We start from the raw sequence: 120637 nt of genomic DNA on the forward strand, positions 1-120637 counted from the left end.
TAATAGATTTGGCGTCCGCAGAGAAACTGTAAACACTTAATAGATTTGGCGTCCACAGAGACACCATGAACACTTAATAGATTTGGCGTCCACAGAGACACCATGAACACTTAATAGATTTGGCGTCCACAGAGACACCATGAACACTTAATAGATTTGGCGTCCACAGAGACACCATGAACACTTAATAGATTTGGCTTCCACAGAGACACCATGAACACTTAATAGATTTGGCGTCCACAGAGACACCATGAACACTTAATAGATTTGGCGTCCACAGAGACACCATGAACACTTTATGGATTTGGCGTCCGCAGAGAAACTGTAAACACTTAATGGATTTGGCGTCCGCAGAGAAACTGTAAACACTTAATAGATTTGGCGTCCACAGAGACACCATGAACACTTAATAGATTTGGCGTCCACAGAGACACCATGAACACTTTAAGGATTTGGCGTCCGCAGAGAAACTGTAAACACTTAATAGATTTGGCGTCCACAGAGACACCATGACCACTTAATAGATTTGGCGTCCGCAGAGAAACTGCAAACGCTTAATGGATTTGGTGTCCACAGAGAGTGAGTGAGTGAGTTTGGTTTTACGCCGATTTTAGCAATACTCCAGCAATATCACGGCGGTGGACACCAGAAATGGGCTTCACACGTTTTACCCATGTCGGGAATCGAACCTGGGTCTTCGGCGTGACGAGCGAACGCTTTAACCACAGAAACACTGTAAACACTTAATGTAATTGGCGTCCATAGAGACACCATGAAAGCATAATGGTTTTGGCGTCCACAGAGAAACCAAATAGTAAATGAGATATAGTCGATCAAGTGATTCTTTCAGTTCATGGGGCAGTGGGGTAGCCTAGTGGTTAAAGTGTTCGCTCGTCTTGCCGAAGACCCGGGATCGATTCCCCGCATGGGTGCAATTAACTTAAGTAAGTTTGAATATGAAGAATAAAAGACCGACAGTAAAATAACTTGTGTTGTTCATTTCAGACCAATATCTTCATTTCTGTAATTAGAGTGTACTTTGTATTGATAACATTTGGCAAACATTTTGATTCAGTTAAACTTAAATTCGTTTCCTACGGAAGCGTAGTAGAGCCACGTTGATTTTTTGTGTCTAAGTATCTCCTACGTAGGACTTCCTATCTAGGAGATAGTAAGTCCTACGTAGGAGATAGTAAGTCCTACGTAGGAGATAGTAATTCTAGGCCATGCTAAGTCCTACGTAGGAGATACTAAGTCCTACGTAGGAGATATTAAGTCCTACGTAGAAGATACTAAGTCCTATGTAAGAAATACTTAGACAAAAAAAATCACCGTGGCCCCACTACGCTTCCGTAGTTTCCTGTTTATTTTTACTAAAGAAATATCTTAATGTTGAGAGATATTTTCATCACAATTGGGATGTGAACTTTTTATGATCAGGATTGTCACGAATCTCAAAAAATGGGACTATACAGCAAATAGGTGTGAATGTTTACACCATGTATCTGTAATATTGGAAATAAATATGAACTGAAGTTTGCAATTTGTAATTTTGTGTTTCTAAACTAATATAGTTTTAAAATATAATGAAACGTCAAAATGTGAATGTTTCACCTATTTAAAAAGGTCCCATTTAAATAAGGTCCCGTTGATACAATTTATTGATGACAGGTTTTTTTATGTACTGCCATGGCGATGCAGTAAACTACGGTTATAACGAACTCAAAGGGACCACTATTTTTAGGTCACTGTAACCCTTGTTCGTTATAATCATATATACAGCATATATAAAGCAAATGCAGGGGGTTATAACTATTTCGTTATATCCGTTAATTCGTTATAAGCGTGTTCGTCATAAACGTAGTTTACAGTAATTCTGTTTTGATCTTTACACCATTGTCAATTTATACCGAAACATTGCCATACTAGTATATTAAAGAAGTTGTTATCTAAAAATTGTGTCTACTTTGTCATCCGTCAACTTATATGAAATGCTAAATAAAATAATATATAAGGTTCCTTATCCCTCGGTTGGTCCCATGTTCTAAACGAGGGCCGGACGCGGGCAAATGAACTGTCCCAACACACTTGGTTCAAGCCATTGAAGGTGAGGTGAAATTGGGTTAAACGTCGCTTCAAAGATTATTACACTCATAATGCGACGTGCATGCACGTGTGTGTGGCTCCTTGTACTGGTCCGGACTGATGCCGATTTTACAGTTTAACATGAATACGCCACTCACACACAGTATACTGACTCCGAGCCGACCAGTCCTTGTTTTAGCCCCTTAATGCCGAGCCCCAGACAGGATAACAACAAGTACCATCTCTTTAGGTCTTTTGCTATGACGCTCTACCGCTCGACCACAGAGTACTGCTGAGTGCGGCGTTAAACAACAAACAAACAAACAAACGGGTCACGAATATGAATAATTGTTGAAGGAGAAAAAATACCGTGCTAAGTTTAACATTTGAAAAGTACAGGTAACTGAACTCTACATTGAAAACACAGTACGATCACCTCCTCAATAGATGCATTATAAATGTATTAAAAGTGTGCTTTACCTTTTGTTTTACAATGAGTGAGTGAGTGAGTACGGTTTTACGCCGCTTTTAGCAATATTCTAGCAATATTCCAGCAATATCACGGCGGGAGACACCAGAAACGGGCTTCACACATTGAACCCATGTCGGGAATCGAACCCGGGTCTTTGGCGTGACGAGCGAACGCTTTAACCACTACCCGACCGCCCCTGTTTTCCGGTGAGTGTTGTAGGCTTATACGTGGAATGTATTCATAAAGATATCAAGTGTATATTTAAAACGCAATAAATTCCAGCGATTATTTAACATAATTCTTTGTAATAATGAGAGGGAGATATATTTTATGGCTGTCCTTGATTCAGAGGCCGACGCTAAGATCTACGCATGCGACTGGACTGTGTGAAGCCCATTTCTGGTGTCCCCCGCCGTGATATTGCTGGAATATTGCTAAAATCGGCGTAAAAGCATCCTCACTCTACAAAGTTAATGCGGACCGCCTCCGTGGTCTAGTGGATAGAGTGTCTGCCCGGAGATCGGAAGGCGGGTGGTTCGACCCTGGTAGTTGTTGTTTGCCAGCCTTGATCTCGTCATTTCGGGGATAAAAAAACGTAGTCGTCGGATCAGAGTAATACTATGTATATTGTGTCTGTTTGGGGTATCCATATGTTATAAAGCCGACTGCATGAATCTCAGTTGACTGGCACTATGAAAACAGTGTTAGTCCGGACTAGTACAAGCTCACACACACACACACACACACACACACACACACATGAGTACTCCAACAAGCAAAAAACAACCCACTTGCTTCTCCAAACCAGGGGCGGTGGGGTAGCCTAGTGGTGACAGCGTTCGCTCGTCACGCCGAAGACCCGGGTTCGATTCCCGATATGGGTACAATGTGTGAAGCCCATTACTGGTGTCCCCCGCCGTGATATTGCTGGAATATTGCTAAAAGCGCGTAAAATCATACCCACTCACTCACTCACTCTCCAAACTAGTTTTATTGTTAATTAACCACATATGACAAAAGTCAATTCCTCGACGTCCGCATCAGTAAGAAATCAATAGTCATCGTCATATACGTATTAACGAACATTCTTCTTGTTCTAAATATTTAATTCCGTTTCTATAGCAACTCGTGTTGAGGAGCCACCCGACACAGTTTCGTATTACGCTCAGTCAAAGGATGCCTCTGCATATTTAATCAGTTATTTTTAATCGATCGAGAGGAGAGTTACAGTCAAAGAATGATGGATCTACCTCAAACAACCATTTTGCAGCGAGTGCGGGGGTGTTGAACAAAGCGTGTAAGTAGATTATCACAGCGGGTATTAGGGAAACACGTATATATATATACTACACGACACGATTCCAAGGGTCTGCAGGACCCTTTTGCACAAAGCCATCTTAGCTTTAAGATTATCTTTAGTCTATGTTAAAGTATGGGAGTTACGATCATTTTAGCGCTAAGATCGCTTTGTTCAAGTGGACCAAGAAGATCGTACCTTAAAGACGGTCGTAACTCCCACACTTTAACACATACGACAATCGTTGCGCTGAGATCACTTTGTAGAACGGTGGTCAGGTTCTCAATATCGCTAAACCTTTTGGGATTTGTACATTTAGTGGCGATTAAAGAGTGGTGTGGCTGTGTGAGGTGCTGTTATTTAATACGCCTTCTATCCACCGTTGTGGTCATTGCGGGTTAAAAAGTGAGTGAGTGAGAACAAGAAGAATGTTCGTTAATACGTATATGACGATGACTATTACTGATTTCTTACTGATGCGGACGTCGAGTATTTGACTTTTGTCATATGTGGTTAATTAAAAATAAAACTAGTTTGGAGAGTGAGTGAGTGAGTGGGTATGATTTTACGCCGCTTTTAGCAATATTCCAGCAATATCACGGCGGGGGACACTAGAAATGGGCTTTACACATTGTACCCATGTCGGGAATCGAACCCGGGTCTTCGGCGTGACGAGCGAACGCTTCAACCACAAGGCTACCCGACCGCCCCTCATTGGTGACCGGGTAGAGGGTGCCATGACGTCAGGTTTTCTCGAAAGACACGGTAAATGAAAACGGTGCCATAACAAGAGGCGAGGTGAAATGGGGTTTAACGTCACGTCCAAGATTACTGCGCTTATATAGCGACGTGCATGTACGTGTTTGTGTTTGTGTGGCTGCTTGTACTAGTCCGGACTGATGCCGATTTATAGTGCTAGCTCACTGAGATACCATGCCGCAGTTTAACATGAATACCCCACTCAGACACAGTATACTGACTCCGAGCCGACCAGTCCTTGTTTTAGTCCCTTAATGCCGAGCGCCAGACAGGGTAACAACAAGAACTATCTTTTGGTATCATGCGGCCGGGGATCGAACCCCGGACCTTCCGCTCTCCGGGCGGACGCTCTACCATCAGACCACGGAGGCGGTCGACTTTGCAAGGTTTTCTCGAAGTACACGAAAAATGAACAACACTTCCTCCACAAACAGCCATACTGCAAACTTGACATTTCTCTCTCTCTGCAATTAACAAGTTAATAAAGCAATTAAGCAGTAGGCACTACTTTAGATTGACTCGATCAATTACAAATAATTGGCTTATATTAATCACTGGACTATTTCCGTAACAATGTAGAATAGCGTGACGACGGAGACAAATCAATGTAAGTTATGTCTACAGTGAAAGCGTTTAAGTGGAACACTTCGTATATAGATACTTTCCTGTGGTCCGGGCAAGCTCCCTGTATTATCAGCATTATTTTATATCTGATAAGTAGAACCCTTTCAGTAGACAATCAAGAAATATGTTACATAGTAAATTTGACTTGATACGTAGAATAGCAGTCGGTGTTGTTTTTAATGCATTAATGGGTGAGTATGATTTTACGCAGCTTTTAGCAATATTCCAGCAATTTCAAGGCATACCAGTATATTCGTTTGTGCAAGCTATTATCTCTTGAATATGAATAATTCTTCATACATTACCCAACATGTATGGTATTTGCGTTTCTTTTGGCGGTGAGTATATAATGATATCAACAACTGTGATAATAATGGCTGTTATCATCATCAAAAAGTTATCACGTGATCTGTCAAACACTTGCTGTTCGTGTTTTACGATTTACGCGATCATTATCAAACAATCGCATACCATAGTATCTAACAACGATCGCACGTTTCTACCCACCACAATCCAACGAGTTTTCGCGTTGCAGTCTACCGTAGATGAATATTAGGTCCACTGCAACCGAAGGCACAGCTACCAATACATCAGGAGGTATTTTGAAATATGTTGCAGGCATTGATTCCGCACGCCTGTCGCCACATCCACGAGCTGCACGTGGTGCACGTGCTACGTCACGACCCCCAGCTGTGACCAAATATGAACGACAGGTCGAGAGGCACCGATAACACACGGAAACATGGCTTCCTTGACGAGATATGTTCTGTTAGCTTATGTCATTACTGCGACATTTGTTCAAGTAAGTACATGTGTTATACATATAGATACATATACCGTTACCTTTAACCATTATGTTTGTACACGTATATATACTTATGATTAATATTGTGTGTTTTTTAAGCTAAAGTGAAAGGTCGACCATCAATCACCAAGTGTAACGTGTTTACTAATACACGCTGTCTCAAATATATATGTATATATAAATAAACAATATTATTATTATTAATATATATATATATATATATATATATATATATATATATATATATATATTTTGTTTATTTAAACGATCGCTAAAATCTAATTTAATAAAATCTGATTAATATCACTAATAGATTCCAAATAGCATTTGCGTTGCCCATAGATTAATTATATGTGGTTTGATATTATGAACTCTCTCTCTCTCTCTCTCTCTCTCTCTCTCTCTCTCTCTCTCTCTCCCTCCCTCCCTCAGGAAAAAGTATGGAAAGTGTACGTTATGATTTTTCCTCACCCAAATCGTAAATCGCAATTAAGTAGTCATCTATTTTAATTCTAACGGTTAAAAACTTTTAAATATTGGAGCGTCACTCGCAACGAGCCAACGTGGCAGACGCATGCCTGTCACAAACCCCATCGACTTGTTTACATTCAGACGTCATCGTCTTATCGACCCCACCACGAGAGGTGAGGGGAGACAATCTGAAATTCGCCTATAGTTGTTGGACATTTTTCACAAGAAGTCAACAGCATATATATATATACTACCAGTACAAAACATGTATTTTTAAAATACCTCTATTCCGTTCACCATTCAGAATTCGTTTGAATAAAAAGTCAAGTTATATAAGACATAGGTTTGTATAACGTGGCCTTTAAGCGTCGAGTAGTTAGGTCAACCGAGTGCGTTACCCTGCGCTGGGTCGGTTTCAATTGGGCGATCACTGTGTGGGTTTATTTGGCTGTGAAGTCCACTGATAAGGCATTTAACTTAGTTGACGCGAACAGTGATAGTGTTTACTGGAAAAGAGATACCAAGCAGTTTTTATTTTCTTGCGATGAATAAATACACGATGTACAGCCCTGATTTAATGATACACGTTGGATTTTTCAGCTTTATTTTATCATGACGGACAGGTCAAGATTGGGGATGGTTTGTTTGTTTGTTATTTAACGCCGCACTCAGCGATATTCCTGTTTTGTGGCGACGATCTGTAAATAATCGAGTCTGGACAAGACGATCCAGTTATTAGCATCACGAACATCGATCGACAGGCGGTCTGTATGAAATCGTAGTCAACCAATTGCAAGTCATCGACCCTTTACCACTGATCCCATTAGTCGCCTCTAATTACCGAAAACCACTAGCATAGATTGCTGAACACCTGTTCTAACTTGAAATATTACGGGACTCAAGATTTGGAGTCTGGGTAATAATGAACAAACATGTTGGCAGGACAGTTACAATTGGGAAGGTAATATTTTTACCTTTTTATGACAAAAAAATAAAAATGAGCATATTTTCATACCTGACTAAAAAGGTTATACTACCTCTCTCCGTCTTTTTATGTGTGTTATGGGGATATGGAGGGTTTGCAAATAATAATAATAATTTCTTATTCATGTTAACTTTCACAAGGAGAAATGGTTTTCTATAAACAAATCCCCCCCCTCCCCCCCCCCCCCCCCCCCCCCCCCCGGCATTGGTTTGGGTATTGAGCGGTAAGGAGAGGGGTGGGCCCGGGGTGCATTATCTTGAAACGGCAGCCACAACTCCCGTCCCCTCACAGCGTCCACTTCTGGCAAAGGTCAGTCGGTGCACGTGATACTTCAACAGTTTGTGCGTCATAATAACGACAAAACATTAACTGTGTCCGAACAAAATAGCTTTGAATGTCGAAGCAAACACTGAAACTCTCCTATTTGTTTGTACACGTGCAACGTGGTCTGTGTGTTACTGTTGTTAGGAAAACGTCATGCATAGATTGCGTACCCTGAAGTGAAAGGGAAGCTTCCTCACACAATGTCCCCAATTTAATTGGTTTTCTTATCTATCGATTCGTTCGTTATCTATCAATTTGTCAAAAGGGTTATTAATATGTCAAAATAGAATTCAAAAATAAACCGGATCGATTTTTTAAATTTGTGTTTTATTTCTTTTTATGGCACAATATTTCAGGTTTGGGTAACTGGTAGATGTAGAGTGCTTCTTCTTGAGCAGCAACGTCGATTTCAATTCAATTTGTAAAACAATGTATTCTGATGTCTCAAAGTTAGTTTTAGTTTATTTAGTTTTGGTCTGGTGGATAGGGCGTCTGCCATGAGAGCAGTTACATTCAGTTAACTCCCCTGCCACGGGAACACACACACACACACACACAAACACTCACTCACTCGCACGCACGCACGCAAACACACCTACACACACGCTCACTCACTCACTCACTCACTCACTCACGTGTATGTGCGTCACTATTTTAGCACCCTGAGATACCATGCCGCAGTTTAACATGAACAGTATACTCACTCCGAGCCGACCAGTCCTCCAGCCCCTTAATGCCGAGCGCCAGAGAGGGTAACACAAGTGCTATCTTTTAACGTCTTTTGGTATGACGCGACGGGAATGGAACCCACTAGACCACGGAGGCGGTCTTACTTCTCTAAGGGGTGGACCGGACGATATCCAGGTAGTCCTCTTTGTGAACGCGTTTTTACTGTCAGGATTTTATTGAAGACGAATACTATGCTGTCCCTCACACACACACACACACACACACACACACACACACACACACACACACATACACACTAGCACGCACGCACGCACGCACACACACACATATATATATATATATCATGAGAAAGTGTCTGTTTAAAAAATGTAGTAAGTTGTTACCTCCGTACTTTTACCGCTGTGTTTTTTCCAGCCATAAAAAGTGAATTTAATATTTCAAAACCTGCTTTAATATACCCCCAAATGAAGTGTAAATATGAACAATGCTGTTAAAATTAAAAGCATGTCAGATTTGATTGGTAATACTTTATTGTGTACATCATTTTATAGTTTGAACAAATGTGCAATTTATTAAATGTTATTATTTATTAAATGATTCAATCAGTTTACTGAAAACGCGTTCTATTTACACTGAACAAAATAAATAAATATTAATTTGGGATTTTCTTTTGTAGTGAAGACTAGGCACACACTTTCATAAAAAAATATCCCCGAAACTTTCATGACCCTAAACTGTTTGTTCAGTGTATATGTTTTGAGATGAGACTGATGCTTTGTATGTCAGTTCTCTACCTCTGGTAGAAGTCATTCAGAATAACGCATTCTAAGTAGGAAACAAGTCAGTGTCTGTAAATGTTAAATTCATAGGGTATGCGAAAGATGTGTCATGTATTAGACATTAGCTATTGAGTAGTGAGGTACAATAACCCGTGAAGATCCGGGGTAGAATAGGTCTTCATGATCAGCAACCAATGCTTGCTGTAAAAGGCGACTATGCTTGTAAGAGGCGACTAACGGGATCGGGTGGTCAGTCTAGCTGACTTGGTTGATGCATACCATCGTATCCCAATTGCGTAGATCGATGCTCATGATGTCAATGACTGGATTGTCTGGTCCAGACTCGTTTATTTACTAACCGGCGTTAAACAACAAACGGACAACGTTAATCAGGGTCATTCCGTTTACACATTACCCGATTTACGAATAATTGGTTTGGAATAATGACTTTATACAATACATAGACGTCAGTTGTGTTGTCCGGAGAGCAAGGTTTCCTGACTGTAGGGGTTTCTCTGTATAAAGACATGTTTGGTTGCCTGAAAAGTAAACCAGTAGCCAGGACAACTAAAGCGACATAAATACGTGCCAATGATTCGTCAATAATGAAATGTGTTTTCACTGGGACACGAAGCGTCCGGAATAACGGGGTTTCACTGTTCATGATTTATGTCCACGTGTGCTAAATTTTAAAATCTTCCTCTGCAGACCCACAGCGGGGAACCACAGTCTCTGTCACTGGTCCTCGGCAAAAAGTCCGGCGATGCAGAGGAGTTTATCCAGATAGTGCACCCGCCAGAGAGTATCGACAACAGCAGACTCCTTACAGTGGAGTACACGTGCAATTCAGACAGCACTGTGGCAGTGGAACTGTCGATTATGAAGGATAAATACCAACCAACGCTTATATACAGGAAATATTGGAAATGTGATGCAAGCCATTTTAATAGACGAAGGAAAGTGAAACTGAGGCTTGATGACGACTTGGGATTTAGACCTGGATATTTCAACAGACAGTTTTACTTTGGTTTAAAACCTCAACTGAGGGCGTTCATACTTCGGGATGTTGTAAAAAGTGTTGTTAAGTTCAAGACGATGCATTACGCGCACGCTGAAGCCAAGGTGTTGTATAATGTGTTTGTTACCTTGCCTTATTCTCGGCCCCGGAAGTTGCCCTACAAAGCCTGTGTACCCTGGTACTGGGAGACCTTACAACGAATACCTGCCTTGAATAACTTCGTGTGTCCTTTTGAACATGGTAAGTGAGTGAGTGAGTGAGTGAGTATGGTTTTACGCTGCCTTTAGCAATATTCCAGCAATATCACAGCGGGGGACATCAGAAATGGGCTTCACACATTGTACCCATGTGGGGAATCTTCGGTGTGCCAAGCAAACGCTTTAACCACTAGGCTACCCGACCGCCCACATGGTAAGTGTGTTGGGTGTAACGCCGCTTTCAATAGTATTCCAGTTATGTTTGTTTGTTTTTTGTTTTACGCCGTTTTAGCAATATTCAAGTTATATAACGGCGGTCTGGAAATCGAGTCTGCACCAGGAAACCCAGTGATTGATATCATGAGCATCGATCCACGCAATTGGAATACCATGACATGCATCAACCCAGTCAGCGAGCATGATCTCCTTTTAGGTGCCTCTTTCGGCAAAAAAGGGTCTATATAACGTGTAGAATAGTCTCTGAAACGTCTCCACAATTATTATAAAGAAGTTGACCTTTTCATAAAAAAATGAACCCGTGAAGATCCGGGATAGAATAGGTCTTCTGCAACCCATGCTTGCCCTTAAAGGCGACCAACGGGATCGGGCGGTCAGGCTCGCTGACTTAGTTGATAACATGACTGATGCTCATGATGTCAATCACTGGATTGTCTGGTCCAGACTCGATTATTTACAAATCGCCGCCATATAGCAGTGCGGCGTTAAACAAAAAAAATCACACAAACAAATATCACGATGTGAACATGGTAAGATATATCACACTTGCACTTAGAACAAGGTGATTTTCATATTTCTATTAATTAACTGCTTTTTATTGTTTTGCGGAATATTTTGGTCAATATGTCAAGAGGGATGGGTGAGGTGGTGAGATGTAAATTACTGCGGTTTTACGCTTTAATGTACCTAAATAGCGACGCGCGTGTGAGTGTATCTCTGTGTGTGGTTTACAAATGAAAGGGACTTTCTATTTCTTAAGATGTTGTTGTCTGAAGAAACTTTTTAAAAATTACTTACACAAATACGGACAAAGATACAGAGAAATATGATTTCTTATCAAGCAGAACATTTTTGTACTATACGTTATGGGGGCACGGGTGGCCCAGTCGTCTAAGGCGCCGCGATTCGCTGTGCAGAGTTGCGTCCCCTGGGCACGCCAGAAACCGATGATTGTGGATTCGAATCCCGGTTCGCCCCGATTATGTTTCTAGGTTTGTCAGCACAATACCCGTGCTCGTGGGTTTCACCGAAGTGGTAAACGTCTTAGACCTGCATCACTTCGGGCTTTCCTCCCACATTAAGCTGACACGCCGTGATATAACTTGAATACTGTTAAAAGCGGCGTTAAACCCAACTCACTCACTCACTATACGTTATTGTTTACATGTGTGTTGTATATTTCAGAGGTAGTCCCGTTAGTGAGCTACCCAGCCGTGTTTAGCGGTCTCCATTTCGGACACATGTATGTTGTATATTTCAGAGGTAGTCCCGTTAGTGAGCTACCCAGCCGTGTTTAGCGGTCTTCATTACGGAATATATAGGCGCTTCCCCAAGTACCAAGATCCAGGCCTTGAGAAGACCAGGAGGAAAACAATTGCAAACCCAGCGTAAGTGTTTTTGACGAAAGGTGAGGTGAAATTGGGGTTTAACGTCGCGTTCAAGATTGTTGCACTTATATAGACGTGCATGCACGTGTGTGGCTGCTTGTACTAGTCCTAACTAGTCCGGAAATACCGTTATAAAATAAGCGGTGTTAAATCAAACCCACACACTGTTGTGAAATAAGCGGTGTTAAATCAAACCCACACTCTGCTATAAAATAAGCGGGGTTTAAAACAAACCCACACTCTGTTATAATATAAGCGGTGTTAAATCAAACCCACACTCTGCTATAAAACAAGCGGGGTTTAAAACAAACCCACGCTCAAGATTTGTTATTAAATAAGCGTTGTTAAATCAAACCCACACTCTGTTGTGAAATAAGCGGTGTTAAATCAAACCCACACTCTAGATCTGTTATGAAATAAGCGGTGTTAAATCAAACCCACACTCTGTTGTGAAATAAGCGGTGTTAAATCAAACCCCCACTCTGTTATGAAATAAGCGTTGTTAAATCAAACCCACACTCTGTTGTGAAATAAGCGGTGTTAAATCAAACCCACACTCTAGATCTGTTATGAAATAAGCGGTGTTAAATCAAACCCACACTCTGTTATGAAATAAGCGGTGTTAAATCAAACCCACACTCTAGATCTGTTATGAAATAAGCGGTGTTAAATCAAACCCACACTCTGTTATGAAATAAGCGGTGTTAAATCAAACCCACACTCTGTTATGAAATAAGCGGTGTTAAATCAACCCACACTCTGTTATGAAATAAGCGGTGTTAAATCAACCCACACTCTGTTATGAAATAAGCGGTGTTAAATCAACCCACACTCTGTTATGAAATAAGCGGTGTTAAATCAAACCCACACTCTGTTATGAAATAAGCGGTGTTAAATGAAACCCACACTCTGTTATGTAATAAGCGGTGTTAAATCAACCCACACTCGTGTTGAACTGACAACAACCTTCCAGCTTCACCCTGTCCATGTGGATGTATATACTGGACTACTGCCCGGAGAAGAAAGGTCATCCCAACTTGGCGTGCGGCGTCTTCATCCACGTGTCCTGGAACAACCTGTACATGACTCCTATACTCCTGGTTGACCATGAAGGTAAGCAGGACTCTCTCTCTCTCTCTCTCTCTCTCTCTCTCTCTCTCTGTGTGTCTCTCTCTATCTCTGTCGCTCTCTCTCTCTCTCTCTGTGTCGCTCTGTCTCTCTCTCTCTCTGTCGCTGTCTCTCTCCCTCTCTCTCTTTCTCTCTCTCTCTCTTTCTCTTTCTCCCTCTCTCTCTCTCTCTCCTCTCTGTCGCTCTCTCTCTCTGTCTCTCTTCTCTCTCTCTCCCGTCTCTCTCTCTCGCTCTCTCTCTTCTCTCTGTCTCTCTCTCTCCTCTCTCTCTCCCTGTCTCTCTCTCGCTCTCTCTCTTCTCTCTGTGTCGCTCTCTCTCTCGCTCTGTCGCTCTCTCTCTCACTCTCTCTCTCACTCTCTCACTCCCTCTCTCTCCCTCTCTCTCTCTCTCTCTCTCTCTCATATATTAAAGGCACAGTAAAATTCTAACTCTCAGGAACAATATAGTAATAATTAAATAAGTGGAGTAAGATTTAAACGTCATAGCAATTGTGTTAAAGAAGTCTATACTGTATTCTGTCATCAGTCATTGTCATGAAAAAGTGAACCCGTGAAGATTGGGGTTAGAATAGGTCTTTAGCAACCCATGCTTGCCGTACAAGGCGACTATGTCTGTCGTAAGAGGGGACTAACGGGATCGGGTGGCCAGGCTCGCTGACTTGGTTGATACATGTCATCGTATTCCAATTGCGTAGATCAATGCTCATGATGTCAATATCTACAGGCCGCCTTTATGTAGCTGGAATATTGCTGAGTGCGGCTTTAGACAACAATCGACATCAACACATAAAAATATGTCTATGAAAATTCTTGAAGAAAATGATAAAACTTCAGAATGTTGAAAAAAAGGAGAAGTGTCAGGCACAAAAATTACATTGTTGCAAGGTGTTTTTCGTCCAAAAACATTCAGACTCATAGTTTAAATTGAGAAAATATCTGGTTTTGCAGCCAAAATATTTGATCTCCATACAAAATCCCATTCAACCCAGGTTCATCCCCGGCTATAATTTATCAGGGGCAGTGTTGATAAAGTGTTCACTCACGCTGAAGTCTCAGGTTCACGTTTCTGTATGGGTACGGTCAGTGTGATATTACTGGAAAGTTGTTGAATACTGGTTTAATCTCCCTCGCTCACTCATGTAATTTATCGTCAAGGTCACCCACGTGTTGAGGTCATTCTGAAGCGGAGGCGAGAGCATCATTCCATCAAGGTCAACTGGACCTTCCCCAAACATCAGTGGATCAGAGTCACCTTCGCCGTCAGTCAGAGCTCGGTATGTGAATACAAACTAATAAGGTGACTATGCTTGTCGTAAGAGAGGACTAACGGGATCGGGTGGTCAGGCTCGCTGACTTGGTTGATACATGTCATGGATCCCTATTGCGTGGATCGATGCTCATGATGTCGATCACTGGATTGTCTGGTCCAGACTCGATTATTTACAGACAGCCGTCAAATAGCTGGAATGGTGCTGTGTGCGGCATTAAACAACAAACGAACAAACAAACAAACAAACAAACAAACTAACTAACTAACTAACTAACTAACTAATAATCCGATGGTGATACGTTTTTTGTCAGGATTTATTTGGTTTATCAAATTGTGAGTCCTTTGGACTTTCAGTAATACTCCTAGACGTCATGTGGATGAATACTATATACTGTGGTACCAAGATGACTACCGTACAGACAAAAATAATACAATTCTGAAGCCTTGTGATTAAAATATACCCCTCAGGATCAACTTTTGACAGGCATGATCATATATTTCAATCTATCGACATTTTATGAGAATAAGTTTGGTAAGATCCGGGATAGAATAGGTCTTCAGCAATCCATGCTTGTCGTAAGAGGCGACTAACGGGATCAGGTGGTCAGGCTCGCTGACTTGGTTGATTCATGTCATCGTATCCAACTTGCGTGGATCGATGCTCATGATGTCAATCACTGGATTGTCTGGTCCAGACTCGATTATTTCCAGACCGCCGTCATGTAGCTGGAATATTGCGGAGTGCGTCGTTAAACAACAAAAAAACAAAACAAAGAAACAAAGAAACAAACAAAGCATAATGCCCCAAGCGGCGTGAAGCCTGACTCACTCACTCACTCACTCACTCACTCACTCACTCCTCCTGTTTCAGTGGAATCTGGCTGTTAATTACGGGGACAACTACAACCAAACTCTGGCGTCAGAATTCACGTAAGTTACATCAAGCGACCTCTACCGTTCCGGCGGTGCTTCGTTCATTCGGTGCTGAAGGAAATGGTTCATTACAACGTATGGGAACCTATGTTGTGTCTGGCAAACTCATAACCCATATATGCGATGAAGATGTTGCGAACTGATTTACTCAGTCCAACCATAAACACTACTCAAAAGAAGTTTCAGAACACCCAATTATTTCGCATTAACCCCCAAAAACCCCTGTTGTTTGATGAGGCGGTCGGGTAGCCTAGTGGTTAAGCGTTCGCTCGTCACGCCGAAGACCCGGGTTCGATTCCCGACATGGGTACAATGTGTGAAGCCCATTTCTGGTGTCCCCCGCCGTGATATTGCTGGAATATTGCTAAAAGCGGCGTAAAACCATACTCACTCACTCACTGTTGTTTGAGCGAGGCGACAAAATGGCGTCTGAAAAACATAGAAACCGTCACTAAGGAATGAGCTCGTGCACATCCCTTACCAAAATGGCGGAACGTCTCCGGTAAACTGCATCCTTGCCCCTATTACTATAACTAACCTGTCTTGCCAGGACAGATTAACTGTAGTAATCTGAAAGAATCAAGTGTTCTTTAAATTCTTTTGAGTAGTAAAGCATAGATCCGCTGTATTTCATGCCTTTCGTCAGTGCCGTCTTTCGTATCGCCTCACGACGAAGGCGCCGCGATTCGCTGTGAAAACATGGGTTGCTGAAGACCTATTCTAACCCGGATCTTTACGGGTTAAGTTTCTTATGAAATGCTTTGGAGCGTTGATCAACCACTGGTTTGTCGGACCTATCGTCGAATATTTACAGGACGCTGTAACATAACTGGCACACTGCTGAACGTGTCGTAATTAAAATAGTCAATCATCTGAGAAGAAAAATCAATCAAACAAACCACCAATCATACTAATGTATTCTCCAGAAAGCCGGTGTCAACCAAACAGTCAATCATACTAATGTATTCTCCAGAAAGCCAGTGTCAACCAAACAGTCAATCATACTATAATAATATATTCTCCAGAAAGCCGTGTCAACCACACAATAAAAATATGGCCGTTAACTTCACCCAAGTTATCTAAAAATATCCACAGGTACAACACTGAGATGTTGATGGATGACACTGAGGGAGACTTTATCGTCGGTGGCAACGACGCCCTCGTACCCAGCTTCGTCGGCTACGTTGGAAAAGCGACGTTCTACAGGCGGCGGGTACTTGAGCCCAGTAAGGTAACAGCTGAACTGTCGTGTGTGAGGTGGTGAGGTGAGGTGAGGTGAGGTGAAATGGGGTTTAACGTCGCATCCAAGATTATTGCAATTATATAGCGACGTGCATGTACGTGTGTGTGTTTGTGTGGCTGCTTGTAATAGCCCGGACTGATGCCGATTTATAGTGCTAGCTCACTGAGATACCATGCCGCTGTTTAACATGAATACCCCACTCAGAAACAGTATACTGACTAGCCCCTTAAAGCCGAGCGCCAGACAGGGCAACAACAAGTACCATATTCTAAAGTCTTTTGATATGACGCGGCCGGGGATCGAACCCCGGACCTTCCGCTCTCCGGGCGGACGCTCTACCACAAGACCACGTAGGCGGTCAACTGTTTTGTGTAACAAGGGCAGTGTTCATGTGTTGCAGCTGTTTGCAATAAGAAATAAAAGGGTCATTTCACGGACTTAAATAATGTAGGTCCGTGGTCATATTAAGGACAAGTACTACAAGGGAAACACCCCGGGAATTGTCCACACAGCCAATCTTTGATTTTGTCAAGTATTACTTTTTTTCGGTCGACACACTAGGACCGACACATGAACAGATGTTTTTTTTTGTTTTATTTGTTGTTTAACTCCGCACTCAGCAATATTCCAGCTATATGACGGCGGTCTGTAAATTATCGAGTCTGGACCAGACAATCCAGTGATTGACATCATGAACATCGATCAACGCAATTGGGATACGATGACATGCATAAACCAAGTCAGCGAGCCTGACCACCCGATCCCTTTAGTCGCCTCTTAAGACAAGCATAGTCGCCTTTTACGGCAAACATGAGCTGTTGAAGAACTTTTCTACCCCGGATCTTCACGGGTCACGTGAACAGATGTAAATTACAAGTAACAAGAAACAGCATTTTAAACAGAGTTGTTTTGAAAAAAATGTCTACTCATTTTATCTCCTCTCTAGATCCCCATGCCCAGTCCATATCACCCAATGTTCGCACTGGGTCTCACGCGGAGAGAGGTCAAATGTCAAACCTTCATGGCGTGGATCAGCCAACAGGAGAGGTTCTACCAACACCTGCTCGCAGAGAGGATTCTACAAAGTAAGCGTATTTCACAGGACAATAATATCCTTCTGTTTATAAATTCATGACAATTGTAATTATTCTTATATTTTAGTGGCTAGTGCTTTTTTGTGTCTCCATTTTTTAACAGACTAATAAATTTAACCTGTGGTTTTAAGTGACGTCAATACCATTTATCCCCGCTGTAATTTTCTTTTATTGCTGATATTGCAGATTTTGCGGGAATATTGCTAAAAGCGGCGTTAAACCATACTCACTCACTCTTTTATTGGAATGTTGGGTACTGGAACGCTTATGTTTATAAATTCAGTTGTATTGTTTCATTTCAGTGAGTAGAGCAACATGCAAAGCGCATGTTTGTGTTTTCAATACATTTAAGCATTATGTTTTTAAATCAACACTAGATACCCTAGTTGTCGTTATATTTTGTTTCTATGGGAAGGTTGGGTGCCGGCATTTTGTTTATATGGACATCCCAACAGGCGCTCCATTATTAAAACAAACGACTTTTCCTACATAATTTATTTAAAATATGTCCATCGAATTCGTTTTCCTCGGAGATGTTACGTCACAAAACTACCCTCCCATCCGAGAAGAAAAAAACAACCGTCCCTTACATATATCCTCCCTGAGCAGAGATGAAAACGTTAATATCTATTATAGTGATGGATGTAATACTCAGTTCAGGGACACATGTGTGCCATAACATAATGTTTACAACCGTAGTCTAAGGCCCCGCAAATCGGTTAGCAGAGTTGCGTCCCTTGGGCACGCCAGAAACCTATGAATGTGGGTTCGAATCCCGGTTCGCCCCGATTATGTTTCTAGGTTTGTCAGCCCCATACCCGTGCTCGTGGGTTTCACTTTAGGCTTTCCTGCCACATTAAACTGACACACCATGATATAAGTGGGATATTTTTCAAAGCCATGTTAAACCAAACTCGGGGCGGTCGGGTAGCTTAGTGGTTTAAGCGTTCGCTCGTCACGCCGAAGACCCGGGTTCGATTCCCGACATGGGTACAATGTGTGAAGCCCATTTCTGGTGTCCCCCGCCGTGATATTGCTGGAATATTGCTTAAAGCGGCTTAAAATCAAACTCGCTCACTCACTCACACTAAACCAAACTCACTCACTCGTTACAGCCGTAGTTAAATCACGCGTCCTAGAACCAACTCACCTCTTTTTATCTTATTTCAGACAAGTGTACAGATAAGATTTATGAGCTTTTCATCAAAAATGAAAACAGGCAATGTCCGACAATGTCAGCGTCCAAACCTAGGAAGTCCCACATCCTCAACACATTCATCCGACGCTCTGTCAATCAGGGGAGACAACTCGGGGAGCAGGGCTTCCATGGTGTCGCTGACGCCATATTCAACAAAGCCACGACCATCATAGTAAGTGTGTATTCTGTATGCAATTTATATGAAGACGGGACGGTAGGCGTTATTTGTTATAAATTAATCCTGGCTGAGGTGAGGTGAAAGGGGGTTTAACGTCGCGTCCAAGATTATATAGCGACGTGCATGTACGTGTGTGTGTTTGTGTGGCTGCTTGTACTAGTCCGGAGTGATGCCGATTTATAGTGCTAGCTCACTGAGATACCATGCCGCAGTTTAACATGAATACCCCACTCAGACACAGTATACGCGGCCTGGGATCGAACCTCGGACCTTCCGCTCTCCGGGCGGACGCTCTACCACTAGACCACGGAGGCGGTCAATCCTGGCTGAAAGAAGGCTTGTTATATTGTTTGTGATATATGATATTTACGCAGATTACGATACTTTGTGCCTGATATTGCATAAGAGTGTGATATGTGATGTGTGATTTTACACGATTCTGATGCGAGAAAATAACGTAATGCGTGATATTGACAAGCGTATGATGCGTAATATTTACATGAGTTGATATGTCATGTGTGCTATGTACAAGAGAGTGATATGTGATGCGTCATTTTTACAAGCGTGTGATGCGTAATATTTTCATGAACTGATAAGATTAGTGATGCGTGATATGTACAAGAGTGTGATCTGTGGTGCGTCATATTTACGAGAGTGTGATCTGTGGTGCGTCATATTTACGAGAGTGTGATCTGTGGTGCGTCATATTTACGAGAGTGTGATCTGTGGTGCGTCATATTTACGAGAGTGTGATCTGTGGTGCGTCATATTTACAAGAGTGTGATCTGTGGTGCGTCATATTTACGAGAGTGTGATCTGTGGTGCGTCATATTTACGAGAGTGTGATCTGTGGTGCGTCATATTTACAAGAGCGTGATCTGTGATGGGTCATATTTACAAGAGCGTGATCTGTGATGGGTCATATTTACAAGAGTGTGATCTGTGAAACGTCATATTTAAAAGAGCGTGATCTGTGAAACGTCATATTTACAAGAGTGTGATCTGTGGTGCGTCGTATTTACAAGAGAGTGATCTGTGATGCGTCGTATTTACTAGCAAAAGATGTGTGATGGGTCATATTTACAAGAGTGTGATCTGTGATGCGTCATATTTACAAGAGTGCGATATGTGATGCGTCATATTTACAAGAGTGTGATCTGTGAAACGTCATATTTACAAGAGAGTGATCTGTGATGCGTCGTATTTACAAGCGTGTGATATGTGATGCGTCATATTTAAAAGAGTGTGATATGTGATGCGTCATACTTAAAAGATTGTGATATGGGATGCGTCATATTCACAAGAGCGTGATCTGTGATGCGTCGTATTTACAAGAGTGTGATCTGTGATGCGTCGTATTTACAAGAGAGTGATCTGTGATGCGTCGTATTTACAAGAGTGTGATATGTGATGCGTCATATTTACAAGAGTGTGATCTGTGATGCGTCGTATTTACAAGAGTGTGATATGTGATGCGTCATATTTACAAGAGTGTGATCTGTGATGCGTCATATTTACAAGAGTGTGATATGTGATGCGTCATATTTACAAGAGTGTGATATGTGATGCGTCATATTTACAAGAGTGTGATCTGTGATGCGTCATATTTACAAGAGTGTGATATGTGATGCGTCATATTTACAAGAGTGTGATCTGTGATGCGTCGTATTTACAAGAGTGTGATATGTGATGCGTTATATTTACAAGAGTGTGATCTGTGATGCGTCGTATTTACAAGAGAGTGATGCGTGATCTAGACAAGCATGTGATGCGTGATATTTACATGAGTTGACAACTGATGCGTGATCTGTACAAGATTGTGATAAGTGATGCGTGATATTTAAGTCGTGATGTTTCTAGGAGGTGGACATCAAGCACATACCGGCCGCCCTCCCACTGCTGAGGCAGGCTGCTTGTCTCGGCAACTACGACGCCATGTACATGCTGTCCATCATCCTCAACAACGGCCTCATGACCAAAGCCGACGAGATTCAGGTGAACAAAAAAACTTGCAATAACTCTGAGTTTGGTTCAGTGACTTAGTATTTCTCAAAAACTAATTTCATTTACTGTTATTACTGGCAAAAACGTATACCCTTTGGATTTACCTGAATATTTTTAATACATGTAATACAAAATATTACAAAAGTGAGACTAACATCCAAGTTAACGAAACCTCTTTTTGTGTGTCGTAGGCTGTTTGCTTTCATTTTGAATTTTATCAGACAGAGTGATCCAATATCTTTTTAATTCAATCACAAACTTTTGGTTTAGGGACGATCCAACGGGAAAACCTGTTCCTTACTATGAAGAGCCTATTTTCGGGTGTCCACCGACGTAATATTGCCGGAATATTGCTAAAACGGTGTAAAACCATATTCACTCATTCACTCACTCACTCAATCACTCACTCACTTCGCCTGACACAAGTGAAAACATTGAACATGCACAAAACATGCAGAACGTACAATCCAAACGTTTGTTATCCTGTTTTCTACGGATAACAGGGGAGGTCAGGTAGCCTTGTGGTTGAAGCGTTCTCTCGTAACGCCGAAGACCCGGGTTCGATTCCCGACATGGGTACATTGTGTGAAGCCCATTTCGGGTGTCCCCCGTCGTGATATTGCTGGAATATTTCTAAAAGCGGCATAAAACCATACTCTTACTCACTCACCGTATATCATAAACAGCACTTTCTGTTGAACAAGTCGGCCGCACCTCATTACAAACACAATTTGTATCATTAGCAAACACACTTTATGACCCGGAAATGAAAGTATGTTTTTAAAATATTAGCATGACAAATTGAAACATATTGCATTGAGAAACTGGTACTTACATCCGACTGCAGATTTCAAACAAACTAATGTTAATCCCGCTTAGCTTAGCCTTATCTGACAATGAACGTTCACATACACACTTCCCCATCCTTACCCCCCCCCCCCCCCCCCCCCCACACACACACACACACCCGTGAAGATCCGGGTACTCACTGCTGCAATTACAATACTGCTACTGATGGTGGGATCCAAACTCACTCACTCCTGTAAGGCCTGTTGTAAAATCTTGGCACCTAATAAAATAAAATTATTATTAAAAAAACCAACTTGTGAAATATATAATAAAGTTAATTAAGGCCCATTAAAGTGCAAACTTTCCTTGCATTGAATTTGTTGCATCAGTATAGCAAAAGCATGCTCCGTCAAATTCTACAGCGAGACTTGTACATGTGTATGCCTTTGTGTCTGAGAGCGTTTGACAGGTGTTGCCAGTGATCGATACATTTCCCTAAATAGAGTCATTGATATTTTAACATCGCTTACATGGGTTCCATTGATCACAAAATCTATTTCGAAGCAGAATTCACAGATGTTCAGTCATTAATGGGAAGTATAGCGCTCGACCTTGTTCGATTATCATATCACACTCCGGCGCAGTGGTGACTCAGCATAAAACCGCTGCCACAGGCTAATTTGCATATCACGTGACCGGACTTTTCTCTTGTTTGTAGACAAACGCGCTTTTTCAGAAATCAGTATAGAACGGACTAATGCAAATAGTTGGGGGCGCTTAACATATTGTTTTGCATAATTATAAAGATATGCTACTACAACTGCGCCAGTGAATTTCAGGACAATATAGAATTATTTATACATCAAAGTGACCGTATCGCTAGCTCTCCGTTGGGCTTCGATGACAGCACGTGGAGCCGTACAACCAATGTAAACAGAGGATAACTACGCAAAAACAAGTAGATTTTCACGCATTAGGATACTTTCTAAATGAACGGTAACCATTCTTTAACATTTGTTTATGAAAATGTGTTGACTTGTCAAACATGAAACGGATGAAAAGCATATTCAATATCTTGAATGGACTGTGAAAGATGTGACGAATCGTCACATGGCGCTGGCCTGTGGCAGAGGTACTATGCTGGCTGGCTGCCGGCCGCATGGAACTCTGGGTAGGAGAGTGTTATCATATATAAGATATAAAAAAAAGTTCCTGCACGAATTCATGAGGACGAATTTGTATGAAAATAATATGAATTCTCACAAACAGCCTTATACCACAAATGGCGAAAATTAAAATTGTATCAAATAAAAAAATAATATACGCATTCGATAGTGTATAATCATTATGTTTCTTAAACTAAGAATAAACGTACTTTTCAACAAGATACTGACATGGCACACTTATCGTAAGACTTGTTTGTTTGTTGTTGAACGCTGCACTCAGCAATATTCCAACTACATGACGGCGGTCTGTAAATAATCGAGTCTGGACTAGACAATCCAGTGATTGACATCATGAACATCGATCTCCGCAGTTGGGATACGATGACATGCATCAATCAAGTCAGCGAGCCTGACCACCCTATCCCGTTAGTCGCCTCTTACGACAAGCATAGTCGCCTTTTACGGCAAGCATGGGTACTTTTCAGAGGACAAAACCGTAAGACCCGAGGCAAGGTTAACTGACAATAAACCGTCCAGTTTCCACCCTTGCCGAGTTAAATTTTGGCTGGACTAACGAGTCTATGCATAGTCCAATCAAAATCGCGTTACGAACTGGACATCCGGTTCGTCAACAACATGTATTGCAACGTGCAGATTTCGGTCGACTGATGTAAGACGCTGGCCGTTTCAGCGGCAACTGACTTAACACTATAATTATTTCAGGCGCAGGCCTACCTGATGCTGGGGGCTGTGGACAAACACCGGTTATCTACCTTGGCGCTCGGACACAAACATAGGAACGGCATAGATGGCGCCACGTATGACAAGGAGCAAGCTTACAGTAAGTCCTCTCCCAGGAGGAGAATCTTATTCATTGGTTCAGTAATATGGTCATGTTATGTACAAGTGTTTGAAATAGAACATTATAGCCAACTGCCAGGAACAGCTGAATTTAAAACACGCCCTGACTGAACCCCGCAGGCCCTGACTGATCTCTGCAGGCCCTGACTGAACTCTGCAGGCCCTGACTGAACTCTGCAGGCCCTGACTGAATTCTGCAGGCCCTGACTGAACTCTGCAGACCCTGACTGAACTCTGCAGGCCCTGACTGAACTATGCAGACCCTGACTGAACTCTGCAGGCCCTGACTGAACTATGTAGACCCTGACTGAACTCTGCAGGCCCTGACTGAACTCTGCAGACCCTGACTGAATTCTGCAGGCCCTGACTGAACTCTGCAGACCCTGACTGAACTCTGCAGGCCCTGACTGAACTATGTAGACCCTGACTGAACTCTGCAGGCCCTGACTGAACTCTGCAGACCCTGACTGAATTCTGCAGGCCCTGACTGAACTCTGCAGACCCTGACTGAACTCTGCAGGCCCTGACTGAACTATGTAGACCCTGACTGAACTCTGCAGGCCCTGACTGAACTCTGCAGGGGTCGGTCGGGTAGCCTAGTGGTTAAAGCGTTCGCTCGTCACGCCGAAGACCCGGGTTCGATTCCTGACATGGGTACAATGTTTTAAGCCCATTTGTGGCGTCCCCCGCCGTGATATTGTTGAAATATTGATAAAAGCGGCGTAAAACCATACTCACTCACTCACTCACACTGCAGACCCTGATTGAACTCTGTAGGCTATGACTGAACTCTGCAGGCTCTGACTGAACTCTACAGGCCTGACTGAACTCTGCATGCCCTGACTGAACGCTGCAGGTCCTGACTGAAATCTGCAGGCCCTGACTGAACTCTACAGGCCTGACAGAACTCAGCAGACCCTGACTGAACTATGCAGCCCCTGACAGAGTTCTACAGGCCCCGACTGAACTCTGCAGACCCTGACTGAACTATGCAGCCCCTGACTGAACTCTACAGGCCTGACTGAACTCTACATGCCCTGACTGAACGCTGCAGGTCCTGACTGAAATCTGCAGGCCCTGACTGAACTATGCAGCCCCTGACTGAACTCTACAGGCCTGACATGGGCGGATACAGCTTTTTTGAAAAGGGGGGGTGCACAATTAAGATCTATTTATTGTCCTTGGTGGTAATTTATACAGAAATAAAGATTTTTTTCGAAATAAAAAGGGGGGGGGGGGGTGGGGGGGTCGATTCCCGCCGTGATATCGCTGGAATATTTAATTGTATACAGCAGCGTAAAACCAAATTCACTCACTCTACCTATTCATGAGTTTGAGAATGAATTGATAGTTTAACGAAAGTCCCCGTTGAATAAACTGTCAATGCTCCCTGACAGACACCAGTTCCCTGGAAGTTATCTGCACGCACCCCTGCTTGTCTTATAGACTCTGAAAATGGTTTGAACCATACACAACAACCATAAGCGAGATTCAACTCATTCTCTTCTGAAATGTCCCCTTTCCACTCATCCTCCTTTTGCTTCTGCAGGGGTGGCCCAGTCGTCTAAGGCGCCGCGATTCGCTGTGCAGAGTTGCGTCCCTTGGGCACGCCAGAAACCTATGATTGTGGGTTGGAATCCCGGTTCGCCCCGATTATGTTTCTAGGTTTGTCAGCACCATACCCGTGCTCGTGGGTTTCACCGAAGTGGTAAACGTCTGAGACCTGCATCACTTCGGGCTTTCCTCCCACATTAAGCTGGCACGCCGCGATATAACTGGAATACTGTTAAAAGCGGCGTTACAACCCAACTCACACAATTTGCTTCTGCGAATCATCTTCACGCGATTCTTATAGTTTGAGGGTATTTACACTTTAAAATTTGTCACTCACGCAACACCCGTGTTGAGTCTGGTTAAGAACCCCGCCCCAGCAATCTATGCTTGTTATTGGGGTGACTAAATGGATCGGGTGGTCAGGCTCGGGGATATTTTACAGACCGTCGCCATATGGCTGGAATATTGCCGAGTGCGGCGTTAAAAAACAAACAGACCAATCTTTCACACATGTTCACACTGAAACGGTGAGTGAGTGAGTTGGGTTTAACGCCGCTTTTAACAGTATTCCAGTTATATCACGGCGTGTAAGCTTAATGTGGGAGGAAAGCCCGAAGTGATGCAGGTCTCAGACGTTTACCACTTCGGTGAAACCCACGAGCACGGGTATGGTGCTGACAAACCTAGAAACATAATCGGGGCGAACCGGGATTCGAACCCACAATCATAGGTTTCTGGCGTGCCCAAGGGACGCAACTCTGCACAGCGAATCGCGGCGCCTTAGACGACTGGGCCACCCGTGCCCCTACACACTGAAACGGAGTAATGACCCTTGGCGTTGTTGTTTGACGCCGCTATCTACATGGCGGCGGTCTCTGTATGAGTGGACCAGACAATCCAGTGACTAACATCATGAGATCTACGCATTTGGGGTATGATTACGTGCATCATTCATATACATGACCACCCGATCCCCTTAGTCGCCTTATACAACAAGCATTGCCTGCTGAGGAAACATTCTAATCATCATCTTCACGGTGTCCCACCATCAGTAGCAGTATTGTTATTGCAACAGTGAGTACCCGGATCATCACGGGGGGAGTGGGGTGGAGGGATGGGGAGGTGTGTATGTGAACGTTCAGTGTAAGATTTGGTTTGGTTTGTTTGTTGTTTAACGCCACACTCAGGATTATTTCAGCTATATGACGGTCTGTAAATAATCGAGTCTGGACCAGACAATCCAGTGATTGATATCATGATAATCTGTGAGGCGGGGTTTCCGGGGTTAGGGGATCAGGATCAACAGGATGAACCATAAATTTGTTTGAAATCTGCAGTTGAGATATGTTCTTTTTGCAGTGTACTACAAGTTCGTGGCCGGGAAGACGCGGGATGACAGAGACCTGCACAAAGAATCGGATGTAAGTACCAGTTTCTCACTGCAATATATTTTAATTTGTCATGCTGATATTTTAAAAACATACTTTTATTTCCGGTTCATAAATAGAGGATTCATCACGAGTGTTTTTTAATATGGGAAATATCAACCGAGTCTTAGTTAATCGGCATTTGCCGAGCCTTTGGCGAGGCAAATACCGATTAACGGGACGAGGTTGATATTTCCCATATTAAAAAACACGAGTGATGAATTATATTATCATTTTCACATTTTTGCTTCCCAATTAAGGAATAATTGCATTAAACATTAACATCAGCAACTTGTCGAAATCTTACGTATAGATCGTGCGTAGTGATACATGTTTTCCATAGCCGTGTAAACCAAAATAAACAACCTCCTAACTCCTTTATGGCATATTCCTTCGCTGAGAAAAAAAGTTCCTCGGATTATTTTAAACAAAATACTTGAACAGACTTTTGCAGAATAATTGAAATAATGTCTCCAACATCAAATGTATCCATGTTGTTTGTAAACACCTACTCACGTGCACCGGCGAAAAAAGTCCCACTTCCGGTTATCTAATTTGCATATCTAATTTGCATACTTATGTCATTGGGGTATGACATACATGTTTTTATGTCATAAGCTTATGTCATGGATAAATGCTTTAGTTAAATGATAAAATGTAATAATTGGTTTGTGTATGTTAATGGTATACATTTTGTTTGTCTTGAGGTGCGGCCGACTTTTTCAACAGAAAAAGCTGCTTATGATATAGTGTGAGTGAGTATGGTCTTACGCCGCTTTTAGCAATATTCCAGCAATAACACGGCGGGGGACACCCGAAATGGACTTCGCACATCGTACCCATGTGGGGAATCGAACCCGGGTCTTCGGCGTGACCAGCGAACGCTTTAACCAGTAGGCTACCCGACCGCCCCCTTGTGATACAGGATTCAAGGTCGCTTTGTTAGATGTATACAGTGACAACTCCATGAAACTAATAATGATCTGCATATTTACTCCCCTCGTCGCTATTGATCACTACTAGTTCCCACATGTGAAAACTGGTTGCTTATCAAATCTTAAAAATGCTCTTGTGAGGCCCGACAAGCACGTCAAAGTACTGATTGCAAAATATAACACATTATTATCGCTTCACGGACTGAAATTGGAACGGCAGATTGTCGTTTTATGTATTTAGGAAATTCAATTATATATTTGATGTTTCGTTTAATTAGAATAAGATTTCCATGTATTTACCTAGGCAGAGATAATATGACACATTTATGATGGTACATACAGGTGCTGACTGAGAGTGTGAGGTTGACGGACGAAATGGCCCTGAAGGAGCAGACAGACGAGGACGGGGATATATTCATGTGGCTCAAACACCAGGCCCAGGCAGGGGTCGCGTCAGCTCAGGTAAGCCACACAGTCTGTGAGCACCGCCAGTTCAGGACGTCAGTCCACACACATTGCCCAAGGGGTCAGTCCACACTTTCTGTCCACACAAACTGTCCAGACAGTCAGTCCACACAAACTGTCCAGACAGTCAGTCCACACTTTCAGTCCACACAAACTGTCCAGACAGTCAGTCCACACTTTCTGTCCTCGCAAACTGTCCAGACAGTCAGTCCAGACAAACTGTCCAGACAGTCATTCCACACTTTCTGTCCACACAAACTGTCCAGACAGTCAGTCCACACTTTCTGTCCACACAAACTGTCCAGACAGTCAGTCCACACTTTCTGTCCACACAAACTGTCTACACAAACTGTCCACACAGTCTCTCCAAGTGGTCAGTCCACACTTTCTGTCCACACAATCTGTCCAGACAGTCAGTCCACACTTTCTGTCCACACTTTCTGTCCACACAGTCTCTCCAAGTGGTCAGTCCACACTTTCTGTCCACACAAACTGTCCAGACAGTCAGACCACACTTTCTGTCCACACAAACTGTCCAGACAGTCAGTCCACACTTTCTGTCCACACAAACTGTCCAGACAGTCAGTCCACACTTTCTGTCCACACAAACTATCCAGACAGTCAGTCCACACTTTCTGTCCACACAAACTGTCCAGACAGTCAGACCACACTTTCTGTCCACACTTTCTGTCCAGACAGTCAGTCCACACTTTCTGTCCACACAAACTGTCCAGACAGTCAGTCCACACTTTCTGTCCACACAAACTATCCAGACAGTCAGTCCACACTCTCTGTCCACACAAACTGTCCAGACAGTCAGTCCATACTCTCTCTCCACACAAACTGTCCAGACAGTCAGACCACACTTTCTGTCCACACAAACTGTCCAGACAGTCAGTCCACACTCTCTCTCCACACAAACTGTCCAGACAGTCAGTCCACACTTTCTGTCCACACAAACGTTACTGTCCAGACAGTCAGTCCATACTCTCTCTCCACACAAACTGTCCAGACAGTCAGTCCACATTTTCTGTCCACACAAACTGTCCAGACAGTCAGTCCACACTTTCTGTCCACACAACCTGTCCAGACAGTCAGTCCATGTAATCAGTCCACACAACCTGTCCGTACATTCAGTCCACATACTCAGCCAATACATTCAAGGCAGCCTGTCCACACAGTCTCTCCAAGTAGTCAGTCCACACTGTCTGTCCACCCTAACTCTCCAGACAGTCAGTCCAGTCGTAACTATATTATTTATCATTATTTGAGAAGATTTGCAACCTCAAATTATTGGGTTGCAGGTAAACTCTCTTACAGTATAACCTCGGGTATAACGAACTTCAAGGTACCCTCTATTCAGTTCGTTATATCCGAAGTTTAGCAGTAACGTTGACCCCTAGTCCCTGGTCATTCGAACTGGGTTCGGTGTAGCCGAATATTCCTTTCATCCTAAGGGGACACGGGTGGCCAAGTCGTCTAAGGCGCCGCGATTCGCTGTGCAGAGTTGCGTCCCTTGGGCACGCCAGAAACCTATGATTGTGGGTTGGAATCCCGGTTCGCCCCGATTATATTTCTAGGTTTGTCAGCACCATACCCGTGCTCGTAGGTTTCACCGAAGTGGTAAACGTCTGAGACCTGCATCACTTCGGGCTTTCCTCCCACATTAAGCTGACACGCCGTGATATAACTGGAATAATGTTAAAAGCGGCGTTGAACCCAACTCACTCACTCACTCCTTCCATCCTACTTAACTGTCTTCCTATTTGACGCAGTAGACATGTTTTTTCAGATTCGGTTCGGGCGGGCATTGTTTTGGGGCTCCCAGGGCCTCCGGCGGAACCTGAACGCGGCCATGGAGGTGTTCCGGATGGGGGCAGAGCAGGGCAACCCCGACATGATGTTCGACTACGGCATCAACATCTACAACGTAGGTATCACCCGGTGGGAAGCCGGCGTAGAATAGGTCCATTACGGTTATAACAAACTAAAATTTGAGTTCGTCATAACCGAAGTTTACTGTACTAATATTGATTCGGGGTTGTGATTCACCTGGAAAAGAAAGTGTACCAACTTAAATTAAATTAAATTAAATTAAAAGTGTTGTTTCGGATACGACTCGTATAGCACCCATAGTATCGCGATACGTATCGCATCGCGTGTCGTTTTTCCTCAGTATGATACTCTGGTAAGGAATGTTAATTGTTGTTTTGTTTGTTTTTTTCAGAATAAAACTCAAGAAAAAAATAAAACAAAGGCCATTGAATACATGCAGAAAGCCGCCGGAAAGGTATGTATTGTCTCATGGCGAGTTTGTTTGTTTGTTTGTTGATTAACGCTGCACTTAGCAATATTTCGGCTATATGACGGCGGTCTGTAAATAATCGCATCTGGACCAGACAGGCAAGTGATTTACATCATGAGCATCGATCCATGCAATTTGGATGCGATGACATGCATCAACCAAGTCGGCGAGCATGACCACCCGATCCCGTTAGTCCCCTTTTATGATAAGTATAGTCGCCTATTACTGCAAGCATGGATTACTGAAGACCTATTCTACCCCGGATCTTCACGGGTCCGTGACCAGTCTGTGTGGGCAGGGTGTTCTGCTTGTAAAGTCTCGCTGAGTGGACCACTCGATCAAAGCATTTTTCCCCACAGTCAAATATTTAAAGTTAAGTTTATGCCTAGTTTTAACCCTACTCCGCCACCCTCAACCACCCTACCCCACCCCCATCTCAACCCTGACCCCCATCCCCACATGTGCACGTAGTTTTATGTGTGAAATCATCCTAAAGCGACGTTAAACCCCATTAAACATCAACTCGAAGCTCTCTGTTGTACGCCACGTGACTTGTTTCCAGGGTAACGCAATGGCCATCAATGCCCTGGGCTGGATCGCCATGAAGAAGAAGAACTACACCGAGGCTGTCCGCTACTTCAACAGGGCGGTCCAATACGGCAACGCCGACGCCGCCTACTACCTCGGCCACATGTACCTCGAGGGATACCACCCCACAGACAAGCAGGACTGGGTGAGCAGCATTCCCAACACGTAGCAGCGATTCGCTGTGCAGAGTTGCGTCCCTTGGGCACGCCAGAAACCTAAAATGGGGGGTTCGAATTCCGGTTCGCCCCAATTATGTTTCTAGGTTGGTCAGCACCATACCCGTGCTCGTGGGTTTCACCGAAGTGGTAAACGTCTGAGACCTGCATCACTTCGGGCTTTCCTCCCACATTAAGCTCGCTCGCTCGCCCAACACGTAGCAGATTGTTAGCTAGGAACATTCTTATTGGCGGTGTCTATACCGTCACTTTTCTCTTTTCAATCTTTTCAAAATACATATGCTTATAATATAGAATAAGACAAGCTGCGGACGTATGACTATTATTTGCAAAGAACGTCGGTTTTCTTATCATGGTTCTAACATTTTAACTTGAATAAGTCATATTAATTAAAGCCAGTCTCAAAGGCGGTTCCAGAGGAGGAGGGAGATTGGCGTCCAAAACCATATGTAGTATCTTGTAGGCGGTAAAATTATCTGATATAGGATTTTGATATTTTGGACCACTCCCTTTTAAAAATGCTGGATCTGCCCTTGAATCTGTTTGTTTTCGATGCAGGTACGAATGCATAGACATTTTCATCTTGGTCACAAAAATATCACATATTGAAGCGATAAAATTGAAGTTTACGTAAAAAAATTCAACTTTTAAAATTGCTATTTGCTAAAGTTTAGCAAACACACATCCTGATCATCCGATTCCCATTGTGATGGCTGTTACTGACCGTCAGGTATGAGGTACTGGCGACCTGCTCGCCCTCCAATGACATTCATTAATTCTGGTTTGTTTTTCACCAGGACAAGGCCTACAAATACTTTGAATATGCGGCCATGAGGGGGCACTACGATGCGGGGGTGCTGTTTGCCTACATCAGCATGAAGGGTACCGCTAGGATGTCACGCAATCTCTACCTAGCTGCCGAGTGAGTCACGCTTTGTCACGGGCAACTGTTGTTTTTTTTACCCGTGAAGATCCGGGATAGAATAGGTCTTCAGCAACCCATACTTGGCGTAAAAGGTGACTAACGGGATCGGGTGGTCAGGCTCGCTGACTTGGTTGATAAGTATCCCATTTGCGTAGATCGATGCTCATGATTTCAATCACTGGATTGTCTGGTCCAGACTCGATTATTTAAAGACCGCCGTCATATTGGAGGAATATTGCTGAGTGCAACGCTAAACAACAAACAACGTATTGTTTTTGTTTAATCAATGTTCCAGTTGTAAGACGGCCTGTAAATAATCTGGACCAGTCAAACCAGTGATTAATAATATGAGCAACGTACCACGACGATGTCATGCGTCAACCAAGTCAGCGAGCCTGACCACCCGATACCCTTAGTCGCCTTATACGACCAGCATGGGTTGAATTCAAGCCCCGATCTTAACGGGGTCACGCCATAGTAACATGATGGTAACTGCTGCAGTGAGTGAATGTCATTTTACGCCGCAGAGAGTAATTATTTCACCTATACCATCTGGTTATTTATAACGACGCAGCGACTTTTTATATCAGCTTGAAAATTGCAACAATTATTTTAGCCATATCTAGCCATCTCTACCTATTGCAGATGGGCACGGTACGTCGCCGAGAAGAACCCTGCCGTTGGAATTATGTTACGGAAAGGTCTACATGCGTACAGAAGTGGCAATATGTAAGTTGATATGGAGGGACACGAAAACATACAAGACACCTCTTTACTTGAGGGGGCACGGGTGGCCCAGTCGTCTAAAGCGCCGCGATTCGCTGTGCAGAGTTGCGTCTCTTGGACACGCCAGAAACCTATTATTGTGGGTTCGAATCCCTGTTCGCCCCGATTATGTCTAGGTTTGTCAGCACCATACCCGTGCTCGTGGGTTTCACCGAAGTGGTAAACGTCTGAGACCTGCATCCTATCGGGCTTTCCTCCCACATTAAGGTGACACGCCGCGATATAACTGGAATACTGTTAAAAGCGGCGTTAAACCCAACTCACTCACTCACCCTTTACTTAAAACAGACACTGTTGAAGCAATCACAAATATATAGCATCACGTTTGTATCCAAACAAGGGTATCATATGTTTATTCAGTTTACTGAAGGTGATTATGAGAGTAAGGAAGTTTGTATTAACGTTGAAACACAGGCGATAAACTTGCAATTTATTAACACATTTCAATGATATACGATCTCGTATATATACTCCCCACAAAAAGAAACGCATATGTGGTTTTCAATAGATTCTTTCTGTGACTTCTACAAATTGAATCTACAAGGTTAGCGGAGAAGTGTTTGCACGTGCCGGTTACATCAATGGCATTTTATCCATTTTAGTAGTGGTAAGATCATTACTTTCATGCTATAACCCGTGAAGACCTGGGGTAGAATAGGTCTTCAGCAACCCATGCTTGTTGTAACAGGCGACTATGCTTGTCGTAAGAGGCGACTAACCAGATCGGGTGGTCAGGCTCGCTGATTTGGTTGATGCACGGCATCTCATCCTAATTGCGTAGATCGATGCTCTATGGATTGGAGTGTCTTATCCAGACTCGATTATTTACAAACCGCCGTCATATAGCTGAAAAATTGTTGAGTGTGGCGTTAAACAACAAGCAAACGTTCATGACAGGTCGCATGACAAGTTCCATGACAGGTCGCATGACAAGTTCCATGACAGGTCGCATGACAAGTTCCATGATAGGTTGCATGACAAGTTCCATGACTGTTTGCATGACAGGTTTATTCCTCCCCCAGGGTTGGTCGGGTAGCCTAGTGGTTAAAGCGTTCGCTCGTCACGCCGAAGACCAGGGTTCGATTCCCGACATGGGTACAATGTGTGAAGCCCATTTCTGGTGTCCCCCGCCCTGGTGTTGCTGGAATAGTGCTAAAAGCGGTGTAAAATCATGCTCACTCACTCACTATTCCTCCCCCACAGACCCTTGGCGTTCTTCTACTACCTACTCGCGGCCGACTCGGGGATTGAGGTCGGGGACTTCAACGTCGCCTGGCTGTGTGAGGAGAACAAGGTACAGGACACATTAGTGGCCTGCTTCGGCTTCACATTTATTACTCTATAATGTACATCTTCCCGAGGCAAGTGAGCTAACTGGCTATAAAAGTCCAGTTTCCACCCTTGCCGAACTAGGCTGGTATTATGGAGTTAAGCTTTGGCTGGACTAACGAGTCTATGCATAGTCCAATCAAAATCGCACACCGAAATCGAAATCTGGTTCGTAAATTGTCGTGCAGATTTCGGTCGATTGCAGGATTTGCAGTCAAAAGTAACAGTCAAGCCCATATTACGTATTGTTCAAAAAGACTAATGTGTCCTTTGCAGACAGTAATTACATTTTGAGACAATTTCTTTAGACCCACGAGAAATTCGATTTCATGCTGGTGATATCAATCACTGGATTGTCTAGACCAGACTCGATTATTAACAGACCGCCGTCATATAGCTGGAATATTGCTGTGTGCGGCGTAAAACAACAAACAAACCAACCTACATTCGATTTCATAACATCAGCGTAAACATAATTATGACCAAATGATTTTTTCCAGCATATTCGGGTACACTAACACTTTCTCTGCATATCCCAGACCCTCCCAAGAATATATAATTATTGACGTGTGACGGGTTTTACGATTTGTCGTTCGCAATACGTTGTGATGAGGTACTGCCCCACTCGACTCATGAAGGTTAGGCTTGTCGAAATAGGCGACTAACGGGATCGGGTGGTCAGGCTCGCTGACTTGCTTGGTGCATGTCATCGTATCCCAATTGCGTGGATCGATGTTCATGGTGTCAGTCGTCGGATTGTCTGGTTCAGACTCGATTATTTACAAACCACCGCCATAAAGCTGGGATATTGCTGAGCGCGTGTTAAACAAACAAACAAACAAACACTGCTTCACTCACTCCAGTGTTTGTGCAATCTCATTAAAATCAGATGTTAGTTCTCGCTATGCTAAACAAAGATATCTGAGGACATCCAATTAAGGGTCACGTCAGAACGACCTTTCATCCAACCAATCAGAGCGTCGCCTACCAGATCATGAAAGTGACAGTCGGAATGTGTTTTCTTATCATGCAACCACCAAATATTTAACACGGGGTATTCCGAACGACAGTTACGGGTTTTATTTTTTTTAATCGAGAATGCGTCAAAATATGTTTCAAAGCGTAGTTGCCAGTTTGAAACTAGTGTCGTAAAGCTCGAGAAAGCTGCCTTCTGATTGGCTACTGTCGACTTCATGTCAGTTATTTCATTGGTCGGTCAAAATTCGCGAAAGGTTCGTTCTGACGTGATCCGTAATGGGATGTCCTCAGATCTTTGTTTAGCGGTAGCGAAAACCAAGATCTGATTTTAATGAGATTGGTGTTTGTGTTTCCAGGAAGGCCTTGTGAACCACATGGAGAAGGAGTGTATGTGGAGACACTACAACCTGTCCCTGCAGAGGGAACCCCAGCTCGTCGACTCCTACGGTGAGATGACGTCACAGACCAACGTCATTGTGTTGTGGCCTTAATTAATCATCTAAGGCGTTTATGTGTCGTCTGACAATTATTAAGCTTTGCGTATTTAAAATTGTAAGGGCGGCTCGAAAAATATTCATCGCTCTGGTGTACTCGATGAAGCGACCCGTGAAGATCCGGGATAGAATAGGTCTTCAGCAACCCATGCTTGCCGTAAAAGGTGACTATGCTTGTCGTAAAAGGCGACTAACGGGATCGGGTGGTCAGACTCGCTGACTTGGTTGATGCATGTCATCGATCCCAATTGCGTGGATCGATGCTCATGATATTAATCACTGGATTGTCTGGTCCAGTCTCGATTATTTACAGACCGCCGTCATATAGCTTGAATATTGCTGAGTGCGGCGTTAAACAACCAACCAACCAACCAACCAACCAACTCTATGAAGCCTTGTTCTAAAAGCTTAAACTCGCTCTGGTAATTCAGTCACTTTGAACACTTTAAAAAAAGTTCTTGGATTTCAACATGACTCAAACAAAATAGAGCTCTACCAAGGTGTTAAACGTCGAAGACCGCTATGTTTAAAATACTGTTCAATGCAGGTTTGAAATCTTGAAGAACCGGTAAGAGAATAGGTCTTCAGCAATCCATGCTTGTCGTAAGAAATGCCTAACGGGATCGGGTGGTGAGGCTCGCTGACTTGGAAGATGCATGTTATCGTATCCCAATTGCGTAGATCGATGCTCATGATGTCAATCACTCGATAGTCTGGTCCAGATTTGATTGTTTATAGACCGCCGTCGGAATATTGCGGCGTTAAACAACAAACAAACAAAAGCGGCGTTTAACCGAATACACAATCGATACATTAAGTTTAGCATTTTCAAAATTATCATTATGACTTATATATGATTATTATAATAAGATAAGTACAGTAAACTACGGTTATAACGAACACGCTTATAACGAACTGACCGATATAACGAACTTATTTTTTAGTCCCGGTCATTTGTTCTATATATGCTGTATATATGCTTATAACGAACTACGGTTATAACGAACTAAAATAAGTGGTCCCTTTGAGTTCGTTATAACCGTAGTTTACTGTATGGCCTAGTTTCATCATACTATGACCTCAAGATGTTATATTTGTTCAGCTATGATCAAGATGGGGGATTACTACTGGTACGGATGCAGGGCGGAGAGAGATATCCCGAAGGCTTCAGCCTTCTATGCAAACTCAGCGTTAAAGGGAGACCCACATGTAAGTATGGCTTGGACATTTCCTCGTTTAAAGGATGTATGAACACTGGACAAAATGATTTGACTATTGCAATGTTGATTCTGTTACTTCTTTGCAATCGTTGTAATTATTTCTAATATATGATTTGTTTAACTCAAGCATTTTACCATAACGTCATCGATTGCTCACTGGTATTATTTGCGTAAGCATTATTCGCAATAAAACAGTATTTGTTCGCAGTCAGCGTTCAACCAGGCATAAGTCCCGCTATAACAATTGTTCTTTCTCTACACGCATTGATCAGCCTTGCATTGTTCCTGTCATGACATATTCCCCGTATGCATTTTTCAATGTTGCGTTATACCCGTGATGACACAAACTGACGGCCAAAAGAAACTTTACCATAGTTTTAAATCACCATTTAAGATTCATTGCAGCGTTAAACAAGAAACAAACAAACAATCTTTAGCTTTCTTTGGGTTGCACATTTTAGCTTTTTGGTCGTGGTACCAAGTCTGGAAACAAATAATAAACCAACCTTTTTATTGCCCGCAGGCCCTGTTCAACCTGGCGTTCATGGTGGAGGAGGGGGCACACATCCCCAACACGACGTGGGACATCCTCCGCGTCCCCCTGGCACATCGGGACAGCAACATCACCCTTCTCGTCTACCTGTATACAAGGTACAGCATTGTAGTTCCAGCTTGTTTTTGACCGCATATGTGTTCTAGTGGGTCGAACGCCTGTAAAGGTCGGTGATTCGATCCCGGCTGCGTCATACCCAAAGACATTAGAACATGGTACTTGTTGTTACCCTGTCTAACGCTCGGCATGAATTGGCTGAGACAAGGACTGGTCGGCTCGGGGTATACTGTGTCTGAGTGGGGTATTTATGTTAAACTGATGCATGGTGTCTCAGTGGGCTAGCACTATAAAACCGACATTAGTCTGGACCACGCACGCACGCACGCACGCACGCACGCACGCACGCACGCACGCACGCACGCACGCACACACACGCACACACACACACACACACACACACACACAAATGACGCGATTTTAAACCCCTTTTCACTGTACACCTGATGAGGGTTTGCAGTATTTTTGACCCCTGAAGATCCGGGGTAGAATTAATAGGTCTTCAGAACCCATTCTTGCTGTAAAAGTCGACTATACTTGTCGTAAGAGGCGACTATCGGGATCGTGTGGTCAGGCTCACTGACTTGGTTGAAGCATGTCATCGATCCCAATTACGTGGATCGATGCTCATGATATCATTCACTTGATTGTCTGGTCCAGACTCGATTTTTTACAGACCGTAATGTAGCTGGAATAGTGTTGAGTGCGGCGTAAAACAAACCAACCAGCCCATTGTCATCATACATTATCGATTAGAGTGTCGATCGGGGTTTTACAGTGTTAAATTCAGCTTACTACATTTTCCACATCTCAATGAAGACAGAAACACGCTTGGTGCCACAATTCTGTGCAGAGTTGCGTCCCTTTGGCCTGTCAGAATCCTGTGCTAATGGTTTCGTATCACACATTCACCCGGATTATGATCCTTCATTGTTAAAATATGTCTTCGGCGTAATTATAATCCCCGCTGCCTCGTTGAGTATTATATATTGAGGCAGTTGTTAAGAAGAATGGGGACCCGTCAAGATTCCGGAGTAGAATAGGTCTTCAGAAACCCATACTTGCCGTAAAAGGCGACTATGCTTGTCGTAAAAGGCGACTGACGAGATCGGGTTGTCAGGCTCGCTGACTTGATTGATACATGTCATCGAGCCCAATTGCGTGCCCCGATGCTCATGATGTCAATCACTGGATTGTCTGGTCCAGACTCGATTATTCTACAGACCGTTATATAGCTGGAATATTGCTGAGTGCGGCGTTAAACAACAAACAAACAAAAACAAAAAAGAAGAATGGGTTGTGTTTGCAGGTGCAAGGAATCCCGGAAGACTGAGGCTTACCTCCCCTGCAGCCTCGCTCTGGCGAAAATACAGATGATAGACGTGTGGACACGATACCATATTTGGATGAAGGTACTCACCTCACTTATACACGTTTCATATCATTGCAAACAAAACGGACAAATATCATATTATTCAAATTAATTTCAAATACACAGGAAGGGGCCAATAGTTATTTACAGGAGATTTATAAAAGAATGATTATTTGATAATCTAGCAAGTTTTAGAATGCTACGGTAAACCCTCCCAAAATGGCAACACATATCTGCACAACCTGCTCGACCTGTGATGATCCGGGTTAGAATAATTATTGGTCTTCAACAACCCATGCTTGTCATTAGTGGCGACTATCGGAATCGGGTGGTCAGGCTCGCTGACTTGGTTGATGCATGTCATCGTAACCAAATTGCATAGTTCGATGCTCATGGTGTCAATCACTGGGTTGTCTGGTCCAGACTCGATTATTTACAGACCGCCGTCATATTGCTGGAATATTGCTGAGTGCGACGTTAAACAAACAAACAAACAAAAGATAATTAAGATGCTCAGTGAAATTGTGACTGTTGTATGTATCTTCCCCAGCTGTCAAGTATCGTTGGCGTGACGATGGTCGTCGTGGTGACGTTGATGACGTTGTACCACCAGATGCACACAAGGCCGCGGGCGGATCTGGTCATTTGAGCTCCTTAATTATCAAACTGTGACCTGTTTCAAAAAGTTGCCCGACTTGTTATTTTTAACGAATCATGTGTATTAGTTAATTTGTTGTTGTTTTTATAAAAAAATGTTAAACTTAACATATTGCGAAAAGTTTTTGTTGTTATTAGCGACTGTTATATGACAGAATACATTCATAGTTGACGTTTACAGTTATCAGTTTAACGCAACTTCAAATGCCCTTATCAAAATAGGTATAGTGAGTGAGTGAGTTGGGTTTAACGCCGCTTTTAACAGTATTCCAGTTATATCGCAGCGTGCCAGCTTAATGTGGGAGGAAAGCCCGAAGTGATGCAGGTCTCAGACGTTTACCACTTCGGTGAAACCCACGAGCACGGGTATGGTGCTGACAAACCTAGAAACAAAATCAGGGCGAACCGGGATTCGAACCCACAATCATAGGTTTCTGGCGTGCCCAAGGGACGCAACTCTGCACATCGAATCGCGGCGCCTTAGACGACTGTGCCTCAAAATAGGTATATACTAGTCTTGTTATATGTATATAGTTCCTGTTAAGGACTTTTCAACGTCACGGTGCGCGAACATACGATTTTAGAAGTAATAGTCAGGATGGAATAAACCGTCAATTGTGAACTCCTAACCATGACGAACTAAAGTACTCACGCAAATGAAAAAAACCTGTTTATTCGATCTCAGATTTTATATAAATGCAGTTAATGTACAAAATATATACATATTCAAACAACTCAATTAGTACTAATTGGGCCTTGGCACAAATACAGCGTATCAAAGGTTTTTATGTCTTTTTACACGTAAAAGTGTGTAAAAATATGAACAAAACAGACTATTGTGAAACTGAGCATAACCAGGTGTTAGTAGATCAAGGTGAATGTCCATGACCTATGACACCTTGACAACAGGTGCTTGAAACCCACGTGCATGTTATTTGTTAGTGGTTAGTGATTTGTGTTTACATCTACGTAATGTTTTATGTCGATTATTAAATCCAGCAAAACAGGTTTTTTTCATTTCCATGAGTACTTTAACATCAGCTGTCGCTGCTGTGATACAACTGACTGAACGTTAATGTTGTATATTAACACTTATTGTGTATACCGTTTTGATACGCTCCCTATCATGCTGTCAAGTTTCGCGAGATTATTGTGAATGTCGCGAGACTTGTACCATTAACGAAGTGCCCGTATACTGTAATATATCTATTGTATGGTCTCTGGTTGTGCCTTCAACTAGAGGATGGTTTCCCGTTAACTTTATGTTTATTTTAACAACGGAACATTATATATGTGTGTATTTGTTGTTTTATGTAAATAGCAGATTTCCGATACATGCAAGGATATAAAGATGATGTTTATGGGAGCTCCACGCAATTCGTCAGTTTTAGATGCACGTTCTGGTCAATCCAGTAGGCACGCTGAACAAAAAAGTTAGAGATTAGGAATATTTTGGGGTTATATTTTTTAAGTGAAGACAGAGCACACAGTAAACTATTCCCCCAAATATTCATGATCTCTAACTTTTTTGTTAAGTATAGTAAATCGTCACCTTACCAGTTAGGAGACAGTCTACCCAACATTTGATAGGTGTGTTCCGAATGTCCGCGTTTACTTTGTATAATTACTTGAGTGAGTGAGTGGGTTTGGTTTAACGCCGCTTTTAACAGTATTCCAGTTATATCACGGCGTGTCAGCTTAATGTGGGAGGAAAGCCCGAAGTGATGCAGGTCTCAGACGTTTACCACTTCGGTGAAACCCACGAGCTTTTGATAGGGAATTTTTGTTACCTTATCAGGCAAAAATATGTTACTCGTCAAGTGTATAATTAATTAGAATGACATAGCTGGTAATCCCTATCAAACGTTGAGTTGTATACTTTGAAAGAAAACCTAACGAAGGGACTTTGTTCCATGATGAGGTACGCACTTTCGGTCTAGGGAGAGTGAATAAGTGAGTGAATGAGTGAGTTGGGTTTTAACACCGCTTTTAACATTATTCCAGTTATATCACGGCGTGTCAGCTTATGTGGGAGGGAAGCCCTAAGTGATGCAGGTGTCTCAGACGACTGGGCCACCCGTGCCCCAAAAATAATGTCTAAGGCGCCGCGATTCGCTGTGCAGAGTTGCGTCCTGTGGGCATGCCAGAAACCTATGATTGTGGGTTCGAATCCCGATTCGCCCCGATTATGTTTCTAGGTTTGTCAGCACCATATCCGTGCTCGTGGGTTTCACCAGAGTGATAAACGTCCAAGACCTTCATCACTTCGGGTTTTCCTCCCACATTTAGCTGGCACGCCGCGATATAACTGGAATATCGATAAAAGCGGCGTGCAATCCAACTCACTCACTCACTCATTCTTCCGTTGACTCTTTGTTTGTGATATCATTTCTTTGCTTATTGTGTTAGTCCAGCGATATCAGCGCTATACCCATATCTTCCCTTGATGTCATCACGGTTTGTTATGTACGACAGTGTTATGATTATGCAAGAAAGAAATATTAACATTAATGTGTATATAGAAATTCTTTGCAATGTGTATTTAATAAACAGTGCAATAATATAATATGTTCTTTATTTTATTATGAGGGGAGGTCGCATTAAAATGCTTTGTGTAAGGTACCTCCAAACCTCCTTTAAATCAATGGCCCGTTAACGTAATTATGGTTCGTGAAACGACTGTTCTTTGAACAGTATTCCATTTATATCACGGCCTGTCGGTTTATTCACGCTGTATAACGGTTCCTTAACCACGCCTTTGTTGTTACAAGCACGGGGATCGTCTCAAGGCCTGTCAAAGACATTTAAGCGACGGTCCCGAAGCGGTATTTCAAATAAGAATGTAAAAAGGATAGACATTTTCTTTTTTGTTTATTATTTAGTTTAATATGTACAAATTATATAAACTGTATAATAAATTGTATAATTTATATAAAGGTATCAGAATATTGACATTGTGAATGTATATTTGTTCTTTTACGTTTGCATTTCCAACATAATTTGACACTGTCATGATAGTGCAGCTGGGTGCTTATTTTGGTCACTCTGGAGATGGCGTTAGGCGGTCTGCAGACGTTATCAATCGCCCTATTTCTTCTGGTGGAAGGCGACCTCAGGCGTTCAGCTGCATAACCAGAATTTCTGTTGCGTTTTGCTCATTTCTAATAATGTCTACATATGTTTATTTGTTTGTTGTTTAACGCCACACTCAGCAATATTTCAACTATATAACGGCCGTCTGCAAATAATCAAGTCTGAACCAGACAATCCAGTGATTGATATCATGAGCATCCATCTACCCAATTGGGATACGATGACATGCATCAACCAAGTCAGCGAACCTGACCACCCGATCCCGTTAGTCGCCTCTTACAACAAGCATAGTCGCCTGTTAAGGCAAGAGTGTCCACCAGCCTTTTCATCAAAGTCTTGTAGAAACTCATCTTCCCGAGGCACGGGCGTTAACTGACTATAAAAGTCCAGTTTCCACTTTTGTAGTCAGTTAACTCCCTTGCCTCGGGAAGATGGTAGAAACTTCGCTTTTATAAACGCTAGTGGACACGCTTGCCTCGGGAAGATGGTAGAAACTATGCTTTGAGAAAGGCTAGTGGACACACTTGCCTCGGGAAGATGGTAGAAACTATGCCTTGATAAAGGCTAGTGGACACACTTGCCTCGGGAAGATCGTAGAAACTATGCTTTGATAAAGGCTAGTGGACATGCTTGCCTCGGGAAAGATGGTAGAAACTATGCTTTGATAAAGGCTAGTGGACATGCTTACCTCGGGAAGATGGTAGAAACTTGGCTTTAATAAACGCTAGTGGACACGCTTGCCTCGGGAAGATGGTAGAAACTATGCTTTGATAAACGCTAGTGGACACGCTTGCCTCGGGAAAGATGGTAGAAATTTGGCTTTGATAAAGGCTAGTGGACACACTTGCCTCGGGCAGATGGTAGAAACTTGGCTTTGATAAAGGCTAGTGGACACGTTTGCCTCGGGAAGATGTATTACTTTCTGATTGGTCAAAATGGTTTGATTGACAGGTGGAAGTCAGTGAATGATCATGATTATATACATCTTAAAGTGATATTTTTCATGTTTGCCGCCTTGAGCAATATTCCAGCAATATCACACCAGGAGAGTGAGTGAGTGAGTGAGTGAGTGAGTTGGGTTTAACGCCGCTTTTAACAGTATTCCAGTTATATCACGGTGTGTCAGCTTAATGTGGGAGGAAAGCCCGAAGTCACGCAGGTCTCAGACGTTTATCACTTCGGTGAAACGCACGAGCACGGGTATGGTGCTGACAAACCAGGAACCATAATCGGGACGAACCAGGATTGGAACTGACAATCATAGGTTTCTGGCATGTTCAAGGGACGCAACTCTGCACAGCGAATCGCGGCGCCTTAGACGACTGGGCCACCCGTGCCCCCAACATCAGGAGAGACCAGACATGGACTTCACACATTGTACCCATGTGGGGAATCAATCCCGGGTCAATGTAGAATGTAGAACGTTTGAAGAAAACATACTTTTGAATTTTCTGTGACAAAACAAAAGAGCATTTGTTTACATTCATTTATTTACATATCATAAGTGATGACATATATGTACAATATTGTATTTACAAATGTTCACATTCATTCAAACATACAGATGGCCAACAGAATCTTCCGAGCACTACTAAAGTCCTGTTGCTTGAAACTATTCTTTCATCACTTTCACCGATTTAACAAAAATGACATTTCCAAATAATAAAATAAATAACAGCACTAACAAGAACAACAAAGGATATTTAATAAATGTACCTTTTTATACTTGCAATTCTGAGGAAATTAAAAGAAATAAGTACTGAAACACCATGGAAATAAATTGTTGACAAGGAACACCTGCATGTTTTGTTCAGAAGCGTGTCAGTTTGATGGGGAAGTTCTCAGTCACAAGGTGGTCGTCGTGGAACACCAGGACAATGTTGATCTCGAACTCTGAAACAAGAACACCCCAGTAAATAAATGATATTAAAGGCACCACGATTCGCTGTGCAGAGTTGCGTCCCTTGGGCACGCCAGAAACCTATGATTGTGGGTTCGAATCCCGGTTCGCCCTGATTATGTTTCTAGGTTTGTCAGCACCATGCCCGTGCTCGTGGGTTTCGCCAAAGTGTTAAACGTCTGAGGCCTGCATCACTTTCCTCCCACATTAAGCTGAGACGCCGTGTTATAACTGGAATACTGTTAAAACCAGCGTTAAACCCAACTCACTCACTCACTCACTGTACATGTATGTTTTCATAAATTCAAAACAAATTTAGCCACACCCACTCATGGACTACTGTTTCATGAAGTCTTTGAATGGTATTCACAAGTGATGCACATTTGGGAGGGAACTTCTTTATTCAATCAGGTGAATGAATCAGGTGCTAATTTAACTTTAAATTGTAGCAAAGTTAATTCCTAAATTTTGTTTTCCCCAAACCATAAACATATTACTAGTGATACTGCTTGACACATTTCCTTGCGCATTTCATCGTGGTAACTAGAAGAAATAGTGTGGATCGCTGCTAATGATATCAATCACTGGATTGTCTGGTCCAGACACAATTACTTACAGACGGACGTCATATAGCTGGAATATTGCTGAGTGCAGCATTAAACAACAAGCAAACAAACAAACAAACATTTCCTTGCTTTTATCACTTTTTGGTAGAATATTTTCTATATCATTCCAAATCATTTGTCCCCTGAAAATCATGATTAGCTTCTTTCAATACTCCTGTTTCTCAAAAGCATTGACATGTGATAGGTTAAAGGGAGAGAATCTAAAGTAATAAATACTGAATTACCTCCCTTAGACCACAGGTCTCTCTCTCTCTTACACACACACACACACACACACACCACACACACAACACACACACACACACACACACTCACACACACACTGTGGGGTGACAGTCAATGCTAAACCTCCTGAAGCATCTCAGTGAACAATAGGTTAGACTTACCAATTTTAAAGTTGCTTGTTGACAATGTTGGGCAGGTGAAGAGACGGGGGAAGATCATGAAGATGGGGATGTTCTGTCCGCGACACACGTCCCCGTCAGCTATCTGGATGTTTTGTATCTCTGTGGCTGGAACAGTGAGTGAGTAAGTGAGTGAGTGAGTGAGCGACACACATCCCCGTCAGCTATCTGGATGTTTTGTATCTCTGTGGCTGGAACAGTGAGTGAGTGAGTGAGTGAGTGAGTGAGTGAGTGAGTGAGTGAGCGAGTGAGTGACACACATCCCCGTCAACTATCTGGATGTTTTGTATCTCTGTGGCTGGAACAGTGAGTGAGTGAGTGAGTGAGTGAGTGAGTGAGGGGAAGAGGGAGGGAGGAACAGTGAGTGAGTGAGTGAGTGAGTGAGTGACACACGTCCCCATCAGCTATCTGGATGTTTTGTATCTCTGTGGCAGGAATAGTGAGTGTGTGCGTGAGTGAGTGAGTGAGTGAGTGAGGGAAAGAGGGAGGGAGGGAGAGTGAGTGAGTGAGTGAGTGAGTGAGGGAAAGAGGGAGGGAGGGAAAGAGGGAGGGAGGGAGGGAGAGTGAGTGAGTGAGTGAGTGAGTGAGTGAGTGAGTGAGTGAGTGAGGGTGAGTGAGTGAGTGACTGAGTGAGTGAGTGAGCGAGTGAGCAAGTTTGCTTTTCCAGCACTTTTAGCAATATTCCAACAACATCATTATGGGGGACACCAGAAATGGGCTTCACACATTGTACCCATGTGGGGAATCAGACCTGGGCCTCGGGAAGATGCTTGTTTAGAATCGATACTTGGTCATAAGCATCTTCCAGAGGCAAGGGATTTAACTGACTACAAAAGTCCAGTTTCCACCCTTGCCGAACTAGGCTGGTATTATGGAGTTACAATTTGGCTGGACTAATAAGTCTATGCAAAATCGTGCAACGAAATCGAAATCCGGTTCGTAAAATGTCATGCAGATTTCAGTCGATTGCAGAATTTGCAAAGCATGTGTACCGCCAACACATTGTCAATAGATATTTTATAAATCTTTTCATTTTTTTAATCAAGGTGCTCAAGTGATTTGATGCACTTGGCGATGTAAAACTTGTTTTATCATAATATAGATATTGATGGTCGATCAGATTATATGCACTCAGCATATTCCAGCTATATGAAGGGGGTCTGTAAATAATAGAGTCTGAACCAGACAGTCCAGTGATTGACATCATGAGCATCAATTTACACATTTGGGATGCGGTGACATGCATTAATCAAGTCACCACCCAATCCTGTTTGTCACCTCTTACGACAAGTAGGGTCGCCTCTTGTGGCAACATGGGATGCTGAAGACCTATTTTAATTTTTTTCTGCGGAAGAAATTTTTTTTTTTTATTGCAAATGTAGGTATTGTGTATGCGCTGGTGACGTGCTTCATTCCGATTCGCTTTATAGACAGGGTATATAAATAAGCATCGATTTTGAAGGCTTGTACAGGGTGGTCGCCTTATACGAGGGGTCGCCATATAGACGGTGATATACGGTAAGTTCGCATACAAATAAGTGTGCATTATACGTATATGTTCATTACACATAAGCCCACATCATACATAAGTGCAACGTATATGTACATGCTTATTGTATGTAAGTGTGCATTTTACACAAGTGTTCATTACATAAGTGCACAATATACATAAGTGCACATTATATGTAAGTGCTTATACGTAAGTGCTCATCATGTGTAAGTGTGCATTATACACACGTGTTTATTACATAAGTGCACAACATACAAAAGTGTACTTTATACTTAAGTGCACATTATATGTAAGTGCTCGTTGTATGTAAGTGCTCATCATGTGTAAGTGTGCATTATACACAAGTGTTTATTACATAAGTGCACAGCATACATAACTGCACTTTATACTTAAGCACATTGTATGTACGCACTCGTCGTAAGTAAGTGCTATCATGTGTAAGTGTTCATTATACGTGAGTTATCACACACACAAGGTACAGTACCATCTTTAGCATAGCCCTCTGCACAGCCACACGTCTCCACTCGGACCAGCTGGATCTCGATAGACTTGATCTGTGCATCACACTGATCCACCTGCAGCTGGACCAAACAGAGAAGAGGCAAGCAAGTAACAACAACATCATTTTAAATTTTGCTTCCTGAAAGTTCTTATGTTCTTAAATTCATAGGTATTTTAACACTGTACTTACACTTGCGAATGTTTCATATTCTATGACATCTGCTGTAGACTTGGGGTTTATCGGCCTTTGAACAGAGCTAGATAACTCCTTGTGAATATCGCCAGTGGACAGACAAATCGTCCAATAAGTAAGTTATCTTACATAAAATATATAAATATAAAATATGAAACAAAGTTCAAATGGAACCCACAACGATGTTTAATTTCTGCCGAGTGGCAATCTTACTTGACAAAACATTGTAAACTTTAGTCAGATTCATTAATAATTTATTCTCTTGGGCTGGGAGACAGACGTTATCACCATCTAAAACAGTATTGCAATATGCATCTGTTTGTACAGGATAATTATAGTCCAGTATGTTGCTACAATACTGTAGGAGGTAACAATTGATCTAACTATAAAAAATAGCAAATGTTTAAGGACTGATGGCAATCATTAATATGACAAAATAGCAGTTAATAATAGTAACCATCAGTGTCATCTCACTTAGCAATATTCCAGCTATATGACGGTGGTCTGTAAATAATCAAGTTAGGACCAGACAATCCAGTGATATCATGAGCATCGATCCAAGCCATTGGGATATGAAGGCATGCATCAACCAAGTCAGCAAGCCTGACCACCCGATCTCGTTAGTCGCCTCTTACGACAAGCATAGTCGCGTTTCAAAACAAGCCTGGGTTGCTGAAGACCTATTCTAACCCAGATCTTTACCAGTGGAGGATGTAAGTCAACTACAGTCTGAGTCAATAACGTTTGAGTCACAAAGTGCCATTAACTTTCCTAATAAGGCCTAAACAAACAAAGACAAACTACATGCTGTATGATGCAGGAAATATAGCGTAATCAGCTTATCTATCCATCCATTTGTCATCAAGCAACAATTTAAAGCTTCAAAAAACTTCATTGTGATATAAAATAGTTTCAGATTTAAACTACAGCAAGGGGGGATAACTCTGTGTTAGCATATGGTGAGGATGGTTTTCCGCCGCTTTTAGCAATATTCCAGCAAAATCATGCGGGGGACATCACAACTGGGCTTCATACATTGTACCCATGTGGGGAATCGAACCTGGGCCTTTGGTGTCACAAGCGAACGCTTGGCAAGGGTGGAAACTGGACTTTTTTAGTCAGCTAACTCTCTTGCCTCGGGAAGATTCTCAGATACTGGTAACAACTAAATTTATGTATCAGTACCCAGTAGGGCTGCAACGAATACACTATGCGGCGAATACGATTCGTATCACGAATATGGGTAATGAATACGAATATTAATTCACAATTAAAATAACAAGTCAGCAGTTTATGTATTATTTGTCATATTCAGTGAAACAATAACAACATAAATTATTTGACATCGTTTGTTAATTATAAATATATCATACATTTATACACTTCACTTATCCAGGTACTAGTATCTGCTCAAATGCGACAATGATCAGTGACCACAATACTGTTAAATTATATATCATAAGAGTGTTGTTTTGGAAGAAATCTATGCATATAACATGTTCTCAAGGATATTTTTAGGTACAGGGTATGTAAATGCACTTGATTGCATATTCATAAATATTTGATTCTTGTGGCCACGAATAATGAATTCAATTCATAAATGGATACGGTTCGATTCACCGAATACGCGAGTGAATTGTATCAGTCCTAGTACCCAGTGTGGATTGTATCGCTGGCGTCTGATGGTAACCCACGGAGCGACTCACCTCTCCAGTTAAAGGCTTCGTTATCTGCAGATTGGAAGAGCTGAGCTTTCCTTTAACTTTGAACCTTGGCACGTTTTGTTTCTGCAATGACAAGACATTGATTGATCAACAATGGCTTTCAGAAAGTCACTTTTCTTTAAAATATCTTAAAAACTTGTAACAAGGAAGCAGTTTATTTTTTCAATCAGATCGAGAACTAGCCATTTTAAAAACCATTGCTGCATCTATTCTATAAGGTTTCTCAAGTCACTCACGTCATGTTGTAGACTTATAAACCTTTCATCTTTTAGTGAGTGAGTGAGTGAGTATGGTTTTAGGCTGCTTTTAGCAATATTCCAGCAATATCACGGCGGGGGACACCAGAAATGGGCTTCACACTTCGTACCCATGTCGGGAATCAAACCCGGGTCTTCGGCGTGACGAGCGAATGCTTTAACCACTAGGCTACCCGAACGCCCCTTTCATCTTTTAGCTCCCATATATTAGCTGTAGTTTTTAGATCCTTATTTTGACCACCTACCCAATGTTGCTTCCAAAGTGTTCTGAAACACCTGGTAGTTATAAATAGAACCCTGCATACTACAGGGGATAGGAGGGAGGGTAATGATGTAGAAATGAACCAACAAGGGCAAAAGTGAGCGTGGCACACTAATACCCCCGACCCGCCTAGTGTGTCAACCAGTCCATCACGCTCAACTTGCACTGTGTGAGATGCGTGATGGAAGTCACTCTGTTTCATTATAAAATGGATAGGGTTAGGGTTTGAAAAATTCATAAAAAAAATGGAAAATTAATAAAAACATTTTTTTTCTTTTGACTACACCCCTCCATATAACACAGATTATGTGTACTAAGTTTGAGATGAATCCACTGAATAGTTTAAGAGAAATCGTGCGGACAAAGTTTTCGGACCGACGGAGAGACGGACGGACGAGACCTTGGTATAACTATATACCCCGACCCTTTTAGGTCTGGGGTATGATTAAGACCCAGTTACTACCAGACAGGGAGACCACCTCCGTGGAGTGTCAGCGGACGATTCGTGGTTCAATCTCTGGCTGGGTCATACCAAAAGACACTAAACTAAGTTTGTACAAGTTGTTACTCTGTATGGTATCAAGGGGATAAGAAAAAGACTGGGTTAGAGTCAGCATAGTGGATCTTAGAGGGTATTCATGTTAAACTGCGGCATGGTGTCTTAGTGGGCTAGCTCTATAAAAATGACATACGTCTGGACTTGTACAAGCAGACAGCCAGACACACAGACAGTGCACGCATGTTGTGACATAAGAGCAATAACCTTGAATGAGATGAGGTGAGGTGAAATGGGGTTTAATGTTGCATCCAAGATTATTGCACTTATATACTTGTGCATGCACGTGAGTGTGCGTGTGGCTGCTTGTACTAGTCCCACTGAGATACCATGCCGCAGTTTAACATGAATACCCCACTCAGACACAGTATACTGACTCCCAGCCGACTAGTCCTTGTTTTAGTTCCATAATGCTGAGCGCCAGACAGGGTAACAACAAGTACCATCTATTGAGGTCTTTTTTTTTTTCTTTTTTTTCGGGAACCGCCTCCGAACCTTCCGCTCTCTGGGCGGAAGCTCTAGACCATGGAGTGAGTGAGTGAGTGAGAATGGTTTTACGCCGCTTTTAGCAATATTCCAGCAATATTACGGCGGGGGACACCAGAAATGGGCTTCACACATTGTACCCATGTCGGGAATCGAACCGGGTCTTCGGCGTGACGAGCGAACGCTTTAACCACTAGGCTACCCGACCGCCCCTCTAGACCACGGAAGGCAGTCACCTTGAATGAACAAACAAACATCTTGCCTCACGACATAGTGGGCATAGAGTACACAGCCCCTATCTATCTTCCTACAATTGTTGAGCAAGTTTCTTTGATATTTATATAATTACATCTTGGGGACAGTCATGACTAAACAAGCATTTTTGTGGACAAAAAGTAAGAACAAATTGGGTTGGAGGATGAGGATGTAACCATGGTAATTACCTCCTTTATGTTTGACAATGTTTCTGGAGTAATCGTGAAGTTGACAGGTTTGGGCTTGGACTTCTCTTCTTGTTCCTGAAACAAACAGATCAAGAGTGTTTGTTTGTTTGCTTGTTTGTTTGTTGTTTAACGCCGCACTGAGCAATATTCCAGCTATATGACGACGGTCTGTAAATAATGGAGTCTGGATCAGACATTTAGTGATATAGCATCGCTCTATACAATTGGGATACAATGACTTGCATCGACCTCGTCACCGAGCCGGACCACCCGATCCTGTTAGTCTGTGCCCAACGCCAAAGAGCCGACTACCATGGGGTGGGTTTGTCAGGCTCGTTGCTCATGCTGTCATTCACTTGTTTACTTTTAATGAGACTGATTAGTGAGTGAGTGAATGTAATTTTACACTGCGGTCAGGATGGTCAGCAGTATTCCAGCTATATCCTGAAAGTCCATAAATAATCATGTCTTGACCATGTAAAAAAGTGACTGTAAACATCAACAACGATCAATTCCACTTGTGTCTGATGCTTTGCATTCCAGTGTCAATGCTGTTGTCTACTGCTGTTGACAATATCACAGCAGCCTGAGAGTGAATGTTGTTTTACGCAGTCTATAATATTCAAACTATATCACCAAAACCTTTTGCATAAATAGTCAAGGATTGCAACCAGTGGTTTTTTGTTTTGTTTGTTTTTTGGGTTTAACGCCACACTCAGCAATATTCCAGTTATATGACAGCGGTCTGAAATTAATCAAGTCTGGACCCGACAAACCAGTGATAGACATCATGAGCATCGATCTACGCATATTAGGATATGATGACATGCATCGTCCAAGTCTGCAAGCCTGACCACCCGATCCCGTTAGTCGCCTCTTACAACAAGCATAGTCACCTCTTTAGGCAAGCATGGGTTGCTGAAGACCTATTCTACCCCGAATCTATTGTCGTATGTACCTTATACTCCAGGATGAACTCTGTCTGCTTCTGTAGGTCCTTGTTGAGCAGTGACCTCTTCATGTCCACCTTCACACAGTACTGTAACAGGGAGAAACTAAGATCAAGTCATTATCTACAAGCAATAAAGGCTTAGAGGTAGGGTTCATAATAAAGTGCCCAAGTTCAGTTGGTTTTCAGAGATTGTGCGGTGGTGGACAAAGTTAGTTCAAACACTGACTAAACTAAAATGTTTTCCATAATAATTACAATGCAATTATAGACCTCATCCTCGCCACTGTTTCTGTAATATACACAAGACAACACAGGCTGTCAAATTAATTTTTGGTCTAAGCAGGGGCGCTTATGAATTTCATTTACAGATTGGTCTGGAATTTGAGCAGGTTGTTAATATGGCAAATACAGTACGGTGGAAATGACCCTGGTACCACCTCTGACACTCATCCTCTGCTATCCAAGGTATAATATTTTCTATAAACTTAAATACCCTAGACCCAGATTTCTGTCACTTGCAGAACTTGCAGAACTTGTTGTTGAATCTCAGGATATACTATTGTTTAACTTGCACCAGGTTGATGTTGACATGAAAACAAGGTTGCACCAAACAAAACCTGGTTGCACCAAACAAAACCAGGTCACACCAAACAAAACCAGGTTGCATCAAACAAAACCAGGTTGCACCAAACAAAACCAAGTTGCACCAAACAAAACCAGGTTGCACCCTGGTCCATTACACCTATCAAAGTTGAAACATAGGCCGGTCTGCTGCCAGTGTCACATAAATGAATGACACATTGCTGTAAAGCATAATAGGAATGTGCACATCTTGAAGTACCCACAGTTTGATGACTTCAAACCCAAGAAAGCATGGCAAATTACACATAACTCAGAGATTAGTAATTTAGTATGGTAAATACACTTGAGAAATATTGAGTGTGATCAAAGAACGATTTTGTGTGGACACAATAATGAATATCTTTTACATAAATATTAGGTTGCATATTCCAATAATTGGGTGTGATGGTGCATGTTTGAAATAGCTAAATTGAGCCCTGTTTTATTGCTTTCAGAAAATGGTCTCATTATCCATGTAAACATTTTCTATTTGCAATTAGGGAGGGAGTTTATATATTATACCTCAGCATGGTATGTCTCACACAGGGTTTTCCCCGCCTTGGCTCGGAGCGGTACCTCCAACTACTCCAACTAACGGAAACCTCACCTGTATGTTGACAAAGACTCCATGGTACGTCTCATACAGGGTTTTCCCCGCCTTGGCTCGGAGCGGTACCTCGAAGGGGATCTCAGTCTTCCCTGATGGTAACTTGCCTGGCTTGGCGACCTCGAGGTTGTAGTTGATCAACTGCATAGGCTGAAATATTAATGTGATAAAATAATCACATTTTTCATAAATGTACTGATCTGGGGATTCCGGAAGAGAATTGCTTCACCATCAACCTGGGTCAGGTTGTCACGTGGTCAGGTGGTCAGGGGGTCGGGTGGTGAGGGGGTCAGGTGTTATGGGGGTCGGGTGTTGAGGGGGTCGGGTGTTGAGGGGGGTCAGGGAGTCAGGGGGTCGGGTGGTCAGGGAGTCAGGTGGTCAGGTGGTCAGGGGGTCAGGTGGTCTGGTGGTCTGGTGGTCTGGTGGTCAGGTGGTCAGGGGGTCAGGTGGTCTGGGGGTTAGGTGGTCAGGGGGTCAGGTGGTCAGGGAGTCAGGGGGTCAGGGAGTAAGGTGGTCAGGAGGTAAGGTGGTCAGGGGGTCAGGTGGTCAGGGGGTCAGGTGGTCAGGGGGTTAGGTGGTCAGGGGGTCAGGTGGTCAGGGAGTCAGGGGGTCAGGGAGTAAGGTGGTCAGGAGGTAAGGTGGTCAGGGGGTCAGGTGGTCAGGGAGTCAGGGGGTCAGGTGGTCAGGGAGTCAGGTGGTCAGGGAGTCGGGGTCAGGTGGTCAGGGAGTCAGGTGGTCAGGGAGTCAGGAGGTTAGGTGGTCAGGGGTCAGGGGGTCAGGTGGTCAGGGAGTCGGGGTCAGGTGGTCAGGGGGTCAGGTGGTCAGGAGGTTAGGTGGTCAGGGGGTCAGGTGGTCAGGGGGTCAGGTGGTCAGGGAGTCAGGTGGTCAGGTGGTCAGGTGGTCAGGGAGTCAGGGGGTCAGGGGGTCGGGAGTCAGGGGGTCAGGTGGTCAGGGAGTCAGGTGGTCAGGGAGTCAGGGAGTCAGGTGGTCAGGGAGTCAGGTGGTCAGGGGGTCAGGTGATCAGGGGTCTGGTGGTCAGGTGGTCAGGTGGTCAGGGAGTCGGGGTCAGGTGGTCAGGTGGTCAGGGAGTCAGGTGGTCAGGGGGTCAGGTGATCAGGGGTCTGGTGGTCAGGGAGTCAGGTGGTCAGGGAGTCAGGGAGTCAGGTGGTCAGTGAGTCAGGGGGTCAGGTGGTCAGGGGGTCAGGTGGTCAGGAGGTAAGGTGGTCAGGGGGTCAGGTGGTCAGGGAGTCAGGGGGTCAGGTGGTCAGGGAGTCAGGTGGTCAGGTGGTCAGGGGTTCAGGTGGTCAGGTGGTCAGGTGGTCAGGGAGTCAGGTGGTTAGGTGGTCAGGTGGTCAGGGGTTCAGGTGGTTAGGGAGTCAGGGGGTCAGGTGGTCAGGGAGTTGGGGTCAGGTGGTCAGGGAGTCAGGTGGTCAGGTGGTCAGGGGGTCAGGCGATCAGGGGTCTGGTGGTCAGGGAGTCAGGGGGTCAGGTGATCAGGGGTCTGGTGGTCAGGTGGTCAGGGGGTCAGGTGGTCAGGTGGTCAGGTGGTCAGGGAGTCAGGTGGTCAGGTGGTCAGGTGTTCAGGTGGTCAGGGGTTCAGGTGGTCAGGGAGTCAGGGGGTCAGGTGGTCAGGGAGTCGGGGTCAGGTGGTCAGGGAGTCAGGTGGTCAGGGAGTCAGGTGGTCAGGGGGTCAGGTGATCAGGGGTCTGGTGGTCAGGGAGTCAGGTGATCAGGGGTCTGGTGGTCAGGTGGTCAGGGAGTCAGGGGGTCAGGTGGTCAGGGAGTCGGGGTCAGGTGGTCAGTTGGTCAGGGAGTCAGGTGGTCAGGGAGTCAGGTGGTCAGGGGTCAGGTGATCAGGGGTCTTGTGGTCAGGGAGTCAGGGGGTCAGGTGGTCAGGGAGTCGGGGTCAGGTGGTTAGGTGGTCAGGGAGTCAGGTGGTCAGTGAGTCAGGTGGTCAGGGGGTCAGGTGATCAGGGGTCTGGTGGTCAGGGAGTCAGGGGGTCAGGTGATCAGTTGTCTGGTGGTCAGGGAGTCAGGGGGTCAGGTGATCAGGGGTCTGGTGGTCAGGTGGTCAGGGAGTCAGGAGGTTAGGTGGTCAGGGGGTCAGGTGGTCAGGTGGTCAGGGAGTCAGGTGGTCAGGGGGTCAGGGGGTCAGGTGGTCAGGGAGTCAGGTGGTCAGGGAGTCAGGTAGTATGGTTCGGTGACTTGGTTGATAGCATGTCATCATACCCACAGACACTGGTGTCGTTTAGTAGTTGTGGGAAGATGCATCGTTGGATCGTGATCTGTGTCTTCCTGACACAAGTATCGATCACAGTTACACACTAAATTTGTTTGGTTGTTTGTTGTTTAACGCTGCACTTAGCAATATTCCAGCTCTATGACAGCGGTCCTTATATAATAGAGTCTGGACCAGACAATCCAGTGATACCCATCATGAGCATGACCATACAATTGGGATACGGTGACATGCATCTACCAAGTCAGCGAGCCTGACCACCCGATCATTAGTCTCTCTCACAGACCCTGATACAAATATAACAAATACTGCCCATGCAAGTCTATAATGTTTGGCAAGTCTAGATTTATGCAGTATCAGGAATGAAGAGAGTCTCTGGGCTCCTTTTTATGAAGTTTGTATTAAGATAATTAAACAACTATTTTTTTTCTGTACGATATGTTCATTTCAGAGACTAGATGTTAGTCTAGCCCGATCCTGTAGGTTGCCTCTTACAACAAGCATAGTTGCCTTTCACAGCGAGCATATGTTGCTGAAGACCTATTCTAACCTGGGTCTTCACTGGTGGAGTGAGTGAGTGAGTGAGTTGGGTTTAACGCCGCATTTAACAGTTTTCCAGTTATATCGCGGCGTGTCAGCTTAATGTGGGAGGAAAGCCCGATAGGATGCAGGTCTCAGACGTTTACCACATCAGTGAAACCCACGAGCACGGGTATGGTGCTGACAAACCTAGAAGCATAATCAGGACGAATCCGGATTGAACCCACAATCATAGGTTTCTGGCGTGCCCAAGGGACCAACTCTGCACAGCGAATCGCGGTGCCTTAGACAACTGGGCCACCCGTGCCCCCCTTCACCGGTAGAGAATGTATCAGCCAAATGATGATTGTGAAAATGCCATTGATTACTGAAGTAAACAAATTTAAATCTACTTGCCCAACCATCGCTCAAAGCCTCATTTTCAGTCGACCAGAGCTACAGATAAGCTGCGTATATGCGTGAAATACACATCACAAATGCAGAAATACGCAGTAAAGTAAAATCCAAGCGTACCAAATACGCAACGAACATTACAGATACGCAACAAAATTAAAACTTGTGCGTATCATCAAAATATTGTGAAGTAACCCTGCGTATTCATTTAGCAAATCCGCAAATTTTTTTGAAATTATAAACGGGCATTCCGTCAACCTTGCCAAACTCCACGATGACAGTTACATCATGATCATTTGCCATCACACTTTCTTGTGGAAGTATCGTGGTATTTTTGAGTCCTATGAAGATCCCAAACCCACAGGACATCAGTTTGCAGGAACTAGATGAATAGTGTTTTATAAATATTTAACTTAAATACCCACATGTGTAAAAACTAGTGGGTAACAGAAATTTGAATACCCGGATAGAATTACTGATACCCAATGATTTTAAAATGCATGTGTAAAATACCCACAACACCAAAAGCTTATCTGGAGCTCTGGTCGACCTTAGAAAAATTGATAATCATATGGACTTTTATCAGCTGAGCTTACTGGACCAAACAGAATGTTACTACACCTGTGTATTTGTTGTGATTCACCTTCTGTGTGGAGAACTACCTAATTCTCATAACAACTTGAATCTCACATCACCTAATTAACACTGATCCCAGACTACCTAATATTTGAGATTACTGAGCCACAACGACTCACCGGACCAGTCCAAGTTGCCAAGAAGGGGTGTCTTTGTTGTGGTAAGGAATTTACTCCCACCCTTGAGGGTTGAGCCCAAATCCTGTTGTTCCCCTGGATCAAGTCGACATTGATCACAATCACTGTGTAAGCTTGTTGTTCTGCTTAAAATCACCTATTATTCAAAACTACCAATAAAACCGAACAGTCAACTATACGAAGACTACGTAATTCTACAGGCTGACAAATTCGGAAAAATCGTAAATTTTGTTCAAAACTGGGAGTTTTTACAAGTTCTCATTTCCCCAAATTTAGAGATATTTTAACATTGTATTTTGAGAATGCAATAATATAAAACAAGTATTAAAACCTATTCGTTTTTAATTGTCCTGTTATAAGGGAAATACAGGCTATCTCTACAAAGCCACAATACCCGTGAAGACCCGGGCTAGAATAGGTCTTCAGCAACCCATGCTTGCCGTAAAAGGCGACTATGCTTGATGGAAGAGGCAACTAACGGGATTGGGTGGTCAGCTCGCTGACTTGGTTGATGCATCACTGGATTGTCTGGTCCAGACTTGATTATTTACAGACCGCTGTCATACAGCTGGAATATTGCTGAGTGCAGCTTTAAACAACAAATAAACAAACAAAGCCACAAAAGTAGCTACTAGCTACATACTTCTCAAAAGAACACCCGATTCTTTCATTTACTATAGTTAATCTATCATGTCATTTTCTTTACCTTGTTTTGAGAAGTATATTATGTAAACATGCATTAGGAATTTTTTAATTCTAATTTTAAACCATGAATCATCAGAATGATCAGGGTCTATAAATACGAACTGAGACTGTCTGACTGAGGGTCAGTTTTGACAAGTTGCACACCCAATGGTCGGGCTAATATTGTATTCCCTAAATTTCCTAAGCATTCTACTCATAATTCAATAAAAGGTAAATTAACTGTAAAGCGTAAACACAGATTGTTGAATAAAATTTCAATAAGTTATAGTTATTAAGTTGACAATACTGACATTAAACAGTACTATTCCTACATTACCCTCTTGTTACTTTTGTTGGTTAGTCTAGAAAATTTTGGACTGGCAACATTTTATCTGGTCTGATAACTTTGAAAAGCTGCCAGTCCGGTTGTCTGACTGATTTTTTTAATTCTAATGATAAAACATGAATCATGTATCCATCAACAGATGTTAATTTCCAATGCATCAATACATCAGTGAGTCGTGACAACCATCATATGTGGAAAATGAGAGTACAGTAAAGTATGGTTATAACGAACTCAAAGAGAACACTAATTTTAGTGCATTATAACTGAAGTTTGTTATGTTGGTTGGTTGGTTTGTTGTTTAACACCGCACTCAGCAATATTCCAGCTATATGACGGCGGTCTGTAAATAATCGAGTCTTGACCATAAAATCCAATGATTAATATCATGAGCATCGATCCACGCAAATGGGATCTATGACATGCATCAACCAAGTCAGCGAGCCTGACGACCCGATCCCGTTAGTCGCCTTTTACGACAAGCATAGTCGCCCTTTACAACAAGCATAGTCGCCTTCTACGACAAGCATAGTCGCCTTTTACGACAAGCATAGTCGCCTTTTACGAGAAGCATAGTCGCCTTTTACGAGAAGCATAGTCGCCTTTTACGACAAGCATAGTCGCCTTTTACGACAAGCATAGTCGCCTTTTACGACAAGCATAGTCGCCTTTTACGACAAGCATGGTCGTTTGTTATTAGCACATATACAACATACATACAGCAAATGGAAGGGACCCCCTAAAAATATTTTGTTTTATCCGTCATGTACTAAGCGTGTTCGTTATAAACATAGTTTACTCTATTAACTTCACTTAGCCAAGAGCTGACCTTGACAGTCAAGTTATGACCTACTGACCTTTTTTACACTTCGCCACTTCTGGTTTGAATTCAAGGCTTGGAGTACATAAGGTGGCTGGACAGCACATGGCAAACATCACAATGTCAACAAGGCACGCAAGCGGGACAATGTTCGACAAACTGTGACATTTTGGCTATCAATATACTATCATGGCAACATTTATCATAATTATCACAATTATGCAACAGCTCACATTTGTATCATTGCCATTATGTCTCCTTATTGAAATAATTCAGTAAGTTAGCGTTCTGTTGTGATTTAAAATTTTGACGTCCATGACCACCTGATAAATCCCAGTGTAGTATACATAATTGTGATAATTATGATAAATGTTGCCATGATAGTACCGCGATACCCCGAGGTTGCAGGCTACTAGCTGAACACGGACTCACCACCTTCTGGCATAAGTAGGTGGAGTAGGGTCAAGTCTTGACTGTTAGGCTCGTCGCAACTAGTGTCTGAAATTGCCTACCTTGAGAGAGTTGTAGAAGGCCTCAAAGACTCCAACACTCTTGGCACTGAGTTGTAGATTAACAACACCATCTACGGCAAGGGTGATGCCCTGGTGCTGCAGCTCTCCACGACTCTGCACCACCACCACGCCGGACACGACATCCTTGGAGAATCAATGAAGCAGCTATAGAATATGTTCGTCAATATTTTCATCAAAGGGCTACAAGGATAACCTATCTCACCCTAACACAACTAACCCTAAAGATCAAAGAGGCTAGCAAGAAGGGTGCAGCATTACTAAAGAAGTTTTCTTGATATATATCTACTTTTAATGTTGCTATTTGCCATGGATAACAAACAGATTCTATAACTGCATCGAATCAACAAGTTCAAGTGATTTTGTGATTTCACATCCGTTCATTATTTAGGAAGCTGAATGTTTGTTATAAAGATACACTATAACTTGTTATGAAACATGGTAATGATACTGAAAATGTTTTGTCAAAAGTTGATAACTAAATCATGAAAATGTTTGTCTGAAGCTTGCCAAATTCTCCCTGGACTGTTAGAATAAATCCGCATTAATGCAGGGGTAGAAACTAACAGTTTTAGTCTACTAGTCCTTACAATGATAACATATAGCAAAACCCTTTAAAATAGCACATTTCTACTAGTCCTTATGATACCTTAACTATTGGCCAGTTTGGCAAGGACTACAGGGCTAGTGCCAATTTCTAATGTCTGAAGCTAGCCAAATTCTCCCTGAACAGTTAGAATAAATCAGCATTAATGTCTGTTCCGTCACATATACAACAGGTACCAGTAGAGTAACTGTATATTGGTTTGCTAAAAGGCATGTCGAAATAACGTGAACACAGAATCTGGTTGATTTTCCAGATCGTGAAACGAAAAGGGGAGGGGCAATCATGTGATCGAAAACAGAACATCTAAATGTCTATCATGTAAATACTGCAAAACTAACAATTAGATTTATAGGTTCCTGGCTTTATTCACTGACGAGAGAACATGTTCTTTGCAAGATGGCAAATATATTCACAAAGGAATCACACACTTACCCCTTCCTTATAAACCTTATTCACTTTCTTCAGGCGAATGTCGATCGTCGCCATTTTGGATTGTCATGTGACACAAGTTAGCCGCATACAACATGTAAAATACAATAAAACGCTCATACGTCTTTGGCTCATCCAACAGATAAAATTATTTCACGAATGAAATATCATTAAGATTTATTATGTTTTTATTTATATCAAAACAATCCAAAATAAAATCAACTGCTAATAAATCAGTGTTGTAAGCGTACACATTTGTAAGTTATTTAATAACACCGTTCCAGTACATTAAGTTATTAAAACCTTCATAAAGTATAACATTATGTAATTGTCATCCTTTGATAAAATGAAATAAACTATCCCAAATCATATGAAAAGCAGAGCTCAAAGAAAAGGAAAGAATCGGGGGGAGGTTAACGGAACAGCCGTTGTCAAACAAGGCGTTGCTAGGAACACTTTTGAGCGGGTGCCCGGTTTTGTGTTTTGACGGGCCATTGAAAGAACATGCCTGAAAGGATTTTGTTGACAGAAAATGTGTCGAGATTTATATACCTTTGAGATTTTAACAATTCGCAGTTTATTGTTAGAGTAGAAGAATATAAATTGAAAGCCAGTTCAATCTAAAACCCGTAGCATCGATTGCTTTCGACTCTGCAATATCCTGCAATTCAAAAGCTAAAACGTGACTGTTTTATCAACGACAACATGTCTGGGAGCAAACCGTGTGCTATGGATACTTACGTTGAAGATTTCCCGGAGAATGTCAACGTTGCTGACCTTTGCGATTGTGGGTGTGTATCTGTTAAAGTTTTATTATTTTATGTTCTTGTTGATAATGTCTTTTAAATATTCGAAGGGGTGGTCGGGTAGCCTAGTGGTTAAAGCGTTCGCTCGTCAGGCCGAAGACCCGGGTTCGATTCCCGACATGGGTACAATGTGTGAAGCCCATTTCTGGTGTCCCCCGTCGTGATATTGCACACACACACACACACACCACACACACACATACACACACACACCACACACACACACACCACACACACACGCACACACACACGCACAGACACACACATACACACCACACACACACACACACACACACACGCACAGACACACACATACACACACACACCACACATACACACACACACACACACCACACACACACGCACACACACACACACACTGTGGGGTGACAGTCAATGCTAAACCTCCTGAAGCATCTCAATGAACAATAGGTTAGACTTACCAATTTTAAAGTTGCTTGTTGACAATGTCGGGCAGGTGAAGAGACGGAGGAAGATCATTTCACATCACATCATATCACACAGTGAAACATTGTTATTTTTTTACGTCGAATCCAATTTACTTTTAAATCGTTTAAGACGAAGTAAGTATATGGTTCAGGTGTATTCCTATCGGCACTTCTGAATGTCGAATGCCTCGAACTACGCGAAGTTCGCTTTGTGGAAGGTTCCTTTTTGACGTGTTGATGTTCATTTTAAAACTTTAATAAAATATTTCATTATGAATTCTCCTGCAAAGGAGTCAGAAAAGTATGTCTACCCGATATGTATGTGAATTTGTATTTTCTCATCTACGGTCTCCTAAATAACTGTTCGACCTTAGTAAGCTATTAAAAATATGTTTTTTCAGCGGGATGGGGTTTGGTGTGGTGGATTAACTCTGAATTATTACTTAACCCTGCAAGACGCCCTCAATGGAATCTTTCTGACTGCGGTGCGCAAAACAGCCATACACTTGAATAATCTTGAATATGATTAATATTTAACCCCCATTCATCATAAACTATTGTTGATATTCGCCCGAGTTACAAAACGCGTAGCTCTAACTCAAAGAATCTCTCAAATAACCATACTATATTTCCAAACATTTTCACCAGTAATATAACACACCCGTGAAGATCCGGGGCAGAATAGGTCTTCAGCAACCCATGCTGAGTGCGGCGATAAACAACAAACAAACAGTAATATAACACAACGTCAAAATCACGTTTCTTAGGCATTCAATCTACCAACAAACAACTATTGCCGATAAAAATGTTTTATTATCTGTTGGCTCCCGTGAACTGTTTTATTGCCTGTGAGGTTTATTGGTGATAAATTAGGGGAATTGTTTAATAGCCCGAGACGAAGGAACGTTAACCTTAGTACAGTAAACGTGTGTATATTTATATACACATTCCTTCAAGTTTTGTATACATGTCGGAGGGGCGGTCATGAACCCGGCTTGGCGCAACTACTTAGGCTGAGCGAAAGATATTTGAGTGGCATTATACAGCTTACGCCGCTTTTTACAATAGTCCAGCACTAGCGAGACGAGGGACTCGCGTAAGGATAGGTTATTCTTAAACCGACTTAAAAACAATTAAATGTGAAAAAATAAAAATGAAAAGCAGTGTTTTTTTTATTGTTCCGCCGACCAGAAAAAGCACAAAGTTAAATCAACAACTAATTTACTGTCGCTATCAATATAAATATATTAATTAAAATACTATAATTAAAACCTGTTGAAAATTTATCTTTAAAACTTCCGGGTCTGCTTTCTTCCATATCTACTTAACATTTAAGGTAATTAAACAAAAATATTTGAAGTCGGATTTTTTATTTGATTTTTTTTTTACCTACCTATCTGAATTTTCGGTTTAAAAATCCGTAAACCTTAAAAATAACCCTAGAATGTCCGGGCTAACGGGGTTAGCAACATCGTACCCCATTCGTCACCTCTCGCCCCTTTCCGTAATTCGGCTTGTCCCGGAATAACACGAGTTGGTCACGAATGCATCGTACCCATGTCGAGAAAGCGAATGCGCACACCGATAATGCCTTCACACCCTGTGTCCACACACATGGGGACCCGTGAAGATCCGGGGTAGAATAGGTCTTCAGCAACCCATGCTTGCCGTAAAAGGCGACTATGCTTGTCGTAAGAGGCGACTAACGGGATCGGGTGATCAGGCTCGCTGACTTGGTTGATGCATAACATCGAACCCAATTACGTGGATCGATGCTCATGATATTAATCAATGGATTTTCTGGTCGAGACTCGATTCTTTACAGACCGCCGTCACATAGCTGGAATACTGCTGAGTACGGAGTAAACAAAATAAATAAATAAATAATAATAATAAATAAATAAAACTACAGAAATAGCTGATTTAGTATCAGGTATGAAATTTATCTCCACAAAATCAACCACTGTTTGGATCTAGAGCAACACAGATTGCCTTTTGTGATCTAAGACGCTGTAATTGACTTTTCAGAGTAACGTCCCCCTGTCGTACCAGGATCCGCTGATCTTGGGTTTCAATCCGATCTTATTGGTTTGACACCACCATGCCAATGTTCGCGTGGTTTATCAAACGTTATCTGCAGGTGACTTGGATGAAAACAGTCGCCGAAACGCTGCAAACTTCATGTCCAAAACATAACTATAATATCCGTATCAAATACATCGCCATGGAAAAACCGGTTATTGTTTGCTTCATTTTAAGCCACCATCAAACTTGGGTGTTTACATTCTTTGCCCGACAGTAACATGAGATCGCATGACAAGTTCAATATGCCGATGTTGTTAAATCTGTCGTAAGGATTAAATCTGAGTGAGTCATCAAGCATATCGATGTCATTCAATTATTTGCTTTCTAAATACATATTGTATTGCTTTTCATAAATCAATATAGAAAAACATCTATTGAACTGTTGATACGACCCCTGCACGGCATGAAATAAAAACATTTATTTTAAATCAATTCGTCGTGACGTGCAATCGATTCCGTGGCGCTCTGTGGGTGTGTTTGTACAGTGTATTGGGGGTTTGATTGCCGGTATCGTGTGTCTACGTTTGATGTATAGTCAAGTTGAGGCGTAATCACTAGGTTCACAACATCAAGATAAATACATGTATTTTATTTACAGTGCTTCCTTTCATAGTCAATATATTATATTATACATCACTGACAAGAGGTCTATTTCGTCTCCTTGCAATCATATGTATATTGACTCTATCGGGGGTCGTATACCCGCACCTTCTCAATAAACCGAGTGCAGTTGACTCGTGGATCGTGGTTTTTTTGGAATGGCATTTAAAAGATTCCTTCGTTTTTTGTCACCGCCTCCGTGGTATGGTGGAAAGAGTGCCTGCCCAGACCGCCTTACTAGTTTGGTTCTAAATGAAAATCTGTGATATACTGAATAAATTTTTATATTAAAAATCAAAAAAATCTGTGATATGTTTTTTGAGACTCTACCTCTTCTAGTACCAGATTCAATCACTGGATTGTATGGTCCAGACTTGATTATTTAAAGTGTGAGTGAGTTTGTTGTTTAACGCCGCACTCAGCAATATTCCAGCTATATGACGGCGGTCTGTAAATAATCGACTCTGGACCAGACAATCCAGTGATTGACATCATGAGCATCGATCCACGCAATTGGGATCGATGACATGCATCAACCAATTTAGCGAGCCTGACCACCCGATCCCGTTAGTCGCCTCTTACGGATTATTTACAGACCGCCTTCATATAACTTCTTTGAGAGGCATTTAGCATATCGCTGGAATATTGCTGAATAAGGACGGATCCATCATTTTTTTTAAAAGGGAGGGGTCAAAAATATTAAAATCCTCTGTCAGATAATTTTACTGACTGCAACATACAACATTTGGTTTTCAAAAGGGGGGTGGGGGTCCGGATCCTTTGACCCCCTCCCCACCTCTGAATGTTGAGTACGGCGTTAAACATCAAACAGACCAAACCCCCACACTACCTCTACAATAACCAGGCTATTCAAACTGTAAAGCACCGTTATTCATATCAGTACTGACACGGCACGGTAACAATAACAGTACATTAACCGTTCTGATAAAGGTACGTACTGTTGGGTATACACTCTCAATAAAAATACATTCAATACGCATAGTGAATTAATCACCTCTAACACAGGACCTACGACGCCCAGATCTTGCAACCTTTCACCTGAACCGCCATATCAGTGTTCGCCTTATCTGAATGCATGCATGTTCACATAACCGAGGCTATTTGCTTTGAAATGTGCATTGTTGTTGCCCAGTGTAGCCCGGAAACTGAAACCTAATCCCAACTTTCATACAGCTGCCCCATGTCTAACCCACGGCCATTCAAGGTAATGTGTGTCGATTGAATAATGTTACTTGATCACAAAATAAGTTTATAGCTATATGCCACAACACGCCTAGGCTTATCTGTAATGAGATAAGCACCGTCCCCGGAGCGCCCATTGTGCGTTACCTACCAACCAAAACGTTTCTGACCCCTCGGGATTTTGACTCGCGTGTTACAGTATCGACGAGGTCGGAGCGATCTCAAAGGTAATTTATCCAGAAAATCACAACGTCGAAAATGGTTGAAAAAAATGTACATTTTATTGTTGGCATGCGTGCTTGTGAATTTGACGGGTTTTCTTTTTTAACCGGGGCAATTGGAGGGATTGATTTTCGTCTATTAGGATTACATAGCTATTGAAAGCAATGTTTGGAGGTTTGGATGTGAGATTATACTTGGAGATTAGTGCTTTAGCACATAAGGAGGGGATTATCTCGTTGGGTTGCTATGGCCAGTTCGGCTCTCGACGGAGACATGTTTCACGGCCATACAGATCCGTTTCCGCGAAGTAACTGGATAGGAAGACGGTAGTTCACGTTGGTCGTGTTCTCATAGAGTGAGTGAGTTCATATTTCACATCCCTCTTGCGACTGTCAGTCAGATAGCGACGACACAAACATTCATCAAAACTAGAAGGATAAGCAGTAAGGTAGCTTCGCAGATTCATCATGAAACAAACACGATCGGTAAAAGTCGCCGTTTGTCGCCTCTGACGACAAGCATTGGTTGCTGAATATCATTTCCTACCATTCTGGAATCACCCCGTGCATATGTAACATGCAATAGGGATACTGAAAATAACAACACTACTGAGTGAGTGAGTGAGTTCGTTTTAACGTCGCTCTGAACAGCACTTCAGTTATAGCGCGGCGTGACAACTTCATATTGGGGTGAGTGAGTATGGTTTTACGCCACTTTTAGCAATATTCCAGCAATATCACGGCGGGTGACACCACAAATGGGCTTCACACATTGTATCCATGTCGGGAATTGAACCCGGGTCTTCGGCGTGACGAGCGAACGCTTTAACCACTAGGCTACCCGACCGCCCCACTTCATATTGGAGTAAAGCCCGCAGTAAGTAATGCTTACCTGTTTGCCACTTTGGTGACCCCCCACCCCCCACGGGTATGGTTATGAAAAACGAAGGATCGGGATCCTGGCAACAAACGGGAGGCAACTCTGCTGCACGTGTCAGCTAAAATGTTGTGAAAACTGATGTAACAATGTCTTTAATAATGAAGACGAATACGATTTTAGCTGACACGCCGTGAATTATCTGAAGTACCGTTTAATGCGGCGTAAAACACATCTCACTCACTCTGATTGTTTCAAATGTGTATGATATTGTCGTAACGTTTGTTTGTTTGTTTGTTGTTTAACGCCGCACTCAGCAATATTCCAGTTGTATGACGGCGGTCTGAAAAATAATCGATACTGGACCAGACAATCCAGTGATTGACATCATGAGCATCGATCAACGCAATTGGGATACGATGTCATGCATCAACCAAGTCAGCGAGACTGACAATCCGATCCCGTTAGTCGCCTCTTACGACAAGCATAGTCGCCTATTGCAATCATGGGTTGCTGAAGACCTATTCTACCCCGTATCCTCACGGATTATTGTCGTGACGAACCAATGGAGCTTTGAGGTAAATGGCTAAAAAAATCATATATTTTTCCTGCAGTCGCCACAAGAGGATGGGACAACTCACAAAAACGACCCGACGCCGGGACAAGTTTCCAATGTCGGACTACCAAGCAACGTTCCAGGCAGTGCAACATCCCCGACCCCGCTCTTCCAAGCGCCCCCCTCCTAGCCCCCCACCGGAAAATGTCGGCAAGCCTATGTTCTTTGAGACGAACCAGCGATTCGAGTTCAGACGTCCGACCAATGTTGAGAGGGTGAAGCCTATTGTTCAGGTGGGTACATGTGTTTTAAAATTACAAGCAATAATCAGGGGAGAAGTTGTCATGTATGCAGAACGTAAACGATTGACCAGAAGAAACTCAAAATACAAACAAAGAGTTAAAGGCGATTAAAATGTTCATATTTATAGATCTGTAAATATTATATTTTAAAATATCTAAAACATTCCCGAAGCTATTTTTAAAAGTATTTATTAGGTTGATTTCATTTCCGGACTTTATTCTTCTTTTAACAAATCAATACAAAAATCAACGCCTTTAGAAAAGCAGCTTTTGTATACTGAAGCGAATGGGTGAGTGAGTTGGGTTTCACGCCGTGTCATGTGAAGGCGTGTCTGCTTGATGTTGGAAGAAAGCCCGAAGTCATGCAGGTGTCAGACGTTTACCACTTTGGTTAAACCCATGAGCACAGGTGACACGCCCTAGAGACGCCAGGGACGCCATTCTGCATAGCAAAATCGCTCTTGCTTCAGACGACTGGGCCACCTGTGCCCCTATACGTCTAGGACCCGTGAAGATTCCGGGGTAGAATAGGTCTTCAGCAACCCATGCTTGCCGTAAAAGGTGACTATGCTTGTCGTAAAAGGCGACTAACGGGATCGGGTGGTCAGGCTCGCTGACTTGGTTGATGTATGTCATCGATCCCAATTGCGTGGGTCGATGCTCATGATATTAATCACTGGATTGTCTGGTCCAGACTCGATTATTTACAGACCGCCGTCATATAGCTGGAATATTGCTGAGTGCGGCGTTCAACAACAAACAAACAAACAAAACTATACGTCTAGAATCTAGGTGACGTGGTTGTATTTCTACAGGAGGACAAGTATGAGCGTCTCGACATCCCGCTGGACGCTACGACGTCATACCAGAAGGACTTCATTCCCAAACAAGCGGAACCGGAAATACGGATCTACCCGAAGAGAGACAAGTTGAAAATGTCGTCTGCTAAGTTTGAGAGTTCAACTACCAACCAACAACACTACAAGCACTGGGTGCCCCAGCCAAGTGTGCCTTTCGGGGAGCTGCCCAGCTTTGCCGGTTAGATCATATACGTTATATCATTCTGTGTCAGTGATTGAGTGAGAGTGAGTTGGGTCTTATGCCGCTTTGAACAATATTCCTATTACATCACGGCTGTTAGCTTACTGTGGGAGGAACGCCTAAAGTGGTGCAGGTCTCAGACGTTTACCACTTTGGTGAAACCAACGAACACGGGTATGGTGCTGACAAACCTAGAAACATATTAGGAGTGAACCGGGATTCGAACCCATGATCATGGGTTTCTTGTGTGCTCAAGGAACGCTACGCCACAGAGCGAATTGTGGCGTCTTACAGAAGGAGAGTCATTCATGAACATTGGTTAATCGGGGACAGTAAACTGCATGTACGTGATTTGATAACCTCTGATTGACCAATAATTTACAAAGTCCAGGTGCAATAGCTTGTTAATTGTGTTCATGAATTTTTTTTTATTCATGATTCAGTCAATAAATGAACCTAATCAGCTTTAACGATGACTTCTCTGTGAGGCTGCTTACCAGAGTACCGAATCGAACGAGTTCAGTAGGTAAGGGGACCCGTGAAGATCCTGGGTAGAATAGGTCTTCAGCAACCCATGCTTGTCATAAAAGGCGATTATGCTTGTCACTCACGTGCATGAGTGACCTCAACTTGACCCAATTTCTTTAAACGTCCCTACGGATTTACCTCACTTGAAATGATTGTAATTATTTTATCAATGCGCCAGTAATAAGCGCTAATTATCACCCTTGAAATGGTCACGATTTTTGTGACTGGTGTCACCGTTCCCCGACAACACGTGACGTTTCTCATAATACCAATCTTGGATTTGTCTGACCCACTCTCGATTATGTACTTTTTTCCGTTTGTTGTCTGACCCACTCTCGATTATGTCTTTTTTCCGTTTTTTTTATACAGTGATAACCAGTGTCATGAGTTTAACACGTAGAACGAACCAGTTTCAGTGGCAAAGAGTGAGTGAGTGATTTGGGTTTAACGCCGCTTTGAACAGTATTCAAGTTATATCGCGGCGTGTCAGCTTAATGTGGGAGGAAAGCCCGAAGTGATGCAGGTATCAGACGTTTACCACTTCGGTGAAACCCACAAGCACGGGTATGGTGCTGACAAACCTTGAAACATAATCGGGGAGAACCGGGATTCGAACCCACAATCATAGGTTTCTGGCGTGCCCAAGGGACGCAACTTTGCATAGCGAATCGCGGCCCTTAGACGATTTGGCCACCACGTGGGTCATAATATTAATCTTGGGTTTGTCTGACCCAGTCTCGATTATGTACTTTTTTTCTGTTTGTAAACAGTGATAACCAGTGTCATGAGTTTAACACGTAGACCGAATCAGTTTCAATGGCAGAGAGATTAGTGATGTCAGTGATTTGGACGTCATGGTAACGATGCCATCACAATGGCTTGCAATGTATGGTAATGTAATTAATTGTAGCGATATCTCCTAGGACATATCACTTGACGCGTGTCACACGTGGAAGTCAGTTTTGGATGATATATATCCTTGCCTCCCCAGGATCTATCTTGTTCCCCGAGAAGGATCACCTGCCCGAGAGTACAACCAGGAACTCTTTCGTGGGGAGGTTTGCCCCTGCCGCCGAGCAGATCAAACCTGGCATCACCAACATCAAGATTGAAGGTTAGTGTTCATACGCCATATTAGTGGTGTAACGATACATCGAACTATCGATTGATTGCGATTGCTTGTCTCACGATAGTACACTATCGATTGCAACTTGAAAAAATTGATACTATTGGCGATAGTTTGTCTAACTATCGATAGTTTCGATAGTTAATTTGTTTGGTACATTTACTTTCTTAAAAAAACATAGAAACAACTCCTATGATCATCTAACCTCTGTCGTGCTTTCGTTTGGATTGCACTACTTTGTCTGCTTGATTTAGAGTTACGTCCCTTAGCTATTCGTCGCTAGGCAACATTGACAAGATGGCGGACGCCACATGTCAGTTTTTGTCAACTTTGATTCCTAATTGATATGTTGAATCGCATTTAGTCATTCAGTGAATGCCAATGTGACAATTAAAGAGTTTGACAGTTTGTATAGTCAAATACTAGTCATTCAATCACATTCATTCACATTGGTTCTAAAACACTGCAGTAACTTTTCAGACTTTACCAGTAACATGAAGTGAAAGTTTGTATTAAAATGTTTTTGAGAGGTCAATTTGGACTTGTTTTCTTCTCATTTCTTGTTTTCTTTACAAATAGTATCAGAAAGTTATAATTATGTTGATGGTGTCAGTCACAATGCTGAAATATATGCTTCTAAAGCCTGCTATAATTGCAAGTGAAAACTATCGCAATAGTATCGCAATAGTAGGGCCACTATCGCAATAGTATCGCAAAAGTTGTTTTAACTATCGCAATAGTATCGCAATAGTCAAAAATGCCTCAATAGTCACCCCTACGCCATATGCAGTCAATCTCATTAAAATCAGATCTTAGTTCTGGCTATCGCTAAACAAAGATCTGAGGACATCCCATTACGGGTCACGTTAGACCGACCTTGCGCGACCAATGACTGACCAATGAAAGGAATGACAAGAAGTCGACATTAGCCAATCAGAAGGCAGCTTTCTCGTGCTTTACGGCACTAATTTCAAATTGGCGACTACGCTTCGAAACATATTTTGACAAATTCTCGATTAAAAATTTGAAACCCGAAAAAAGAACATTCTGGAATAGCAAATGTATGGTCCAGATTGTATGGATTCAGTCGTTCAACCCGTAACTATCGTTCGGAATACCCCGTTTTAAAGTTTTCGAGGTTGCATGATTAGAAATCACATTCCCAGTGTCACTTTCATGATCTGGTAAGCGACGCTCTGATTGGTCGGATGAAAGGTCGTTCTGACGTGACCCCTAACGGGATGTCCTCAGATCTTAGTTTTAGCGGTAGCGAGAACTAAGATCTGATTTTAATGAGATTGGCTATACAGTGTGTGCGGTTGTTTCTGAGGTAAGTGTCAACGGGACACGTGATATAAAGTGTGCGTGGTTGTTTCTGAGGTAAGTGTCAACGGGACACACGTGATGTACAGTGTGCGTGGTTGTTTCTAAGGTAAGTGTCAACGGGACACGTGATATACAGTGTGCGTGGTTGTTTCTGAGGTTAGTGTCAACGGGTCACGTAATATACAGTGTGCGTGGTTGTTTATGAGGTTAGTGTCAACGGGACACGTGATATACAGTGTGCGTGGTTGTTTCTGAGGTTAGTGTCAACGGGACACGTAATATACAGTGTGCGTGGTTGTTTATGAGGTTAGTGTCAACGGGACACGTGATATACAGTGTGCGTGGTTGTTTCTGAGGTTAGTGTCAACGGGACACGTGATATACAGTGTGCGTGGTTGTTTCTGAGGTTAGTGTCAACGGGACACGTGATATACAGTGTGCGTGGTTGTTTCTGAGGTTATTGTCAACGGGACACGTGATATACAGTGTGCGTGGTTGTTTCTGAGGTAAGTGTCAACGGGACACGTGATATACAGTGTGCGTGGTTGTTTCTGAGGTTAGTGTCAACGGGACACGTGATATACAGTGTGCGTGGTTATTTCTGAGGTTAGTGTCAACAGGACACGTGATATACAGTGTGCGTGGTTGTTTCTGAGGTTATTGTCAAAGGGACACGTGATATACAGTGTGCGTGGTTGTTTCTGAGGTTAGTGTCAACGGGACACGTGATATACAGTGTGCGTGGTTGTTTCTGAGGTTAGTGTCAACGGGACACGTGATATACAGTGTGCGTGGTTGTTTCTGAGGTAAGTGTCAACGGAATACACGATATACAGTGTGCGTGGTTGTTTCTGAGGTTAGTGTTAACGGAACACGCGATATACAGTGTGCGTGGTTGTTTCTGAGGTAAGTGGCAACGGAACACGTGATATACAGTGTGCGTGGTTGTTTCTGAGGTTAGTGTCAACGGAATACACGCCATACACAGTGTGCGTGGTTGTTTCTGAGGTAAGTGGCAACGGAACACGTGATATACAGTGTGCGTGGTTGTTTCTGAGGTTAGTGTCAACGGAATACACGCGATATACAGTGTGCGTGTTTTCTGAGGTTAGTGTCAACGGAACACGCGATATAAAGTGTGCGTGGTTGTTTCTGAGGTAAGTGTCAATGGAATACACGCGATATACAGTGTGCGTGGTTGTTTCTGAGGTTAGTGTCAACGGAATACACGCGATATACAGTGTGCGTGGTTGTTTCTGAGGTTAGTGTCAACGGAATACACGCGATATACAGTGTGCGTGGTTGTTTCTGAGGTAAGTGTCAACGGAATACACGTGATATACAGTGTGCGTGGTTGTTTCTGAGGTAAGTGTCAACGGAATACACGTGATATACAGTGTGCGTGGTTGTTTCTGAGGTTAGTGTCAACGGAATACACGTGATATACAGTGTGCGTGGTTGTTTCTGAGGTAAGTGTCAACGGAATACACGTGATATACAGTGTGCGTGGTTGTTTCTGAGGTAAGTGTCAACGGAATACACGTGATATACAGTGTGCGTGGTTGTTTCTGAGGTAAGTGTCAACGGAATACACGTGATATACAGTGTGCGTGGTTGTTTCTGAGGTGTCAACGGAATACACGTGATATACAGTGTGCATGGTTGTTTCTGAGGTTAGTGTCAACGGAACAAGTGATATACAGTGTGCGTGGTTGTTTCTGAGGTTAGTGTCAACGGGACACGTGATATACAGAGTGCGTGGTTGTTTCTGAGGTAAGTGTCAACGGAATACACGTGATATACAGTGTGCGTGGTTGTTTCTGAGGTTAGTGTCAACGGAACACACGCGATATAAAGTGTGCGTGGTTGTTTCTGAGGTTAGTGTCAACGGAACACACGTGATATACAGAGTGCGTGGTTGTTTCTGAGGTAAGTGTCAATGGAATACACGCGATATACAGTGTGCGTGGTTGTTTCTGAGGTTAGTGTCAACGGAATACACGTGATATACAGTGTGCGTGGTTGTTTCTGAGGTAAGTGTCAACGGAACACACGTGATATACAGTGTGCGTGGTTGTTTCTGAGGTAAGTGTCAATGGAATACACGCGATATACAGTGTGCGTGGTTGTTTCTGAGGTTAGTGTCAACGGAATACACGTGATATACAGTGTGCGTGGTTGTTTCTGAGGTTAGTGTCAACGGAACACACGTGATATACAGTGTGCGTGGTTGTTTCTGAGGTAAGTGTCAACGGAATACACGTGATATACAGTGTGCGTGGTTGTTTCTGAGGTTAGTGTCAACGGAATACACGCGATATACAGTGTGCGTGGTTGTTTCTGAGGTGTCAACGGAACACACGTGATATACAGTGTGCGTGGTTGTTTCTGAGGTTAGTGTCAACGGAATACACGCGATATACAGTGTGCGTGGTTGTTTCTGAGGTGTCAACGGAACACACGTGATATACAGTGTGCGTGGTTGTTTCTGAGGTTAGTGTCAACGGAATATACGTGATATACAGTGTGCGTGGTTGTTTCTGAGGTTAGTGTCAACGGAATACACGCGATATACAGTGTGCGTGGTTGTTTCTGAGGTGTCAACGGAACACACGTGATATACAGTGTGCGTGGTTGTTTCTGAGGTTAGTGTCAACGGAATACACGTGATATACAGTGTGCGTGGTTGTTTCTGAGGTTAGTGTCAACGGAACACACGTGATATACAGTGTGCGTGGTTGTTTCTGAGGTAAGTGTCAACGGAACACACGTGATATACAGTGTGCGTGGTTGTTTCTGAGGTGTCAACGGAATACACGCGATATACAGTGTGCGTGGTTGTTTCTGAGGTGTCAACGGAACACACGTGATATACAGTGTGCGTGGTTGTTTCTGAGGTGTCAACGGAATACACGTGATATACAGTGTGCGTGGTTGTTTCTGAGGTGTCAACGGAACACACGTGATATACAGTGTGCGTGGTTGTTTCTGAGGTTAGTGTCAACGGAATACACGTGATATACAGTGTGCGTGGTTGTTTCTGAGGTGTCAACGGAATACACGTGATATACAGTGTGCGTGGTTGTTTCTGAGGTTAGTGTCAACGGAATACACGTGATATACAGTGTGCGTGGTTGTTTCTGAGGTGTCAACGGAACACACGTGATATACAGTGTGCGTGGTTGTTTCTGAGGTTAGTGTCAACGGAATACACGTGATATACAGTGTGCGTGGTTGTTTCTGAGGTGTCAACGGAATACACGTGATATACAGTGTGCGTGGTTGTTTCTGAGGTGTCAACGGAATACACGTGATATACAGTGTGCGTGGTTGTTTCTGAGGTAAGTGTCAACGGAATACACGTGATATACAGTGTGCGTGGTTGTTTCTGAGGTTAGTGTCAACGGAATACACGCGATATACAGTGTGCGTGGTTGTTTCTGAGGTGTCAACGGAACACACGTGATATACAGTGTGCGTGGTTGTTTCTGAGGTGTCAACGGAACACACGTGATATACAGTGTGCGTGGTTGTTTCTGTGGTAAGTGTCAACGGAATACACGTGATATACAGTGTGCGTGGTTGTTTCTGAGGTTAGTGTCAACGGAATACACGCGATATACAGTGTGCGTGGTTGTTTCTGAGGTGTCAACGGAACACACGTGATATACAGTGTGCGTGGTTGTTTCTGAGGTGTCAACGGAATACACGTGATATACAGTGTGCGTGGTTGTTTCTGAGGTAAGTGTCAACGGAATACACGTGATATACAGTGTGCGTGGTTGTTTCTGAGGTGTCAACGGAATACACGTGATATACAGTGTGCGTGGTTGTTTCTGAGGTGTCAACGGAACACACGTGATATACAGTGTGCGTGGTTGTTTCTGAGGTGTCAACGGAATACACGTGATATACAGTGTGCGTGGTTGTTTCTGAGGTAAGTGTCAACGGAATACACGTGATATACAGTGTGCGTGGTTGTTTCTGAGGTGTCAACGGAACACACGTGATATACAGTGTGCGTGGTTGTTTCTGAGGTGTCAACGGAATACACATGATATACAGTGTGCGTGGTTGTTTCTGAGGTTAGTGTCAACGGAACACACGTGATATACAGTGTGCGTGGTTGTTTCTGAGGTGTCAACGGAACACACGTGATATACAGTGTGCGTGGTTGTTTCTGAGGTGTCAACGGAATACACGTGATATACAGTGTGCGTGGTTGTTTCTGAGGTTAGTGTCAACGGAACACACGTGATATACAGTGTGCGTGGTTGTTTCTGAGGTTAGTGTCAACGGTATATACATGATATACAGTTTGACCATGATGTCAATCACTGGATTGTCTGGTACAGACTCGATTATTTACAGACCGCCGTCATATAACTGGAATATTGCTGAGTGCGGCATTAAACAACAAACAGCCAAACACATAAATGTCACTCGCACTCAATGTCGTGCAAAGTGTATTTTGAATATCCCCTGTTCAACTGTAGCTGACATTATAGGATCCGAGTACTCCCAGATCCGTCGTTTAGATAACATGACGGACGATAACATACCTGTGTATTCATAACAGAAAATAGGTACGTGCTTTGATGTAGAGTAAAAGGAAAAGATATACAAACTTCCACGCTTGGATCACGGGCGCTGCCAGGTTGTCAAGTGATAGTCACGTGATAAGAACCAATATAGATGTTTAACACTAGCAGTCGAGATGTCCAGTGGATCGAATCGAATGGAGTGATTGTTAATGAATATACATTATGTATAAAATGATTTCCACAGATATCTTTGTTGTTGTACAGTTAAACGCCGTTGTGTCGAACTTGGATATGTCGAACTGACGCCTGTCTCGAAGTATCAGCTTGGCCCATGCGTATGCCTCCTTTATTCATCAATTTCAGTTGTGTCGAACCTTGGAAAACTCGAAGTATTTAACTTCGACTCAACAGTGTTTGACTGTATTTCATTAAATTGTAATAATATTAAATCCATTATGACGTCATAAAAATTCAACATATGTCTCTGTTGCAGGCGACATGTCATTCGACACAACTCACAACAGGACATTTCAGAACATAACCGGAGATCACCGAGTCAAGCCGATCACAAACAAGCCCGACCTACCGCTTCATCGCAGGGAGCGGTTTAACGGGGAGTCGCAGTCTAAACGGGACTTCCCCGGCTACATGTCTGGGCAACCGCTTCCGCCGAAACCAGCCGAGCCGGCTCCCGCTACCATCGACCTGCGATTTGATAACAGGTGAGTCGACCTGATGGTTGAGAGAAAAAAAATGAGATGACTGACCTCAAGGCCGAAGTTGACTTTTTTTAACAGGGGGGGGGAACTGCCCTGCCGACTTGCTACAGCACTGGACCTGAATATATCGGTGACAGCAAAGCCTTATTAAACTGGTCGGTTGCCAATGGCCATCCGTCAAATTCGACAGGGTTGCGTCCCCTTGGCGTGCCAGGATCATATGATCGAAGAATTTAGTCACAGATTCTCCCTGATTATAATATACGTAATTGATTTGACAGCACCATTCAGGACCTGTATTACTTTGGAGTTTCCTCGCGGTGATGGAACTGAAATACTGTTCAAATCGCCGATACACTAATCACTCACTTACTCCAATTTATTTCCTTTAGCAGGAGGAATTTTCAGACAGAGCAAAGGTCAACGTTCAAAGGCCACGACGTGGTCCAGCATCCAGCTCCCATCACCTGCAAGAAGGACGATGAAACATACGTCCCCTCCGCCATGAAGTTCGAGGCGGAGAGTTCGCAGAGGGTGAGATGATGTCTTTATTACACTATTTGTTTTATTTGTTTTTGTTTAACGCCGCACTCAGTAATATTCAAGCTACATGGCGGCGGTCTGTAAATAATCGCGTCTGGACCAGATGGGCCCGTGATTTACATCATGCGCATCGATCCACGCAATTGGGATGCGATGACATGCATCAACCTGCGAACCTGACCACCCGATCCCGTTAGTCGCCTCTTACAACAAGCATAGTCGCCTGTTACGGCAAGCATGGGTTGCTGAAGACCTATTCTACCCCGGATCTTCACGGGGTTTATTGTACACGGTAGTGCGACAGTCTGTTGTATAACGGTGGCCTGTAAATAATCATGTCTGCACCAAACCAATGAGCAATACTATGTTAAGCGTTGCGATCAAACAAGCCACCGATCAATTAAGCATAGCAGAGGTAACTGGGGATCATTTCCAATCTACACTCCCTACCGGATACAAATCAATTTCTTCTCTTTTACAAGTCGATACCCGATCAATTTAGTCGCCTTTCAATCCCTATCAATACATGGTACTTCGTTTTCCCCGCGTGCGTGTGTGTGGCTGCTTGTAAATGTGAAGGGTTTTGTTTGTTTGTTTGTTGTTTATCGCCGCACTCAGCAATATTCCAGCTTTATGACGGCGGTCTGTAAATAATCGAGTCTCGACCAGACAATCCAGTGATTGATATCATGAGCATCGATCCACGCAAATGGGATACGATGACATGCATCAACCAAGTCAGCGAGCCTGACCACCCGATCCCGTTAGTCGCCTCTTATGACAAGCATAGTCGCCTTTTACGGCAAGCATGGGTTGCTGAAGGCCTTTTCTACCCCGGATCTTCACGGGTCGTGTTTGAAGGGCTGGTGAATTGTTCCATTGTTGTGTTAGGGTATGCAGACCGTGGTTTCAAATCTTTGTCCTAACATTGATACTTGTCATCATTCACAGAGGGATTTCCGACCAATTGACGTATCTCAAAACATGGCACCCAAAGCAGTGGCCCCAGTAACCAAGCTCCACACATCGCCAGATATCAAGTTTGACGGTAGAACCAGTAACAAGGAGTTCTTCAGAGACTGGGGCGTGGCACCCAGAGTCAGATACGGCGACTTCCACGAGAACCGACCCTACATCGCCCCTGTTGTCAGATTTGAGGGGGAAAGTGTCACCAAATCCACATACGTCCCCAAATACGCCGACCCTGTTCAGAGCTTCAAACCGGATGGAGTAGCCAAGGCCACGCAGCCGCAGACGAAGCATTCAATGGACTATTCCACCGCCTACAGTGAGACATTCCAGCCGAAGAGGATGCCGTTATGCAAGGCGCAGGCATATCTTCTACAACAGGAACTCAAGAGACGAAACGTGGCAGTTGAAAATCATGAAGCGGCGAATTCGTTAGTGTTTGCAAAGTAACTTGTCACGAAATTGAGATTATTTTTGTATATTATGTTTCGAGACTTCGCTAATCCAATTAAACCTAATCCCGATATGGCTTATCGTGACGTTTTTAATCCGATAACCTCTTCATCAATACGTGTCGGAGATTAATTAATTGATACTAGTAAATAAATTGTGTGACAGCATGCGCGTAGAAACACGCCAATACGATTAAGATTTATAACCGGATACAGGTTTGGCGAGTTTGTTTATTGACGTTTTTGTGTCGTTTTACTTTGAGATTATTACACAATGTCAGAGCATATCTGTGATTTTAGTCATGTGTGGCTTCCATCTCGGCTTGAAAACAATACTGATTCAGAATGACGTCACTGCTAGTATCATATTATCTTGGGTTCGAATCCAAGGTTTGCGCTGATCAAACACGTGCTCATGGGTTACAAAAAACCCGTCAAAATTCACATGACTTCCGGCTTTCCTCCCACATCAAACTGAAATGCTGTGATATAACTGAAACACTGTTAAATGCGGCGTTAACCAAAGTTGGGTTTAACGCCGCTTTGAACAGTATTGCAGTTATATCACGGCGTGTCAGCTTGATTTCGGAGTAAAGCACGAAGTGTTGCAGGTGTCAGACGTTTACTACTTTGGTGAAACCCACGAGCACGGGGATGGTGCTGATTAACCTAGAACATAATTGGGGCGACGCTCCCTCAAGACGTTATCCTGTCCTAAGGACCGGCTACACAAAGCGACCTCAACGCTAGGACCGCCTTAGCGCTCAGGCGATCGTAACTCCCATATTTCAACATTCTTACGACAGCCGTAGCGCTCATCGCTTTGTGGTTTAAAGTATTATTCAGATTTCCAATACAGGTTACAAAATATTCACTCAGCAGTGACTGGGTACCCGGTAGAATGAGATGGTAATGTGAGTGTTAGCTTTGTAACGCCTCACATGCAGCTCCGGTTGTATACATCCCCGGGAGCTGAGAATGAAACATCGAGTGAGCACGGATCCATTGGCCGGACTATTATTTTCTTACTGCCATGGGACGTTGCTTAACGTATGTAATTTTTCAGGGTAAAGCCTCCGAATTTGCGTCGGTGATTATATCTATGAGGACAGGGTTGAGAATACTTGCCAGTTTCTCTGTTTCGAATGCCAAAGCATGCTCAAGCTGATTTTTGCCTTGTTACTTCTACTGATCAAATCTGTGATAATTTTTGTGATTTAATTTGCATTGATATATTCCTGTGTGAGATTATGTTGACGTAACCTTTTATTTCGTTCGCTCATATATCGATTCTTAACTTTGTGATATACAGAACACGAGTGACGGTATATTAGTCGGACATAAGTATTTTCTACCACGTGAAGCACACGTGATTAAACAACGACCTCTTACTGGCCCAAAGTCTCAATTTAGATGTGTTTAAATAGACACAATCGCCCGCTTTGTCGTTGTATATATTTAACTTTATAATTACATTTTCATATCATTGACATTTGTGGTCTGTATTCGCCTGACAGTTTGTTATTTTTATTGTGTAAGCATATCTACGATTTTTTTTTCGTTTTAGCCGTCCACGTCTCATTTATAAAACCGTCATAAACCGTAATTGAATTCTCATTTTGAATGTGCATTTAAAAGTCATCACATCACGAGCAATACTCACTTACCATCAAACTTATGGTAGTGACGCGTTTGAGAAACGTGGGCACGAAAGCATGCCACGTGCGATCTCAATAACTGCACATACAGTCTTCATTTGCACGCAGGGCACGTGCGCAGTATACACACGTGATAACCACTTGCACGCTACTGTTTCGCTCACAGCAGCACTCAAACGGTGACTGTTTCTTTGTCCAAGGCTTCAGTCGCGGTCGTATTCATTTGTTCAACCCACGAGTGAGTGAGTGTGGTTTTACGCCGCTTTTAGCAATATTCCACCAATATCACGGCGGGGGACACCAGAAATGGGCTTAACACATTGTACACATGTCGGGATTCGAACCTGGGTTTTAGGCGTGACGAGCGAACACTTTAACCGCCCTCAACCCACGAAACTCACTCAAGCATACCGTAAAATCGAACACGTACACCTGTTATGCCAATGTATTTCCATAAACCCTGGAATATACCACTCAACATTTGTTAGGGATATTTATACTATTTGATTATCTCTATAAAAAATGGAGCAGTATGCTTTGAAAATATCCCCCATTCATGTTCATTGTGGTCACAACTCTCCTCATCCCATCTGTGTGTAGCGGTAAGTTCCAGTAAGGGGGCACGGGTGGCCCAGTCGTCTAAGAGCCGCGATTCGCTGTGCAGAGTTGCGTCCCTTGGGCACGCCAGAAACCTATGATTGTGGGTTCGAATCTTGGTTCGCCCCGATTATGTTTCTAGATTTGTCAGCACCATAAACGTGCTCTTGGGTTTCACCGAAGTGATGACAACATGGGTTGTGACATATTTTCGATACTGAGTTCGGAGTTGTTGTTTCCAAATGGTAAACAAATTGTCACGAAAAGCAGCCCCTCTCCTAAAGTTGTAGTTTTTCAATTTCGTTTTCGACAAGTTTTTATTAATTTGTGTATTTTAGACTTCACGTGAACCACTCTTATTCCTTTTTAGTCCATTCATAACAGACACTTTCGAATGTTAAACGCAGACTCGCTGAATTGATTGATGCATGTCATCGTATCCCAATTGCGTTGATCGATGCTCATGATATTAGTCACTGGATTATCTGGTCCAGACTAGATTTTTTACAGACTGGAATATTGCTGAGTATGACGTTAAACAACAAACAACAATGTTAAACGAAACAGCTTTACAACGTCATCGCAAGTGTGAATAACATGTTGATATGAATAAACGTCTGTCGTGTTTATTAAACTCAGTTTATAATAGGGATGGCACTTTTCATATGCTTTCCAGTTTCAAGTCGCATGTGTTTTCAATCATGTTGTTGTGTTCTTCATCTGTAATGGTTATGTGTGGTGCTCGTATATTTTTAAATTTGTAATACAACCAGGTCAGTATTTCGTTGCCACTGAACATTTTTATAAGTTATTCTGAAAAGACTTATCCACGTTTAAAAAATATAAAGGTAACACTATATACATTTAGTACTCCAAATCAATATTTTATTTCTGTTTGCTAGTATCACATTATTAATAACTCAGAAATGCTTTTCAATTTTTTGCATGCAAAAGTATTTGCTATATATCATTTTGTTATCATTTTTGTGTTTTGCTGTGTCTTCGCCATTTTGTACCAATCTTTTTTTACAAAATAAATATATATGACGTAATGTGTGCAAATCGCACTGTCTCAGAAGTGATTATTGTACAAACTGTTTTTCAAACGTTGTTGTTATTTTGTTTGAAATAAAGGTGTTTGGGTTTAATTTTTTCATTGTGCATTTGTTAGGATAACCAGTGACTGTATGTATGTAGGTACATGCAAACCTGTCATAGTTTTAATGCTTAAACATTGTACAAGTCATAGTATTCTTATTTCACGGGGGCACGGGTGGCCCAGTCGTCTAAGGCGCCGGGATTCGCTGTGCAGAGTTGCGTCCCTTGGGCACGCCAGAAACATATGATTGTGGGTTTTGAATCCCGGTTCGCCCCGATTATGTTTCTAGGTTTGTCAGCACCATACCCGTGCTCGTGAGTTTCACCGAAGTGGTAAACGTAAGGCCCCTTTCTGGTGTCCCCTGCAGTGATGTAATATTGTCAACAGGGACACTATATATTTTCATTTCAGATCCGGGTTAGTATAGGCCTTGAGCAAACCATGCTTGTCGTAAAAGGCGACTATGCTCGTTTTAAGAGGCGACTGACAAGATCGGGTGGTCAGGATCGCTGACATGGTTGATGCATGTCATCGTATCCCAGTTGCGTGGATCGATGCTCATGATATCAATCACTGGATTGTCTGGTCCAGACTCAATTATTAACAGACCACCATCTTATAGCTGGAATATAGCTGAATGAACTAACCAACCAACCAACCAACCAACCAACAAACGAGGTACGTGTGGACATTCGGAGAAAAGCTTGTTATCGGTTACGGAAAGATGCGAGTGGTGACGATTTTCTGGGACACGGGATCCTCGCGAGACGGAGATCACCGATGACCCTCGCGAAGATCCGGGTTAGAATTGGTCTTTGGCAACCCATGCTTGTCGTAGGAGGCGACTAACGGGATCGGTTGGATTTCCCGACCCAAAATCGATTATTTTCAGACCGCCGTCATGTAGCTGGAATGTGCGGCGTTAAATAACAAACAAACAAACAAACAAACAGACAGACAAATCATCTGATGGAATTCAAAGTTTCATGTTTCACTACCGAAACCCACCGACAATCAGAGCCAAAAAATAACACACACGAAGGTGCATGTATTACCAAGCGAACATCCCTGTGACATTAGAGAAAGAATCCATGGCCTGGTGCTGCATTTGGGGAATAAGAAACGCCCGATGCCGTTGGTCGTCTCTTACGACAAGCTTTTCGTTTTTTACGGCAAGCTTGTGTGTGTGGGTGCGTGCGTGTGGGTGTGGGTGCGTGCACGTGTGCGTGCGTGTGGGTTTGCTTTCCCACCTGCCACGACGTGATAGAACTGGAATACTGTTAAAAGCGGCGGCAAACACAACCCATTCACTGTCAGTGACATAAACACACCTGCTACGACTTTACAGGCCAAAAGGCATGGGCAAATTCGCGTTAACAATTAGCTGAATTCACTAGAGATTGCTGCAGAGCATTTGAGAATTTGGTACACTCTGTTAAAAGGAACAGTTCTTAATAATTTTACCAACAGTTATCCAGAAACATCTTCCAAGATATGTTATCATGTCAACAATGACAAACAAATTCCTTGTATGGACAACATTGCCATAGTTTTGCTCAATTCTCATATTGTTTCTCATATTGTTTCTATATGTTATGATACACTTGTTTTGAAATAAAATCGTTATAATGTACCTCCTTTGTATGTTGAATGTACCTGTGTTTTTTAATTGTCGTTTATTGTGCATGTATTTTGTAGTTTGTGATAGTGTAATATTGTCACTGTTTCTTCAAGGAATGTTCCGCAATATTTATCTCATCTAAAACATCTTTGTTGTATGATAGTTTCTTACAGTTGTGTACGGTTGGCCCAGTCGACGAAGGCGCTGCAATTCGCTATGCAGAGTTATCTCCCTTGGGCACGCCAGAAACCTATGACAGTGTGTTTGAATCCCGGTTCGCCCTGATTTTGTTGTCAGCACAAAACCCTTGCTCGTTGGCTTCACCAAAGTAGTGAACGTCTAAGACCTGCATCACTTAGCACTTTCCTCCCACATCAAGCTGACACGGAATACTATTCAAAATGGCGTTAAACCCAACTCCCTCACTCACTCTTGTGTACAGTTCCGTTTGGTTAACTGGGTTTGTGTTGTGATTGCTTCCGGTTTAGATTTGAGGTATGTTTAGAAGAATGTTACTATGTTCAACCCAAACATCGTGAAGATATCATGCAACAGTAAATAATGGCAAACTACAGACCAACCTGTTGATTTCCCATGTATCCAGAAGCAAAGAACATATACGGGTGTATCATCTCTGCCGGGAGTTAAAAAAAACTGTCAAAGCAATAAACCACGCAGAACCGTAAACCGCCGAATGAAACGGTATGAATCATACATTACAAACGGTGAACTATTTGAAACAATACTGTGCTAAACTATGCACAGCAAGCGCCATACATGTGATTATGAGGACAACTAATTACAAATTTCTCATACAACCCCGTTGTTTAACATGTGTTGTTTATTGAACAAAGTCATACTTTATAGAAGCCTGGGCCTAGATTTTGAAACAATCTTAGCCCTAAGATTATCGTAAAGTTATCGTAAGGAAATCGTAGGCTATCGTAGCCTATTTTCGAAACTATCGTAGCCCTCAGATATCTTAAGTTTGTCGTAAATCTAAGATAGCCCTATACCTGTCGTAAGTTTATTTTATCTTCATCCAAGATGGCGGCATACTTTTCCATAGATATTTTGCCAAACAATAAGTCTGCTTTACGTTCAAACATTGACATTTCATTTGGTAAAACTGAGTGATTCAAATTGACACTTCAAAAACAAAAAGAACGCATCATGGATTTCGCGTCAAAAATTTTCTCAATCGCGAAGGCGATCCACATAACTGTGGAGTCGATAGCTTACAATATATTTCTATCCGAGTCCATGCAGAAGAAGTGTGAAACAACATACCTTTTCGATAATTTGGGAGGGATAAAAAGGGAAGGTGTCGGCAGGCTACAGTAATGACCGTGACCTCATTGATAACTCAGGGGGAGCTAATCTTAGTTCAAACTCTTTCTGAGAGTGGTTTCCCTTTGTACTCGCCCGGGACACCTTGCTCAATGGTACAGTTTTCATAAAGCGCAGAGTTCCGCTGTTATATTTTCTGGATCGCATTTGTGTCAATGCTTTAGTCTTTATTTTCGCATTTGATAAAATTATATCAATCTACATATGTAAAAATAACCATAAAGGTTTCGCATAAGTTTTTACATCTAAAATCGTGTGGGACGGGTGGTTTTAATAACTGAATTTTAACTATACAGTGTAGTATTTATTGACTTAACAAGGAAATACATGTGATCAAATATTTGTTTTCAATATCTAATATTTTTCTTGCAAAAGTAATTGTAATTTGTTTCGTTTTAAATTCAATACCTATGTTATCTATATCATCTTGAAAGACAAATATTTGAAAAAAAAATGATTAAAAACTGTTTGTTGAACAATTGCATTCTTTAAAAAACATTGATTAACGGCATATAGATGTATTCAAGTAAATATAACAATTTACTGAAATTTTGACAGTAAAAGTTAAGCACAGATTTTCGTATCGACAAATCAAATAAAAAATGGGTTCCCATGCTCGTTCTGGTTCTCGTCAAAATGTAGCATAGTTTGCAAATTCCAATATATGTTCGCAGAAAAAAAAGTTTATTGAATGAAATATACTGATCAATATAAAATACACATTTTCAACACAATAATCTTTGCATTCAATAAACCGGTTTAAAAATATTTTGGTGTTTTTAATATTTAAGTCTACATCTTCCCGTTTTATGTTTAAAAAATATATAGATATACTTGAGACCATTCAAACAATAAAATCGTTGTCACGTTTAGGGTCAACGGACAAATACTAGTAAATGATCCTCAGCAATGCTGTCAGACAAGCCAAACATCATTGAACTACGTTCTGGAATAGATTTGACACATTACAAAGTATTTCGCTCCTTAGTCAGATTTAAATGAAATCGGACAAATCAGTTTATTAGCTCTACTTAATTTAAAAGGATAGAAAATGACTACATTATATGTATGTTTACGTTAACTTGTGGCGTGTTCCATGAGACAACATAACTTGACAATTCCGAAATTATCTCATTTTGCGAACGAAAATTAGTGTCACTTATAAATTTTGAAAAGAATTATGGATCTATATAGATAAAAAATAATTTCATCATCTAAATACTTATAGCTTGATATTGTATTTAAGTCCTTGGTTAATTCGTGAAATATATTGGATACATAAATAACAAAACAAACTTAACAAGCTTAGATTGTCATAAAATCTTGCTTGTGGGTGCGCAGCTTCCTGAACAATTTTTGTTTTGAGTGTTTCCACGTATAATGTTGGTGTTAACACTAATATAAACTTGACTTTTGACATAAACACAAACATATACAGTATACATCACTTAACATCAGACTTGAACACGCATGTTAAATGCTGAACGCATATGCTGTTCGATCAAAGGTCTCGTCATTGTCATTTAGAATAACGTCCCTTACTTTCGTCCTTGACTTTGTACGCGATGTGTTTGTATCATAAAGTTCTGCGCGGTCACGAGAGGACCATTTGAAGGGAAAATTGTGAACTATCTTTTGGCACATTATTTCCATTCTAATAGCTAAAGTGTGGTAACGCTATACTTATTGATTATAACATTTTTTGGCTTTAAAAAATGCTATTGCATGGCACACGAATGCTTTTTGTGTTCGGTTAGTCATGGCATCTTTTATCATAAGAACAACACGTCTACATGTAGGACATATGTAGGATTGTACAGAATTTCACTCAAATATGTGCATGTTAAACAATGTGACCTGACAATGTGATCATGAATTCCGTGTCACTTATCTATGTTGTTGTTATTGTCAGCAGCTGGGAAATCCCCGTGACGTCAGCACCTCGCTTTTTCAATCTCTAACACAAATGAGTTCCTTGTCAGAGTTACGATAGGTATCGTAACTCTGAACGATCTGCGACAGGTTTACGATAGTTTCGAAAATCTTGGTATTTAATCGTGTTGAACAATATGTTGCAATAGCAATGTGTAGTTGAAAGATTGAGTGCGCGTGACAGGCTTGACACCTATATCCTCCCGGGAACCTTTCTCGAGGGCTGCCTGAATAACATGCGATACATTGCAAAGGTAGTGCGCAATAGAGTTGTTCGGGGAAGGGAGATAATCACTCACTCCATTGAAACAGCTTGAATAAGATACGATGTACAGCATTGCAAGGTAGGTGCGCGATAAAGCTATATACTACGCCTATAGCTGAAGGAGATAATCGCTCAATGCGCAATAGTTTATTCTTACAAAATATAGACCGTTTAATTTTAGCGAAATGAGATAAATATTTCCCCTAAACATTTTTAGCTCTTTTCAAAACAAAATGAACGAAGTTCATGGGTTATATGCAATACGAAAATTTCAGAATAGCAAGACGATTTAGATGTATCTCTTATAGCTGGGAAAGAATAGCACCAACATTTTACGCACATTATTTGTATGTTTCGTTTCGGTAACTGTATGGCTTGAAATTTCAATGAAACCGCCATGTCCACATACAGTAAACTACGGTTATAACGAACACGCTTATAACGAACTGACGGATATAACGAACTAACTTTTTAGTCCCGACTATTTGCTGTAGTATATAGTATATATGCTTATAACAAATTACGGTTATAACGAACTAAAATTAGTAGTCCCTTTGAGTTCGTTATAACCGTAGTTTACTGTATATGCTACGAAATTAACCTCCCCCATATACTTCCCGGCCTTCAGGGCGGGGAAGAATGAGGACTTCAGCGGGATAACGGGGCATTGTGCAGCGTGATGTCAGACATGGCAACAGGTGGTAAACACAGCTTGGTTTCGATTTCATGCAAACCCCTGGACGACCCTATAAAACCCATGTTGACCATGGTGTGACCGGACTTAACTTTGGTTGACCAGTGTTGACACATGTAAACTGATTTACATCATACGTCGGTTGACAAAAGTTGCCCATACCGACAGTTTGTTAGTTTGTTGTTTAACGCCGCACTCAGCAATATTCCAGCTGTATGAAGGCGGTCTGTAAATAATCAAATCTGGACCAGACAATACAGTTATTGATATAAGCATCGATCCACGCAATTGGGATACGATGACATGCATCAACCAAGTCAGCGAGCCTAACCACCCGATCCCGTTAGTCGCCTGTTACGGCAAGCGGTTCCCCTAACCTACTAAACTCCCGGGGTGCGGTACTCTGGTTAGCACAATACAAGACACGTCATCATTAAAGCTAATTAGTTTCATTTATTGACTTATTTATGAATAAAAACATTTTAATGACAGAATATAATTTAACTAAAGTACTGTCGGAAATCCTATAAAACACTTTTTTGCCTGTTAAACAGGATATAATTGTTCACATTCTGTTATTGAAATATCCACACACACAAAAACCATTTTGAGAAAATTCTACATGTACATCTTCCAAAATGACAAAATGACGCTGCGTCTGTTTTGTTATCATTGCTCCCATGATGCATGTTACGTTACACTCGCATAGCCATAACCATGGTACACAATATGGAATCTGTACTGGGAAATGTGTACAAATTATCTACACTTTAGAGAGATAGAGGAAAACCATTTATTAATTTAGATAGGGTGAATTGCCCAAGCAATACGTGTTTCAATTCATACCATCAAGTCTACGGTATGATGAATAGAACAAAACAGGTATAGGGGTGGTCTCAAAAACAAAACTGGGGCGTAAAAGGATAGTAGACACCTTTGATACAGGGTGATTAGGCGTATTGTGTACAAGCTTTATGAGCAGAAGGTAACCCTGACTTGTAGTAGAATTTGGGAGGAATTAAAGATACAATTAATGTTAACTGCACTAACTATTGCCCTCAAAGAGATGGGATTTCGAGACACTGCGCGTGGCGATGACTGAGTACTTTCCAGGGGAAAATAGTCCATCCTGTCTTTGAGGTCACATTATCTCTGAAACATTTATAACTATCACAGGCAGGGCGTCCAGACAATTTACCTTGATGAATCATTCCACTGACTAAATGTGGCTCTTGGCAGATGGACAAAAAACACCCATAGATAATCAGGTAAAGGTAACCGTGTCATTGTTTTGCACGCTGCTACCCATGATATGGGGCTTAGTGATGGATGTGTGCTAATTTTCGAGGCGAAAAACAAAACTGGTGATTTTCATAAGGAAAGTTTAGGCGGTGATGTGTGTGTTCATAGACTGGTTTGAACTGCAGTGTCATTGTCATAGATAACGCAAGTGTTATTGTCATGGATAACGCCATTGAATATAACGTCCGGGAATCAGATACTCTCGCCCAAACCATGAGTAGTCTGATGGCGACCATACAGGAATATATGACATTGTCGACTTCAGACCATATGAAACGACAGTTCAACTCATGGAGAAAATTCGGCTGAATAAGAACCCTGTAAAGTACAGGACATATGTGCTGGCGGTACAACACGGTCACGTTGTCTTACGTACGCCAGTCAGACATTGTGAGCTCAACCCTGCTGTGTCCATCTTGGCTAAGTGTAAAGGGTTCGTGGCAAGACATAACACAACATCCAAAAGTACAGATTCATCTACGTCATCAGTGGAGATAAATGCTACCATCTGTAGAACAACAAATACTTCTGGATTCCAAAACCGCAACCTTCCAATACTTATCCCGTTTCATAGCTCTTAACTTTTCCATTATGTTTCCAAGCAAATAAATTGTAGTATATATCCTATATTGCTACCCCATCAACGCACATGGCAATTAAGTACAATAACAGCAATAATTTGAGACCACCCCCAACTCGGTGACAAGGGCACCTGTGAGAATGAACGGGACGGTGTGAGGTCATCAACTCGGGACAGGTGTTAGGTAATTACCTCAGGTTAAAGGCCATTTCATACATGCATGACAACACACGAATATGTTCAATATTTGATCATGATTTTACCTGTAAAAGTACATTTTGAGTCTAATCCCAGTGTCAGTTAGGACAGGCTAGATTAGGGCAATTTTTGATATATGCTCTTTTTATAGTCATATGACTCGTATTCATTAAATGAGGCCAGAAAAGCATTTCCAACAGTACTTCAGCTATTGTATCTTGAATTTGGAAATTATTGTTATCAAACCGCCTTTAACATACAGTAAAACACCGTTGTGTCGAAGTTGATGGGACCTACGTAAATACTTCGAGCTATCTGAGGTTCGACACAACCAAAACAAAACCCAACTCACTCACTCACTCACTGATGTGGGAGGAGAGCACGAAGTGATGACGTTTTGTGAATCTCATACTCGTGTGGTGCTGACAAACCTTGAAACAAAATCAGGTAAATCTGGGAATCGAACCAACGATCGTAGGTTCCTGCTGCGCCTTAAGGGACGCAACTCTGCACAACGAATGGGGCCTCCTTAGAGGACTGGGCAACCGTGTTCCCGCCAAACATGGCTTTATCATGAGCGCGAAACAGATCGGTATTGTCGAGAAAACCAAGGTCATTTATAGAACTCATAAACCCAGAGTCGTCCTAGGGCATCTTTTGAGTCTACCCCAGACGGAAACGCACCAGTCTGTGGACACGAACCCGGCTTGCAAACATTCCTGTTTGATGTTCTTCATCCCTTTGTCGGGGCAACATATGTTATCTCAGTGACAGACAATTAATCATTCTTCAGAATGCTCCTCATAAAGGTAGGTAAACTGACAGTGTTGTTTGTTTCATACTGATTTTGTTTTCCATTTGATTAGTGCAGAGATCGACGATTGTGTTGGATATATACTGAACCGCAAAAGAAACGTCACCCAAGTAACATTGCATGAACAGTGATTTTTGCCATTTGTCATGGTTCACAAATAGGGGTGTGTTTAACTTTTTTCTTTGTATATATAATTATGGAATGTGTATGTGTGTTTTTGTTTATGTGACAAACCTCGAAACATAATCGAGGCGAACCGGGATTCGAAAACACAATCATAGGTTTCTGCTGCGTCCAAGGGACCCAATTCTACACATCAAATTGCGTCACCTTCGACGACTGGGCCACCCGTGCCCCCGAATGGTTAATTAAATTACGTATATGTAAACTTACATCACGTTACATAACTGTAGAACATGTGGAGGAATATCATTATCTCCAGTACGTTTTGTAGGGCTGGATGTAGCTATCGCCTTGCCAACAAAAATCTTGAAAAAATCTGAAATTACAAAACGGTAGAGATGGATGTTGAGCTTAAATGTCTGTGCAACCTAGATAGTAATGGAGGTCAAGAGGCATAGGATGTCAGTTCAGAAGTCGTCTGTGTTTGCATGTGTATTCCATTCAATATATGTAAGGCTGCGCTAAATTAAATTCCGCACTAAATTCCGACCTGTTTCGTATTAATTTATCTGATGCTATTTCCTGTAAATGCGGAGCTCCTTGTGAAAATTAATTCAATTTCTTCTTCGAATGTACCTTATATGATGATTTTAGGGAGACTTTACTGACAGCTATCGATAATCTTGGAGGACAAAAAACTCTACATAGTATTCTTTTTGGTGATCCAAACTTAGATGTTTTCCTGAATACAAAAATATTCTTGTCTGTACACAAATTTATAGAAACGAGTAACAGATTCAGTAGCTAGCATATTATTGTTTCCAAACTGTTAATCATAAATTTTGTTAAATCTATATACAACACCAACATGTATAATATTAGGATATATATGAGATGCACACTGTCTTCACTTTCCAGCACATTGTACATATCCTTCATATGAGCACTGTATATATATTGCGCACTATGTTTCCACAATGTGAAGCTTCAACTGTAAATTGGTCATTTTCATTATGCAATATTATGTATAACTGTGTAAAGGGAGAAGGCGGTAATAAGTGCTGCACTTGTGCCCAATCCCTTTGTCTTTTTGGACAATAAAATATGTTTAATAATAATAATGGCTGCGTTAAGGAGTAGACGTCTGGGACCTGCACCATTTCGAGCTCAGCTCCCACAGCGAGGTTTCTGGCGTGCCCAAGAGACGCAACTCTGCACAGCGAATTGCGGCGCCTTAGACGACTGGGCATCCCGTGCCCCCGGGAAACAAAAACTGAGTTTATGTGCCTTACACGCACTATCAACACAGGATGAAGAGGAGGAGCCTTTTAGTGCTGTGTTTATATACCAGATTGTCACACGGCAAAGCAGATAACGAGTACTAATCACGTTTAACGTGCAAACATTTCTGAAATTCCAAAATGGCGGCCGGTCGCCATTATTGCGCTGCCTGGCGACGCAAACAGCCAACCGATGATAGGACTTTGAAAAGCAATATGGCGGCGATTCTGACCCTGTTGATTTTAGGTAGGTCTGTTTAAGCGTAAACTTTGCTTCAATTGGTGATGTTTTAAATCATTCCTCATTTAGGCTCATCAGTTAATGACGTTGTTATGACGTTGTTATTACGTGACGACTGTGATGCGTTGTTTCATCATTACGACGTCGTGTTGATATTGCTACATTTGAGAATGCCTCTTGCTGACCAGTATGATATGACCCTTGACCCCCAAATATATCTCCGATCGCTTTAAAGAAGAAATTGAAAACCACTTTGCAATTAAATATAGCTTGTATACAAAATAATCAATTTTGATGTTTTGGATTTAGAAAATAGACGTGAGGATTAGAATTATTGCAAAAATTCAAAGAGACAAATAAATACACACTGTTAGAAATCAACATTATGGGGTTTGATATTAACTGTGATCCAGATAGTTGTTCATCTGTATAAGTACAGTACTGGTCACAATCAGAAGTGATGAGTACCACACATACGTTTTCAAACCAATAATGCCGTACTGCTCGTTTGTAGAATTGACGAGTTCTTGTATGATAGTGTGCTGCCAGCATTCAAAGACGTCGCGTTATACATTCGGAGTTTGTTGGTAACTAACATATACATTACTGAGACTAGAGAATTCGAGTGCTTTATTAGCCAACGGCAATGCAGGATTGCCAGGAGATCCATTTATTGCTGGCACGAAATGGCATATATCTCCCGTTTAAGCGGAAGGTAATGCCAAGTACGGTAAACAAAAGTTTCACAATGTGTTGTGAATCTATTGTTCTTGTGAATCAATTATTCGTGGGAATCACTTGCCCCTGCGAATCCTAGATCGTCTCCCCTTGAAACCTGATGATAAATGATAGGTGTAATTATTTTCAGGTTTTTGAGGTTAGACAAGCGGGAGTACATTGATGGACTCCGTATCTGTGTGTTGTCCCCATCAGTGATTCATGTAAATCTTACTGTGATGCTGATGCTGTAGCAGCTGATAATCGTGATGATCGTGATGATATTGCTGGAATATTGTTAAAAACGGCGTAAAACCATACTCACTCACTCATATGTGCTCAGTGGTAGTCACAACACTGATGTGCTGTGCAGGAATGTAACGCCAGGTCTTCCAGCCTTAAGTATACCTTAGGTTGTATGCAACATGTATGTACGTTCTCTCGAGGATAGAAAGTAAAGCAAAAAAGAAGCACAATCACAAAACGCCAGCATCCCCGTTGATGACCTCGCACTAAATTGTCGTTATAGTGGGAATGACAACGTTTCAACCACTTGATATCAGACCCCCTTTTGTACCGAAATAGCCCATTGAGTCCAACTATTATCTTAAACTCATGTCATGCTACAATTACATGATATGCTTGTCGTAGAAGGCGACTAACGGGATCGGGTGGTCAGGCTCGCTGACTTGGTTGATGTATGTCATCGTATCCCAATGACATGGATCGATGCTCATGATGTCAATCACTGGATTGTCTGGTCCAGACTCAATTATTTACAGACCGCCGTCAATATAGCTGGAATATTGCTGCGCGTCGTTAAACAACACACAAACAAACAAACAAACATATTCATGAGCTGGTCTTGTGGAACAGAGATAAGTGTAGATCCTACAGTATCGGACTTCCTTGCAGGTGTGTGCGCGGAGATTGCTGAAGCGTCCAACTGTCAACCTGGATCCCCTCCACGGAATGGACTTCTGAGCTGTCGACAAGACGGATCAACACTGTACGTTATAAGTCACTATTTTTGTATGTGGTTCTTAGAGGTGCAACGTTTGATTGTTTGTTGTTTAGCGCCGCACTTATTCCACAATATTCCATCGTGCCTTATGTGTATGAAGTGTACACGTGTGTACGTTGTGTGTGTATGTAGTGTACACGTGTGTACGTCGTGTGTGTATGTACTGTACACGTGTGTGTCATGATATAAAAGTTGTGTGCATCGTACGTCGTGTGTGTATGTATTGTACTCGTGTGTACGTCGTGTGTGTGTACTGTGTGTGTCATGAAATCACCGTTGTGTGCACCGTACCTACGTGTTTATGTCGTGTGTGAATGTACTGTACACGTATGTACGTCGTGTGTATATGTACTGTACACGTGTGTACGTCGTGTGTATGCAGTGTACACGTGTGTACGTCGTGTGTGTATGTAGTGTACACGTGTGTACGTCGTGTGTGCATGTAGTGTACACGTGTGTACGTCGTGTGTGCATGTACTGTACACGTGTGTACGTCGTGTGTATATGTAATATACACGTGTGTACGTCGTGTGTGCATGTAGTGTACACGTGTGTATGTCGTGTGTCTATGTACTGTACACGTGTGTACGTCGTGTGTGCATGTACTGTAATCGTGTGTGCGTCCTGTGTGTATGTACTGTACACGTGTGTGCGTCGTGTGTGTATGTACTGTACGCGTGTGTGCGTCGTGTGTGTATGTACTGTACACGTGTGTGCGTCTAGTGTGTATGTACTGTACACGTGTGTACGTCGTGTGGTATGTACTGTACACATGTGTCATGATATGACCGTTGTGTACACCGTAAGTCGTGTTTGCATGTACTGTACATGTGTGTGCGTCGTGTGTGTATGTACTGTACACGTGTGTATGTCGTGTGTGTATGTACTGTACACGTGTGTGCGTCTAGTGTGTATGTACTGTATACGTGTGTACGTCGTGTGGTATGTACTGTACACATGTGTCATGATATGACCGTTGTGTACACCGTAAGTCGTGTTTGCATGTACTGTACACGTGTGTGCGTCGTGTGTGTATGTACTGTACACGTGTGTATGTCGTGTGTGTATGTACTGTACACGTATGTGCGTCTAGTGTGCATGTACTGTACACGTGTGTACGTCGTGTGTATGTACTGTACATGTGTGTATGTCGTGTGTGTATGTACTGTACACGTGTGAACGTTGTGTGTGTATGTACTGTACACGTGTGTGTCATGATATAAACGTTGTGTGTACCGTACGTCGTGTGTGTATGTACTGTACACGAGTGTGCGTCATGATTTAACCGTTGAGTACGTGTGTACGTCGTGTGTGTATGTACTGTACATGTGTGTACGTCGTGTGTATGTACTGTACACGTGTGTACGTCGTGTGGTATGTACTGTATACATGTGTCATGATATGACCGTTGTGTACACCGTAAGTCGTGTTTGCATGTAGTGTACACGTGTGTGCGTCGTGTGTATGTACTGTACACGTGTGTATGTCGTGTGTGTATGTACTGTACACGTGTGTGCGTCGTGTGTGTATGTACTGTACACGTGTGTACGTCGTGTGGTATGTACTGTACACATGTGTCATGATATGACCGTTGTGTACACCGTAAGTCGTGTGTATGTACTGTATACGTGTTTATGTCGTGTGTGAATGTACTGTATACGTGTGTATGTCGTGTGTGAATGTACTGTACACGTGTGTATGTCGTGTGTGTATGTACTGTACACGTGTGTACGTCGTGTGTGTATGTACTGTACACGTGTTTATGTCGTCTGTGTATGTACTGTACACGTGTGTATGTCGTGTGTGTATGTACTGTACACGTGTGTACGTCGTGTGTGTATGTACTGTACACGTGTTTATGTCGTCTGTGTATGTACTGTACACGTGTGTATGTCGTGTGTGAATGTACTGTACACGTGTGTATGTCGTGTGTGTATGTACTGTACACGTGTGTATGTCGTGTGTGTATGTACTGTACACGTGTGTACGTCGTGTGTGTATGTACTGTACACGTGTGTATGTCGTGTGTGTATGTACTGTACACGTGTGTACGTCGTGTGTGTATGTACTGTATACGTGTGTATGTCGTGTGTGAATGTACTGTACACGTGTGTATGTCGTGTGTGTATGTACTGTACACGTGTGTACGTCGTGTGTGTATGTACTGTACACGTGTTTATGTCGTCTGTGTATGTACTGTACACGTGTGTATGTCGTGTGTGAATGTACTGTACACGTGTGTATGTCGTGTGTGTATGTACTGTACACGTGTGTACGGTGTGTGTTTATGTACTGTACACGTGTGTACGTCGTGTGTATGTACTGTACACGTGTGTATTTCGTGTGTATATGAACTGTACACGTGTGTATGTCGTGTGTGTATGTACTGTACACGTGTGTACATCGTGTGTGTATGTACTGTACACGTGTGTATGTCGTGTGTGTGTGTACTGTACACGTGTGCACGTCGTGTGTATATGTACTGTCTACGTGTGGGCGTCGATGGTGGATGTACTATACACGCCTGTCTCATGATTTAACCGTTGTGCCCACGTCTTGTTATAAACATTGTGATTTCTGTGTGTTATGTTATAATTATTGCATTATTGTGTGTGATGTCATAAGCATTGTGTTCAGAGTATGTCTTTAAATGATTGATTTGTTTTCATTTCTTTGTTGTTTAACACCGCACTCAACAATAGTCCAGCTAAATGACGGCTCTCAACGTTAAGGGTCTAAAACAAGGACTGGTCGGCTCGGAGTCAGTTTACTATGTCTGAGAGGGCTATTCATGTTAAACTGCGGCATGGTATCTCAGTGGTCTAGCACCATAAAACCGGCACTAGTCGGGACTAGTACAAGCAGATATCTAGACACACACACGCGTGCGCATGTACATGCTCGTCGTCGCTATGGAGGTGTAATAATCGTGAACGTGACGCTAAACCCAATTCCACCTCACTTCACTGCACCAAACACTATCCATTAACTCATGGACTCTGACTTCGCCCAAGATTGCCCTCTTCCCACTAACTCTATGTTCTGTGTTGTAATTGATTGCAGGGTCTGCCATGCTACGTGTAACGACTGCTACATGTTCCCAAACAAAGAAAAGGTTATGACGTCAAAGTGTGACGTCAATACCGGTCGATGGGAGGGTGCCAGCACATTTGAAGACTGTGCTATTGGTAAGAATACTAACTAGGCCCTAGATGAAATCCACGGATCTTAGCGATACAACTGTGTATAGTTCTCGAGGCAAGGAAGTTAACTGTATATTTAAGTCCAGTTTCCACCCTTACCGAACAAGGCTGAAACCAGTCGCTGTTACGAGTAATGTCCCTTCTATGTACTTCCTTCTGGATTTCGAATTTGATTGGACTATGCATAGTCTTGGTCGGTATAGTATTGTATAGGAGTAATATTTTTTTAAATTTACCTTGAATAATCTAGAATCCTTGAATAAACCCCTTCCTTGAATAAACGGCTGTCTTGAATGACTAGCTGCTTTGAATAAACCCATTCCTTGTTTAAACGGCTATCTTGAATGACTAGTTGCCTTAAATAAACCCCTTACTTGTTTAACTGGCTATCTTGAATGACTAGCTTCCTTGAATCAAAGGCTATTTTGCATGACTAGCTTCCTTGAATAACCCCCTTCCTTGAATTAACGGATTTCTTGAATGAATAGCTTCCTTGAATAAACCCCTTCCTTGAATAAACGGCGAGCTGCCTTGAATAAACCCCTTCCTTGAATAAACGGCTATCCTGAACGACTAGCATCCTTGAATACACCCCTTCCTTGAGTAAACGGCGAGCTGCCTTGAATAAACCCCTTCCTTGAATAAACGGCTATCTTGAATGACTAGCTGCCTTGAATAAACCCCTTCCTTGTTTAATAGGCTATCTTAAATGACTAGCTTCCTTGAAACAACGGCTATCTTGCATGACTAGCTTCCTTGAATAATCCCCTTCCTTGAATTAACGGATGTCTTGAATGACTCGCTGCCTCAAATCAACGGCTATCTTGAATGACTAGTAGCCTTGAATCAATGGCTATCTTAAATGGCTAGCTTCCTTGAATCAACGCCATCCTTGAATAAACGACCATCTTCAATGACAAGCTTGGGACCTGGACGACAGTGTGCCAACCCTAGACAGAACATAGCCTGACGCAATGTTTCAAAATAATGATTTAAAGACCGACAACCAGAAGTGCATCCGTATTATCAAAGGTCGGTGTCGTCTTTCGCCAACGACGGATACTCGGGACTTAATCTGCCCCGGAATCCCTAATACTGATCTATGCAGCATTGGAAACGATGACGATTGGATATTGTGGTCTAGAATTCTATATCGTGAATATTAATCAGATTCTAATATCGTGGTGTGTTTAGCAATCATGTTTGTTGTAGAGTCATGTTCGTGCTCCCTCCTCAGCAGCTCCTCCCCCGACACCACGATGACAGCATCGACGGTGTACCTCAACAGGTCAGATATTTTCGGACCAGAATTAGCTCGTCTTTCAGCGACTCGAGGAATCTGGCGGCCAGACATTGAAGATGTCGCTCAGTATGTTCAGGTATATGTTGGCACTGACGTTGGTTGGTTGGTTGGTTGGTTGGTTGGTTGTTTAACGCCGCACTCAGCAATATTCCAGCCATATGACGGCGGCCTGTAAATATTCGAATCTGGACCAGACAATCCAGTGATTGACATCATTAACATCGATGCACGCAATTGGACACGATGACATGCATCAACCAAGTCAGCGACCATGCCCAACCAATCTCATTAGTCGCATTTACTCACAACATGGGTTGCTGCAGACCTATTCTACCCCGGATCTTCGCGGGTGTCTCTGTGATATAGATCAGATATAACTAAATCAAAAATCAGCATGGAATATACTACTCATGGATTTATTTTCCTGAATTTGGAAAGCCGTACTTAGGCATTCGATCACATCAGAAGTCCGACACATGTATATGTAAGAAAAGAAAACGGCTAGTTATCAGCAATATAAACATGTATCATAATCAATTTTGTTTTGTTATTATAAAATTTGACATACCAGTGGGACACTGAATGGCCCATATACTACAATGTACCTGGTATATTGCTATTTACTTCAGTATTTCAATGTCGACGTTTTGATTTCAGGTTAATTTCAAATCACTGCACAAGATAACTGGCGTGGTAACCAAGGGAGACGGCCATGATGCCCACGTCAGCCTCTACCGGATGTTGTTCAGCATGGACGGGGTCACGTGGTTCCCCTATACTGATACCGTGAAAGATAAGGTAAAGGAATGGTGCATATTATAGTTGTAAATATTCACCGAAACATGGACAGGTCGATGCATAAAAAGGAATCGATATATACTGAACCGCAAAAGAAACGTCACTTCATGAAAGTTTCAAATTGAAATATCAATGCATTTGTTTCAGATATCTCATTTTTGACTTGAGTCTGTGTCCAAATTTAATGTTAACGAACAAAAGGGGACACAAATAAGGATATAATGGGTCGCCAAAACGCAGCTTAACAAACGACCATGGTACAAAGTCCCGAATGCTTTCCAGGAAAATCAAAACGCACTTCCGTTTCCATGTGTCGTTTCTGATAAACGGCACCCCAATACGTGCATCCAACATTCTTGTATCGATACGAGCGCCGCGCCAAGACTTAGGAAGAATCAGAGAACCCAGGCTTTCGGAGGACTGGAACCTGTTGGTGACCTAGTATGTAACGTTGCAGTAATCTGTAGATGGTTCTCACGTGGACATTGGCAGCATTGGCATACAGCATGCAGTCGCCCTTAAGCCTGGTATCTCTGACTCTTCGTAAGTCATGGCATACCCCAAAAAGTCGTTGATATTTCAATGGGAAACTTTCAAGAAGTATTGTCACGAAGTGAGGTTCCCTTTGCGGTTCAGTATATAAACACTTAACTACATGTTACATTGTTCATTTTGTTTGTTTGATGCCTAGCGTTTGTTGTTTCTCAGCAATGAGCAACACTAAACCCCGTCCGGAAGCGATGACACGCAATCAACCAAGTGATGGAGGCTGATCACCCTATTCATGTTGGTTTGGTTGGTTGGTTGTTTAACGCCGCAATCAGCAATATTCAAGCTATATGACGGCGGTCTGTAAATAATCGAGTCTGGACCAGACAATCCAGTGATTAATATCATGAGCATCGATCCACGCAATTGGGATACGATGACATGCATCAACCAAGTTAGCGAGCCTGACAATCCGATCCCGTTAGTCGCCTTTTACGACAAGCATAGTCGCCTTTTACGGCAAGCTCGGGTTGCTGAAGACCTATTCTACCCCGGAAGTTCACGGGTCCCCCTAATTCTTGTGTTGGCCACGTACAAACTTAAGTTGCTTGGGGCCTTTTCCATCTTCTCAGCCAAGGGAGTTAACTGACTTTAAAAGTCCAGGCTTGGTCACTTTTTAGTGGGTTAAATTGCTGTTGCGGTGGCGAGTTATGTCCCTTCACTGCCCTTGACCCCGCTGGTCGTGGATTCCATTCCCATTCCATACACGTGATACTGGGTATTTCAGTATCTCACCCATGCCTTTATCCAAGTGGTGAACCTGTATCTCTTTCAAGTGAGTGAGTATGGTTTTACGCCGCTTTTGGCACTATTCTAGCAATATCACGGCGGGGGACGTCAGAAATGGGCTTCACACATTGTACCAATGTCGGGAATCGAACCCGGGTCTTCGGCGTGACGAGCGAACGCTTTAACCACTCAGCTACCCGACCGTCCCGTATCTCTTTTAGGCTAACACACCGTGGTTAAATACTGTTCAAAGGGGGCACGGGTGGCCCAGTCGTCTAAGGCGCCGCGATTCGCTGTGCAGAGTTGCGTCCCTTGGGCACGCCAGAAACCTATGATTGTGGGTTCGAATCTCGGTTCGCCCCGATTATGTTTCTAGGTTTGTAAGCACCATACCCGTGCTCGTGGGTTTCACCGAAGTGGTAAACGTCTGAGACCTGCATCACTTCGGGCTTTCCTTTCTAAATTAAGCTGACACGCTGCGATATAACTGGAATACTGTTAACAGCGGCGTTAAACCCAACTCACTCACTCACTAATACTGTTCAAAGCGGGGTTAATCCGAACTCACTCACTAACCTTTTTCTTCAGTTTTTCCAGGGTAACTCCGACAGCAGCCACAACCACACTGTGAGTCTCCCCTGCCCCCACATAGCCCTATATGTCCGGATCAACCCCCTCACGTGGCACCACCACATTGCACTACACCTCGACCTGCTTGGATGTCCTTACATCAAACGTAGGTGTCATGTTCTCAATCAGCAATATTCCAGCTAAATGACGGCGGTCTGTAAATAATCGAGTCTGGACCAGACAATCCAGAGATTAATATCATGAGCATCGATCCACGCAATTGGGATCGATGACATGCATCAACCAAGTCAGAGAGCCTGACCACCCGATCCCGTTAGTCGCCTTTTACGACAAGCATAGTCACCTTTTACGACAAGCATGGGTTGCTGAAGACCTATTCTACCCCGGATCTTTACGGCAAGCATGGGTTGCTGAAGACCTATTCTATCCCGGGTCTTTGCCTTAAGTGACCCATTGCATATGGTTTTACGCCGCATTTTGAAAAAAAGAAATGAGTGAAACTCTAATACTTAATTTGCAACCTTACAACATTCAGGGAACGGGTGGCCAAGTCCTCTAAGGCGCTGCAATTTGCTGTGCAGAGTTGCGTCCCTTGGGCACGCCTGAAACCTATGATTGTGGGTTCGAATCGCGGTTCACCCCGATTATGTTTCTAGGTTTGTCAACACCATACCCGTGCTCGTGGGTTTCACCGAAGTTGCAAACATCCGAGATCTGCATCACGTCAGGCTTTCCTCCCACATTAAGCTGCCACGCCGTGATATAACTGGAATACTGTTAAAAGCGGCGTTAAACCCAACTCACACACTTACAATTTATTACTAATATGGTCATGCATTTTATGTTTGTAATCATCAGATTTGTTTCGCTGCCGAGATATTAATGCAGGAGAACAGCTCCTTTGGTATAATAAAATCTTAGTTATTTGTTTTTCCTGGATATGGTGAAAAACGCTATTCCCTGACAAATGGTATCGATTAGTTACGTAAAAATGTTCAAAACCTAAATGACATTATTAGCAAAATAACATTAAAAAACAATTGTGTCTTTCAGAAACAGTGAAGCCAGCCAATGGTAGGTCGAGTGCGTTTTCATTGTTCCCGTGTAATTGCTTTCGTAATTATATTTTCAAGTAATTATGGATCAAAACAATCTGATTATTGTAATATTAAATTTTCACAAATGCGACGTTGAACAACTTTCACTCACTCACTCACTCATCCTTCTGAACTGTGTACAGGTGCACTTTGTGAACCCATGCTGCCACCGAAGCATGGGATGACGTCATGTGAAAAACAAGGACAGACTGTGTACGTTTAATAACCATTTTCACAGTTGTATATCGTCAATGTACATCTAGATTAATGTTGCGATCCAGTACATCCAGATCACACCCAGCCCCAGGGTAACAAAAACCAAGACAAGTAAGCCATCATTTATCTAAGAGGGCACGGGTGGCCCAGTCGTCGATGGCGCCGCGATACGCTGTGCAGAGTTGCGTCCCTTGGGCATGCCAGAAACCTATGATTGTGGGTTCGAATCCCGGTTCGCCCCGATTATGTTTCTAGGTTTGTCAGCACCATGCCCGTGCTCGTGGGTTTCAACGAAGTGGTAAACGTCTGAGACCTGCATCACTTCGGGCTTTCCTCCCACATTAAGCTGACACGCCGTGATATAACTGTAATACTGTTAAAAGCGGCGTTAAACCAAACTCACTCGCTCACTCATATATCTAATAACATAAATAGCGCACAGTCGAGATTGATTTCGGCCGTCAGTAGTGTATTTTTTTAATTAATAATCAAATTTGTTTTTCACTTTAGGGTGTGTACCTTCACCTGTCAAAGGGGTTTCATGTTTGAAACCAACAAACTGAAGAAACCGGTTGCCATAAAACGCACGTGCGACATGAGTGTTGGCCTTTATGATTATGGTCCGGTGCCACGCTGTGTTGGTGAGTTGTATTTTCGTCTTAAAAAAACATAAACAAAAAAAACCCAACTGACATCCATTTATTCAACCGCAACGATTACTTCATCATCTATTGATGTTTTGAACACATCATTTTACGACGTGTGTTATTGAGTGTGTGTCAAATGATTCACATTGGATCCGTAAAGATCCGGGGTAGAATGGATCTTCAGCAACCCATGCTTGCCGTAAAAGGCGACTATGCTTGTCGTAAGAGGCGACTAACGGGATCGGGTGGTCAGCCTCGCTGACTTGGTTGATGCATGTCATCGATCCCAATTGCGTAGATCGGTCATCTTGACGTGAAACACTGGATTGTCTGGTGCAGACTCGATTATTTACAGACCACCGTCACATATTGCTAAATTGCTGAACAACAAACAAACAAACTAACAAACAGGGGAACCTAGCCGCGGTCACATGTCTTTGGGTCATTCTATTCATACTTCGAGCAGTAGGGGGTAAGAGCAGTAATTAAAATCAGGTTTACCTTTGATGAAAAACATAGGAAACTTTTGAAAATGATTATGATTTTAACTTTATAACTATAACAACGCACATATTCACGTTCAATATCGGTGTTATTTCAGAGAGAGGACAGTCGGTATCTTCCAACGCCAATATAAGTAAGTATTGTTCAACATATCCATTTGTACAGCACTGAAAGAGAGAATCACTCACTCACTTAATGCATGAATGTAATGTAATGCGACGACAGCTTCTTTTGCAAAGGTACCCGTAAATATCCGGGGTAGAATAAGTCTTCAGCAACCCATGCTTGCCGTAATAGGCGGCTAACGGGATCGGGTGGTCAGACTTGTAGATGCAAGTCATCGTATCCCAATTGCGTCGATCGATTCTCATGATGTCAATCACAGGATTATCTGGTCTAGATTCGATTATTTTCAGACCGCCGTCATACAGCTGGAATATTGCTTGGAGCGGCGTAAAACAACAAACAAATAAACATCATTTTCAAAGCCGTTGGGCGGTGGTTAAAGCGTTCGCTCGTCAAGCCGAAAGCCGGGGTTCCATTCTTGGGTACAAGGTGGAAATAACTTTCTGGTATACCCCGCCGAGGTTTTTGTTGGTAGAAAAAAACTGCTGAATATTGCCAACAAGAACAACAACTTAAATTCTTTTGGCGCATTTTGTTTGTTTGATTGTTGTTTAACGCCGCGCTCAGTGATATTCCACATGTATGGCGTCTGTCTGTAAATAATCAAATCTGAACCAGACAATCCAGTGATTAACATCATGAGCATCGATCCACACAATCGGGACACGATGCCATGCATCAACATTGTCAGCGAGCCCGACCACCCGATCCCGTTCGTCGCCTCTTACGACAAGCATGGGTTGCTGAAGACTTATTCTTGTCCGGACCTTCACGGGTCTCACCACTTTTAGATAAATAGTTTTAATCACAAGTATTCCATGTTTGCAGCGGGATTCTGTATAGAGTCACTGGAAGATTGCGATGAACTCGGAAACGGAGATTACCAATTCTGCGGCGACTGCCACTTCTTTTGTACATGCTCTGAGCACATCTACTACGTCAGAGCGTGTCCCGCGCAACTCAAGTTCGACTCGAAGTCGCACCTGTGTGATTTCTACAGCAGCACGTGCAAACGCACGGGTCGCCACGCCATGTTACAAAACAAGACAGATTAGAGAAAACCAAAAACAACACGTGCATCAACTGAAGTCCGTGCATCGCATGATAAAACAGATTAACGTATGTTGTTACACCGCAGCAAGTAATAACGCAGTTTCCGGCATTACCAAGCTGCCATCCGTTCGTGACCAACTCGTGTTATTCCGGGACAAGCCGAATAGCGACTCGTGCCCCGCTCATGGCTATTTTTGCGACCGGGTTCCGTTTTAGCGCAAACGGGCATACCTAAAACAATTGTCAACTCGTTGCGTAATGGTTCACTTACATTTCCCCATATATTATATATATTTCAGATGCAATTTAATCCACATCGGGACGTGCGGAATTATACAGTATGATTGAACACATTTAACTTTGTCTTTGGTATATTTTTAGGTGCAAGACATATGTAAAATCAAAAATTATTTCTGAGGAATTCTTTGACGAGGAACTTGAAATCATGCGCGCATTCTGATTGGTTTGTCGTATTTTCGCACATAACATTCATCGATAGGGGGGACGAGTCTTCTTGCAGGTTACGGAAAGGGGCGAGTGGTGACGAATGGCTGCCATCGTGACAGAAAACGTTGTAAATTGCCCAGTGCAGTGCGACCACACAACATACCATTTTAATGTACTCCAAGGAAAGAGTTCCTTCACATAATAATCATATTGTATATTTATTACGTTGTGGACTATATTGTTTTATTATTTGTCCGTGCAAACAACAATCTATAGACTAACATCTAGTCCCTGAAATGAACATATTTTACAGATAAAAACACCGCACTCAGCAATAGTCCAGCTATATGACGGCGGTCTGTAAATAATTGAATCTGGGGGAGATAGTCCAGTGATTGACAGCATGAGCACCGATCTTCGCAACTGGGATACGATAACATGCCTCAACCAAGTCGAGCCTGACCATCCGATACCCTTAGTTGGCTCTTACGACAAGCAGTGTCGCCTGTTACGACAAGCTTGGATTGCTGAAGACGAATTCTAACTCGGATCGTCACGGATTATGTCAAGTCGATTGATTTTCTTACTGACTTCCTCATAGTGTTCACGTAAATATCGGAAAATGTATAGTCCATACTTCATACGTATACCCTTTAATATGCCAGAAGCTAACTTGCAAGTATGAGAAGGAAGCAACGTACCGGTATTCAGCCATTTGTCTGGTAACTTTAATACACATATTTTAAGAGTCCCTTAATTATATAAAATGTTACATTTCCAATGTTCCAAAATGGACCAAGTCCTATCTCGTCTTTAAAATCATTTTTGAAGTTTTAACTGATCAATACTTATTTCGATTCCAGTACGTAGTAATCTATTCAAATAGTTGATGAAAAGAAATATTAAGTCGTGGAATATTTGCATTTAAACAAATTAATTTACATGTAGTTTTACGTTGAAATAGAAATTCTTTCGAAGCAGGTCTAAAAATAATTCGCCAAAGGTTCATTATGGTTAAGCATGTATCAACCATATCTTTTCATCTACCTGTCGAATCGTTATTAGTGGTACATTTATTAATGTTACCCGTTATCCGACATTATATTCTTATTTATACATGTATCGAACATATATCAGAAATGTTTATACACTCTGTAATGCGTACTCATTAAAGATTAATCATTGTTTTTTTCAAAGTGATTTTGTTTGTTTGCTGTTTAACGCCGCACTCGGCAATATTCCAGCTATAAGAGGTCTGTGAATAATCGAGTCTGGACCAGACAATCCAGTGATTGACATCATGAGCGTCGATATCGATGTACGCAATATGGATGTGACGAAGTCAGCAGAACATCGATCTACCTTACAGGGATACGATGTCATGCATCAACCAAGTCAGCCAGTCTCTTTCTCTCTCATCCCCTGTCTCTCATCCCCCTCTCTCTCATCCTTCCCCTCTCTCCCTCTAACCCCCTCTCTCATCCTCTCTCTCTTTCTCTCTCATCCTTCCTCTCTCTCACTCCCCTTTTTCTCCCTCTCTCACCCCTCTCCCCTCTCTCTCATGCCCCTCTCTCATGCCTCTCTCTCATCCTTCCCCTCTCTCCCCCTCTCTCATCTCCCTCTCTTTCTCTCATCCCCCTTTCTCCCATCCCCCGTCTCTCCATCGACATCTCCCTCACTCTCTCATCCTCTCTCTCTTTCTCTCTCATCCTTCCTCTCTCACCCTTTCTCTCACCCCGTCTCTCTCATTCCCCTCTCCCCTCTCTCTCACCCTCTCTCCCACCCCCCGTCTCTCTCATTCCCCTCACCCCTCTCTCTCACCCCCTGTCTCTCTCATTCCCCTCTCCCCTCTCTCTCACCCCCTCTCTCACCCCCTCCCTCACCCTCTCTCTAACCCCCGTCTCTCTCATTCCCCTCTCCCCTCTCTCTCTACCCCTCTCTCACCCTCTCTCTCACCCCCGTCTCTCTCATTCCCCTCTCCCCTCTCTCCCCCTCTCTCTCAACCCCCGTCTCTCTCATTCCCCTCTCCCCTCTCTCTCTACCCCTCTCTCACCCTGTCTCTCACCCCCGTCTCTCTCATTCCCCTCTCCCCCTCTCTCAGCCCCTCTCTCACCCTCTCTCTCAACCCCCGTCTCTCTCATTCCCCTCTCTCTCACCCCCTCTCTCACCCTCTCTCTCACCCCCCCGTCTCTCTCATTCACCTCTCCCCTCTCTCTCACCCCCTCTCTCACCCTCTCTCTCACACCCGTCTCTCTCATTCCCCTCTCCCCTCTCTCTCTCACCCTCTCTCTCATCCACCTCTCTCTCAACCCCCTCTGTCTCTCACACCCCTATCTCTCTCTCTCTCTCTCTCTCTCTCTCTCTCTCTCTCGCACCTACCAAAGTTTGAAGACTAAACATCATATAAGAAGAAGGCTTCATCATGAAAAGTCCATTTTGCCCAAAGAATTTACAAATAGTCATACACCTAATGCATGTTTGATCTTCCAGTGAATGGTAACTAATATATTGTATATTTCCGCAGAACAGTAACCAGTAACTAACCCAAAGTCATGTTTGTTCCCAAATATGTGCACTGCGGTCGCTTGCAGCATCCCTGCAGAAACAGGGCAAATGACATTTTTAAATCGATTTGTTACACACCTCAATCATACCTCTGAAATTGATCTTGTAATAAAATGAACATACAGACAGCATCAGACACAGGGGGATACGATGTCATGCATCAACCAAGTCAGCGAGTCTCAACCCCTCTCTCTTATCCCCCCTCTCCCTCACCCCCTTCTCTCTTCCTGTAACCCCCTTTCTCTCTCATCCCCCCTCTCCCCTGACTCGTTCATCCTTCTCTCTCTCATTACCCGTCTCTCTCCCTCTCTCTCACCCTCTCTCTCTCCCCCCCCCCCCCCCCCCCCCCCCCCCCACACACACACACACACACACACACTCTCTCACATACACCTAAGTTACAGTGAATTTAAAATCGATTTGCTACACACCTCAATCATACTTCTGAAATTGATCTTGTAATAAAATGAACATACAGATAGCATCAGACACAGACACCAGTGGCTGCCAATATCTGTAAGGGCTGCTGAGAACATCATTTTTAGTGTTCGTATGAGTTAGGCAGTCACTAAATCAAATCTTGTCAATTACAGTTTAGGAACAATCACAACATTTTGTAAAACATCTTTACCGCCCCATGTGTTGACTTAATGATAACAATATCCTTTCTGCAAAGGGTCGATTAGACTTTATTTAGGAGCAAAATGCATCTTATTCATAATTATTTGTACTTAAAGACTCATACCTGTTTCGGTACGCAACACTTTGGCATCCATGTTTGAAATTCAGATGGTTCGATCGTACGTCGTTACGTTTTGTACGTCGATATGCCGCGCGCAACAAGCGTAACAATAAAAAGAAACACGGCCGACGGCAACCTACACAGATAACCATGCGATTCTGATCACACCGATATGAATCCCCCTTGGTCAGCGATACAGTTATATAACAGATTTATTTGATAACAGTTAATGACCTCTGGTCACTATATAAATGCGGACATGGAAACGGACTAGACGTTCTCTTTCGCCCATCGTTCCAAGCTGCAACTTTTGAAGCCGTCTTCACACATCTATCAATTATACAGGTGAGTCCAGCCCTCTTTAAACTGGCTACTCGCACACAGTGTCGAGCGATGGGATCGACAAATGGGCAAAGCGTTAGCTCGTTGAGCGAAAGGTCCGGGTTCGACTGCAAGGATTGGTACAGTCTGTGAGGCCGATCCTTGGTGTCACGCATTGTAAATTTGTAATCTTCAATAATAATAATAATAATAATTATAATAATGATGATGATGATGATGATGATGATGATGATGATAATAATAATGTATATCATATCTTCCTTGACACAGACTTGACGATGTCCCTTGGGAAGTTATGCGGTGTCGCTGCAGCCTTGCTTGTCATGGTAACACAGACGGAGGGTGCGTATCCGCGAGAGAGTCCGCGAAACTGATTACATGAATTCTTAAATGAATTAAACTTTTTTAACCGATCAACTGATAATGTTCATGACCACATCAGGGCAACCATGTGATGCTGAAAAGTATAATTTGTTCCTCAAACTTCTAGAAGGCAATGTTTTGCCTCAAGTTTGAAAGAAGAAAAATGTTCAGAACTGAAAAAAGCGTTGAGTAAATACAAAACCGCGTTGCCCTTCCTTTCAGAGAAAAAGAAATGTCTCAAACAAAAGTCTAAAATACAACTGTACTATTTCTCGCGTTACAATCTCTACAGCTATTAAACTGTTGTTGGGGCGGTTGGGTAGCCTTGTGGTTAAAGCGTTCGCTCGTGACGCCGAAGGCCCTCTGGGTTCTACTCCCCGCATTGGTACAATGTGTGAATGTGTGTATTCCTGGAATATTGCTAGACTGGCGTTAAACCATACTCACTCTCCAACGCCACATTCAGCAGCATCCAATGTCTATCAATTCAGCATGTAAATAATTCTGGTGTGGCAGAGCCAGTGGCTGATAGCATGAGCAGTTGTCCACGTCGACGACATACGCTGTGATAATTAGCCAAGCATTACATCCCCACATATCAATGTGGCTGTGTTACCACTGTTCAAAGCCGTGTTGAACTTAAGCCTCTCAAAGACGTGTACAAGGAGCTCATTCAGGGACTTGACCAGGAATTTTCACTTTCAACAAAAAGTAGAACCGCCACACTGGTCTATCATATGATCACAGTTTTGTTTTATAGTGACCTTCTTCTCCAGCTGCTGCTTGCACGAACAGCACCGACTGCGGCGTCAACGCCAACTGCGCCAACTCCACCTGTGTGTGTGATCCTGGGTATCAAGGAGATGGCGCCACCTGCACCAGTGAGTACCATCAGCAGGGAGACTTTCAGAACATAGTGCTGATCACAGCCGATGCAATAACGGTTAATCTCCGAATTAAACGCTCTCGATAACATTACACGTTTTACCGAAAAGAAATTGACTTACGAATTTAACTGAAACGAAACACATTGATAACACCTGATTATGTAAATGCACCTGACAAAAGGTAAATTGGTTAGTTATTTGCTGATTATTACATTGAAATGCATAGTGCGACCAAAATACGACTGTTTACCTATCACCGTGGACAAATATGATAATGAAATTAGACAAGACTTGCGAAAGTGTACTTGTCAAAATACTTGAGTGAAGATTTTGTCTAATTTTATTTATAAGACATTTCCTAATTACTAAATGTAAATGCACAATTCGATCAAATATGCTTACCCAATTGCGTGAATCGATGATCATGATATCAATCACTGGATTGTCTGGTCCAGACTCGATTATTTACAGACCGCCGTCATATAGCTGGAATATTGTTGAGTGCGGCGTTAAACAACATACAATACAATGTGTGAAGCCCATTTCTGGTGTCCCCCGCCACCGTGATATTGCTGGAATATTGCTAAAAGCGGCGTAAAACCATACTCACTAACTCACTCACTAAACAACAAACAAACTAACATATAAAGTTGGACAAATATGCTTACTAACATATCACGACGGACAAATATTTTATTGAAAATAGACAAGGTTTTACAGACTATTCACCTGATCTTTGACGTCCTTGACCTTCAGCTATATGCAGCATGCTGGACTTCCTGCTGGGGGTCGGGTTCCGCGCCCTGCCAGGGGACTGCAGTCGCTTTGTCCAGTGTGACGTCACAATACCCAAGGTGCAGTATTGTAGCTACGGCACAGTGTGGAGTGACGTCATCAAGGCGTGTGTGACACCAAGGAACGGCAACTGCAGTAAGTAGTAGAACGAAACAACATCTGCATCAGTTCAAGTGTTAAAGGTCAATAAGCAGCGGTTTCAAATTAGGAGAGATTGCATTATGCACTATCATTATATTCAGGTTGTAACGGGATCGAAAAGAATTTTGATCATACATGTTATGTTAAGGTTTATATTATTTATAAAAATAATACTTTTTGATGCACGTTGACGCCAGATACGTAATAGCTTATACAGCATTTAAAAAAGTAATCATTTTTATCAGCATAATAACGCCAATCAACACACAATCAAACATGGAATTTAACAAGTTTATATTCGACTGCACAAAAGAATCAGCCATATTTTATGTCAATCTGTTTCTCATGATGACGTCATGTTTTCCAGACAAGTGCAGTGGACAGGCTGACGGCGTCGAGCTGCCCTACCCCCTCATGTGCAACTCTTACTGGCAGTGTCAGGGTGGGGTACCCCGTGCCATGTGCTGCCCTGTCAACAACACCTTCGTGGATGGATCGGGGTGTGTCAGTGGGTCATGTGCTGACACCTGTCCTCCTGCCCTGGCTAATTACACAGCAGGTAAATTCCAATTAATATACTCCTGCCCAGGCTAATTACACAGCAGGTAAATTCACGTTAATATACGCTTGCCCTGGCTAATTACACAGCAGGTAAATTCACGTTAATATACTCCTGCCCAGGCTAATTACACAGCAGGTAAATTCACATTAATATACTCCTGCTCTGGCTAATTACACAACAGGTAAATTCACGTTAATATACTCTTGCCCTGGCTAATTACACTGCAGGTAAATTCATGTTAATATGCTCATATCCTGGCTAATTACACAGCAGGTAAATTCACATTAATATACTCCTGCCCAGGTTGATTACACAGCAGGTAAATTCACATTAATATACTCCTGCCTAGGCTAATTACACAACAGGTAAATTCAGATTAATATACTTCTGCCCTGGCTAATTACAGAGCAGGTAAATTCACATTAATATACTCCTGTCCAGGCTAATTACACAGCAGATAAATTCACGTTAATATGCTCATGTCCAGGCTAATTACACAGCAGGTAAATTCACATTAATATACTCCTGTCTAGGCTAATTACACAACAGGTAAATTCACATTGATATACTTCTGCCCTGGCTAATTACAGAGCAGGAAAATTCACATTAATATACTCCTGTCCAGGCTAATTACACAGCAGGTAAATTCACATTAATATACTCCTGTCCAGGCTAATTACACAGCAGGTAAATTTACATTAATATACTCCTTTCAAGGCTAATTACACAGCCGGTAAATTCACGTTAATATACTCTTGCCATGGCTAATAACACAGCAGTTAATTCACGCTGATATACTCCTGTCCTGGCTAATTACACTGCAGGTAAATTCACGTTAATATACACCTGTCAAGGCTTATTACACAGCAGGTAAATTTACATTAATATACTCCTGCCTAGGCTAATTACACAGCAGGTAAATTCACGTTAATATACTCCTGTCCAGGCTACTTACAGAGCAGGTAAATTTACGTTAATATACACCTGCCCAGGCTAATTACACAGCCGTTAATGAACGCGAATATACTCCTGTCCAGGCTACTTACACAGCAGGTAAATTGACATTAATATACTCCTGTCCTGGCTAAGTACACAGCAGGTAAATTCACGTTAATATACTCCTGCCCAGGCTAATTACACAGCAGGTACATTCACGTTAATATACACCTGCCTTGGCTAATTACACTGTAGGTAAATTCACGTTAATATACTCCTGCCCTGGCTAATTACACAGCAGGTAAATTCACGTTAATATACTCCTGCCCTGGCTAATTACACAGCAGGTAAATTCACATTAATATACACCTGCCTTGGCTAATTACACAGCAGGTAAATTTACATTAATATACACCTGTCAAGGCTAATTACACTGCAGGTAAATTCACATTAATATACTCCTGCCCAGGCGTATACTAACAGGTAGTATGTTATCGATATACTCCTGTCTAGTTACATTAAAGTAAAGTGACATTTATGCAGTCAGGTCAAGGCTTATTATGCTACAATATAAAGTGTTATTTATAAAACAAATGTAATTCATCTTCCGTAACAATGCTTAATTATGTTTAAATGAAGAGTTATTATGTGAATTATCTTTGCCATCACACAGATCCATGTGAGTTTGCGCCCTCTAGCGACGGCCCCGAGTTTTACATGGAAACAGTAACCGGGTTTGGTCTCATCAGGAGGGACTGTCCCCTCGGCACCAACTTCAACAACGTCACCTGCGGCTGTCACGACGTCGTGAATGTCCCATCATCTCCACGTAGGTGTCAAAACCGATCTTCTTATTGTCTTACTACAAACTGTATGCATAAATGAGTTTCTTTTTCCAACACTGCCTGCCCTCATAGTTAGAATTATGCATTCCAGTGTGCCCTATGATGGCTGACATCTACTACGACAACGCTACAACCGCTTTTGTTGACAACTCCACCAACGACGCCTGGATCCAGGTCAACAACGTCGCACTTGGCAACCAGGCAGTGTTTTCAGGTTCCAGTAGTCTGGCGGTTTTCGCTCTGGCTGGTGTCACGTATGGCTCCAATCTGGAAATCGACACCGTCTTCTCTGTCAACCCTTCCTCTCCCATCAACGACCAGATTGTCCTCCAGAACGGCAAGTGTGACGAGAACGGACCTTCCTTCATGCTCTACGTCAACGACGTCCCTGGCAACGGCTCCATCATGGACGTGACCTTCACCCTTCAAACTGGCAACTCCGTCGTCGAGATCAACTCCACCTTGACGATCGACGTAATAATTTCTTTATTAAAATATTATGATAATACATAAAAGCGACAAAGCATTTCCATAATCATACGAAACCTTTGTTCAAAGAGTCATAAACACATGCAATGGCGAGTCAAGGGTTAACCTGAACAAACATGGGAATATGTGGTACAATTCAAAATAGGAAGTTGCATCAGACATAAATTTTGTCATTGATTCGAATTCGTCAAATATGGAAATGTCCCCCACGTGTCTTCGAAAAACGTTCTTTAAGCTTCACTGCGACCTTACATGTTGAGCTAATTCTACCACTACCTGTGTTTTTCAATTAAGTATTTAATAACATGAGGGGCGGTCGGGTAGCATAGTGGTTAAAGCGTTCGCTCGTCACGCCGAAGATCCGGGTTCGATTCCCGACATGGGTACAATGTGTGAAGCCCATTTCTGGTGTCCCCCGCCGTGATATTGCTGGAATATTGCTAAAAGCGGCGTAAAACCAAACTCACTCACTCACTCACTAATAACACGTATTTCTTGTTGACAGTAATGCACATATAATTTGGTTAAGACGAATAATAATAATGTGCTGGTATATTTGTACACAGAAAACCACCAGAGTGAGGGTTGAAGTCAAGTACCCAACTCGCAGCAACAGCAGCACCTACTCCTACACCCTGTTCGACGACGACACCGACATGTCTCTCACCTCCGTCACGGACGTCATGCCTGTCACAAGTGAGTACGACTTTGAATTCATGAAAATAAGTTATTCACAGTGGCACAGACCAAAATGTGAATTCTTGAGTGGATCTCTTGCTGACAAGGAATAAAATAAAAATCCACTTAAAGGCCGTCCATTTAATGGGTGTGTGTTGTATCGGGGACATGATGGATGCACTAAAATATCTGTTGTAAACTAACATTAGTTATAATTTGTCTTCGCTTACAATCAGAGGGGGCGGTCGGGTAGCCTAGTGGTTAAAGCGTTCGCTCGTCACGCCGAAGACCGATGTTCGATTCCCGACATGGGTACAATGTGTGAAGCCCATTTCTGGCGACCCCCGCCGATATATGGCTGGAATATTGCTAAAAGCGGCGTAGAACCAAACTCAATCACTCACTCACTCCAATCAGAGGATATAATGGAATGTGTTGAGGGGGCGATCGAAAACGTCTCTAGCAGAATGTTGTCTTGAGTTTAAGTCGGGTGTTATTGCCATTATTATTTCAACCTTGTAGCCACCATCACAAGGAAGAACGCAGCTCTACAGATCGGGAGTGGAGACTGCACCAGTCAAGGATTCTCTGGGTTTGTTGGATCCATCTTCAGGGTACGTATTTACACGTTTCGTTACATTTTCCATGTTGTTATTTTGTTGAAATAACTCCCAGGTGAACAACACAACGCATTGCTCGATGTCACTGACAATGTGACTGACATGATGTGACAATATTTTGCTTCTGTGAATAATTATAAGGTCTTTAAAGTATTTTCTTGTTTTTCAATTCACGTATTTCGCTGATATGTTTTTTTGAGTTTCTAAGCCTGTTGAGTTTTCAAATAAGGTTTCGTTTTTGAACTGATTTCAACTTTTTGCACACAAATTTGCCATTTCCGGTGTGCCTGACTCACCGGAAATAGCGTTGGTCACACATTCACTCACTGACTCACCAAAGTGTTGCCTATTTCCCTGTGCATGTGCCTCTTAACACAGGTAGCAAAAGTACTGTAAGTCCCTATTGACCCCAGCATGGTGATCTATCTTCTGATGCTGGCGATCTATAGCCTTTTTTTATATTGTACTGTTTCATTTAGTGATATCTTTTTATGGTTGTATGCTAGTTTTAAATATAAATCTGTGATATTCTAGTAATTTTACTGTCCAGCGATGATTTTATTTAGTTTAAATATATGTATAAATAATGTTACATATAACTTCTACATATAGGGGTGAAATACTGCTGATGTGACGTAAAGCACTCACTCACTCACTCTTAACATCAATACTTATACTCCTTGTTTGCCGCTATATATATATCTCATAACAATGTTTTTAGTATGTTAACGATCTTACTTTCAGACCGGAATTCGCAGTTGCGGCATGGGCGTCTGAACTTGAAGCAGTGTCGACATCCAGACAGGAACGACTTACAATGTTGTTCGATATATGCAACGTGACGTACAACGACTTTCTGAGATTTTTTAATTTGTATTTATTTGCTATTGTTTTGTATTATTTATGTTTTACGAATAAATTATGTTCTTCATAAAACAAATGTTTGTTGCACATGTATTTATATGAAACGCAACTGTGCTGTCACAAAACGTTTCTAATTTTTTAGATAAATGACATCAATAAATCAATGACCACGTTAAGTTGAGATGCCTTCCGCGATCTAATGATTGCCTTTATCGTGTAAAATACTGTATACATTTTTTACTTAATTTAAAGCGTGGGGAATGAACAAAGCACTAACTATAAATAGTTGAGTATTATACATAAACATAAGATTGCTAAGACCAATTCTTGAATGGAAAAGGGGAATGGAGGTCACATATGAAATAAACGGGTATCACCAAAACATAATATTTTCATGAAGCTGAAAGACTACAAGACCTTCATGATCAGCACTGTCAATGAATACTACGTTCATTGAAAGTAGACAAGATTGTGTTGTGGGTAGATGTCAATTTAATTGATATTAAACACATTTCCTTGTGACAGAAGGTCTTTTTTCAATTGAGGGTCTTATCACAAAACCTTAGGAACGTAACTATTACAGTGTGGGGCAGGACCAAAAACCTGGAACCTTTTAGAGGTCATGTTGCCGAGCACGCTCACCCATCCAACTCCTCTCCGCAACCACGTTATATGATTTGTAATAAGTACCACAGTGGGTGTCACTATTTAAAGCATTTTCAGTTTTAATAATATTAAAGTTAATGAAATCCTACATATAGGTTAGGTCACATTAATAGTCTTGAATATACAATAGAACACAAGAGGTGAGGTGGAATGGGGTTTAACGTCGCGTCCAAGATTATTGCACTTATATAGCGACGTGAATGCACGTGTGTGTGTGTGGCTGCTTGTACTAGTCCGGACTGATGCTGATTTTTAGTGCTAGCTCACTGAGATACCATGCCGCAGTTTAACATGAATACCCCACTCAGACACAGAATACTGACTCCCAGCCGACCAGTCCTTGTTTTAGCCCCTTAATGCCGAGCGCCAGACAGTGTAACAAGTACCATCTTTGAACGTCTTTTGGTATGACGCGGCCGGGGATCGAACCCAAGACCTTCAGCTCTCCGGGCGGACGCTCTACCAGTAGACCACGGAGGCGGTCATAGAACACAAGAAAATATGGAAAATACACTGTGGGAATGCTGGGTTAGAATCTGCTTTGAGCAGTGTTTCGATTATTTCAAGCAATGTCAACTTGTTGTGGGAGGAAATACCGAAGTCATGCAGGTCTTAGATGTTTACAACGTGCACTGACAAAGTACCACCTAACGCAAGGATAGCATTCAGTTATAAACTAACCAGCCGACAGGATGACAATACCAGTCAAAGTACAAACATCAAAACCTACGGTTGAAACTCTAAACCATTTACACAACCATATATAAATTGAATGAGTGAGTGAGTGAGTTGGGTTTAACGCCGCTTTTAAAAGTATTCCAGTTATATCGCGGCGTGTCAGCTTAATGTGAAAGGAAAGCCCGAAGTGATGTAGGTTTCAGACGTTTACCAGTTCGGTGAAACCCACGAACACGGGTATGGTGCTGACAAACCTAGAAACATAATCGGGGCGAACCGGGAATCGAACCCACAATCATAGGTTTCTGGCGTACCCAAGGGACGCAACTCTGCACAGCCAATCGCGGCGCCTTAGACGACTGGGCAACCCGTGGCCCCTATAAACTGAATGAAATACATACGCGCCATGTGAACAGATACCACAACATGCCATCTTATTAATACTTCTCGTTTCATCTTACAACCGGAGCGGCGGGGTAGCTGAGTGATTAAAGCGTTCTCTCGTCACGACAAAGACGCGGGTTCGATTCCCCTCATGGGTAAAATGTGTAAAGCATATTTCTGGTGTCCCCCGCCGTGATTTTGCTGTACTATTGCTAACAGCATAAAACAATAATCAGTCATTCACTCATATTTCAACAGCTTTGGAATGTGACTGGACACGACAACTTTCAACAGTTTCCCCTGGATCCAGACACTAATGTTCTGTGTTGAAGACTGGGGTATTTCCACGTTAAACAGTAACAGTAATGAGGTATTAGAACCCTCCCAATTTATAGTTGCCTTTTAAGTTGTTATTTTCCAGAGACAATTTGACTTGAACATCCAAACACTTCTTGAAAATGATAGGCTATTCTAATAGGGATGAAACAACGCTCCTTACAATAACAGACTAGTCCAACATGTCTGCAGCAACCCTTCTTGCAATGATAGACTAGCCCAACATGTCTACAGCAACACTGCTTGCAATGAAATAAACATGGAAACGCGAAAACTGAACATTGCGGGCGCCTTTGATATTCACGAGGAAGACCTGGGAATTTGTTTATAATTTGTTTAAATCTTTGTTTATGATTACTGCGACTCTTTAAATCCGCTTTCGGGGTTTTAATATACATTGCAAGAATATATTTTTCCGGGTGTATTGATTGAATACATTCACTTCGACCCATCTTAGCCGACCAAGAAATAGACACTAAAAGCTATGGATTCCGTCTCTGGACTGACACTGGCAGTCATCAGCATTCTGCGGCAATCTACATCAGTGCTTATTTTTTATCTTCACCTTTAGGTCGCCACAAGTGACAACGTTTTGGGAACCTTCTCTCGTTGAAGTTGATCGTATCGGCCATTTTGAAAACGTGTACCGAAAAATCCATGTATTACGACGTACGGTAACCTTGCTCGTCTCATGAAGATGTTATCAAAATCTATAATTCTATGAATCAACCATATACATGCAGTGTTGAGCTTGCGATTGTTCGTGAAATAGATTTGATTGTTTGTTTTTTAACGCCGCACTCAGCAATATTCCAGCTATATGACGGCGGTCTGAAAAATAATCGAATCCGGACCAGATCTAGACAATCCAGTAATTGGGATACGATGACATGCATCAACCAAGTAAGACAGCGAGCCTGACCACCCGATCCCGCTAGTCGCCTCTTACGACAAGCATGGGTTGCTAAAGACCTACTCTACCCCGGATGTTTACGGGTCGTTCATGAAAAGGACAAATAATAAACAAAGGTTCCCACAGAGTGACACACAATTACTGAATGAAATTTTCTAACTTCCAAGACATATAATAAAGCTACTATCTTAATCAGTAGCGCAACTGTGGTATGAATAATCTCCATCTGTAGGAAACAGCAACGCTAGCAGCTCGATTTTCTACCGCAAGAGATTCCATTGGGCGTAAAAGGTAAACTCGTGAAGACATTGATATGAATGGATGACTGAAAATCAGTGATGACACCAGATGTTACCGAAGAACTTGAACATGGTCTATCAGAAGAACCTCCCACTAACGCAATTTGCATTAAAGGGCA

The 120637-nt window shown here is 42.5% G+C and overlaps 6 protein-coding genes across 8 annotated transcripts in view; 5 read left to right on the forward strand and 1 right to left on the reverse strand.

Moving 5' to 3' along the window:
- The window catches only part of LOC124132952 (probable indole-3-acetic acid-amido synthetase GH3.9), a 15241-nt gene extending 13706 nt beyond the window's left edge, over positions 1 to 1535 (forward strand). The window contains exon 8 of the mRNA XM_048398482.1: positions 1 to 1535. This exon is cut by the window's left edge and continues 1153 nt beyond it. The gene's annotated coding sequence lies outside the window, so the exon portion shown is untranslated.
- Positions 1536 to 5700: 4165 nt separating this feature from the next.
- Positions 5701 to 40152, forward strand: LOC124132947 (protein sel-1 homolog 3-like). Its single transcript, XM_048398480.1, has 24 exons — positions 5701 to 6039; positions 10000 to 10549; positions 12005 to 12131; positions 13105 to 13244; positions 14414 to 14532; positions 15400 to 15458; positions 16557 to 16692; positions 17651 to 17789; positions 18969 to 19168; positions 21035 to 21169; positions 23857 to 23974; positions 26908 to 26969; positions 28253 to 28372; positions 30168 to 30305; positions 30603 to 30665; positions 31243 to 31413; positions 32242 to 32366; positions 33015 to 33098; positions 34359 to 34449; positions 35819 to 35909; positions 37059 to 37165; positions 37700 to 37827; positions 39096 to 39198; positions 39709 to 40152. The coding sequence occupies exons 1-24, from the start codon at positions 5980 to 5982 to the stop codon at positions 39805 to 39807; spliced, it is 3165 nt and encodes a 1054-aa protein (XP_048254437.1). The 5' UTR covers positions 5701 to 5979; the 3' UTR covers positions 39808 to 40152.
- A 4228-nt stretch (positions 40153 to 44380) lies between these two features.
- Positions 44381 to 61419, reverse strand: LOC124132953 (vacuolar protein sorting-associated protein 26C-like). The gene is made up of 9 exons (XM_048398484.1): positions 61312 to 61419; positions 60255 to 60398; positions 53951 to 54100; positions 52729 to 52809; positions 51771 to 51845; positions 49749 to 49829; positions 47833 to 47929; positions 45821 to 45946; positions 44381 to 44801 (listed from the first exon to the last, which is right to left on the reverse strand). Exons 1-9 carry the CDS (start codon positions 61363 to 61365, stop codon positions 44719 to 44721), a joined length of 891 nt encoding a protein of 296 aa, XP_048254441.1. The 5' UTR covers positions 61366 to 61419; the 3' UTR covers positions 44381 to 44718.
- A 341-nt stretch (positions 61420 to 61760) lies between these two features.
- Positions 61761 to 83058, forward strand: LOC124132954 (stabilizer of axonemal microtubules 2-like). 3 transcript variants are annotated; one of them, XM_046497137.2, is made up of 7 exons: positions 61761 to 62099; positions 68164 to 68398; positions 69223 to 69445; positions 70968 to 71090; positions 77466 to 77694; positions 78087 to 78225; positions 79186 to 83058. In XM_046497137.2, exons 1-7 carry the CDS (start codon positions 62014 to 62016, stop codon positions 79651 to 79653), a joined length of 1503 nt encoding a protein of 500 aa, XP_046353093.2. In that variant the 5' UTR covers positions 61761 to 62013; the 3' UTR covers positions 79654 to 83058. The 3 variants fall into 3 exon arrangements, with proteins under 3 accessions (XP_046353093.2, XP_046353092.2, XP_046353094.2); XM_046497136.2 differs by having other exon boundaries at positions 61762 to 62099; positions 78084 to 78225; XM_046497138.2 differs by lacking the exon at positions 61761 to 62099 and adding an exon at positions 66918 to 67028 and having other exon boundaries at positions 78084 to 78225.
- Positions 83059 to 93309: 10251 nt separating this feature from the next.
- Positions 93310 to 106206, forward strand: LOC124132996. Its single transcript, XM_048397975.1, has 11 exons — positions 93310 to 93415; positions 95042 to 95135; positions 98214 to 98338; positions 99566 to 99732; positions 100314 to 100454; positions 102321 to 102468; positions 103377 to 103397; positions 103564 to 103633; positions 104147 to 104277; positions 104885 to 104920; positions 105742 to 106206. The coding sequence occupies exons 1-11, from the start codon at positions 93310 to 93312 to the stop codon at positions 105966 to 105968; spliced, it is 1266 nt and encodes a 421-aa protein (XP_048253932.1). The 3' UTR covers positions 105969 to 106206.
- Positions 106207 to 109994: 3788 nt separating this feature from the next.
- LOC124132997 (protein PIF-like) lies at positions 109995 to 117314 on the forward strand. Its single transcript, XM_048398488.1, has 10 exons — positions 109995 to 110065; positions 110333 to 110404; positions 111202 to 111306; positions 112069 to 112242; positions 112616 to 112807; positions 114420 to 114575; positions 114683 to 115065; positions 115647 to 115776; positions 116281 to 116372; positions 117123 to 117314. Exons 2-10 carry the CDS (start codon positions 110341 to 110343, stop codon positions 117153 to 117155), a joined length of 1329 nt encoding a protein of 442 aa, XP_048254445.1. The 5' UTR covers positions 109995 to 110065; positions 110333 to 110340; the 3' UTR covers positions 117156 to 117314.
- The last annotated feature ends 3323 nt before the right edge of the window (positions 117315 to 120637 follow it).

Source organism: Haliotis rufescens, unplaced genomic scaffold (genome assembly GCF_023055435.1).
Source record: "Haliotis rufescens isolate VD_foot unplaced genomic scaffold, xgHalRufe1.0.p SCAF_18, whole genome shotgun sequence".
NCBI lineage: Eukaryota > Metazoa > Mollusca > Gastropoda > Lepetellida > Haliotidae > Haliotis > Haliotis rufescens.

Bases quoted from the DNA above. Each gene is read 5' to 3' on its own strand.
- LOC124132997 (XM_048398488.1), top strand. From the start codon at position 110,341: ATGTCCCTTGGGAAGTTATGCGGTGTCGCTGCAGCCTTGCTTGTCATG. The intron at 115,066-115,646 runs GTAATAATTTCT...ATTTGTACACAG, and splicing joins ACTCCACCTTGACGATCGAC to AAAACCACCAGAGTGAGGGT. The intron at 115,777-116,280 runs GTGAGTACGACT...TCAACCTTGTAG, and splicing joins GGACGTCATGCCTGTCACAA to CCACCATCACAAGGAAGAAC.
- LOC124132954 (XM_046497136.2), top strand. From the start codon at position 62,014: ATGTCTGGGAGCAAACCGTGTGCTATGGATACTTACGTTGAAGATTTC. The intron at 69,446-70,967 runs GTTAGATCATAT...TTGCCTCCCCAG, and splicing joins GGAGCTGCCCAGCTTTGCCG to GATCTATCTTGTTCCCCGAG. The intron at 71,091-77,465 runs GTTAGTGTTCAT...TCTCTGTTGCAG, and splicing joins CACCAACATCAAGATTGAAG to GCGACATGTCATTCGACACA.
- LOC124132996 (XM_048397975.1), top strand. From the start codon at position 93,310: ATGGCGGCCGGTCGCCATTATTGCGCTGCCTGGCGACGCAAACAGCCA. The intron at 103,398-103,563 runs GTAGGTCGAGTG...AACTGTGTACAG, and splicing joins AACAGTGAAGCCAGCCAATG to GTGCACTTTGTGAACCCATG. The intron at 104,278-104,884 runs GTGAGTTGTATT...GTGTTATTTCAG, and splicing joins TCCGGTGCCACGCTGTGTTG to AGAGAGGACAGTCGGTATCT.
- LOC124132953 (XM_048398484.1), bottom strand. From the start codon at position 61,365: ATGGCGACGATCGACATTCGCCTGAAGAAAGTGAATAAGGTTTATAAG. The intron at 60,399-61,311 runs GTAAGTGTGTGA...TGATTCTCCAAG, and splicing joins ATAAGGTTTATAAGGAAGGG to GATGTCGTGTCCGGCGTGGT. The intron at 45,947-47,832 runs GTACTGTACCTT...TCACTGTTCCAG, and splicing joins AGAGGGCTATGCTAAAGATG to CCACAGAGATACAAAACATC.
- LOC124132947 (XM_048398480.1), top strand. From the start codon at position 5,980: ATGGCTTCCTTGACGAGATATGTTCTGTTAGCTTATGTCATTACTGCG. The intron at 26,970-28,252 runs GTAAGTACCAGT...TGGTACATACAG, and splicing joins ACCTGCACAAAGAATCGGAT to GTGCTGACTGAGAGTGTGAG. The intron at 37,166-37,699 runs GTAAGTATGGCT...TATTGCCCGCAG, and splicing joins CGTTAAAGGGAGACCCACAT to GCCCTGTTCAACCTGGCGTT.